At 37.6% G+C, this 138,340-nt stretch overlaps 15 protein-coding genes, 2 long non-coding RNA genes and 4 pseudogenes across 36 annotated transcripts in view; 7 read left to right on the top strand and 14 right to left on the bottom strand.

The window, feature by feature from the left end:
* The window catches only part of LOC137746140 (histone H2A.1), a 1,136-nt gene extending 40 nt beyond the window's left edge, over positions 1–1,096 (top strand). The window contains exons 1-2 of the mRNA XM_068486221.2: positions 1–305; positions 471–1,096. The exon at positions 1–305 is cut by the window's left edge and continues 40 nt beyond it. Coding sequence (XP_068342322.2) covers positions 108–305; positions 471–863 — 591 coding nt within the window. The 5' untranslated portion in view covers positions 1–107 and the 3' untranslated portion in view covers positions 864–1,096. The remainder of the gene's footprint in view (positions 306–470) is intronic.
* An 847-nt stretch (positions 1,097–1,943) lies between these two features.
* On the top strand, positions 1,944–5,267 carry LOC137745543 (putative protease Do-like 14). Its single transcript, XM_068485501.2, has 10 exons — positions 1,944–2,079; positions 2,162–2,246; positions 2,539–2,793; positions 2,909–3,036; positions 3,243–3,454; positions 3,665–3,746; positions 3,848–3,990; positions 4,097–4,217; positions 4,642–4,734; positions 4,926–5,267. Exons 1-10 carry the CDS (start codon positions 2,065–2,067, stop codon positions 5,040–5,042), a joined length of 1,251 nt encoding a protein of 416 aa, XP_068341602.2. The 5' UTR covers positions 1,944–2,064; the 3' UTR covers positions 5,043–5,267.
* An 88-nt stretch (positions 5,268–5,355) lies between these two features.
* LOC137745542 (autophagy-related protein 18a-like) lies at positions 5,356–8,055 on the bottom strand. Its single transcript, XM_068485500.2, has 4 exons — positions 7,091–8,055; positions 6,076–6,283; positions 5,737–5,878; positions 5,356–5,651 (listed from the first exon to the last, which is right to left on the bottom strand). Exons 1-4 carry the CDS (start codon positions 7,925–7,927, stop codon positions 5,561–5,563), a joined length of 1,278 nt encoding a protein of 425 aa, XP_068341601.2. The 5' UTR covers positions 7,928–8,055; the 3' UTR covers positions 5,356–5,560.
* A 2,570-nt stretch (positions 8,056–10,625) lies between these two features.
* LOC137745868 (uncharacterized) lies at positions 10,626–14,254 on the top strand (annotated as a pseudogene). 2 transcript variants are annotated; one of them, XR_015954267.1, is made up of 2 exons: positions 10,626–11,698; positions 12,808–14,254. The product of XR_015954267.1 is annotated as an uncharacterized LOC137745868, transcript variant X1 (transcript). The 2 variants fall into 2 exon arrangements; XR_015954268.1 differs by lacking the exon at positions 12,808–14,254 and adding an exon at positions 12,129–12,354.
* Positions 13,042–14,380, bottom strand: LOC137745870 (protein SRC2-like). Its single transcript, XM_068485903.2, has one exon. It carries the CDS (start codon positions 14,161–14,163, stop codon positions 13,351–13,353), a length of 813 nt encoding a protein of 270 aa, XP_068342004.1. The 5' UTR covers positions 14,164–14,380; the 3' UTR covers positions 13,042–13,350.
* Positions 14,381–16,753: 2,373 nt separating this feature from the next.
* Positions 16,754–21,605, bottom strand: LOC137744853 (PWWP domain-containing protein 1-like). Its single transcript, XM_068484661.2, has 2 exons — positions 20,232–21,605; positions 16,754–19,616 (listed from the first exon to the last, which is right to left on the bottom strand). Exons 1-2 carry the CDS (start codon positions 21,298–21,300, stop codon positions 17,200–17,202), a joined length of 3,486 nt encoding a protein of 1,161 aa, XP_068340762.2. The 5' UTR covers positions 21,301–21,605; the 3' UTR covers positions 16,754–17,199.
* Positions 21,606–22,452: 847 nt separating this feature from the next.
* LOC137745173 (acyl-CoA-binding domain-containing protein 4) lies at positions 22,453–28,411 on the bottom strand. Its single transcript, XM_068485077.2, has 18 exons — positions 27,999–28,411; positions 27,395–27,465; positions 26,733–26,796; positions 26,572–26,643; positions 26,204–26,398; positions 26,047–26,124; positions 25,783–25,893; positions 25,579–25,645; positions 25,233–25,294; positions 24,983–25,122; positions 24,581–24,707; positions 24,381–24,495; positions 24,160–24,248; positions 23,882–23,965; positions 23,623–23,802; positions 23,381–23,536; positions 23,112–23,171; positions 22,453–22,957 (listed from the first exon to the last, which is right to left on the bottom strand). Exons 1-18 carry the CDS (start codon positions 28,158–28,160, stop codon positions 22,772–22,774), a joined length of 2,019 nt encoding a protein of 672 aa, XP_068341178.2. The 5' UTR covers positions 28,161–28,411; the 3' UTR covers positions 22,453–22,771.
* Positions 28,412–29,255: 844 nt separating this feature from the next.
* LOC137745058 (E3 ubiquitin-protein ligase JMJ24) lies at positions 29,256–37,024 on the top strand. 10 transcript variants are annotated; one of them, XM_068484930.2, is made up of 14 exons: positions 29,256–29,497; positions 30,347–30,922; positions 31,292–31,434; positions 31,528–31,627; positions 31,757–31,889; positions 31,988–32,042; positions 32,513–33,200; positions 33,375–33,704; positions 34,273–34,701; positions 34,794–34,866; positions 35,451–35,536; positions 35,854–35,973; positions 36,146–36,216; positions 36,747–37,024. In XM_068484930.2, exons 2-14 carry the CDS (start codon positions 30,407–30,409, stop codon positions 36,844–36,846), a joined length of 2,844 nt encoding a protein of 947 aa, XP_068341031.2. In that variant the 5' UTR covers positions 29,256–29,497; positions 30,347–30,406; the 3' UTR covers positions 36,847–37,024. The 10 variants fall into 10 exon arrangements, with proteins under 10 accessions (XP_068341031.2, XP_088538160.1, XP_068341028.2 ...); XM_088682034.1 differs by having other exon boundaries at positions 30,335–30,922; XM_068484927.2 differs by having other exon boundaries at positions 29,270–29,497; positions 30,335–30,922; positions 35,854–36,000.
* LOC137745059 (psbP domain-containing protein 7, chloroplastic) lies at positions 36,861–38,425 on the bottom strand. The gene is made up of 3 exons (XM_068484931.2): positions 37,957–38,425; positions 37,494–37,725; positions 36,861–37,410 (listed from the first exon to the last, which is right to left on the bottom strand). The coding sequence occupies exons 1-3, from the start codon at positions 38,306–38,308 to the stop codon at positions 37,098–37,100; spliced, it is 897 nt and encodes a 298-aa protein (XP_068341032.2). The 5' UTR covers positions 38,309–38,425; the 3' UTR covers positions 36,861–37,097.
* A 1,554-nt stretch (positions 38,426–39,979) lies between these two features.
* On the bottom strand, positions 39,980–44,000 carry LOC137745815 (zinc finger protein GAI-ASSOCIATED FACTOR 1). Its single transcript, XM_068485827.2, has 3 exons — positions 43,452–44,000; positions 42,009–42,405; positions 39,980–41,067 (listed from the first exon to the last, which is right to left on the bottom strand). Exons 1-3 carry the CDS (start codon positions 43,678–43,680, stop codon positions 40,122–40,124), a joined length of 1,572 nt encoding a protein of 523 aa, XP_068341928.2. The 5' UTR covers positions 43,681–44,000; the 3' UTR covers positions 39,980–40,121.
* Positions 44,001–46,895: 2,895 nt separating this feature from the next.
* LOC148692162 (uncharacterized) lies at positions 46,896–50,544 on the bottom strand (annotated as a pseudogene).
* A 7,522-nt stretch (positions 50,545–58,066) lies between these two features.
* LOC137746046 (uncharacterized) lies at positions 58,067–63,009 on the bottom strand. The gene is made up of 4 exons (XM_068486098.2): positions 62,835–63,009; positions 62,623–62,669; positions 61,122–61,958; positions 58,067–60,477 (listed from the first exon to the last, which is right to left on the bottom strand). Exons 2-4 carry the CDS (start codon positions 62,626–62,628, stop codon positions 58,516–58,518), a joined length of 2,805 nt encoding a protein of 934 aa, XP_068342199.2. The 5' UTR covers positions 62,629–62,669; positions 62,835–63,009; the 3' UTR covers positions 58,067–58,515.
* A 2,643-nt stretch (positions 63,010–65,652) lies between these two features.
* Positions 65,653–68,718, top strand: LOC137745477 (putative methyltransferase At1g29790; annotated as a pseudogene). Its single transcript, XR_015953872.1, has 4 exons — positions 65,653–65,851; positions 65,968–66,085; positions 66,195–66,277; positions 67,053–68,718. The product of XR_015953872.1 is annotated as a putative methyltransferase At1g29790 (transcript).
* A 7,208-nt stretch (positions 68,719–75,926) lies between these two features.
* On the top strand, positions 75,927–76,680 carry LOC148692161 (nuclear transcription factor Y subunit B-4 pseudogene; annotated as a pseudogene).
* Positions 76,681–79,551: 2,871 nt separating this feature from the next.
* Positions 79,552–81,429, bottom strand: LOC137745066 (uncharacterized). Its single transcript, XR_011069661.2, has 3 exons — positions 80,995–81,429; positions 80,853–80,916; positions 79,552–79,628 (listed from the first exon to the last, which is right to left on the bottom strand). It is a non-coding gene; the product is annotated as an uncharacterized LOC137745066 (long non-coding RNA).
* A 556-nt stretch (positions 81,430–81,985) lies between these two features.
* On the bottom strand, positions 81,986–85,690 carry CYCH;1 (cyclin H;1). Of its 2 annotated transcripts, XM_068484939.2 has the most exons (14): positions 85,493–85,690; positions 85,082–85,132; positions 84,647–84,713; positions 84,403–84,515; positions 84,210–84,283; positions 83,886–84,006; positions 83,734–83,802; positions 83,455–83,496; positions 83,190–83,258; positions 83,050–83,108; positions 82,818–82,902; positions 82,612–82,700; positions 82,412–82,495; positions 81,986–82,178 (listed from the first exon to the last, which is right to left on the bottom strand). In XM_068484939.2, the coding sequence occupies exons 1-14, from the start codon at positions 85,550–85,552 to the stop codon at positions 82,175–82,177; spliced, it is 987 nt and encodes a 328-aa protein (XP_068341040.2). In that variant the 5' UTR covers positions 85,553–85,690; the 3' UTR covers positions 81,986–82,174. The 2 variants fall into 2 exon arrangements, with proteins under 2 accessions (XP_068341040.2, XP_088538224.1); XM_088682098.1 differs by lacking the exon at positions 81,986–82,178 and having other exon boundaries at positions 82,492–82,558; positions 82,591–82,700; positions 85,493–85,651.
* A 4,052-nt stretch (positions 85,691–89,742) lies between these two features.
* LOC137744726 (sucrose nonfermenting 4-like protein) lies at positions 89,743–95,064 on the top strand. Its single transcript, XM_068484516.2, has 13 exons — positions 89,743–90,583; positions 90,713–90,800; positions 91,616–91,792; positions 91,878–91,985; positions 92,098–92,157; positions 92,376–92,465; positions 93,097–93,231; positions 93,361–93,505; positions 93,572–93,745; positions 93,894–93,957; positions 94,060–94,129; positions 94,489–94,606; positions 94,701–95,064. Exons 1-13 carry the CDS (start codon positions 90,459–90,461, stop codon positions 94,790–94,792), a joined length of 1,446 nt encoding a protein of 481 aa, XP_068340617.2. The 5' UTR covers positions 89,743–90,458; the 3' UTR covers positions 94,793–95,064.
* A 523-nt stretch (positions 95,065–95,587) lies between these two features.
* LOC137744725 (protein ALWAYS EARLY 2) lies at positions 95,588–106,088 on the bottom strand. 6 transcript variants are annotated; one of them, XM_068484511.2, is made up of 20 exons: positions 105,686–106,088; positions 104,883–105,000; positions 104,686–104,784; positions 104,361–104,423; positions 104,177–104,254; positions 103,681–103,852; positions 102,614–102,873; positions 102,163–102,520; positions 101,401–101,475; positions 100,766–101,049; positions 100,616–100,672; positions 99,764–100,087; positions 99,500–99,678; positions 99,131–99,413; positions 98,267–98,473; positions 97,426–97,590; positions 96,911–97,054; positions 96,597–96,806; positions 96,100–96,390; positions 95,588–96,012 (listed from the first exon to the last, which is right to left on the bottom strand). In XM_068484511.2, the coding sequence occupies exons 2-20, from the start codon at positions 104,982–104,984 to the stop codon at positions 95,848–95,850; spliced, it is 3,516 nt and encodes a 1,171-aa protein (XP_068340612.2). In that variant the 5' UTR covers positions 104,985–105,000; positions 105,686–106,088; the 3' UTR covers positions 95,588–95,847. The 6 variants fall into 6 exon arrangements, with proteins under 6 accessions (XP_068340612.2, XP_068340614.2, XP_068340613.2 ...); XM_068484513.2 differs by having other exon boundaries at positions 96,944–97,054; XM_068484512.2 differs by having other exon boundaries at positions 104,686–104,781; positions 105,686–105,910.
* A 10,146-nt stretch (positions 106,089–116,234) lies between these two features.
* LOC137746174 (receptor-like protein EIX2) lies at positions 116,235–119,229 on the bottom strand. Of its 2 annotated transcripts, XM_088681069.1 has the most exons (2): positions 118,915–119,229; positions 116,235–118,776 (listed from the first exon to the last, which is right to left on the bottom strand). In XM_088681069.1, exons 1-2 carry the CDS (start codon positions 119,207–119,209, stop codon positions 116,333–116,335), a joined length of 2,739 nt encoding a protein of 912 aa, XP_088537195.1. In that variant the 5' UTR covers positions 119,210–119,229; the 3' UTR covers positions 116,235–116,332. The 2 variants fall into 2 exon arrangements, with proteins under 2 accessions (XP_088537195.1, XP_088537194.1); XM_088681068.1 differs by having other exon boundaries at positions 116,236–119,229.
* Positions 119,230–124,435: 5,206 nt separating this feature from the next.
* Positions 124,436–128,616, bottom strand: LOC137745339 (uncharacterized). The gene is made up of 5 exons (XM_068485283.2): positions 127,881–128,616; positions 127,477–127,594; positions 126,923–127,275; positions 126,388–126,486; positions 124,436–126,213 (listed from the first exon to the last, which is right to left on the bottom strand). Exons 1-5 carry the CDS (start codon positions 128,483–128,485, stop codon positions 124,791–124,793), a joined length of 2,598 nt encoding a protein of 865 aa, XP_068341384.2. The 5' UTR covers positions 128,486–128,616; the 3' UTR covers positions 124,436–124,790.
* A 1,110-nt stretch (positions 128,617–129,726) lies between these two features.
* On the bottom strand, positions 129,727–132,614 carry LOC137745476 (uncharacterized). The gene is made up of 6 exons (XR_015953851.1): positions 131,808–132,614; positions 131,548–131,721; positions 130,804–131,459; positions 130,576–130,642; positions 130,328–130,496; positions 129,727–130,068 (listed from the first exon to the last, which is right to left on the bottom strand). It is a non-coding gene; the product is annotated as an uncharacterized LOC137745476 (long non-coding RNA).
* Positions 132,615–138,340: the final 5,726 nt, after the last annotated feature.

Raw genomic sequence — 138,340 nt, 5'->3', positions numbered from 1 at the left:
CCACCGGCCAAATTCCGCAATTCCGAAATTCAAAATCATAGCGCTGCGAAGCCCTTGAACTTTCCCTCCAAAACGATCGTTTCACTTGTAAACCCGTGAGCGAAGAAATGGTCGCCGCGATCAGCGGAGGCTTCGGTGGCAGGAAAGGCGGAGGGAGGAAGAAGGTGACTAAGTCGTCCCGGGCTGGCCTGCAATTTCCGGTGGGTCGGATCGGCCGTTTTCTGAAAGCCGGTCGCTACGCCCAGCGCATCGGCGCCGGGGCTCCGATTTATCTGGCTGCTGTTCTCGAATACCTCGCTGCTGAGGTAGTCTTACATCTAATTTACATTTTTTATCTCAAAAATCAAAATATTTTTAGTCTGGTATGGTTATTGTGTGAAATCGTTCTGTTTCTATTTGCTGTTTGGTTGCCGAGAAAATTCGGGAAACGAAAATGAGAGCTGAGATTTTTGGGTTGGGTGTCGAATCAGGTTCTGGAATTGGCTGGGAATGCGGCACGTGACAACAAGAAGAGTCGAATCACCCCGCGGCACGTGCAATTGGCAGTGAGGAACGACGAGGAGTTGGGAAAGCTTTTGAAAGGAGTGACCATCGCCAGCGGCGGTGTGCTTCCACATATAAACCCCGTTTTGCTTCCGAAGCCGACCTTCAACGGCGGTGATGCCAAAAAGAAGGCTGCCAAGTCTCCCAAACCCGCCAAGATCGTCGCCGATATCTCTTCCGCTCCCGCCGCTGAAATTGCTCCCAACCCGCCTGCGGCGGTTGCCGATTCAGCTTCTGATGTTGCGGAAAATGTCCCCAATTCCCCCAACGCCCCGAGGAGCCCGTCGTCTGGTGTTTCTGGTTTATCAACAACTACATGATCATGAATGTCAGTGACTGAGTAGAGAAGTTAGGTAATTTGGTCTGTGTTTTGGATTTTGGTTAATGGGTAATCACTGGTTTAGTGAGTAGTGCTCAAATGGGACTTGTAGAGGGTTGGATATACTCTGGGCAGCCTCCAATGGATTTTTCTTGCTTTTGTGAATGGAAATGGTGATCAAAATGCAACCTTTTTGGTGAAAAGTTGACTTTTCGAAATGCAAGTGGTTGGACACATTGCCCTGTCGAATTAGCCTACCTCACATATGCAACTAATAACGTTCTTCTAATTTCTCCTTTGTCTTTGAATTTGGCTTCGAGACCCAATTTTCTAAACATGCCAATATGTTTCAATGGTCAATTTGATCTCTTTTTTGTTACTTTCTCCTTGTGAATAGATGAAAATAGAATTCAGATCCTCTTCGGATCTCGCAATCTAGAGCCGACTGATAGTGTAATAGGGCCCTTCAATATATTAGAGAGATTCGAACCCTTAGGTTTTGTAAAGTGAGCTAGTGAGATGAACTAATGGGGGTCGTAAGATTTGAAATGTGTGGTTGGGATTACTCGCTTTGTCAACTCCAAATTGCGAGATGCAGATAAAATCTCGATTCATAAAAATAACCTTTAATGTGATATTAAAAAAATTGACAGTTGTAATGGTAGATGATTGATTGACGCATCTTAAAGGACTCAAGAATAGCGTAGGCAAATCCAAAGGATGTAATTAATTTAAAATCATTGCTCAACTGAAGCGGCGGGAAGAAAAAAATCGTGCATGGGTCAATATTTCAAAAGAAGTAACGTTTTTCTAAAAATTGTTGTAGATTGAGCTTTACCGTAGTAGCGAAAGAAATCATGTTTATGCAAAATAGTGTGGATTCGATTCCTACTAATAACTAACAACTAACTAACTAACTAACTAACTAACTATTTAACTCACCGAAGCTTTCGTTCATTTAAAAGAAAAAATGATTTGAAGAGGGGGTAGAGAAGTTTGTTTTCTTGGGCTTCATATGGGAAAAAAACCCATTTAAACTTGATTGTTGGTTTGTAGAGCCCATTTAAAACTTCTAGTACGGTCTCTGAGATTTAAGGCGCCGTCAACAAAAGCAAAAGGGCGGGTTTATCGCGGGGTTTTGGTGTATTTTGCGTTCCACAACTTCCATCCACATTCCAGAAGCATTCTTCTTCCCTCTACTCATGAGCCATTTTCTGGTATTCTCGCACATTAATTCAAATTAATTTCAAATTTTGTTACTTCTCAAGAAACTTATGAATTTCCATCTGATTTCGGCAGAGAAAATTTTCAACTCGGAACCGGATTGCCGCCATCGCCGCTGCAGGGTCTGCTTTTTTGTACACCAACGGCAGCAGAAACTCCGGTGAGCTCCAAGTTCCTTTTTTTAGTTTGTTCCAAATAGAATTTTGATCTTTTCTTGTAGTCAAACACTTTTTGCTTGCTGGGCAATTGAGGACATGAGAAATCAAATGTTGGGTTTTGATTGATCAAAATTTGAATTGAGATCGTGATTCGTTTGAGATGTTTTTGCGCTTAGCATTTATAAACTTTGATTTGAGGCTAAAAATTAGTGTGCTTTTAATCGATTAACTGTGATTATAGACCATTATTTGTAGCTGTAATACTCATATCATTGCTCATGAATTGGGTTTTAGACTATACGGCTTCAGTGTCAATCCCTGCGCCATTGCCCGAATTGCTGCGGCTTCCATGGCAAACGGAGCTATTGGCTCCGCTATTTTCTGTGGGAAGTAGACCAGTTCCACCATCAGATATAAGGAAGGATATTTATGGTGTTTCCCCATCTGAAGAGACCCCAAAGCCATGTTCTGGATGTTTGGGCAGAGATTCTTTCGCAAAGGCGGCTGCGAAGGTTGGTCCTGCTGTTGTCAACATCTCTGCTCCACAGGGTAAGCGTACATTTTTGGATGTTTGTTTTTCCTCTTTTGCATTTTTATTTTTGAGGTAGTTGTGTATTATATTGTGAGATCGACGATGATCATAATTGTCAACTGAGTCTTGTAGGTGCATATGGGATCACTCCGGGAAAGAGTATAGGCTCTGGAACTATTATTGGCGAGGACGGTACAATTTTAACATGTGCTCATACTGTAGTTGATTTTTATGGCCTGAGAGCTTCATCAAAGGGGAAGGTTAGAAACTGCTTCCCAGTTTTCGTCATTTAAAATATCACATTGTTACATATACGAAGGGCATGTATTTCAAAGTTTAAAATCATATTTGAAATTGAAAATAATTCATGTTAGGACATTATTAAGGATGTTGTAAAATGGGGTAAGAGTCGTAAGACTGAGTTATGAAATGCAATAGGTTTGATGTTTGGTGTAACTTGGTACAGGTTCATATCACTTTGCAAGATGGTAGAACATTTGAGGGCACTGTGGTCAATGCAGATTTACAATCCGATGTGGCTATAGTAAAGATCAATTCTAAAACCCCACTGCCAACAGCAAAGCTCGGCAGTTCGCGTAAACTTCAACCTGGGGATTGGGTGATAGCTGTTGGTTGTCCACTTTCACTTCAGAATACCGTCACAGCTGGTATTATAAGGTAAGTTATAATAATTTTGAGTAATAAGGAGTTGTTCTTTTCTTTTACCAGTTATGAAGTGGAACTTCTAGCAACACGAACAATTTCAAGCCTTCCATGTGATGTAGATGATAGATGTTGAGTAAGAAAAGCTAGCGTTGTGTCTTAAATTGACAATGGTAAGCACTAGTTCTTGCCTTTTCCTCATTTTGTTTTCTTCCTGAAATCTAGTTGTGTTGACCGAAAGAGCACTGATTTGGGTCTTGGTGGAGTGCGGAGAGAGTATTTACAGACAGATTGCGCAATCAATCCGGTATCTCTCTCACTCTTCATTGTGTGTGTCCCTTAATAATGACTATGAAATGTGTCTAAGACTCGGCTCCTTTTTTCTGGTCTCTCACTTGCGTGGTGCAGGGCAATTCTGGGGGGCCTTTGGTGAATATTGACGGAGAAGTTATTGGTGTTAATATTATGAAAGTACTTGCTGCTGATGGATTGAGTTTTGCCTTCCCAATTGATTCAGTCACCAAAATCATGGAGCACTTCAAGAAAAGCGGGTATACTTGTTTCAGCATGAAACTCATGAGTCTAAAGTCATAAGTCTTTGACTATTTGGTTTCCTTTATCACAATATCTGTGAAGCTAATCGGTCACCTTTGGCAGGAGGGTTGTTCGGCCTTGGGTTGGACTAAAGATGATCGATCTCAATGAGATGATCATCAATCAGCTTAAAGAAAGAGATCCTACATTCCCAAATGTGAAGAAAGGCATTCTAGTGCCTATGGTACGTATATAGTTGCTTCCTTCCTTTATGCACATTTATCCAAATAGTAGCTGAATCTACCCGTGTAGAAAATATATCAGTAGATTCCATCCTATGGCAGTTTTTGAATTGCAAGATTTTTGAATGGCTTCCTAGCCAATCTGGTAATGTACCTCAGTTGTTTTACCTTGATATGCATCAGTATTGTCCAAAAGGGTATGTGATGTACAAACACAGACACGAGGCTGTTATAGAACGTTGGAATTCAACAAATAACACATTTATTTTCACTGGGTGCTATGAAATGATGAATAAGATTAATGCACCATGCTCTTACTTTTACTTCATCATGAATACCTTGACATTGTACATCCAGAGGAACGAACGTATTCCTGCTTGAGATGGCTGGATCGCTTGTCTGATAATCTGCCCAATGTTCGTGTAGGTAACTCCTGGATCGCCTGCTGAACGAGCTGGGTTCTGTCCTGGTGATGTTGTTATTGAATTTGATGGAAACGCTGTTGAGAGCATCAAGGAGGTATTGCCATATTGGAACCCGTACAATAATATCGTTACAGTTTGGATTGAAAGTGAACGCTATAGTGTGAAATATTTAAGAGTCAGTTTTTTGTTGCTGAAATTTGTCTGAGTAGACCGATAGTATTTGCTCCAAATTTTAGCATATAACTTGGTTAATGATGGTTCATATTATTGGTGAAATCGTGACAGATCATTGAAATAATGGGAGACCGGGTTGGGGTGCCCATCAAGGCAGTCGTTATACGAGCGAGAGACGAGATAGTGACTTTAACGGTGATCCCAGAGGAGTCCAATTCAGATATGTGATTGGAAAGCGTTTAGGTTTCATACAGCCGATCTCATTTAGCGGTTAAAAGCTTTATTGTTGTTGAATGAAAAGCGTTTGTGTACAAGATGTTTGCTGTGTCCGATTCCTGTAAGCCCGTGACTAAAAAGTACAAGAGTGTATGCATTAGCCAGCCAGTTTGTACGTGTTCATGTAAGCTCGAAAAAACACTCTCTATATTGATGTGAATCGTTTTGTAACTCAAATATCGTCTATTTCTTCCTTCATTGGACGAAGAACGTAGCGTGGACTTGTATCTAATCTTACGTATGTAAATCTGGCAGAAACGTACAGTAAGGTCAAAATCGAACTAATCAACGCTGCGAACCAGAAGTTTGGAGACAAGTTTATTTACAATGTTGAAATGTTGAACAATCTCTAGCACATTCCTTATTTCCACAGATATTTACAATGAACTAATTTCAACCCTAAGCAATGCAAGGGACAAAAGGACGTAATGTAACAGGAGTCATTACCAAAACTGTATATTTAGACTACTTCAGGAGGTTTCTTCTGGCTTAAGAAAGTTATGGTATTCAATCTGAGTCATCCCTCCTCCGTTTACGGGGTCAAACTGGCATCGGTAGAAGCTGCAACGGTAATCCGATAACTGGATTAGACGAGTAGTATTCAGAAGCGGGAAAGAAAAGAACAAACAATATCAAAATCGCTTACCTTCCGTCCATGCCAAGAATCACCACCGTGTTCTTCTGGTGGCCAAAGGCAACAGTGTACCGCAGACCTTCCGGCAAGTGATATTTAGCTACTGACCACTCTGAGGTGAAATACTTTGGCAGCACACCGGAGAAGGATAAACCTAGAATGAAACCGAAAGAGACCACGATCAGAATCCGCAACTGCTATTCATTTAGAAATTTACGTTAATCTAAAGCTCCTGAGGATTTGGGAACAAATTTCCTTGCCACCAATGCAGCAGGCATAGGATATTCCGAGCGACAGCCTCTGCAAGTTAACCGAAGAGCCCTCCAGTATAAACTATGCAAAGTATATTACCTTTCATGAAAGAGAGAGATGAAATGCCCAACGGACTCGGGTGACTGGATTCTGATGAACTGCTTGATCTCTCACCCCCCAAGGATCCCGAATCAACCTTAACGCTGAAAACATGGACGGTGCCCTTGTCACTTGACGCAGCTAGCCATTGTGCACCAGAGGAGAAAGCAAGACTGAAAATCTCCGCTCTCTCGGCTCCTCTCCTTACCTACACAAGATACCAAGTAAGCTCTCAAATATAGCACACAGCTCCACAGCTTGTAATGCCACAGATAACACCTAAATGTATGACAAATCGGTTCCCGAATCATGCTTGGTTTTCGGGCTTCGCTCAAACTTCGGTTGCAAGGAAACCGCTACCATGTCGACTTTGAGCCTAAACCCTTAATCAAGCATGAACCAAATCCTATCAATCATGAATGTCAGACTCATTAGTGAGACAAATTGTTCCCAAAAACCAAACTTTGACAAAACTTGATAGGACAGTAATTCGATTCGGATTCGAATAAACTTTATAGGCATGAACAATGGCACCCAAAAACACATTAATTTGAAAACACTGAGGGGGTGTATTCAATTGAGAATTTGAGAGACTTTAATGGATTTATAAATCCATGGATTTTTATAGAGTTTAATTGATTTGTAGATATTCCATATAAAATTTTGATTCAATTCTTTCGAAATCTCATGGGAGAGGTGAGATTTGTGGATGCTTAAAATACACTATGAAATCTCTCAAATTCCCTCAAATTCCTCAACTTTCTCAAATTCTTTAAAATCAATTTCTAATTGAATACATCTGGAATGTTATAATTTCTTTAAAATCCTAATTGAATATACCTAGATTTCTAAGGATTTTAATAAATTATCTTAAAATTTTAATCGAATACACCTTAAATTTTAGATAATCACTTAAAATCTTGATTGATTACTTCTGGATTCATTAAAATAATTAAAAGCGCTCAAAATCCCAATTGAATACAGCTCCTAAGAAAAAGAATTGAAATTTAAATACCTCTTGCAGTAATAAACCATCCAAAGCATTGAAAATCCGAATCAATGTCCCTTTACTGCTGGCCGTAGCGAGCAGCCGGCCGTCCTGCGTGAGCCCCAAGCAAGAGAGCACAGAATCGTGGGCGGCAATAAACTTGGTCCGCTTTGACCCGTAATGGTCGACCCGAACTTGACCCTTTTGGATCCCCGGGCACACCAGCACGGGGTGACCCGAACCCTGCGAGACCTCGCAGAGTCCTTTGGGGTTCGAGATGGTCATGATCTGATGCTCGAGCGTTAAGCCGGTGATACTGTAGAGAAAGATTTTGTGCTCCAAAACGACGACGATTCGGTCGCGGCGAAGCCTGACGCTTCTGACCTCCGATCGGAAAGCGAGCTCGGCGTAGCACCGCGACTCGTTGTCGTCCCACATCATGACTTTGTTGGGCGGGTAAATCGGGTGGGGACCGCCGCCGACTAGGGCGAGGATTTGGTAGCGGAATAGCATTTGGACCATTCCGACGCCCCGCTGACCGGAATCGCGGCGGAAGAGCTCGCGGACGGGATCGCAGTTATAGACGCGGAAGCCGGAGTCCGTGGCGACGGAGAAGCAGCCGTGGTCCTGGTTGAAGGACAGATGGTGGAGCTTGGGGATTTGGTTCGGGTTCAGGTTCGGGTTCGGGCCTGGGCTTGGGTATCCGGTGGAGACAGAGTGGGAGTCGCCGGGTTCGGAATCGGAGGCCGAATTGGGAGGCTGCTGTGACTGAGGCTGCGGGTGCGCCATGTTGGGTGTGTTGAGTAAATCAGGAGTCCAGTCTAGAAGGACGAATTGAAAGGGCGGGGAGGAGACGGCGGTCATGGATTAATCAAATTACGGTGGCCGGCGAAGTGTTGGAAATTTGGGATTTTTATACAAATTTTAGGACAACTGAAGATTTTAGTCTGGTTTTTGCTGTAAAGCTTAGAACTTTGAAGTGTGGAAGGAAATATTTATAGCTCATGCAAAATAAATAATTTTTAAAATCCGAATTTGCTATGAACAATATTTGCTTTACCTTCTCAGTTTATGACACGTAAAATGTTTTGACAACAAACCTTGTTTTCAATTTTTTCGAGGAGACTAGCTGGTACCTTCACTGAGGTAGTTAATTATTATGAGGGTCGCGAAGTTTTACTTGGACATTTTAGTCTTTTTCTGATCATCATTGAGTGATTCGCGAGCGTTAAAAATTGAACAAAAAAATATGTTGGTGTGAAATACAGGTTTGAAATTTATCCTCGAATATTGGGTCACCTATGCCTGTTTGGTTTAGAAATTATTAGCAATGCATATTTTATAATACAAGAGATTATATTCACACACCTTAAATTACTTCTCCCACATCTTTTTAATTTTTTAATATTTTCTATACACCACTAACATTTGATAAAAAAATATTAAAAAATTAAAAAAGAATGGGAGAAGTAATTTGGGATGTGTGAATATAATCTCCTAAATTATTACATTATGAAAGTTACTAAAGAGTATTTTAGGTATAAATTAGAATAAAATAAAGAGCTGGTTCGTTGGTTATGGGTTTGTAATTACGTGCTAAATTAGCAAAAGACATTATCTATGGCGTAGGCTCTATAGCGATAAAGAGAGATCTATCGACTACCAACTAATTATTTAATCAAGTATCTCACAGTGGGTTTTATATTCAAACGGTCCAAGACATCCACTGTTACGTGGTTTCGTTTCGTTTTGTGTTTTTTTTTTTTATTTAAAAGGATCAGCTGATAGTTTGGTCACAATAATTTATTTTTTTAGGAACGGAGAAGACTCACAGAGGTATTTCAGTCTTTCTCTAGCCACTATCGTGTAATTCACCAGCTACAAGAATCGAACTCAGGACATGCAATGTGAAATAGGAGTAAGAAATTCGTCTATAACCACTGAGTCACTTCGTAGGGGTTCTATCACGTGGGTTAATTATTTGAGATTTTCCTTTTGAAAAAAAATATTATTATAATAATTTTCCTACTTTTACTAGGAAATTCTCACTTTCATGGATCTAAATCCTACACGAGTTGGGAATTATATAAGTATTCAATTTTGAGGGTAATATATAGATAATATATGAGACTGATAATATGTGCATAAGCAATTTAGGGTAGAGATTATATTATATTTAGGTTGAAACTTGACATGGATATTATATTTAGGTTGAAACTTGATATGGATGGGCAAACCATCAACCAAATCTAACTGAATAAATAATGGGGTTGAGGTAGGGTTGGGTTTGGACGAATTTTTAGTTTGTTCTAACTCGTCTGTTCAGATTTAAAATCAAGTTAGGCATAGATGGATTCAAGTTGACACAACCCAAAGTTGCACCCTTAGTGAGGAGCATATTTTTACTAGGAAATATCCTATACGAATTTGGCAAAAGATGATAATAGGTAGACCAATTTTTTAGAACAAATTTGCAAATTATATGATGTGTCACCTATTTGAAAGAGAATTATTATTAACACTTATAAAATGTTTTTTTTTTCTTTTTGAATATAGAGAGTTTTAACCGCAACATAAGAATTTTAAAATACCAATAATAATTTCTATATGAAATTAGCACGTTAAAACACTTAATTCAATCATTAATAATCACGTCATATAATTTATGCAATATAATTTAAGGGGCTTTTAGATCCAGGTCCAAAAACATAGATGGTTTTTGAGAGTGAGTCCAATTACCTAATTATATGTATTTATTTTTTTAATGCTCATTTTATATTTTCTAAAAATATTAAAAATCAATTAAAATCTTCTAATATTATGCATTTTCAATCCCAAAAAATATAATTAATATCATATAACAAAAAAAAAAAATATTGTCATAAATCTATATGCAAATCATTCTACCCTAACTCAAGTAACAAAAATATGAATGTATATCACACCTATAAGTAAGATATGAAAATTAACTAAAAGGTAGAAAAAAACATAATATATCTACAAGCAAGACACATGAATCTTACTTGATTATAAAAAAGAATATGTCATATAGGTAGATAAATATAATTAACCTATGATATAGGTTGATTATAAAAATAAAAAATAAAATCTATAAATGGAGTTTAAAACGGGATAAAGAACAAGAAAGAATAAAAAATAAAAAAAATAATAATAATCAAAGAGATAATTAGGAAGAAATTTGATTTTATAATAAATATTATCATTGAAGAGATAATTATTGATAATAAAATAATAAGATTTAAGGAATTAAATTTATTTTAATAAATTAAACTATTCCTATTATTGGCTCAAAAAATAAGACCTATATCAAGTTTCCCCTTAATTTAAATAGGATAGGACCTCCAACATTACCCGCTTGACAAATATGTCTAACACTTATGCAAGCGACCATTTTTTATCGTGATGAAAATGTATTGAGTCCCTTGTATAATAGCATGGTTCAAATCTCGTCGGTAACTAATCAAATATCTAATGTAACAAAATCTATCGTTTAATCCAAAAAAAAAAAAAAAAAAAAAAATGTCCAACACTAACAAATTTTCACGTAACAGCCACTATTTCACTCTCGAGGTTGAACAAAAAATCCCAAATTCTCCAAAACTATCTCCATCTAGGGGTTTTTTAGGGTTTAATCAAATTCCATCGACGCTTCTCGCCTGAATCAATCTCTACTTCAAATCAATCGCAATGGCTCGTAACGAAGAGAAAGCGCAGTCGATGCTCAATCGATTCATTACCCTCAAAGCCGAAGAGAAGAAGAAGCCAAAAGAGCGACGCCCATACCTCGCCTCCGAGTGCCGCGATCTCGCCGAGGCCTCCAGATGGCGGCAGCAAATCATGGGGGAGATCGGCCGGAAAGTTGCCGAGATCCAGAACGAAGCCCTCGGGGAGCACCGGACCCGCGACCTCAACGACGAGATCAACAAGCTAATTCGAGAGAAGGTCCATTGGGAGCGGCGGATTGTGGAGCTCGGAGGCCCAAATTATGCCAAAAACGCCCCTAAGATGACCGACCTCGACGGTAATATTGTCGATGTTCCAAACCCCAGCGGCCGCGGCCCGGGGTATCGGTACTTTGGAGCGGCGAAGAAGCTGCCCGGAGTCAGAGAGCTTTTCGAGAAGCCTCCGGAGCTGAGAAAGCGGAGGACGAGGTATGATATATACAAGAGGATTGATGCTAGTTATTATGGGTATAGGGACGATGAGGATGGGATTTTGGAGAAGCTGGAGGTGGAGGCGGAGGAGAAGATGAGGGCGGAGGCGGTGGCGGAGTGGAAGAGGATGGAGGAGATAAGACGTGAGGCGAGGAGGGCGGTGAAGAGCGGGGAGGTGGTGTCTGCAGCAAAGGTGAAGGAGGTTTTGTTTGAGGAGGAAGAGGAGGTGGTGGAGGAGGAGAGGCAGAGGGAGAAGGAATTGAAAGAGAGGAGTGAGCAGGAGAGGGAGTTTGTGGTGCACGTGCCGCTGCCGGATGATAAGGAGATTGAGAAGATGGTGCTGGAGAAGAAGAAGAGGGAGCTGCTGAGTAAGTATACCAGCGATGAATTGATGGAGGAGCAGACTGAGGCTAAAGAGATGCTCAACATTAAGCGCTAGACTTTCGACCGCCAAGACAGAGTATGTTACTCATTCACTGATAGAAAGCTGTTACCTTTTCGCTTATCAAATAGTTGTTACCTGTGTTAAGTATTTGTAAAATTTTTAGATGATGAAACATGTTCAATTTGTCACCGAGGAATTATTTTTCGAGAAGCTGCAGTAGTTGTTCAGTTTTGTTTGCCTTTTTTTACCACATCTTCTAATCTTTGATCCAAGTTTAATTAGTTTGTCATTGCTGCTGAGTTCATCCGCTGACCACTTTCGTTTTATGCTATAAGAAGCTCCGGAAACAAAGAGCATATTGAATGTTTAGTTTATATGAATGTAGTTTAGGAGTACAAGTATAAGATTTAGAGTGTCTAAAAGTGTGTAGGTTTGGGTGCAAGTTCTTTGAAGAAGCAACTACATTATACTCATGTCAGGCATGGTCTCTGCTTTAACTATGTAGGTTATATAGGTGTTCTGATGGTTGAGAAACTTCGTTTCCTCTTTCGGACTTAAGACCTTATGAGCTTCTTGAAACAGTCCAACCTCTGAAATAGAGCAGTAGAGTCGGAACACCTTTGCAGTTTCTATGTAAGTTGAGGAATATGCGTTTGAGATTACCGTGTTTTGGAACTTGAAATAGCATATGCTTGGAACCAAGATGGAGGTTTTATGAATTGTTTAAACTATTGTGTTGGATTGACAATTTTACAACTGCAAGGCATGATGATAGTCGTTGCCGATTTCATCATTTACCTTGTTAATTGGTTCTGTTACACTCTACTCCCTAATAAACTGGGTGGTTAACAGATAGACTGATGGGTAAACCGGGTGGTTAACAGATAGACTGACGAGTAACTGAGTGGTTAACAGATAGACTGATGAGTATGCGGTTACTAATCTTCCGTATTGTTTATCACCATGTGAACTTAGTTTAAGTTGTGGTTGGTTAAGTTATGTTGTAATTGATAGAAACCGATTCGGTTTCTTTGTGCGTTGCTGTTAATTTTACGCGTGTGAGGTTATTTTGTTGAAATTGTACATTGCATCGGTAGTTCGTAGCCAAAGAAAGATGTAAATAACATTCTCTGCTTCTTGATCCCCTGCTCCGCAAGAAATAAGTCTTTAATCTTTCTGCTCAGATTGCTACAGCATGCATCACAGAGACGCTGTACATTGGCAGCAGTCCTTCGTTTCACATCTTTCGGAGAAGACCGGCCTTGGCCTGCATCGAATCCTGCTCACCGGCGATGCGATTGTATGCCTGATCGTACTGATCCATTGATTGATTCAATCTAATGGCTATAAAAATATATACAGCTAAATGCGAAAATCATTCACCAGCAGAAGAATTAAAGAAAGAATTGGTCCAACGATGAATAAATAGGGAAATGAGTAAGCCTGATAATTTCTTGCACGATTTGGCAATTTGACAAGAACAATAGGTTTCTGGTCAATCTATTAACGAATCGAGTCATTATTAAGTCACTTGTTAAGAACTCGTTAATGATTTGGATCGTTATCAGGGTAAACCCGTTGAGATAAGGAGAGTAAAAATACGCTTTGTTCGGCATCACAGACGTTAAACGCTAAAACCTCCCCAAAAAAACAAAACTACAAGGAAAAAAAAAAAAAACAAAAAAAGTTACAAATTAAACAAATTTAAAACACCAACAAAAAAATTACTAGAAATCAAAGCCTCCACCAAAGTCACCACCACCGAACCCGTCACCCACATCACTAATCATATCCCCAATCAACAATCCACCCAGCAACCCAGCTCCTACACCCAGCGCCATGTTTCCTCCTCCCCTCTTAGGCTTCTGCGGCCGCACAACTTGCTGCGGCGGGTACCCATACCCGGGCTGAGGCGGGTATCCGTACGCGGCCTGTGGCGGTGGTGCGTACCCGTAACCCGGTTGCTGATGAGGCGGTGGTGGGTACGCACCGGGTTGCGGGTATGAGTAAGCTTGGGCAGGTACCCGGGAGCTTGACCCGGGGTGTCCGACAGGGTAAGCCATCACGGGCTCATGGGATTTCTTCTGGGGCTCCGGAACCGAAAACTTGTCACCAAATTTGTACCCGAAATTGATGGTCCCCTTGGGCTTTCCGCTTGACGATCGGACGCTGTAGCTGACGTGGTTGCTCTGCTTCTTCTGAGCATCGCCGCCGCCCATGCTGTCGAGCAGCTCCTTGAGCGGAATCTTAACCTTGCCGATCTTGGTGTCTCCCAAAGTGCGCTCGGAGACGAGCTTGATGTTGAGGGTGAGGCGGTTGTGGAGGAGGGCGGCTTCGTCGACGGTGAACTTGATGGGGTAGCTGTTCCATTTGGGGTTGGTGCCGCCGTCCTTGACGACGGGGGTCTTGGTCTTCTGCTTCCTGTTACGGGGGTCGCCGGCGACCGAAACGACGGCGTAGACGTCCATCTTGGAGAAGAGGTTGACGTCCTTGAGGCCGTTGGCCGAGTCGATGATTACCTCCAGAGGCCTGCAATCCATGGCGATGGTTCGATTGAACTGAATTTCTTGAGAGCTGTAGGAAATTGGAAGAAGAAAATTGAATTTATGGAATTGGGAAATTGGAAATTGTGAATCGCTGGATACAAATCTTGAATTTATATAGGGAGGGAGAGAGGTTAAAGACAAGAGCAAGGGAAGTTTCTACGAGCAAGGGAGTAAGGGGTCAAGGAATTTAGAACGTTGTAATATTTGTTTAATTTCGGTTTCTGGTATTTCCTAGAATATTTGTTTACGCGGATCTTGAGTTTCTCCGATGCGCGTGGCCCGCGTGGGGTGTTGATTTCTTTCTTTCTTTGATTTCAAGGAAGCGTGGCAAAACATTAAAAACAAATATTTTCACCAAGATCACCAGATCAAGTGATTCAGACCTTTAAAATTTTATTTAATAATAACAAATTGTTATAGTTTTTAAGAGATTACAACAGGTGAATTGTTAGATAAAATTTCAAAGTTTCGGATCACTTGATCAATAACCTTGGTGAAAGAGATCCGTCCTTTCCAATCTAGTTGTTTTATGGCGTGCCATTTGGCTAAGATTCATAGAAAAGGGTTCATGTGATTTTTTTTTTTTTTCTTTTTTTCCCGGTCAAGCAAGGCTCATGTGATTAGTAGCGAGGAGATTGGACTCGAACTCCGTAACAAATCGCTATTCTGATCATCTGTGGAAATTTGAACATTTAATTAGAGAAAATTTTGGATGGAATAAATGAAAAATTAACGGTATACGGGAAATTGGTCAAAAAAATTATTTTAAATCTTTAATTTTTCAATTGAAAAGTTTAGAGGGAAAATCAAAAGCTGAGTGAAAGTTCAGGGGAAAATTGACAGTATACAAAAAAATTATGAAATGACATTATAACTTAACATATCGGGTGGACAAAAAAATTATACAAAATGTCAAATTACCACATAAATAACAAATGTTATTTTGGTGTTTAAAATTTAATGTCTTATTTGAAAATGCTCTAAATAGAAAAATCATTTTTCACTGATAATCATAATATAATATTATTAAAATTGAACGTCGCATTATGATAAATCCGTTTTATATAAATCCTCAATTCATCAAAATAATAAATCAAATACAAAAAATCCCCATTGGAAGGCCATAACTTAAAAGTGAAAACACATAAAATAGAACCATGAGTTGGTGATCCAGTAATAAAGGACGGATTGTGAGACTTCATTTAAATTAAAAACTAGAGGTTTTGGGTTTAAAACCTACTGCTGGTGTGAAAGCCAGACTTGTGATCATGAGAGGTTGAAATGTCTCGGTAAGTCTTCCTGATCTCTGAAAATGATGAATAACGTAGCTTAAAAAACACGTAAAATGGGGATGTGGGAGTCGCTTTGGTCGATGCTATCGTCATATATCATCGTCATCCAAATTCAAAGGATATTTTGATGATATGGCTGCTGAATGGAACTGGAATACAATTCTATGCTATAAAAAGACAAAAAAATGGTATTTAGGATAAGCTTTCACCTCCACCGCCCACGCGTAATGTGATGTTGGTCCTTTTCTCATTATTCTACCCTTTTCCACATCTCCAACTTTACAACTTGCACCTTTCAATTTATAAGCACCAAGTAATTCAAATTGTTTGGAAAAATAATTTTTAAGCTTCCATTTTCTTTTTTGCATTATTTTTTTTATTTTTTTATTTAATTTATTCAATACAACGGTGAATAAAAAAAAAAAAACTAATAGAAAGATATGCAAATACTAAGGCTTCGTTAAGAATACTCACTATCGCATTTGAGCACTTTTGAGTTTTATTTCCTTTTCCCTATATCACTTGTATAAAAATAAAATAAAAAATAAAAAAAAAAAAGAAAAAAGAAAAAAAGTAAACCATAACGCATACCACGTAAAAAACACCCTTATCCATTAACAGGTAACATATAAGAATCTCTTTATATAATGGCATCCACTCTGTCCTCTTCAAGTTTCTCCTTTTGTCCACCCAATTATAAAAGTTGGTGATGGGGTATGACCAAAAGTAAAGAATTTGGTGGATGCTAAGATATTAGAAACTAGTACTGTTCTAATTAATTATTAATTGAGCATCTTTAATAATATAAGCAATCAAAATGCATAAAATTGTATTGTGGAGGTAGACGTGGCCTGTTATACACTCAATTGTCTCGTGAAAAAAATTTGTCACTTTAGTGATCTTAACATTTATTTTACCTTTTAATTTTTTCATCCTCATCTACATAGAATATTTTACTATAAAAAGAGACGTAAAGCTCCATTTGCTTACTCATGGCATTGTAGGCAACATTGTTTACTTTAGCAACATAGGCAAAATCTGTAAACTCAATTACCTATACTATACCATTAGGGCTATTTTTTGTCTATGTGACTCGTCAAAATAGATCTGCCTACTCGATTGCCTGCATCATTTGCGATGCTTAGAGCTATTTGGAATAATCCCAAGTCCACAATGTATAGCTTAATTGGTAACCATATATTTTAATCAAGTCACTTTCTTTCGTACAAGAAATTTTCTTCTCCTTTTGTTGTCTTTTACAAAGTTCTATACACTTATATGCCACTAAAAAGTGCAGAGAAAATTCCTTGGTTAGTCATTTTGCAAAACGCTTCAACCAAATTGTCAGAATCATTACACGCATGAACAAACTTTCGACCACACACACAAAGCATCCGACCCCTTTGTATTTTGGTCCCACGCAATCCTTTGTGTCCGGTGCCTAATACGATATTCGGACACAAAGCTCTTTCGTTGGCCGGAATGCTGTATTCCGGCAACGGACCAAAAGGCAAACCCACCCTAACCAAAAAAATGCAAACAAGACGGCACTATCAATATCATATCATCAGTACAATAGAGTATTCAACTTGCAAAAACTACATGTAAAGTTGACGCTGAGTCTACAATTCGCTTCGTATCATTGGCTTCTCTCCCTCTAACAGCTTTCGAGCCTTACGCTGTGTTCAAATCTCGTTGTTGCGGCCTTATAGCGTAATAATTTTTCGAGGCTTCTTCGTCAAAGAGGATGGTACGGCAAATAGCCAAGCAAGCCCTGCACGTTGGATACAACGTCGCTGCACCTTATCAACAAGCTAAGCATCTGCTGCGAAATATCGACGGTGCTGGTGGGTGTGCTTGGAAATGCGGTGGGTGGTGCGTTAAGATTGTAACTAGTATTTCTGGGTGGTGCCATTTCGGAATGCTGCGGAAAATTACTATGGGGTGGGGGTTTTGCATATTGTGGAGGTGGACCAGGAGGATTGGGGAGGAGAGGAGGCAATGGTGATGAAAAAGTTGGAGGAGGATTGGCCTTTTGAAAGTTCCTAGAAGTAATAAAATCCATAGCAACAGAAGTAGAAGACGGTGCACCGTCGACGTCCGCAAAACTAGCACTGTTGTTGTTCTTGTTGAAGTTGTTATTTCTATTACCAGGCATCATGAATTGATCAGAAGTAGTAGTCCTACTAGTTTCTTCCCTACCCAACATGAATTTTACACGTGCAGTCCCTTTACTATTTCCATTCCCACCGGTTACCTGCCCTCCTGCCGACTCCTCGCCCGACGACTTCTTCAGAATCGACTTCAGCTGCACTGCACTCTGTTGAGCCTGCCGCTGCTGCTGTCTGAGTGCCGATGCCAATGCTGGTGATTGCCCAACCAATGGATCCTTGGCCCGTGGGGTGTCCCTGGGATTGTCCCCCTTGTCGAACTCTGGAACTTCAGGACCGCCCACTTCTCGAATTTGACACCTCACACTGAAGTTGCCGAAAAGGGAGCTATTTGCGGTAGCAAACTTAAATGCTGCATGTGCATCAGATTTGTACAGAAAGACAACCCGGCATGTCGAGGACTTCCAAAAGATACGGAGACCAGACTGATCCATCGGCCCAAATCGAGCAAACTTTGCCTTCAGTTCTGCAGGTGATGGGAGAGAGATTTTGGGAGGGAACTTCAACACCAGCATCGTGGGCTCAACTGCCTTTGATGCAGGGTCCGCTTTCTTTGCAAAACCTGGCTTGAGTGACTTCCGCATAACCGGTGTTGCTGATTCCTTTGCCTCTACACGCTTGGAGTCTATAGGAGGTCTCTGAATGGCCTTCTTTTCTGCAGCCAATGTTCTTATATCAGTAATTTTCTTGTTCCTCTTAGCTGCAATATCTCCTTGACGGTCAGATGGAGCACGTTTCCGCCCAGCTATGGTAGGATCGTCGGATCTGAACATGGGTTTTGCTGGCTTTGAGGACGATAAATCTCTAACTTGCTCAGTAGGAGATATATCAGAGGCTTTGACACCAGATGAAGATTTAGAGGAGCGACCTTCAACAGGTTCAGTCTCTGAGGGTGGTGACAGAACCAAACTTTTCTGGTAGACAAGGGACCGGAAGTGCAGAAAGAACTGCCGAACAATTGTAGGGCTGTTTGTCTCAATACCGTGAAAAGGATCAAGAGCAAGGGCTTTCAAATCACTTACCAGTTGTGATAGTTCAAGCTGCACATTTTCCAAGCCATGAATTGGCAATTTTCCAGCAGATTCAGACAGGTTACCACTGGAAGTGACATCTTTCTTATGTTCAACCTGGGTATCCTCTCTCAGAGCCAAACCTACATGGTTGGCATTTCCTGCTTCTTTACTCCCTGAGGGCAGTGCCTTTCCAGAAGTCAAAGGCTTCTGCTGATTTCTAACGCTTGCTTCCGCACTCAACTCTTTCTTCTTTTTCTTCTTCTTTTTATCCCCCATCATAGAGTCCTTGGTGTCCAAGTCCTCAGCAGGCCGTTTAAGAACCTTCAGTTTTTTCACTCCACCAGCAGCTTTCTTCCCACCTAAACTCTTTGCCTCAATTGGCAAGGGATCTCCAACACCACGTTCATAGCCTCCTTCCACTTTTTTCAAAGAATTTGAAGGTTGTTGAAGTTTTTCAAATGATCCAGACAATTTTTCACGCACTTCATATTTAAACTCAAACACACCCTCACCTTCCTGCTTTAACGGTTGTGATGTACCATCTATTGTACGTTGCTTGGTCCCCTCCCCCAATAAATCAACACATCCTGTAGTTGTAGGACCTACATCTCCATCTCCCTCTTTTACTTCCTGCAGAGCCCCCCTTCCCTTTGCAAGAGATGGCTTTGCATCAATGGTAACATCTTGGGTGGTGAGAGAGCTATTTGGTGCCTGATCAATGATTACAGCTTCTTTTCCAGATACATCTGGAACCCTCTTTTGTAACATATAATTATCATCTGCTAATGCTATTGATCCCTCCAAGACAGCAGATGGGGCTGAGGAACTAGCTTGGCCCGAGTTCCCAGGTTCATCTCTCCGTTTAAATAGGTATTTGTCTCTCTTTGAATGGTCCTTGACTTTCATCGGTTTTGTGGCAGTCTTCCGCCCACCCAGAACTTCAGCAATCACCAAAGGACCACTCAAAGCAGCTGGTTAAGGAAACAATCCAATTAGAAAAGCATGTTCAATGAATTCAACTTGCATTACAAATAGGAAATCATCTAATTTTGCTTTTGCAAAATCTAAAACTAAAAAAATGGGCAAAAGTTTCAGCGAACTTGTAAATTTTACTACTCAATGATTCACTAGTGCAAATGGTACTTTGTTTCCATATTTGCACAATGTTATGGGTCAAACCAAATTCCAGGTTTAAGATAAATCATCCCTCAAATACCAATCAACAAAACAAATAGTTCAGGTTTAGGCCCCATAATTCACTTAAATACCACTACAACGGCACTTTCTGTGAAGAACGTATCACAACACATCACCCTAAACTGATTAAGCATTTCATTCTCCACTTAAACCAACAAATATATGCATTAAAAGCTACAGCTACAAATACAAATGGAGATTAAGGTAACTGATAAATTTGAGTTCAACATCTACAATCCAAATTACTAAACCTATTTATTGAAAGTTTTGGCTACAATGTGGTCGCACCCTACTCAGGCATTCCTTGGACTAGCACAGACATAAGTTACAACACGAAGGTCCAAAAATGATAACATTATTACCAATGATGAGGAGAACTATTAATATACCTCGTGTTGGAGCTGGAGCTAGAGTACGAGAAGGGCGTCCTGGATGCGCACCAAATGCCTGAGCGTACGTCTCATCATACTCTTCAAAAACAGCCTTGCGAAACGAAAAAGCAGTATACTTGCTCTTATTAAAGCTGAGGCTCTTCTGATCATCACCGAGTGGTGACAAAGCCAACTGCTTTACAAAAGACAGGATCTCAATTGGCTTAAAACTTTCTCTCGCCTTCCTAATCTGATTCTCCGAATACACTGCTCCTGGCTCATAATCCGGCACATCAACAACAAAGTACCCTTGCACACTTGTGTTCCGAAAATTATAGGCATTCCTACATTTACAAGCCAGACCAACTCCACACCTACGATTCGCCTCATCAACAGCCTCCTCCACAGCCTTCAGAAAACCCCTGTGACTTGTCTGCCGAGATTTCTCAGCATAATGGGGATCAAATGGTATGAGTTCAGCCGGGTCGAACCACCCGTAACTATTATCACCAAAGAAGGCAACCAAAACATGACCTTCCCTCCGTGTCCGCCGCACCTGAGACGTTGCTAACTCCTCGTTAAATATGTGCCCCGGCCACCATGGATGAGATTTTACCTTCCCCCACACCATATCACCCACTTCGAACCCGTAGCTAAGCGCCCTCGTGGTTCCAAGCGCCATCCCACTCTTCTCATTAGCCACGAACTCATCAAACTCAGATAACAAAGACGGGTGCTCACCATTGTGAGCCTCAAATTTATCAGAATCGTCATCAATTTCGACCCGCGAAATGTCAAAAACATCATCTTCATCATCGTTGAATGAAATCTCCACCCTAGTTCTGTCGACCTGAATTCCAGAACCCTTCGATTCCATCACTTTATCTACATTTCCAACTTCACTCTCCGTACTAACCCTAGCTCTATCCTCCTCAGATCTTCCGCCACTCTCACTCCCCGAATCGAGCTCCATTGGCGAAACCCTAGCTCCATCTTTACCGACGCCGCCTTCGGAAACCCTAGCTATAGCTTCCTCGGCCTCTCCAGTGGCATCCGATTTTCCGTCCAATCCGAAATCGCTGTTCATCACAGAGATCTCCTTCTCCGAACCGGCTGCGATTGAAATCCTTTGGAAGCACTAGAAGAACGGAGTTGGCGGGTCCCAATGAGGCGGCATACCTTTCTATGCTGAAGATTTGAAAGTGAAAATTTCCAGGAAAGCGCGAGAAAGTCTGGGATATGAGGGATACAAATAAAACCCCAGAGAGAGGGGGAAGGAGAGGGTGTTTGGCTGATAAGAAAATTTGGGGGGAAATTTGTGATTTTTTCTGGGTTTCGAGAAATGAAATAATTCTTCGGTTCACTCTACTCTCGTGAAGGAGAAAGGGGAATATTATACAATACAACAACAGTGCAACGTATAGCCATTAGGATGCTGCCACGTCAATAAAATAATGTTTCTTTTTTGTTTTTGCTTAACCAATTTTCACTTGTTTCAGGAATTAAATCGACTCTAGATTTGCCAGGAGTATGCGAACCGAAAGATTTTGACCGCTCAATTCTAATTATATGGTCCCTATTTCAATGGCCCATTTTACAAAAATTGTAAAACTGAACGGTCTGAATCTCTTGTTCTCGCTCTTGAACGATTTAGATCTTTCGATTCCAGGACTGGGGATATAAAAATCCAGAGTGAATTTTATTCCAGTTTTAGCCCATTTTTATCGAAGAAAGATATTTGAACTTTTAAAATGCAAAATAATATAAGTATTGTCAAATTAAATAGCTACTTACTACTATGATCTACTGGTATTCTTCTTTATATGTAAGTGAGAGGTCTTAAGTTTGATTCTCGCTAAAGTCGAATTTGAACCACATTATTGCTAGTCCATTGTGAGACTAAGCCTACTCTCTCTCATTTAGTGCAAATAATATCGTTTGTTAAAAAAATAAAAAACTAGGCTGTCACATCTGTAAGAAAATTCTTTGAGAATACTGCCTTAAAAGTTTTTGTTTTTCTTTGACAACCGTTAAATTGGATCCAAGAGCTTTAAGTGGAGTATTATAGAACAATTACAATGAGCAGAAAGTAACTCAAAAGCCTCAAGGGAAGAAAGATTAGAAGGTAGCTCAACTATATTTTCATTAGACGATGACAACAACAACAAAGCTTTATCCCATTAAGTGGGATCGGCTGTATGAATCTTAGAATGGCAATACGCTTGGTTTTGCATACAAATTATAACAAATGAGATCTACACTTCCATTTAATATATATTCACTTGAATACAGACTCCAACAAAAATTTGTGACCCAAAAGAATAATATAAGCACTCAGACATGAAACTACATGTATGTATTCATGCAAAACCCCCGAAGGGGGTTCCCAGTTCCGTCCCTCTTTCGCCGATAACAACCTCGTAACTTATTTCTTCTATCCCAGGAAAGAACTTTTGGTTGAGTATATAAAAAATATGTCGAATGGTACTAAGAAGTTAATAATGAGAACTGAATCTAACAAGTAACAAACCCTATTTCCAATTGGTTTCGAAATCTACTTAGGCGTCATCAGCTTTTTCATTAGCAGGGGTTCCCGCGAGCCAGCCCCAGACGCCACCTGAGCCCTGCCTTTTAGCATTTAAGGCTGCTTGTTCCGATGCAGCCTTCTGTCGCTGGAGGAGTTCGAGTTCTTTCTGCAATGTCTCCATTGTTTGGAGCTTCTGTCGTAGTTCTGCAAGTTCAACCTGCAGGTTCAAAGAGTAATTAGCAGAAAATTTGAACCAGAAGTGCAGCAAATCTTGTTTGGCGACGGAAACATCTTGATGAACCAAGAATCAAGTGATAGTTGTCCACATTTGCGAGCCAAAAGGTAAACTCAGTTCAAACAGAAAAACATACCTCGAGTTTGAAACATCTTGACTGCTCAGATCCAAGTTGACCACGCACCGATTGAAGCTCCTACAAAATCAGTATGAGAAGATCAATGGCAATTCATAAGAGGAAAGATATACAAGAATTACGAGTGCCCTCGAATAATTGGACAATCACAACTGCCAGTGGACAACAAAAAAAATCTCCATCTAATCTCAAACGTGGAGAGAATTGTACAAGAATTACGAGTGCCCTTGAAAATGAACAATCATAATTTCTTTGTGAACATAAAGTACCTTGTACAGGTCAGTGTTACGAGTCTCTGCTTCGGCTAAATCTTCCTTTAATTGGAGCGTTTGCACTTTCTCCTTGCTGAGTAATGACTCTAATTCTTCTTTCTCTGCTTTGAGGGTTGCCATAAGATGTTCATTGGTAACCTTGCCTCTTGATTTCTGCATGAGTCCAGATGTTTAAGTAAAATAATACGTAAGACGCAACATTCTGGCTAAAACTCTACATGATTTTTAATAATACGTACCATGGGATCTGAGTCAACATCGTCCATAACAATTTCCCTACTTTTTCCTTCTTGCCCTATTTCAGACTCCACATCTCTGGTAGCACTTTGATTAAGCACAGCAGAAACACTGTCAGGAACAGGAGTTTCCATCATCTTCGATTGCAAGGTTGACTTGTGGCTTGGTTTAAGAACATTAACCTAACAGGAAGAAGCAAATTTAAGATGACAATAGAACAGAAGCAGTGTACGCTACAAAAGTATGAAACCTGATCCTCACCTCATTGTTGTAACACCCATTGTATCCTCCAAATGATACAAGAACATCTTCACCATTGTATGAACCTACGGCCAAACTTAGTCCCTGAAAAAGGAGACAATGAGATCGTCGTTCTGCTACATTACTGCTGGCAGTGAATAGTCTCAACTATTACATGGTATTAATCGCTCATGGATGCAAAGATCTTATCATGATTTATAATTAATATGATACTAAGAAATGTAGCTCAAAGCCATTCAAGCTAGGTTAACTATACAGAGTTCCCAAGAATAGAACACCTCACTAGCAACAGGAATGCGCCCTTCAACGGTAGTTACAACAGACCAAACAAGTGTGGACATATTTAGGACAACAGTTTCTGAAGCGCCTGCAAAAGTAAAAATTGAAGAGATCAATACCTAACTGCATAGAGTACAGTGGAGTCCAGTTAAAAAGTAGATCAACCAGAAATTTTATGAATTCCAAAACAAGCCAGATGCAAAAATTATAGCTTACATACCACTCTTGTTGTCACCACCACCAACTATGAACCAATTCTCTCCAACAGTAACACCTGCATGTCCAGCCCGTGGAATTGGTATTTCACCTTGTTGTGTGGGTCTTGACCACTCCATCTATACAGTCCAAATATATGAAAGACGTGAGTGATATTTTTTAGTAAACACGAAAAGAAATTTCAGAATAGACAACTTGTCTTACACTTTGCAAATCAAGGACATGGAGATCATTGTAACAAGTGGCATGAGAACCACCACCAAATACAAGAAGATAGCGGTCAGCATGGACAGCAGCAGCATGATCTGACCTTGGAGAAGGAGGCACCCCTCTGTGAAAGATTGAAATGATATTAACAATTTAACATCAAAAGTTGATCAAAGAACATGCATGTCTTGAACATATATTTTCTAGTCTAGCCCATTCCAAACCCTTATAGAAATATGTGCCAACATTTGTCATTATCATTAATGCAGAAAAATGACTTTTTTCACATACCGCAGTATACATCCTTTTAACAAAATTTGCCAATTATGTGAGTACTACCATCAAAAGAGAAAAAACAAAATGTTACTAGTGCTTCTAAAGTTTCAAGATAAATCTTACACAGCATCAATCTCATCCCACGTCATTGTTTCTAGGTCAAGAATATGCAGGTCATTCAAGAGAGATCTCTTTGCATCTTGTCCCCCGAAAATCACCAAGCTGCCTCCAACAAGAGACACGGATTGACCTCCACGTGATGCCTGTAAAACATGAATGGGAAAGGACCATGATTCCCAAAATTCAAACCCCACCCTTGTGCTAACACACAGATTTTCACAAATACGAAACAGTATAGCAAATAAATAAATACCGGTGGTTTCCCATAAGTCTTTAAGAATGACCACGAGCAAGTTTGTAGATCGAATGCCTTCACTGTCATGCCAAAACATGGGGAAAAGCATAAGAAAGCAGTAACCGAATCAAGGTAAAGAAAATATGGCCAAAATAATAAGTCTGCACGAATGTGAAATGAGTTTTTCTTACTACTTTGAAAGCACACATTCAATACAAAAATGGAACAGTCCTGAAAAGCTTTAATTGAATGTAGACAGAGGTTCTATTAAGCAATGGTTAAAGCAGAAAGACCGAGATATCACCCAAGGTTTGATGTCATCAGAAAACGAAAGAGCACCATGATAATAGTTATTATTTCTTACCCTGAATAGAATCACTAGGATTCTTTGTATGTCCAGCAATTGAAATAAGTTTATTATCCCAAGGTATCTACAGAAACAGAGACATGATTGCACATTAATGTAGGTATTCATAATCGTTACAGCAAAAGTCAGCAAAAAAAGAGGGATATTCATGTGTTTGTAATAGAGCCTTGACTCTAATATTAACTGAGGGGCAATACTAACCAACGAATGACCCGCACATGGGGTTACTGTTACTGGTGAGGGTGCCTCAGCTGACTCAGCCACAGATTTGGCGTCGATCTTTGACCAACTCCAACTCCTCAAGTCCAAGACCTGTATTATACTTCCAATTAGCAAGAACAAGAAAAAGTATCTATAAAACAAAAACCCCAATTACACCATAGTAAGATTTGGCCAACCATCCAATGTAGATCACTAATGATTTGTAAATTTGTATAGGTGTATGCATGCAAATATGTTGCTTACATGGAGATCATTTAGGTAACGACCATTGTGGTTTCCACCATAGATGTACATCTTGTCTTGAATAACTGCCGCTCCATGCTGAAAAGGTGAGAACACTATGCTCAAAAAGAAGAAGGCAGAGAAGATGAAGAAAATGAAGATACAGATAACCGAATACCTCATATCGGGATTTTGGACGATGGCCAGATATTGGAGGTGCAATCCATTGATCATAGACAACAACTGATCCAAAGCCTTCGGAGACAACATCTTTATCCTGAGCTTCCACTATGCTTCCGTTTTCAGTGGAGATTGTCTTGGTCTCGGGAAAAGAGTTACCATTCTCAACGACTGGCTGAATACTTGAATATTGCTATAACCAACCAAAAACAATAAAACACAGAGAGAAACACTAAATACAAAAGACAGACGAACCCTTTAAGTCTCTAAACGATTTGCAGATTAAGCAAGTTCTTTTAGTTTATGATCAGTTGGCAATGGACGAAGAAGAAAATAGAATATCATAGAAATAATTTCCATACTCACGTTCATTTGTACATCTACCACAGGCTCTGAAACAAAGTTTGATGCTCTTGAATACCAACCTGGATCTTCCTCCTACTCAAAAATAATGCAAATCAAGATATATCGGTGAAGCTTTTGGTTAAAAGACAAAAACATGGACCAGAAAATCTTATTGCACATACCTCTAATATTTTCACAAAAAGACGCATTGCTTCAGTGGAAGCCATGTCTGAAATCTTCTTCCAGCTGGAAATTGTTTATGTGAAACACCATTAAAAAAAAAATCAACTGTGGGAATAAATGCATGACATTGCAGATATAAAATACAATGTGCAGCTGAGGTATAACACAATTGCACAATCTATTACCCAAAGACTTGTATAGGATTGCACCAAAGGAGAGGTTCCTAGAGAAAAGAACTAAATGAAATGCAACAATGGGGAGAGAGAGATTCAGCCAGTATTTTCAAAGCTGGTTTCATTTCAGGGAAACTATTCCTATCAGTCATAATTAGCTTATGCATATTCTCTCAAATCTAGCAGTAATAGGCCCAAAAATGCCACAGATAACTTGTGGGTTCTATATCCAATATTTGTATACTGATACACACCCAATCCCCCTCCCTCCACGGTTCCTTATTTATGGACCAGAACATGCTATTCACTGGTAAGTTCAAGATTCTAAACAGCAACTACTGAGTACCAAATCAATGAAATTAATGATTTCCAATCGAACTAGAATCACGACACATGCAATTTGTGTCTAGTGCAAATCTCATAGAAACCTCCGGACACAAGTATGCCATCTTAAAATGAGAATAAGGAAGCGGTAACTAGCAGTGTACCTGCTCCATTTGCTTTTCTCAACAGCATTCCAAGCACTAGGTTCCGGTACGTTACAAGGCCCTACGGTAGCCTGCAATTGCAATTGCAAAACCACTCAAATGCGTACAGTGACACACATTACATTGACATAATTCACATACATGCATCCATAATTACACATAGGTACATACACAACCGCATAGATAAAGAGAATTCAATCCAAGTATTAGATCACCATCCAAAATATACAAATCTGGAATTCGATAAACCAGATCTACCTAAATCACACATCATCATTGCAGAAAGTAAACACGAACGAATCAACGCAAAATTCAAGCACTCCACTGAACAATCAAAATCCACATCACAAATCAAAACCACATCAAAACGCAAATAAAGCACTCCATGCAACAAAATCCGAGCAAAAATGATCAGAAATGGGATTGCCAATCAGTAAAATTCCAAAACGCAAAATGTTGCGGCAGAATGAAAAAAAATCAGATTAGCCGCGCGATTCGCATTTGTACGAGCAATGCGATCGAGAATCAAGGAAGATAAAATTGAGATCGAATTTTCAGAAATGTGAGAGGAATGGGGATCGGAGGAGGCAGTGGAGGGATGTACCTGCTGGTACAAGGCGTAGAGTATGAGTGCGGACTCGGAGCTGAACTTGGCGCGAACGGCTTTGGAGGTGGAGCGAGGAGATCCGTCGAAGCCGGCATAGGAGGCCGCCGCGTAAAACCGCTCAGGGTACTGGAGCCCCGAGCTCGCCCGAGCCATAGCCATTTTTTCTCTCTAACAGGCCTCCGCTTGCGTTGTGCCCTTTTTTTGGAAGAGAAAGAGCAACGTATTATTTCTGGGATTTGTGGGGGTTTTTTTATAATTAAAATTTAAAATGGAGGGCGTGCTTGTTTGGCAGGAGTTTTGAGAAGTACGACTGAAGGAACTGAATTGTTTTATCGCCAACGAGATCCTTCCCGGATCTTCTTGGTAAGAATTTTTAGCATCTGTGAATTGTGTCCGTTCATCGCACAATCAATTTTTATAAGGTATTATTTATATTTAATTTAAAAAAAATATTTAAAATAATTTTATAATATACAATAAACTGATAAAATTCACGAATCTTCAAAATTCTGACAAAAATGATCCGGCAGGAATCCGGATTCTCACGGACGTGGGCATCGTGTGACGTCAAAGTGTTGCTTTTGTGAGTCAAATTAGGTTGGGATCTTAGTCCTACTCAAACATTTGTTTTTAGAAAACTTTATTTAAATTGACATTAGTTTTTTAACGCTCTAAAACTTGAAAGTGTTAAAAACAAATGTAACTTCAAATAAAAAGAAATATTATTGGACTGATGTACAAAGTGATAATTGTTTGATTTATTTTAATATTTAGATTCAAATACATTTTTTGTTGAAGTATGATTACTAAATAACGATTAAAAATTAAATATTTCTTGTCACTTGGTATTACGATTTGATGATATTCTTTCTCACTTGAAAGTAAGATGTTTTAAGTTTGAATCTTGTGGATGACGAATTTGATATCAAATTAGGTTGCTCATTGTGTGATTTGACTAAACTCTTCCTTCTCTTAATGCAAAAATATCGATATACTCAAAAAATTAAACAGTTTTTGTCACTTAGTATTACGGTTTGTTGGTATTCTTCCTCACTTGAAAGTGAGATGTTTTAGGTTCGAATCTCGTGGATGGCGAATTTGACAAATTTGACTACCCATTATGTGATTTTACTGAACTTTTCATTCGCTTAATATAAAAATATTGATACACTCAAAAATTAAACAGTTCTTACCGGGTATAGGCTTTGAGCCTCTGCTAACTTAAAAAATAAAAAATAAAAAATAAAATAAAGTCTGGGTTTTCTTGTATAGTTTCACAGATGTCGGAAAATAGCCGGAAGAGCAAAAAGAGAAAACACAAGTTAAAAGGTAAAATCGAAATTAAACCCAAACACAACACTAGAACGGCGCGGACAGCTAGAGAGAGAAAGAGAGAGAGAGAGAGAGAGAGAGTCACCGTTTCCTTCCATTGAATTTATATGCTTCACTGCCTTCTTCCGCTGCCGTCTCAATGAAACCCTAATTTCAGCATCCAGGTACTTTCTCTCTCTAAAAATACCTCAAATTCTCCTTCTATGATCTGAATTCTGCCTGGAATTTTGACGTCTGGAAATTCTGTCGTTGAAGAACGAAGAAACTCGATACGTGTATAGATTTTTCTCTACCTCTTGTTTGATCATAGGTTCCCTGCTAAATTATAGCTTAATTATTCTCTCTTAATTTTGTTGCTTCTTGTTTGGTAGAATTAGAGTAGGTTTTGGCGTTGTTAAGAACAAACACACAATTGAATTTGAATGGTTTAACTTTTTAATTGAGAATTTTCAAGTTTACTGTTTGTCCACAGTAAAATTTTAATTTTGAGGAAAAAAATGCAGGATTTGGGTCATTAACTTAGGGAGGGGAAGGGAGAGACTTTTTTATTTTTTTATTTTTTTTACTTAAATACCGTGCCTCGGCGCAACGGAAAGGTTGCTCCTTTATGACCAAAAGGTCACAGGTTCAAGTCGTGGAAACAGCCTCTTTGCAAAGCAAGGTAAGGCTGCATACGATAGACGTCACCCCTTTTAATTACGTTGCCCCGGCATTAGTGGTGACAATTTTATTGCTTGGCCCTTTAACTCATACTGATATGCAAGGATTTGAAAAACCGCATTAGAATTCACGGAACCTATGTATGATTCTAGGAGTTTAGTAGGGTAGTTTGTTGCTTTCGGATCTGTGTAGGCGAAAAAGCTTTAATTTTGTCGTAGGCACCGTGATTCGGCTCGTGCATTGCCAATATTTGTGTGAGTTGACCAATATTGTTGCAAGCTAGTGTTTGTCTAATTCTTTGGAGTCTGAGGCACTCTTTGATGGAATTACATTGATTAAAGGGCTTTTTGTAGGTAGGTATTGCGAGCATAACACCATAAGCAGTGTAAAAAAACTGTGAAGAGATCGCTGTAATGGATCAACCACGTTTGGCCCTTGGGAATGGTGACGATAATGTTGGGATTCCGGATGATTTGCGATGCAAGAGATCAGATGGGAAACAGTGGAGGTGCACTGCCATGTCTATGCCAGATAAAACGGTATGTGAAAAACATTACATCCAGGCAAAGAAGAGGGCAGCTAATTCTGCAATGCGAGCAAATTTGAAAAAGGCCAAGAGGAAGTCGTTAGGTGAAAGTGATATTTACTTGGAGAGTAAGAGTGATGATTTGGATGTACCACTTGCTAGTGTGAAGTCACAGGAGAGAAAGTACATGGAGAAGGTATCAAAAAATCATTTTCGTTATTCACTTGAGAGACCACCCGTGAAGGGTTTATCCATGCGTAATTCTCCAAAACCAAAGGACGAGATGGACTTGGAGGAGTATGAGGAAAATTGGAGGTCTAATAAGTCACCACCTGCTAATGCTTTGGACTCATCCAGGAACAGACCGCAGAGGAGTTTTGATGTTAATGCTATGACAGTTTCGGTATGTTGGTTTTACAATGTCTTCGCTGCATCTGTTAGTTTTTATAAGTTTATCTTGCTATCTATTGTTGCTAGTATAGTTTCCATACTGACGCATGACAAAGAGAGCTTTTTCCCCTGCAGGGTAATAATGCTCTGTAAAACAAGTGTGCTTAAATAGACAGTTATACTTGTTGATTTTTAGTACATTTCAGTATCGCTTAGATAGTTAGATTATAGTTCATCAACATCAAATGTAGGGATTCAAGAGTAAAGACTGAAACGTCCCATTTGCTAGTCTGTTTGTCATTCAGCTGTATGTTTCGATTCAGAATTGGATAATCACTACTTTTATGTTTTCTAATACTGAGGCAAAACCTTTATCTTGCAGGAAGACTCTGATGGAAGATCAGAATCCTCTGAAGAAACTGGTGGCCAAACTTGCCATCAGTGTCGGAGGAATGACAGAGAGACAGTCATTTGGTGCCTCAAATGTGATAGAAGAGGATACTGTGACAACTGTATTTCAACATGGTGAGGTTGAGTGTCTTGAAAAGTCACAATACGCATATGTTTAAGTGATTCAGTTTCATGTCCGTACTGTGTATTCATGCTTTAACTTTTTAGGTACTCGGACATTCCATTAGAAGACATGCAGAGGTCCTGTCCGGCATGTTGTGGCACTTGTAATTGCAGAGTGTGCCTACGCAGAGATAATTTGGTAAAGGTAATTCATACAAAGGAGTCTTGAACTAGTTACATGATTGAGTTTAAATTTTCCAAAAACTTGTGACGAATTTTCTGTTGAGATGATCAGCTTAGGTGAATGAGTATTTCTGATGTTTCTGTTTTGCAGGTAAGGATAAGAGAGATACCAGTGCTAGATAAGTTGAAATATCTCCACTGTCTGCTGTCTTCAGTGCTTCCTATAGTTAAGCAAATCCATCAAGTACAATGCTTTGAAGTTGAACTGGAAAAAAAGCTTCGCGGTAAGATGATCTAATATGTTCATGGCATGTTGAATTCAATATCTTTGTGTGTCTTTTGTAGATTGTTTGACCATTCTGTTTGCATATGTATTTTGCAGGAACCGATATAGATCTTGCCCGGACAAAATTGAATGCAGATGAGCAGATGTGCTGGTAATTCAATTACTTTACCCCTTCATATCATAGAATAATGTTCTTAATAAAAAAATAAGTATAATAAACTAGTAAACATTTTAAATCGTGCCTACTCACGTGGTCCTACAGAGTTCAGGCTGTTCAGCCATGTTTGTCATAAATAAACTGACCCAAACTCCATATTCTCAATTTGAAGGAACTATGTTTCTGTCATGTTTTTCATAAACAGAGCGATTCAAAATCCAGATTTCCCTGAAACTGAAAGAACTTGCTGTTGCCGTCATACTTGTTGTAAGGGGATAAACTAATCAAAACTCCGGTTTCTCCTGAAACTGAAGAAAACTTGATGTTTCTGTAGATTATTAGTTTTTGTTTTAATTTATTTTTGTGGATGTGTCTGCCATTTTAGGTCTATTTATTGCAGCTGTACTGTCACAAACATTTTCTTCCTGTTCTGAAGAACATTTCCTTTTGATGGTTTTATGCAGCAATTTCTGTAGAATTCCCATCATTGATTATCATTGGCACTGTTCCCGCTGCGCGTATGATCTCTGCCTTAACTGTTGTCGAGATCTTCGAGAAGCATCCATGCCTGGTGTTAAAGGAGAGGTGGTAGAGAATCAGATTGGTGAGGATAGGCGAGAAAAAGAAACCAAGTTGGAACAACCAAAATCGTCCAAAGTCAGTGTAGATTTAGCAGACAAGTTTTCCAACTGGAAAGCCCACAGTGATGGAAGTATCCCTTGCCCTCCAAAGGAGTATGGTGGCTGTGGCCATTCATCATTGAATTTAAGCCGTATCTTTAAGATGAACTGGGTTGCAAAACTAGTAAAAAATGCAGAGGAAATGGTTAGTGGCTGTAGAGTTAATGATGCTGTCAATCTAGAGAAAACTGGGCTTAACGATCCAAGACTTAGCCAGTATGCTCATAGAGAGGATAGCGATAATTTCTTGTACTGTGCTGCATCTGAAGATATCAAATCTGATGGGATTGGCAGTTTTAAAATGCATTGGCATAGGGGTGAGCCCATCATTGTTAAGGAGGTGTTTGACAGCTCATCAATTTCAAGCTGGGATCCAATGGTTATATGGAGAGGGATTCGGGAGACCGCAGATGAGAAATTAAAGGATGAGAACAGAAGGGTGAAGGCCATAAATTGCTGTGACTGGTCTGAGGTTCGCTCTAACGGCTATTTCTTGTATTTACCTCTATTGCCTTTCTTTCCTCCTTATATTATGTATCAGCTGTTTATAACCAACTCTTGTTGTAATGAAATAATTCTTTAGTTGATTTGTAATATATTGTGTTGTAAACCTAAAGTATACCTCTGTGCTTTGACATGATGGCAGGTTGATATTGAACTTAGTGAATTCATGAAAGGCTACTCCGAGGGAAGAGTTAATGAAAATGGTATGCCAGAAATGTTGAAACTCAAAGACTGGCCTTCTCCTAGTGCATCTGAAGAGTTTTTATTATATCAGAGACCTGAATTTATCAGCAGACTGCCTTTACTTGAGTATATTCACTCCAAGTTTGGTCTTTTAAATGTTACTGCAAAACTGCCACACTATTCTTTGCAAAACGAGGTTGGACCTAAGATTTTTATTTCTTATGGGACCTATGAGGAACTTGGTAGACACGACTCCTTGACCAATCTCCATTTCAACATGCGTGACATGGTTAGTTGTTCTTCATTCTTGTTGACTTATTGCCATTGATGTTGAAGTTGTGAATCACTTATTCTAATGTAGATTTTGTTTTTGCTTTGCTTTGCAAACATGGCTATTAATTTTGTAATTCATCTGTTTGATGTCAGACGATATACATTTAAATAAAGGGCTGTCATGGACCACCATGGACTGTTGATGGAGTTGACCACATAGTGAAGTAAATGTGATCAACTCTGTCGAGGGGAGTCATGCTTTTATGCTGTGCAAGTGAAACCTCCTCTACATGTGTGCGTACTACATACACACACACACACACACGTGCACACATAGCATTTTTTGGTACTATGATGTATCCATGTCAGAACATTTAGCTAATGGTATGCAATTTTGTGCATAAGTATTGGTGCAACTGCAACATTATGTTTAGGTATTAAACTTAAGACCTTGATATTTTTTTTTATATCTTTGGCATTGGATTGTTTTGATATGGATGAACATTTGATTTGCATGTTTCATGAACTAATTTTTTATCTGAATCAAATAAACATATTTTCACCTATCAAACTGCTGTGGTCAGGTATACCTGCTGGTGCACGCATGTGAGGTAAAGCTAAAAGGTTTGCAGAAGACAAAGATTGAGAACACACAAAAATCCTTCGAGGAATCTGAGGTTGAAGAATCATTCGGGGATCTTCAAATGGGTATGGGAGAAGATACAAGGTCTAATGTATCACTTCTTGGTCAGAATGCGGAGAATGAATATGGGGCAACGTTGGCCTCAGATAAAGATGAGAGTACGGCAGAGCATGGACATGAATCCACTCCTATGGTTGAAGATGACACCGCCAACTGTGAACAGTCAGAGAGAGATGGTAAAGATTTCTCTGAAAAAATTCATCTGGGAGTTCTTTGGGATGTTTTCCGTCGACAGGATGTTCCAAAGCTGACTGAGTATTTGAGAATACATTGGCAAGAATTTGGGAAGCTCAATGAAACAAATATTTTTGTAAGTTTATCTCTGAAGTCTTTTATACCTGTACCTTTCCCCAGTTGGCTTGCATACCATGCAAATAATTGATACTACATTTTGGATATCAGGTAACATCACCTCTTTATGATGGGACATTGTTCCTGAATGGGGATCATAAAAGAAAATTGAAGGAGGAATTTGGTAAGGATGACTAACTATATCCCTTTTCTTTATTGTGTAGAGAGAACACCCACCCACACCCTTCCCTCCTCTTTTTTTTATGCATTTCCCACTAAGATGATTTAGGGAAAACATTCTGTTGATAGTTATGCTAGTAGCCATCCATTGTACCAATTTCTGGTGTACCATTTTGGTTTAATTAGCAAAAATCCTCAAAATGTCCATAGGCAAGTTGCAGCTGTCTACTCTGCTGCTGTTTTTTACTGGATTTCCAGGTCGTTACCATGACTTCTGTTGAAAATTGAAGAATGCACATGTTTCATAAACAGAAACATGTGTTATTTGAATTTGACTTTTACAATTGAAGTCAAATTGACTCTGGCTGAACTATATTTGTGAATTCCCTGTTCTGCAAATTACTTCACACACCGCGACCTGCATTTCTAACTGGTTACTGGTCTATACTTCAGTGATAATGTACTTCATTTTACTTTTTGTAGTGCATGTGGCTGTGATCTTGATATTTAGCATTCCTTGAGATTTTCAGCATTCAAGTTATAAAAATTCTGAACTTAATTCTTTTGCTTTTCTTCCTGTTTTATCAGGAATTGAGCCATGGTCCTTTGAACAACATTTGGGGCAAGCTGTTTTTATCCCCGCTGGATGCCCTTTTCAAGTCAGAAGTCTTCAGGTAGTTTTCTTTGTAGCTAAATTAATATTTTTGAGGTACCAATTCCGGGTTATTGAATGAAATTGTGAAGGGTTTAGATTGGCTTGACAAGTAGTTTATTTAAAGTGTACAATTCTACTTGCGTCTGAACTATTTTTATTTCTTGGTTGTTCGAGGATGTCACGTAGGAAAACAATCTGGCTCTGTTGTTGGAGATTTTGTTTGCTCTTCTATGCATATTATTCTTTTCTCTGGGACATTAGATATCCTAAATCTTTAGTGCATTTATTTCTAGCATATAATCCAATAAGTCATACTCTTTATGTATTTTTTTTCAGTCAACTGTTCAGCTGGGTCTTGATTTCTTATCTCCTGAAAGCCTCAGTGAGGCTGCACGACTAGCTGATGAGATTCGCTGTCTTCCAAATGACCATGAAGCAAAGCTACAAGTGTTGGAGGTTGGACAACGGAAATTTTCCTTAGAAGTATTCCGTGCCTTCCTTCTTTTTCCTTTTTTATTTTTTATCAGTTCTGGAAGTGTTGTGCCCTATCTTGTCTGGTGCGCTAATCTAGACTAGACTTATTTCTTTTGCTGGTATTCTCAATTCCCGCGGTTGGGTTCTAATGCAGGTAGGAAAGATATCACTTTATGCGGCAAGTTCAGCCATTAAAGAGATTCAGAAGTTGGTACTCGATCCAAAGTAAGCAAATCAAACATTATGTTCTTCTTATTGCTTTTGTGGATGTTCAATCCCGCATTTTTATCCATTAGGAAAAACAAAAGGGAAGTGTTATTGACACTCCAAAAATCTCATTCTACACTCCTCACAATTGTATTTTTCTTTCCTAATATAGAAAGTTTGGAGTGTAAAATGAGAATTTTGGAGTGCTAATAATAATTCCCAAACAAAATCTATACAAAGATATGTGGCCACTTTCATTGTGTTCCGCTGGCATCGAGCTGCCTTATGTGCATGGATTGAGGGAAGTGTAGGGCAGGTATAACATTAGTAGATTCTAATTTGAACTGGAAATAGGAATTGGATTTCTCTTCCTTTGCACATAGTTCACCATATTAAGTAGGGGATCCGAGCGTTGACAATGGGGTAGACCGAGGTTTTCCTGGACTACTCTTAACCTTCCAAGCTTTGTTTTCATTTCTTTTTGTAAATATTAAGGCCTTTTCGTTCGAGACAAATTTAAAGGCTTCTGCTTTATGCTTCTGCTGCAGACTTGGAGCAGAACTTGGATTTGAAGACCCAAATTTGACCGCGGCAGTTTCTGAGAATTTGGAGAAAATGACTAAACGAAGACAGATAACTTGTGCTTGAATCCGTCTGCACGGTTTAGATGAAGAAAATCTCATTTGAGGCGTGGCTAGACGCCTTGACGTGTTTTCGATGTATAAATGTGCTTATATGCTGCACTTGAAGAATTTGTCGAACAACAATGTAGCACTTGTGCCCTTAGTTAATGAAAAAGTGAGAGTAAACGCCAACACTTCACAAAGTTTTCTTCTGTATCTTTGTGATTGACGACCCGAGAATTGCCGAACATGAAATGGCAATGCACTCTCTTCATATCAAGAGGTGAGGCTAAACGATTCAGCAATTCTATGGAAGTCAGACTTCACATCCGGCCATGCTGATTCCGGTGCCTGAGCATTAAGTGTAAACAACCGACCACCACGAACGCAACATACTGCGATGTTATGCCGGTGAAACAAGGGGCTCTCAACTCTGAATTCAAGCTCGTAGTATTTAACATTGCTTGCACTATCCTCCCTCAATTTTGATTCGATCAAAGTTCCCTTGATGTCGGGGCGTTTGCCGGATCCTGTGACGGTCCTAACCACAGCTTCTCCTACCTCTTTTGGTCCTCCAAATGCTTCAATTCTACCAAAAACAACGTCAAAAATCAGCTGCAAATCGAAATGCCATGAAGGTGCAGAAACCATAAACTTCCTTCATTTGCTTACTTGAAATCAAGAGCAACTGGCGACACAATGACGCTAACATTGAGCTCGCCGGTGGTCGCGGGCGGGCCAAATGCAACAACGGGTTCACTGACATTTCGTCGGCGGCCATCGGTCCTGGATTTGGTATTGAAGTTCAAAGGAGGAGGATCAAGTGATCTTTCAAATTCCTTTTTCTCTGCTGCTCGATACAGAAGTGTTTGATCTCCAACCCAACTTGCTGGGTATATAAATTCTGCCACGTCCAAAATTAATTCAAAAAAAAAATTAATTCATCAATTTATCTAAACACAAAATCAGGTGATTCAATTTAGACGCTCAATATTGACATGCTGACATACTCTTTAATACATGTTAGACACCCAACTGCACTAGAGAGTGTGTCAGCAAACGTGTCAGTTTTGTGTGTCCAAATAACTTTATCGATGAAACTACATCAAACATGATAGCATAATACATAACTGACCAAATCCTTCATTTGTGTCAATGCACCTACTGTAGCCTCCTATAGGATAAACCACATCCAGCTTAAGACTCCTACTACTTTCCGGCGACAACCCGAGAAGAAAACTTGTGACTCCGAGAAAATCAGCACCAAGAGCAACCACAGAAGCTGTCCCTAAACCGAGAAGAAGCCGCCTCCTAAACCCGGGTTGTAGTGAAGCAAATTGGTCTGCCGGAGGCCTTTCTGCCCGGGTTATTGTCACCTCTCGCAAATCCCTTTTCCGGCAGCCGGAGGACGGTGTGATTATGCATATCTGGTTCAGGTTGAGGCATATATGTTTGCATGCATGAAAGTATTGTGGCAATGCCGGCATTGTCTTATCTTTTTGTTGAAGCACTGGTGCCGGCTTATTTAGTTCAACGCAGGTTTATCCAAACGAGTGGTTGCAGTAGAATTAGTACTCCCTTCATATTTTTAAAACTCATAAGGAGCATTTTCAACAGTTGCCTTTGGGCAAGGGAAATGGCGATTGCCCAAAACACCTCCAGCGGGCCAAAAAAAAAGGGCCAGTGGTGGGCCAAGTCATGCCCGTCCAAATGCCTGTGCAATTTAAGCTCGGCCTTCCGTCAATAGCTACGGTTGATGTCCGCATGATGTCAGCCACGATCTTTTTTTTTTTTTTTTTTTTTTTTTTTTTTTGCAACTGGCGCCTGTAACCCGCGCTAGGAATCAGGATGCGAGCTGACAAAACCTGCAACAATGGGCCCGCTGGAGCAAGTCCAACAAAAGAGCCCAATGATTGTGGATTTTTAACGATAAAAAAAATTTGGAAAAGTTTTTGTTATACCACGTAGCACGTTTTGGTGTGTCGGAATAAACAGTAAGAAAAATCAAACAGTTAGAATTAATTCGATCGTTAAAAAAAAAAAAAAATGAAAAAAAAAAAAAAAGAATTTTATTTTATTTTATTTTATATATACCCAACCATCTTCTTCATTTCTCCCACTACAACTTAATATTTATTTTTCCTACAAACTCCTATATTTGTTTTCGACTTTCCAAATCTGTTTTGTTACCCAAAAAAAAAAAAAAAGAGAGAAAAAGAGTGATAGGACAAATTGATCAATCATGGAAGATGTTGCTTAGCTTGGGGCTTGTGTGCGTGTTTGCTTATCACCTAATCACAGGAAATGAGATGAGGATGCAACAAATGTGGAACAAGATTCATGCACAATTTATTGGAAAATGATCCTCTCCGGATCCCTTTCTCCTAATCCACCAAATCAATGAATCTGTGTCATTGAAATTTGATCCAACGGCTACAAACAGGGGCCCAATTTAAAAGTTATAATAACTTCAGCCGTTAGATCAAATTTCAATGGCACGTATCTATTGATTTGGTAGATTAGAAGGAAGGGATCCAGAGAGGATCCCTTTCCCAATTTATTGAGCATATTCAAGGCACATCTCGGTCCGAGCAATCTCTTTCGAGTAGATTCAAACATCTACACAAAGAGTTGAAATCTTGACAAGAAGCCCTCACAAAAGCAGAAGAAATTTTATTGAAGTGGCACTAGTCTAGCCAATGAGGTAGTAACAATATATTATTAATTAATTTTCAAATATAATTGAGTAAAATTTAGGATTTTTCCCTAAATTTTCACTCTAGTTTAAATTTCATCCTCGAACTAAAAATTATTTAATTTAGGTCCTTAAGTTTGACAAAATGTGTAGCATCCGTCCCTCATGTTAGCTTCTGTTAAATTTTTTTGTTAGTTTGTTTATGTGACACATGTATGGGTCACACATATCTAATTCTATAATTAAAAATTATTTAATTTGGGATCATTCAGTTATTCATATAAATCAAATAAATGGATGATTCATCATGAGGATGCTATTTGTTCCCAAAGCCATCTATCTATCTGGTTGATGCATATGAATGGCTAAATGGCCTCCGTATTGAATGATTTTTTATAGATATGATATTTGGATGATGATAAAGAGAATAAACAGTTCCGATAAGATGTTCCTACGATAAAGAGACGTTCGAAACAATTCATTTACTAAAACTAAATTTTATCACATGGAGATCATAGCATCTAAAACCTAATAGTACAAAAAGTAAAACTTAAAAACTACACTGAATCAGCCATCTCATTCCTTAATGACGAAACTGATCATGATCAGCCAAACCTTTGCATTATTAGGTGATCATCATCATCAAATTCTCCAAACCCCAACTGATCTTGTTGACCATGTTGTTGTTTCTGCTGATCATGAAAATTTTCTGGTCTATTAATATCACCCGATCCTCCAAGCCCTAAAAAGTCAACTGTCAATGTATCACCACTACCCACATTACTAGCACCCCTCAACCCTATTTTATTTGGAGTCCCATTGTTTTCATGTTCCATGTTCTTCAAGAAACCATTGTTCTGATGATGATCGAATACCACGTTAAACATCCCCATTTCCGCACAATTAGCGCTGAAAAACTGTGGCGAGGTCTCTAATTGCGGAATGTTATGATCTCTCTGCTGCATAAAGTGGTTCATGTTGTACCCACCAGTAGTTGTACCATAGGTTGAGGGTGCCATGCTTGTTATGGTTGTACTACCAGGGTTAGGGTTAGGACCACCACTCAGAGTTGCACCCATTTGAGCCGCTTTTTGTAGCAGTTGCGTGGCGGATAAGTGGCCTGATGAGCTGGGGATGAGTGATTGACTGTGCCGGCCGTGATTTAATTCGAAGAGTAATGACGATGGTGATGGTGATGATGATGAAGTGTTGTTGTTGAGGGATCTCGGTGACATGTTTAAGGGTTTTGCGGGTATTGGGAAGGGTCGTTGGGGTTCTAGGGTCAAGGGGGTATTTTTGGCATCAAAAATATGATGAAATTGACCAGATGTAGTAATATCTGATCTTGCTGATGGTGGGTTATCGGTGATTTTGTTGTTGTTCATGGGCATTGATGTGGGGATGATGAGCTCACTGTTGGAAAGTTGGCCTTGTTGTAAGTTTGGTGCTCCCATAGTATTGTTGGTCATTAGTACTACTCCTTGGTTTCTTGCGTTGTTCTCTTCAGCTATGGTATCGCAAAAAGCTCTGTGGGTGATGAAGCTATCTCTTCTGCACAACATATAGACAGCCAATAGTAATCGTAAGCTAAACTGTATAAAGTTCATTTATGAGACTCAATTCAGACATATTTAACAAAATGAAAACTGTGTGCCGTCTAATTTATTATTGCTATAAGCCAAAAAGCACTACCTGTTAAGGGAAACAATAAACATAGTACGTCTCTTGATTAATGGCCGGCGTTGTAGAGGACAGACAAAATTAAACAAGATTAATGTGTTAAGTACCATATACAATTATTCTATTGCATAGAAGGTTTAATAACAAATGTTTTTTTTAAATAAGAATGCTTAGAACTTTCAATAATAAATTTTTGAAAGATTAGTTTCAGTCATTCAAGTTGACAATATTAAAGATATATAAATATATATATATATATATATATGTATGTATGTATGTTAATTTTAAATGTTCATGCATGCACAAGCGGCACAACTTATCTATCCAAAACGTCTGTCGTCGTAGTTGTTCAAATTGTGTAATTATCGAGAACACTTTTGCTCACCACTGTAATGTATACTTTTTATACACCTGATTATTTGTTATGTGCTCTTTTACTTAATTCTAATTAACTTTTCCATTAAACGTTTTTTTTTTTTTTTTTTTTTTAATTTTGAAAAAAATTTAACCAAGATTCATGTGACAAATGATTAAGCGTATGGTAAGCATACATCAAAGTTTAGGGTAGTGAGCAAAAATGCTCCCGTAATTATATAGACATTATTATAAGTTTTCTCTATAAAAATGCTAAGGAGACTCCCTCAAAAGTAGGATTTTTCATGGACTCTTTGTCATCTCACGTTTAATGTTAATTACCGTGCAAACATTATAAAGTATTGTGCTAAAAATATGAGGTGGTAAAAAGTACATAGAGAGTGTCAAGTTTGAGAGAGAGCCCCCTTAACAATTCTCTTTCTAGAATACTAATTTACCTGGAGAAGATGGTTCCACAGTCACATTTGTATTGTCTAGTACCACAGATCTTTGAATGAGCTTTCCAGTCCGATTGCACCGCGTACTTCTTGGAGCACTTCTCACATTTCCACTTTTTCTCACCATGCTTCCGGCAAAAGTGCTTTTTGATGCCCGTAAGATCCCCGAGTGCCCGCGATGGACCGTGATGGACGCAGGAGGGTTCTGGGCAGACATAGACTCGCTTAATGATTTCAGTGCTTGTTCTTTGCTTAAGCTTCCACGGCAAGTTGTGACCTCTTCTGTGCAATTGGAGGTTTTGGTCCCTTTGGAACCCCTTCTTGCAAATTTCACACACAAACCGGTTTGTGGCCATCAGGGTCTTTGGTGATAAGGCAATCACTTCAGCACTTGGGTCTGCATTTGGATGGAGTTTTAAACAATTAGTACATATGTTTGAAATTAATTACATTAGCATTTCGAAGTGTAAATGCATTAAGAAATTTGGAGCATTTTTATTGTGGATGGGGAAGCTTAATAGTAAAAGACTATAAAAAAAAAAAACACTCGATTACAAGGCAGATTTGATCAAGACAGAAAATCGTCAGCAACACGAGGGAAAGGGAAATGAGATGGTTCGCAGACAACTGAGAATGTATTTATGAAGATCTTTTACTTGAAATAGTTGAGCGCACAAATAAAGAAACAAAGGAGGGAGACCCTAGTCAAGGCAAAAGCAAGGGTATACATCATTACTGATTGAGATCCACTTCGGATCTCACACTCAGGAGTCCATAAATTGAATAATTCGGAGCGTTCAATCGATCCCTATTAGCCTATCTCACTGACCCACCTTACACACAATCTCTCTCTCCAACACCCAAATGATCACTCTCACTTGAACGATTTGGATTGCTTAATCCGTAAGCTCCAGAATGTGAGATCCGGAGAGAATCTCAATCTCTTTATTACAATAATCGTAAAACACTGAACCAATAATTGAACCCTTTCAAACTACTCAGAGATATATCAATAAGACATATAGTTCATGTTTTGTGACCCCATCAATATTTTTTTTGTCTGGAAACAAAATAATCCACGGCTCTCCTTCAAGAACTGAATCAAATCTGTTTGAAGATAGCTAGCTAGCTAGCTATCTAAGAACTAAATAATTGAACTAATTATTAAATATATGCAAGCATGCATATTTTGACCAAAAGGATACATAGAATGAAGATTATTACTCATAGACCAAACTCGCGAAAATAATTAGAAGATAAGAACAACATGTATTGAAGAAATTAAAATGAAAGTTTTTTAAACATCTATGAAGCTCGATTAAGCATATTCAAGTTACAAAAGATTAGGCGAGCCATACTTCACATCATGGTCCGGTCTGCAGCTGACAAGCAGACTAAATTGGTGAACGTCAACAGAAAAGTAAGAAGTTTGAATTGATCTACCTGGAGTTCCTGGTAGGTTTCTTTTCTTCTTAGCCGGTGGAGGTTGCTTTTGTACTTGAGCAGTGGACATACCATTGCTATCGATATTAGTTGTTGGAAGGAAGGAGTTGGAGCCATGGAAGTTTGCATGGTGATTTAATAGCTCTTGTTGTTGCTGTTGAACTTCTTCTCCGCCTGTATTTCCTGAAGAGAAGCTCCCAGTAGCTGCACTACCTGTGATATTTGACATTGAAGGAAGATAGATTTTTATTCACTCTTGTTTGTCTTACTTCCAAACTCTCCTTTGTTTCTTTCCCCACTTATCTTGTTCTTGGTGCTCTCTCTCTCTCTCTCTCTCTCAAGCAAGGCTATAGCTACTACTTCAAAAATTGATTAAATTAATGAGAAACCGAACAGAAAATATGGGATTTCTTGAAGTCTAGAGAAGACAAAACCCAGAAAATTCTCCTTCAATTGTGGTGAAGAGAGAGTTTTTGTTGGCATAATATGTGAACACAAGAACCAGGTCTTCTTTTGCCCCTAAACTGTTACCTTTGACGTAGATTATATATATGCCCCTGAAAGTAACTTTGTTGATTTTAATGATATTACATTTAAAGGATGTCCTTACACTTTCTTTTATCTTCACATATTCTCTGTTAATTTATATTATTTGATTCTCTTTGATTCATTTAATTCGATGGTTAAAAATTAAAAATATTGTATAAAAATATTCAAAATATTAATATAAGTAGAAATATTGATATGCTAATTTACGAAAATATCAATGTATATATAAAAATTTATATAAGCTGTCTTTCATGAAAATTATAGAAATTTTGATTTTCCTGTATCTCTTCAATACCGGCTAAAGTTTGCATATCACCACACCTATTCTATATATGGATTCTTGATTTTTGAAATATTTTAATAAAAAATTCGACAATTCTATGAATATTTTAAACAACAATGAAAATTAAAAAAGAATGCATGAATAGTATAAACTTTTTAAATAATTCGGGCAGTGGCAGACAAGGGCTTCTCGCCGAGAACTTGTCCGTTTGTGAGGAGATTTATTAATAAAGGAATTTTTGTTCCCAAAAGGTCAATTTCAATGAGACAAAACCACAAGATTGCCACTGCACAATTAGCCGCCTTAATGGGCAAAAGGACCACACTACCCTAACGCTCACGGGTGGGCGCTCTGGACGTCTTCTACTTGAAAAGGACCCGACATGAACACAAAAATTCTTATTGACGTGGCACATGGTGTAGATCACGAGGTCAATTTGTCAAGGGGTATTTTTCATATTTCAAAAACAATTGATGGCCATTTTGGTCATTCAACGTGGCCTGCTTCAAAGGTGATAGGTTTATGACGTGTCGTCAACCCACTATCGTGGTAGTAAACAAAGTAGATTAGTAGACACGAGAACCCTAGAATTGACCAGCTCGTAGCATAAACAAGAATGTATGATTGTTGAATCGTTTCGATGGATATTTTTTTTGTTAAACAAAGGGGCTGATTGTTGAACCTTCAGTAGCATTGCATGAAGCTTGGATCAATTCACCAAGATGATTATACGTGGCATCATGTGATATCAATTATACAGCAATTGCTGAATCAAATTTTACTGAAAGATGTTGAACTCATTTATTCTAACCTCCAAGCAAGTTATAATCCTAAAAAAAATGTCCCAAATTTCAGCGTTGAGAATCTCTTTACACCCTAGATTAACACAAAACCCAACATCCCAAGCTTCAAAAGAAAACATAATATGGGAAAATTTTAGTGGACAAATTTTAGTAGATGCATAACCAGGTATTAGCTAGAAAAGAAAAACATAACATGGGATAAATTTTATACCTTATATAAATTGGAGAAAAACTTATGCTGAAGTGTTTCATATCATTCGTAAAGTACCTCTCACAAAAACAAAAACAAAACAAAAAAAAGAAAAGAAAATCAGTATTTTTATTTCACTCGACCTTATACAATTTTCATTCGATTTAAGAGTACGTTGGCCGGATTAGAAAACCCTCCAGAGTATAAACTTTTTCTCACATATAGATAAAGGATTGCATGGAGATAGAGCCGTACTTTTATATTAAGGTTTAATTAGTTAATCATCAATTCTTTTTGGTTTGAGAACGATTGCTGGTGATGAAACTAAACTTTTAATAGGGCTCAAGTTTATGATTTCAAATATTCCATTTTTTAAAAGGTGCATTCTATTACTTTTGATCTTTACAAGTTTTTGTTTTATGAAAGTTCTTTAAAAAGGTTGAATGTTACTGAATATAACAACCCAGAAGGGAGATAAGTGTACGAAAATAGATATGAAAGCCAAATCTCAACCGTACGTTCTGCAAGTGCTATGCAGCTCAGCTTGCTTTTTGGTCAAAATTCAGCTAGGCATGCGGATGATGGGACTTTTGCATGGCCACGGATTTAGTTAACTGTTATATCTTTATTTGAATTTTCTCTGCATTTTTTGTTTGTTTTCCTTTTTAAAGTTATAATTAATGATACTTGGATATTTGAAACTGCAGCCATGCATGCATGTGAGTCTCTGTTTATATGTGCGTACGATCGCCGCCAAATTCAGTCCATCACATTATAGAGGACTACATTTGGCTCGTTATGCGATGAGAAAGACTTCTGCAGCTGGAATGTGCTGATAACGTATTGTTCAATACTAACTAAACAACGTATAAGTTTTATCTTATCCAAAACTAAACCTTAGGTTTTTGCAATCTTAGTCACCAGCCCCTTGCTCCAATTTGGGGTCAGCGACAATCACTCCCCACCTTCCTCCTAGCCTCACTGTCCCCCTCCCTGACCCTCTGCCAACCCCTTGCTCCAATTTGGGGTCGGCGGCAATCACTCCCCACCTTCCTCCCAGCCTCTTTCTCCCCTTCCCTGACCCTCTGCCAACCCATTCATTGTTTTTATTCCATTCAATCCCTCCCCCTTCCCAGTGTCGTCCCTTCCCCCCCTCCCTACCCTCTCTTAGCTTTTATAGTGTCTTCCCTCTTCCCCTCCATAGCTCTTTTCCACCATTTTGTGAGTAACTTGTCCTTGGTTGTGTGCCTTTACCCAGATCCAAGTCATTCCCATTTCAAGGTTCCTCAAATTGGGGTTGGTTTGTGGTTTGGGAAGGTTTTGTGGTTGTTGATGGTTGGTTCCACTTCCATCAGCTTGTTTCCATGGCAGTGACGTTCCCCTTAACCGATTTGGTGGTTGCGCATCCTTGCACATTCAGATCTGGCAAACCTGCTGCCTTAGTGTTCAAATTTGACGGCGCCGCTGTCTTAGGTTTGGTCTTGGTTCATGACCTGCTCACTGAGATGAGTTGACCCGTGGTCCTTTCTTAGAGTAGTGGTTGATTTCGTTGCCTCGACCTACAATGGCGAAGCCAGGAATTGACGGGGGAAGGGGCGAAGTTAAAAGATTGCAAGGTTCAAAAGAATAGCAACAACCAAATCCTTTTATATAGTAATATCTTCCATAATTTATCAATACAAACAAATTACAATTGTTGCCGGCGAGGTTTCATATCATGAAAACGTTGCATAATAGGCTCATTATCAATAAAAGCAAATACATCTCTTTCAATGTAAACAAGCATGCTATTACTTAACCATTGATCTCCCATTTTGTTACGCAATGGTGTTTTCACAATCTTCATAGCAGAAAAAGCTCTCTTCACCGAAGCGGTTGCAACCGGTAAAACCAAAGCCAATGCAATAAACTTATACACTAACATATAGCTTGCACCTTCCAGTCTTCACCAACTCCTTTGCAAGATCACCAATTCCTCTCAATGATGAAAACTCAATATGCATCTTCATATCGTGAATGTAATTGTCTTGGTTGGTATCATCTTTAATCCATTCAAGCACCTCCACCACGGCTTCAAGCATGACAATAATACTCAATATAGTACCATAATGTGAGTTCTACGTGTATCACAAGGACGCAAGAGATTACTCTCTTGATTTAACCCTCTACTCGTTTCAAGATCACCAATATCAAAAGCTTTCTTAATTTGTTCTAGTTGTTTCTCTCTAAATGCATCACGACGCTTATACGATGATCCAATAGTATTGACCAAGATACTAGCATTGTTAAAGAAAATGTCGACACCCTCAATTCCCTTTGCAATGGCTACAAGAGCTAGTTGAAGTTGGTGTGCAAAACAATGAACATAAAATACTTGAGGATACTTGTTCAAAATCTTTGTTTTAAGACCATTTAGCTCACATTTCATATTACTAGCTCTATCATAGCCTTGTCCCCGTAACTTAGACATACTCAAATTTGTTGTAGAAAAGAATCTCTCGATAGCCTCTTCAAGCAAGCTACTAGTTGTAAAGGTGACATGTTGCACATCCAAAAACTTTTCAATTGCTTATCCTTTTTTGTTCACATAAAGCAATACCACCACCATTTGCTCTTTAGTTAAAGAATCACGTGATCCATCAACCAAAGAGAAAAAAATGCACCTTCCATATCTTTAGTGATTGCATCTATAGTTTCAATGGCACAAGCACAGACAAGATCTTTTTGAATATCGGAAGAAGTATACTTAAGATTCTTGGGAGCATTCTCAAACACAACTTTCCTAACTTGCTTATTATGCTTGGAAAGAAATTGCATTAGCTCCAAATAATTACCTCTATTGCTTGATTTGAATGATTCATCATGGCCACAAAAAGGCAAATCTTGTCCCAACAACCATCTTGTACACTCAAGTGAGGCATTCAATAAAGTACGATAATTAGTGCAAGCTTCATCAATTTTTTGATATACTATACTCTAACCACTTAAACTTATCAAACCAATTGATGATAAAACATCTTTGGTCACTAACTTTTCTTGGCATGATGTGGTCTCTAGGTTGACAAGGATCATTTTGGAGATAATGTCTACGAATTGCTTCACAATAATTAGGTGGATAATCAAGCATTTGACGTCTATGTCCAGCGTTTGCAGGAAGATTAGCCAATATTTCATCCAACTCAGTGGTCTCACTTTGTTGTGACCTACTAGGAATATTCGAAGGAGAACTTCTTGGAATATTTGAAGGAGGAGGAGGACTACTCGGAATATTTGAAGGAGAAGGACTACCCGAAATGTTTGAAGGAGGATTTAAGCATTGTTTCTTATAGTATCATTCCATTTTGTAACTGTAAAATGGAAAGAAAAAAAAAAATTCTTAGACTCTTAATCCTAGGGTAGACTATACTATAGTATGCATAATAACTAATCCAACCAACAATTCAATTAATCAATACCAATAAGTATACAAATTATTCGATAAATAAAAATTCAATTCAACTAATCATATGAATAATTGTAAACATAATGCATTATGTAATAATTCAATTAATTAATCAATAATTGAGAATTCAAATTTTAATTTTTACCCTAAAAAATAATTTCATAATTTCATATCAATAATCAATAACCAATAACCATATTAGTGCATTGAGTGCTTTACTATATGATTATATACCAATTAAACAAAATTCATTTTAAATAATTAATTAGGGTTAGGGATTATAAATTTAGGAATTAAAAAATTTACCTAAATAGTGGGTTTGATGGTTAGAAGCTGGGCCCTGGCGGTGCTGCTAAGTAATGATTGGTTTGATGCCAAATGGTGCTACTGTGCTGAGTGCTGACTGGTTCCGTTCCATTTTCTGCTTCGAAAGGAAGATCAGCGGCTGCACTTTGCTGCTCTGATTGAAGGATGAAAAAGGAAAAATGACACGGAGAGAAGAAATTGAGAGATTGAATGAATGGGGGACATGCGGTCCCCCAATATAATATTTTTTTTTTCTTCTTCCAACTTATCAAAACGGCGCCGTTTCATTTTTTTTTTTTTTTAATTTTTTTTACCAAGACCAAAACGACGTCGTTTTGACCTGGTTGTTTTAAAAAAAAAATTAAGTCAGCTTTGCTGCGCACAAAGCAGAACCAGACAGACCACCGGAGACGAAGAGCAGCAGCAGCAGAATCGGTGGGTTTTCTGACAGGGGAGGGGCAAAATCAGCGCTCCAGTCTTGTTTTTCCGGCTAGGGGAGTGGCAGCTGCCACTCCTCGCCCTCACGTGGCTTTGCCACTGTCGACGTATGAATGTTGTGGTCGTGTGTTTGCGATGGTTAGATGTTGTCTTCGCTTTATGCGTTGAGTTTGTGGTCTCGTTTTTTAACAGTTTTTGTGGTCTCGCTTTATTGGGATGATTTTATGTGACCTCGCATTTATAAGATGACCTATGCGGACTCCGATATAAGTCTTGCATCTATCGTATTTTTGTAATAGATTTGTATTAATGACATTTTGTAAGGTTAGGACAGTGTTTATGGTAACCGTATAGGGGTTTACTATTGTTTGTTTTACTGTGCAAATTTACTCCATATCAATTTCTTGGTCACTGAAGCTTATGTACCCAATTAACAACCTCTATAATTATTTGTGAAGTTTAATGAAATATCACCCTATCGTTTCGTGTCAAAAATCAGCGTATAAGCTTTTATTTTATGTATGTTGTTCAATGCTAACTATATCGTTTTGACACATCCTGTCTCACAATATTAGAGCAGTTCCACCGGGGGTGGGAAAGGCCAGCACCCAGCCAAAAAAACAGCCCGTCACCCAGTGAAACCACTCCAGCCCAGCATTTTGACCGGCACCTAGTCCAAGCTGGTCTCCAGGCCAGCCCAAAATCGACAGAGGCGTGAGCCAACCTGTATGACGCCATGCTAACGCTAGCGTGACTTCATGGGCCTTTTTTTTTTTTTTTTTTTTTTTTCTACAATCTCCACCTGCACCTTCACCGCAATCTCCACCTCCATCATTCTTCGTCGCGCCTCCGACGCCTCCTGATCCATGGAACCCCATCTGATACACCCATACGTTTTCTTCATCTACACCCCATCTCAAATCCCTCCTTCCTCTTCCCGATTTCCACTCCGCCAATCCTGGGGCTCCGATTGCTCCGCGCAGGGACCGCACAGAGATAGCTCTCTCTGATTCGAGGAACAAGAAGAAATACCTGCTGGTCTTCGATCCATATGAAATCAGGTGCATAATCTGCTTCCTCATTTGAAGAAGAAAAGATGGAGAAAAGGGGGAGAAAAAAAGAGTGGGGAGAGAGATGGCTGGTCAGAGCAATAGGGGGAGAAAGGACCGAAGAAGGAATGGAAGCAGTGGGAAGGAAACAAAAATGGTAGATTTTTCGAGAGAAAAGAAGAAAAAAGAACAAATAAATTAAATGATAAAATATTAATTGATATGAATAAAATATGGGCTAGGTGCCAGCGGATTTTTAGGGATGTAAATGCTCTAGCCTATTACTGTACACCGGAGTTTATTACTGTTCATTTGAGTGGATAAATGAGCTGAGTGCTGACGCAAAGTCTTTAGAGGTGGAATTACTCTTAGAGTCATCATGCCATGAAAATTGCCCTATGTTTGTTCATGTGTTGTACGTTACCGACTTCCAGTTTCCGGTTACGTTATCAACATGTCGATGTCAGTTACAGTTAAACAGTTACAGACTTTGGTATTCCTACGCAAGAGCTAGCCCGAAAGGAAAATAATTAAAGAGGATTATATTCATTATATTATTTGCTTGGCCTAAACTAACAATAATATAATTCTAATGATCTGATTAATTAGCTAGCGGTCGGGACGTAGCTACCTAGCTAGCTTGTCTTATATATGTAGGGTTTGTAGTTCAATTCGGATTTATCACTAATCAAGTATTAATATTCTATACAGAAACAAATATTGTATTAGTTAGTACGTGCGTGTGATTACAGCTATCTAGCTAGTCAAATTACGTGTTTGTAAATATATACTAAATAATATATGATTATATGGTTGTAATCTTAAGTGCAATGTAACCATATATATATATATATATGTCCAAACGGTCTTTGTCAAACTAACTCTCCGCCAACTGTGGAGTTTTTTAACGTAACGGTCACACTGTTAAGTGGTATTTTTATTTCTTGTGTTATAAACTTATAATACAAAGTGATGAGATAGTTAATATAGTTGATATTTCATTAATCTAAGACATAATGTTATGAATAAATATGTTATAACACAAGTAAACTGATAAAAGTACGTGACGGTAGTTTTATATGGTCTACATGACACTGTTGTATGGTCATACGGAAAAACCCAAATGAACACAAATACAGGACGACTGAAGCAACGATAATCACACATGGTTGAGGTATAAAATACTATTGTCCATATCAATAAGATACTGCATATACTATACGTCTTGCATTTTGTAGTCTTATTGCTCAACAGCCTCTACTCTTACATATACACACATCGTCAATTACTATTCATGACGCAAAGCAAAACAATAATTAGGCTTCCACATACATATAGTAATATAAACCTATATTTGTCGGACTCGTAACACACAACATTTAGTTCTCATATCAAGACTTATTCTCTGTTCTCAAATCATAGGTCCCCTTAAAAAAAACTTAAAAACACTGATACTATGATCGAGTTGTATTTCTCTTCATTTGTAATTAAAATTTCTTAAATTGACTATTATTTATAATTAGAATGCAAATCATTGTGTGGCATATCGTAAATCTCTCACCGCTTTAAAAATATTATTACACTGGAAAATATAAATAACTAAATAAACTTGTAATATTGGTCCATATAAGTGGAGGCATATGCATGCATTTACCTCAGTTAAACTTTCCATCGCCCAAGTCAATACTGATCCGCAATCATTGGGGCAAAAGGTCGATCCATCGAATTTTTAGTCAAGATTCGTGGTTATTGGAGCTAGTAAAAGCAAAAATAGTTGAGAAGATTCGTAGCTATATATTAGATTTAAAATGATGAACATTCATACACGTAGACTTAGATAAAGTGATTAATCATATTAGTTGTACACTTACAGAAAATCATTTGGAATGGTTACCGACTGACCGCCATTTTTATTTGAATAAAGACCAGTTTTTACCGTTCCCATAAATAATATAAAAGGGACCAATTAATGTATTAAAAATAGCTTGTTCTTAGGAGCTTCTAATTTAGCAAGTGAATGAATTTAGCTATCAACTAGGTAAGCAAAACTTGAAGATTAGGAACTGTTTTTAAGTTGACATTGACCCATGCACGTTCGCCATTTTACAGAGAAATGAAGCGTTTGTTGGAAAGGGATCCTTTCCGGATCCCTTCCACCAAGTTAAGGAATCCAAGCTTTTGAAATGTGATCCAACAAGGGCCCCTTTAAAGTTATAGTAACTTTAGTTGTTGGATCAAATTTCAAGGGTTCGGATTCCTTAACTTGGTGGATTTGGTGGAAGGGATCTAGAGAGGATCCCTTTCCGTGTTTGTTCTTGTCGCTCAACTCGCTTTTGCCTATCCAAAGCCAAAATATATAAAAGTATGCGTAAAGAGAAAAAACTATGTGAAACTTATTTCTCTTTTAAATATTTTGGAACTCGTTTAGAAATGCTTTTAAAATGACTGAAAATGTTTTTAGTGAAAATATTTTTTAAATTAATCCTTAGTAAAACCCAAGTAATTCTGAAAAAGAAAACACTTTAACTACTTTGTATAAGAAGCACATATCTGGTAATTCTTTCAAAAAGCACATAAAATGCTTTTGAAACCCAAAATCAATTTCACCAATAAGTGCTTTTAAAACTCAAAATCTATTTCACTAAAAACATTTTCTTCATTTTAAAAGTACTTTCAAACAATCTTTTTATAGTTTATATATTTTCAAATAAATTGGCCATTGAAAATCCATAAAAGGTCTTGGTAGCCCTTCCAAAAGCCAAAAAAAAATTAATATTCACTTTCTAGCTTTTTTTGTTATTGGGATCGGGGTAATAGTTGGAAATCTACTTTCAAAACAGAACCCAAGATTTTGTTGTCTCATTTCGGGATGAATTAGAAAGTGGGGTGTCATCAAATCATCAAATCATGAACCAAAAGGCCAAAGGGTTTTCATCCATGGAATGAGATCCACTTTGAGTCTTTATGTTTGAAGTACGCGAAATGATACATTCCCACCGTTCAAGAAAAAAGAAAATGATTTAAGTCGTTTAAGTTTTTGGGTTTTTGTGATGTGGGTTAATATGATGAGTTAATAGAAGTTGTACGATTGAAATTGAGTGGCCTAAATCTCTCAATTTGTGGGCTCTAAACACATAGAACCATAATGGATCTCAAATTCTCAATCCTTCATCTACAATGGTAGGTAGAATCATAGAACAAGAGATTGCTTTGTCCTACGACATTTACGATGATCATTTAGTCTTGCGGCTTTTGTATTTACTTTTTTAGACGAAATTCTTAGTTCAAATTCCATAAACGAAAATGGTTGAATTAATAAACAAGAATGAAAATTTTCTTGATGGTAGACAATTAGCTAGGATATATAAGAAACAAGACACGAGTCTATTAGATGGATAGTGATGTGAAAACTCGGAAAGAATATCTTGCAAAGCTAAAGATCCCAAGAACATGCTAAAATTAACATATTTGCCAAAAACAAATATATTAGTATTTTAAACTAGGAAGGTGCATGCATGGGCCCGAAGTACCGAAGTTACTTACAAGCATCGTCGATCGACTCGATCTGAGTCATACTCTTCTTTTATCTCCTGTCGTCCTTGAATTTTTGGCAAAATGTTGACATTTTGTTCTTAGTTAGAGAGAACGTCACGCTTTTTTTAATTTTTGACGTATAGGGAAATTCTGAATCAAAATTATTGATTGTGATTGATTTTGATTTTACTAATTCTCTATTTGTGAATTAAGTTGATTATATTTTCTTAATTATTGGCGCCAAAGATGTCCCATTAGCGCCAAAAGGTATGGCCAAAGATGAGAGATGCATCATTTTTTCTTTTCAAAACCCAACTTTTTGATGAAAAGAAGAAAAACATGTAAAATGATTACAGGAAAGTTCCCAGGCAATAGGGCATATAGGTACAACTCAACATTATAAGATCATCTCCAATCCTAAAAATTTAAGTTAGAAAAGTTTAAGTCATAACCCATAAATTGTTGGAAAATATTAGTATTTATGTTTATTTTAGTATTTGGGTTTTGCTTGTTAGTTTAGGAATTGAGCCTAGCCCATCCGAGTTAGGGTTTCTTAAGTTTAGTTCTCTATAAATATTACTTGTAATTTAGTTTGAAAATCAAGTTACTCATGATGTAGCTCTTGGTGTTTTGTAACTGTTTCAGCATTCTTGTTTGTTTAATAAAATTCTTATTATTTTGTAATTTTTATTGTCACTCACATTGATATTCAACTTGGTATCAGAGCAGGTTTCTGCTTCGTTCTATGCCCTTGCTTCTTCTTGGTCACTTTGTTTAAGTTTGTTTTTTTTTTTTTTTGTCTTTGGATATCCGGTATTGACAGTCGTGGTAGTCTGAAAAAAAAAAGGGTTGTCATTGTTCACCGTTCGCTCTTGTCCTGTACTCTAGCATCTGACCTGCATCCCTAGAAATCTCACACCAGCGGGTTTTTTGAGTTTCTGCACTTGTTCACTGGAGTTTTGCAATTGCTAGCACAGAAGAAAAAAACAGGAAAAGAAAAGAGGAGAGAAAAAACGAAAAAAAGAAATAGTGGTTTGTTTTTTAGAGGCCCACGCGGGCATGAAAGAAATATTGGTGGTTTCGTTGTTTTTAAGGCCGACATGGGTGACTTGAGAAGGTGGTTGTTTGGCTTGTATTGGGAAGACCGTTTTTGCGACAATCGCTCGAGCGTTTGAACTGGTGACCACTTGAGTGACGTTGTGTACATGGTGAATTGGATTTTTTGTTGGTTTATTCGGAAGTTCGCAATTGGCATCGGAAAAGTTTGCACTAGTATTGGTATTTGTCTTGCACTGGCACTGGCATTAGCATTAACATGGGAATCTTGCACGAGCATTGGCATTAGCATGGGAATCTTGCACTTGCACTAATGGAATTTCGTATTGAAATTGGCATTGGAAGTTAGCATAATAAAGCTTGCATCCACATCATCCGTTGGCAAACTCATGTTGTGTACAGCCATGAGTTTGATGGGTATGTTGGAAAATATTAGTATTTATGTTTCTTTTAGTATTTGGGTTTTGTTTGTTAGTTTAGGAATTGAGCCTAGCCCATCCGAGTTATGGTTTCTTAGGTTTAGTTCTCTATTAATATTGCTTGTAATTTAGTTTGAGAAGTAAGTTACTCACAATGTAGCTCTTGGAGTTTTGTAGCCGTTTTGGCATTCTTATTTGTTTAATAAAATTCTAATTATTTTGTAATTTTTATCATCACGCACTCTGATATTCAACTGAAACTGCTTTTTTCATCCAATGTTTATGACTTAAATTTTAGCCCGAGAGTATTAAATTATGATTTTAGTCTTTTTTTTTTGGTAACTTTTTGAAAATAAAATTTTTGTAGATTTTTCTAATTTATTTTCATGAACATTTTAACTTAAAAATATTTAAATTCCAATAAATAATTAAAAATCATATAAATACATAGGTATTTATAAAGTTTTATGTGAAATTTGACTTAAATAAATTCTTTAAATTATTTTAGACGTTTGATTTAATTTTGGGTCATCATTTTTTTTTTTTTTATATTAGATTTGATCTCATTTGATCACAACCGTTGAATTATAGGTAAAAAACAAAAAAATGTTTGAAATATGACAGTTTGGTGGGTCCAGAATAATTTAAGCCACACTAATATTTGGGGAAAATCTAGCCCAAAAATATACTTTTTGTCCAAGACTTATTTAGCCCAATGGTTGGAGATGGTTTGGGGAAGGGGGTTTGAAATTTTATATTTTAAGTTTTATCCCATGAATTGGAGATAGTCTAAAGAAACCAATCTGCAAATTGGAATTAAGTATGGACCATTTTTTTGTTTTACAAGCGATATTCTACCTTAAACTAATCGAAATTGTGAGAAGAGAGCTTCGAACTCAATCAAATACATACGAGCAATGGTGAATGTACATTGGGACCAAGTGAAGGTCTTCCGATGACTCAAACTAATCTAAATTGTGAGAAGAGAGCTTGGAACTCGATCAAATACATACGAGCAGTGGCGAATGTACATTGGGACCAAGTGAAGGACTTCCGATGACTTTTCGAATGTTTGGTACTGATCCCTTTTGTGCCTATCAAGTGTTTGATATAATGTCTGCTAGGCATATCTCGACAGGTTGCATCGAAAACACTCGACAAATTCTCTCGATATCACTCATCACATTGAATTGGCATATGTCGATATTTGTTGACATGTGTGCAACATGATTTGGCTGATGACAATAAGCTTGCCAAAGTGTTCGACGAAATGACTTAGTGAAAAAACTAAATTTGTTTTGCACACTTCTATCTAAAAAACTTGTATTTTAACATTGGGACTCCCGAAGGTTCGAACCCTAGATCCGCCACTGCATAAGAGGAGTATATTCGCTTTAGCTAATGTATTATGTAACTATACCCACGTATGGAGGAACCAAATATATATTTTTCTGTTCTTTGGTATGAGTAGGAAAAAGTATAAATTTTGCCAATTAACATGACACAACCGTGTTTATACAAAAACATGTAATCCAATATCCTGTTAAATAGGGTTTTGTGTTTCTACGTATACGTTCTGTGTTTAAAACCCTCTCCCAATATAATTGTTCACACTCTACCGCCTCCCCTTAATATTAGTTTTTTATAATATTTTTTTTTTAAGCAAAGGGTAATCACTATAGTCAACGAAATTATAGCAACGGTCAAATGGGTCAACTAATAAGGCATTTCAATCTAAGCAGGCCCATGTTTGGAAGCCTATCTAATATTTGAAGGCTTGAAGCCTTAACATACAAGACCCAACAGACCAAGACCTGGTTTGGTACTGAGGTGATTCTGAAAAAAGCTGGTATCAAAAAAAGTTGGGAGCTGTTTTTGTGTTTGGTAAACATTCAGCTTCAACTTTTTTTCACAGTTTTGGGTGAAAAAAAGCCAAAAACAAGAAGCTGCAAAACCCAGCTTTCAAAAAATCAGTTTTTTTTCACATCTGTTTTACATAAAAGTTTACCAAACACTATAATACTGTTTTTTTTTTTTCAAAAGCACTTTTACAAAAAAGTTTACCAAACACTCTGTTGCTTTATTTCACAGCCGCTTATTCTCACAGCACAGCAAAATCAGTTTTTTTTCAAAGCACAGCAATACCAAACCAGCCCCAAAGCCTATTTCAAGCCCTAAACATTCAAGGCCCAAAGACTAACCAAATGACTTATAACATCAAGGTTTTGAAAGCAAATGCAAAACCCCACTTCCATTTGATATGTATGCTGGGGCCAATGACACATTAACGGCTGAAGCCACCGTCTTGTGTCTGAGCGACTGACTTTAGCATTTTTCATGTGTGGAATCGGGTGTGCTGGGCAAGAACTATGATATAACAGGACAGCCAAAGGACTAGGGAATAGAAACCAAATTATAGGGCACAAAATAACAGTGAGATTATGAGATGTTCTATATAGGATATAGAACTAACTTTCTATCAACAAAAAAAAGGGCCCACCAAACCTTAAAACCCTGCTGAAATAGAAAAAGTGCCAACAAAAAGGTCATCAAAACCAGCCTCGGATCTTTTTCCGAATACATGTTTAACTTACAACCATGATGAGTTCATAAGAGATTACCAGAAATTAAAGTTCTGTTCATCATGTCAGACTATATTATCTATGCAAACCCACTAACTAAACAGTTTTGGAAGAAACTTGAACAGCAAGTGACCCCTTGAAACAGTCATCCATAGCTCAGACGAGAAATTTCTTAGTTACCCCAAAAACCATGAATAGCCATCAAAAGTGCTGTCAAATTCGCCTAGTTTAATCTCCTATCATTGAATTTTCGAAAATATTTGACAATATTCTTGTCCATCTGGAAGACTTCACAGTTACTACTTTGTGCAGTTTTGAAACCACTTTACAAATCAAAAGAGAGATTAGTACCTTACCAGGGTTAATTCTTCCGAAAATCACAACTTCAAGATGACATGAGTCTTCAAACACACCTAGAGGCTAGTTGGCCACTTTTCTCCAGTTTGATCAAGAGGTTTGCTATCCGTATCTTTGCTAACATTCAAACCTTCGTTCACCTCGCTTTCTTCTGAAGCCACAATTCCACTAACAGTATCAGCATGGCTTGAAGTTACCCTGACTCTCTTCCGGGCCTTGCGGGAGGGTCTTGAGACTTGATTTTCCCCAAGGATATCGTCTGAGCGGTTTTTTCTCTTTTTAATGCCTAATAACCCGTCTGCAAGAGCTTCCAATGCTCTAGCTGTTAGTGGTCGGTTTCTTGTGCTTTGCCTCCTGGAGATCATGTTAAAGGTACTCAAAGTGTCTACAACATGTGCTTCACTTGATGGGAGGCACAGGCTGTCTACATTTGTTTCCAAGTTGACCACAACAACTTTTTCACTGTTTCTACTGTCCATCAAATCCTGATGTAAGTTTAGGATGGATGATTCCTGGTCTTGATGATTCTCATTCTTCTCATGCGACATGCGCTCACCTGAACAATTCCCACCATGAGTTTCAGAACTACTCTCCTTTACTGGACTACCTTCAGCAAGAGAAGCAATTGATGGCTCCCTTTCAAGAGGACCCGCTAGAGAAACAACAAGCTCGCCTGCATCTAGAGAATTCAATGGGCCATGGGATCCCACTTGTTCTGACTGCAAACCTTGAGAGCTACTGTTGACGAGGCAACCTGTTTCTGACTTAGCACAAGCAGCTAATCGTCGGCGTTTGGGGAGAGAACCTACAGAATTTGAATGTCTATGTTTCTCTTTCCGACTAAACTTATGTAATGTAGTCCTTTTCGGCTTCTTGTCATCAGACATCCCCTTTTTTTTATTCGGGTGGCCTTCCATTTTTTCTGTAGAATCTGAGCTATTTTTTACTTCCATTTGGTTTGTACCACCAATATCAGATATATCCCTACGGCAGTTGTCGCTGAAATTATTCACTTCACCATCCAATGAAATATCAGCAGCATCAGGCTTATGCTTGCCCAGTAAATCCGCAAACGAATTTTCTTCAGTTTCTCGTAAAAGACCAGTTGACTTAGAAACACTTTCAAACACAGTTGGCGAGCATCTCAGTTCTGTAACTGTTGATGATTTTCCTCTATGAACTAGACTGGTATCGACAATTGTGAACCTCTTACGCTTCAGGTGCTTGGCCATATTGGTTTTACTGTTCAATTGCATTTCAACAGTATCATTTCCATGTCCATTTAATTTATTCTCACAAGAGTCCCCTTCATTTTCTCTTGAACAATTGGGCTGTTCCGAATTACTTTGGAGTTCAACTGGTGAGTATTTCAGTTCCACTATGCCACGTGATTTTGCTCCATGGACCAAACTGGTATCGACAACAGTGAACTGCATGCGGTTTGGTTTGCTAGTAACGACCCTTGGTTTGAGGTAGCAATGGCGTTGATGATTAGATAGATCATCCTGGTCTGATGTCGCCTCTGGAACAAGTTCTTCTTCACCTTGAAGCTGAATAAGTTCTGGTTCAGATGCCACTTTGTTCAGAACATCACTAACAGAATCAAAATACTGATCTCCCCTTGTCAATTTTCTTCTTTTGAACTTCTTTATGCCAGGCATAAGAAAAACCAAAGAAAATGTAGGTTGCTCAGAATGCCATCCATTTGCTAGCAAACGCGGCCAAACAGCCTCCCAAAAGATATCGTTAGATCGCCCTTTGCTCAACCGAACTCCTCCAGTCAAATATTTAATTATTTCACTGAATGTAAGAGAACTAAACGCTTTGCAAGCTGGTAATTTTGGACAAGCTGGAAGCTCCTGATTGTTCTTTCCAGGTTCCAGGGCAAAGCCTGTGAGATCTTCTTTCCCTTTCCCAATTCCTATAGCTTCCACAAGGACACGAATGCCAACAATGGACTTTAAGAAGGATACATATTCTTCTAGAGACGTTGTCCCCTCTGCAAATAATTTGTAACCCTGCTAATAAGAGATCACAGGAGAAACGAGGAGTGAGAATCATAACATTTAGCTCTCAGATAGATAAAGAATATTCAAGCTACAGCGACATTCATAGGAGCGTTTGTAATCCATTTCTCAATCTGAGCTAAGAATATGTTATACAAGAATCAATCTATTCCGAACCATGAAATATTATGCATCTGACTTGTAACAAGAGAACGTCAACATTATTATTAATTGTCATTGTTAATAGAGAACTATTGTTAATAGGAAAACAAACTTCCATGAATAAAATTCAGCAATAAATACGTTAACTCTCAATTCTGTTGCTATATAACAACTCTCCTATCACCCTTTAAAGAGCAAGAAAAAGTGAATGAACAATACGAAAGAAGAGAGACTGGAGCGGTGAAGCCATGGGAGTACAAAATGGTATCAACATGCATTAAGTGCACTGTCAAACAAAATATACTTTTCTGGAATCTACAGCATAATAGCAAGGTTTCCTTTTCGACTTCATTGCAAGATGAAAAAAGAAATGATGGTAAATTTCAGTGGCATACAACAAGTATGTACACTATTATAATTATTGATCCTATTAAATTATGTTCCAGGGCAAAAAAATTATCACATATATACTTAAATAGCGAATCATGAAGTACCTCTGATAAAGATTTTTGAGATTCTTCTGAGACATGAGGAATTATACGAGATAACAGCTCCCGTTGCCTCCACCCTGTGAAAATTTTCTCCCCGAGTATACATTTCTTTCTTCTACTTTTCCGGCACTCTGACCATCTGCGGTATGCATCAGACCTATAAAACTTCCCATAATAAAATGACAGTATTTCTCCCATGGCTTTGTTCTCCATGAATCTCTTCACCTGGTAAAAGCTCTTCCCGAAAATGTATAAACCCAGAAGAAAGCCATCCACTTCAGCATCACTCCAAGTGCTTCTTGATGAACCGGGAACTGGATAACAGCACTTGCTTCTCAGCGACTGATTCGCATTCTCTTCCTCCACCATCAGCTCAATATTTTCTGCTTTTGATTCATCTACCTCGTCCAACCCAAATAACAAGGGTGCAACTTTGAGTTTTGAACTTTTCTTCCTCAGTCTAGTAGGATCCTTTTTTCTCTTTCTAGCTTCCTTAGAACTCTTTCCATTAACCACATTATCAGGGTTAATTGGAGATTCCAGCCTGTGATCTTCAATGTTATTCACTTCGTCAGAATATACAATTGGTACGGGCAAACCAACTAGAAAGTAATGGGAACCATCAACAACTTTTGAATGAGCGGGATTAGTCAAAAGCTTATACTGCTCAGCGTCCATAGTCATGGAAGGGATTTCCACTTGGTACGCATCACCAACTCGGGGAGCCACCTGCTGCTCTCCGAACATATTGCTTATGTCAGGACTACCTGGATCAAATAAATGCTGAACAGATGTCTCTTCGATGCAATTACCAACATCATCTAGCTGATCTGATTCCATCTGCCAAAGTTTATAGAAACATAACAATAAACACTTAGGATTGGAAAAAGGCATTAAACCTTCACCATGAAACCTTCAGCATACTGCATTGGGTTTTATTTGTCACTATCATCATCTCTCCCGAAGCCAACGCGGTCTATTAATTATAAACTTGGGGATGCAGATCCTAACGAAAAATGAAACCCAAATAAAGATATCTACAAAGAGAAAACGACCCCTGAATGAAAAAAAAAAAACACATAAAAGCAGATAATTTCAAGATCACCAAACCAAATTCAGATAACCAACCTAGATCTATATCGATAAAGGACACAACAACAAATGCTATCAAGCATGTCGAAACAATCGACACAACAGTTTCACGAAAACAAAAGCCAACAAATAACGAAAATCAAACGTGTACAGCACTCTCTGAGACAAAAACGCAGAAGCTTATGCAAATTGCAACCAAAATATTACAAATTTACAGCCAAAGCAAATAGCATTCAAACCAAACTTTCATAGCCAAACCCTGATCGGATTCTCGTATTAACCCACAAAATTTAGCTCATATAAAACTCCAGAAAAATGCAAACAATAACAACAATGCAGAGAGTTGTTTCACAAGCGTTACAAACAGTATGCAAAAGAGTATTTAGAGAGAGAGAATTCAGTAGTGGCTAACCTCCATGGAAGAGCTTGAATGTCAAGAACCCACGTGAAAAACAAGACCTGCGCAAATGGGTTTTCGCGTTAAGCTTTGATTCACATCTATTACCAAACTTTAATATAATATCAAACACATCGACAAAAAAGTAGAGCAAATAAATAAGAACAAACCAAACACAGCCTTAAGAGTTAAGAGAGAGAAAGAGACAGGAGAGAGCGAGAGAGTACCTGGTTCAAAAGAGATAAACTTTCGTATGGGTTCGCAGAGATGAATTCACAGGCTCTGAAGGGAAGGACAGAGTGGAGAAGTGAGAACCAGAAAAATCAAAGTGTCGTTTGGTGTTTGCATAGAGAGGAAGGAAGGCTTTATAGGCTAGGAGGAGGAGGAGAATATGTATGTCTCGTGTCAACAAAGAGTTTTCATGAAAAAATAAATGAAAAATGAAAAATAAAGACTCCAAAAATCCAATTGACAAATCAAACACTTCATTTTAAGTTGTCGTCAATGACTGTTCGGCCCAGCAACACAGATATTTTCATTATCGATTAAAAAGAAGATTTGAGTGTGAATCTCATGAAAACTTTAAGTTGTCGCCAATGACTGTATGGTTCATTACAGTCAATATTTTCATTGTGCTAAACAAGAGATCTGAGTATTATATTTGTCGTATGAACCTAAAAAAGTAAAAACGGATAAGATTTGAGCAAACTAGCGTAAATGGGAAATTACAACGTTGTCCCTTCGTGATTTGACCAAAATACTCAAATTATGAAGCCTTATGAGATAAAAGAAATTACAACTTTTTCTGTGTCCTCATAATACTCAAATTTCGTTAGATATGTTTTCTTTGTTATTAGTGGAAAGTGGAGATTTGAACTTGTGACCACTTTTTCTGTGTCCTCATAATACTCAAATTTCGTTAGATATGTTTTCTTTGTTATTAGTGGAAAGTGGAGATTTGAACTTGTGACCTCTTACAAGGTTGAGAAAAAAAACACCGTCGAACACAAGGACTAGTTGAACAACATTAACTCAATCTAAAAGTGCTCATTTAACAAGTGAAAGAAAAAAAATTACGACCAATATAATATCTGGGTTTAAATCTAGTGAATTTGTTGAGTTAAAAACCAAAAAAAAAAAAATCTCATGAGTTTGTTGAGTTCAAACAAAAAAAAAAAGGATAATCTTCGAGCAAACTTGTGTAAATGAGGACTGAGAAATTACATCATTATCCCTTTATAATTTGATTGAAAAACTCAAATTATGACGCTTTCTTTAAAATAAAAAATAAATAAATTAGGACTTATTCGTGTCCTCCTAAATACTCGACTCTCATACGAACTTTAGCCATTGTATAAATTATTTTAAACAACCTTAAGTCGATCTTATGGAAATACCCATTTAGCAATCGAAAGTGAAAAAACATTAAGACCAGAAGTAATAGAGGTGAAAGAAATGCCAGAAAAATATTGATAATATCGGCAAGATAGAAAGGATATTATCGTTTTTTTATGTTCGAATTTTCTTATTGTAGCATGAATTTATCATGAATTTTTCAAATTTATAATAAAAAATATCAAAAATTTATTGATTTTTTTTGTTCTGTTGGACAGGGTTGCAAACTCTGAACGTAGTTTGCTCTTGGTCATTACTTCACACTTACCCTCAACCCTAAACTAACCCAAGTGACATCTTGTCACTACAATTTTATATCATTGGAAGTGTCTAAAAGATAAGATGCATGCTTAAAGGTTGGTGTAAAAGTTGAGTAGTGAAACATGCAAAATGTTTATCTTCAAGTGCATGATGTGTTGGCAATTACATGATACTTTTGGATGATGAAAAGTAGACACGTTTGTGTGCCAAGTATATATGAAACATTGGCTACAAACTCATATGTATGCAAATCATGTAAAACCTAGAACCTACCTTATAAATCTTGTTCCATCACTTCAAAAAACGACATGAAAAAGCTTATCGAGATATACTTCGGATCGTTTCTTTTCCCTAACAACTGTCTCAAAATTTTCATCTTTGAAATGTGACCAGATTTAAGTCTCACGTGAATAAGTTTGATCTTCTTGTTAATTTTCATATTTGAAATGCGAGAAAATTTAACTGTTCACACACTCATTTTTATCTTTTACACATAGTTTGTTAATTTTGTCATTTGATCTTCTTCGGTTCATTCGATCGGATGAGCAAATATTAAGAGGAGTGTGTGAGAGATAAAAATAGGTGTAGATAGCAACATCCTAACATTAAAGGGAGTGGTTATTGAGACTTCAAATTTTGTCACATTTTGTCAAATATTTATGTGATATGCACTAAAGTTGAGTTAATTGTTCGACCGGATGAAACGTCGAATAGCGTAATAATTTGTATCGAAATTCTCTCCTGCACAGTTTTTGCATGAGTGAATGGTTAAAATTTAACTAGCTGAAATTTAGTTAAATCTCAACTGTTCACTCATGAAAAAAAAATGTGCAGGTGAGCAAAACTCATAACTTGTAACTTCTAAGATTTGTCTTTTTAAATTCTTCACATTGCCAAAACTTATTGATGCCAAATAGTGTCATGTAAAAGAATAACAGCTGCTAGCTTATTGTGAGGCTAAATCTATTCCTCTTCTTTAATGTAACAGCTAAACTAATAGTCCAACGGATAAAATGTTTAATAATGTAAATAAAAATCAATTTTTGAAGAACAAAAGCCAAAATATTTACCCTAAATCATGAGAAATTGTTTAGGGTGCTGGAAACATAGTCTGATACACTAGGTGTTACAAAACAAGTAAATGGATATTTGAAAAAAAAAAAAAAAAAAAAAAAAAAAAAAAAAAAAGGCCAACCACTTGTATCATGATACTTGATGTAACAATAACAGACTGTATTACCGATACATGAAAAAGTTTCTCCTAAACCAAGGGAAGGCAAAATATAATGCGATATGCATTTATCTTACCCTACCAAAAACACAAATAAATTCAAATTCGAAAAATATCATCCCGATAACTTCGTCAACTGTTTTACTGTTAGGTCACACGACAGCTACAGTAATATCCCGATCTCAATAAACGCTAGTGCATGTGATAAAACGACGTCACGTTTCCCTCCTCTCCCGCCATTTTAGGGTTCTCGCCCTCCATCCATCACATGGAAATTAAACAGGCCCAAATCGGGTTGACCCGGCACGCAGCTACCATCCAACTGGTCACCGCTGTTCTTCTTTCAGCTCCAAATTTGTAAAGTCAACTCCTTTTTTAATATATTAAACAACCAAGTGTGCAGAAGATTTAGTAATTAATTATATAATTTTTTTTTGGCCTGAATTTAATTATATAAATTGATTTCTGATCAGGGTTCTTCTTCTGGAGATTCGTGCTTCAATGCCTGTTGAGTAAGAAGAATGCTGCTAAATAAATTAAATAACAAAAAGGGAATAAATAATGGGGAGTTTTGTGGATTTTGTGAGTTGGGTAAGCTTGAAAAATACGAATTTACAGCTCTTAATGCTCAATTGGGAAGTGTATTATTTGGAGTAAATTTGAAGTATTACTAAAAGATTCAATCTTTTTTATCTTTCAGATATTGGGTTTAGAAGATATGTTAAGTTTATGTACAGGAAGATTGATTTGGCTTCAGTTTGATCATGGAGATTCTTCATCTGAGTAAGTTTAAATTTGGAAATTTTTTATTTAATTTATGGTTAAGTGGGTTGTTTTCAGCTTCATTTGCTACGTTTCTTTTGTTAAATGTTGTTTGGATGCTGGGAAAATATGGGGGAAAAGAAAGTTTAAAATGTTTTAACTTGGGTTTGATGTTTTGGCTTCAGTTTGATATATGTCCCTGGAGATTATGGTTGTGGTTCTGTTTAAATTTCGGTTATTTATTTCAGTTATGGTTTGAGTAGCTTACTTTCAGCTTCATTTGGCTATCTTTCTTTTGTTAGATGTTGTTTGGATGCTGAGAAAATCTGAGGAAATGAAAGGAAATTCTGAGTCTTTTAACTTGTGTTTGATGTTATGGCTTTTGGGAATGAAATGTAGAAGGTTTAGAACTAATGGAAATTGGCTCTTCTGTGAAATTTTAGAGAAAATTTGGCTTTTCCTTTGTTATAAATTATTTTCAGAGAAAATTCTTATGTTTTGCTTTTGTATTGTGAGAGAAAATTATAAATTGATGTAAAATCGAAGTTGCAAATTTTTGGCCTTGATTCATGTTGTTTGAAATTTACACATTTCTGAACCTTGGAGTTTCTGTGTTCTGGTTTTTACATTATATAAGACTGGATGCTCATCTTACGAATCGCAATCTGTTGTGAGTTCATACATTTTCTCGGTAAAATGATCCGTTGTTTTAATTGTGTAAGTTCGATTGTGGCTTGTGCTGAACATTTTATTTTCCGATCATTTTGTAATCACTATGATTTGTTTTTTCAACTAGGTTGAAAATCCGAAAAAAGGAAGTACAGAATTAGCGTTTGGTTAAAAGGAAAGTTGAGGTTTTGTGCTTTATTCAGGTGGTAAGGTGGTGTCATCCGAAATGTAGGCTGCGTAAATTAATGGGTTGGATTCAGATGCTATTGGGAGGCCTTGTTATAATTTTCAGCATATGCAGTCTGTTCAAGTTCTACTCTGCAGGCTTTTTCTTTCACAATGAAGACATATCCTGACAATTTACTGGCGTCAAAGATGCGTACGAAGGTTTTGACATAAAAGCTTTGTCTGATCGAGTAGGGGAAGTTCTAAATAAACTAGAAAGCTTACAAGAAAAGCTCGAGTCAGCGGTGCAGCAAATTGAGAAGGACAAGGAGGCCTTGCATACAACTAACATTACTAAATTTGAGTACAGGAAGTATCTGGAGGAGAAAGTAATCAGGCCTCTTTATATCGCTCAAATTTCTCTGAGGCTGATTCGGTTACCTAAAGCTGAAGGTATTCACAACTCAATGATGAAAGAAGAGCCTTTGATTAACACTTTTGTGATCGAAGAGTTAAGGAAGTATATAACCCCAAAGGAGAGTAGAACCGGGAAGATTAGTATATACGGAATAGAGAGGATATATAATACAATTGGACATGCTTGTGTGTTGTACAAGAAAGAGTTGGAAGAGTACATGAGCTATGACATCAGGTCTTATTGCAACGATTATTGGAACTTAGCTAAGAAGCTGATGCTTAACGGTTGTGATCCTTTGCCCAGGAGGCGGTGCTTGACAAGGGCCTCCATGGTCTACCAGAAGCCTTACCCTATAAACGAGTCTCTGTGGAAACTTCCGGATGATAGAAATGTGCGGTGGAGCAATTATCATTGCAGGAACTTTGAGTGCTTGATGGAAAATAACACCAAGAGGGGCTATTCCAAGTGTGTTGGGTGCTTTGAAATGGAGAAGGAAAAGCTTAAATGGGTTACCAATAGCTCACTTACTGTAGATTTTCGGATCAGTGATGTTCTGGCTATTAAGCCTGGGGAGATGAGGATTGGTCTTGACTTTGGCATTGGCACAGGAACATTCGCTGCAAGGATGAGAGAACATAACGTTACAGTAGTCTCTACTGCTCTTAACCTCAGGGCGCCTTTCAACGAGATGATTGCACTGAGAGGTTTGGTTCCATTGTTGATAACATTGAATCAACGCCTACCGTTCTTTGACAACACAATGGACATGATTCACACCGCTGGATTGACCTGCAGCTGCTGGATTTTATCCTGTTTGATTGGGATCAAATTCTGAGGCCTGGCGGATTGTTATGGATTGACCGGTTCTTCTGTGTTAGAAAGGGTTTGGATGATTTCATGTACATGTTTCTGCAGCTGAGATACAAGCAACGCAAGGGGGCTATTTCCCCCAAATCAAAGGATGAAGTCTACTTTTCTGCATTGTTGGAGAAACCTCCAAGAGCAATATGGTTACTGACATACATGTTTGTACTCAGAAACCATGAGGCTTTTTGTTTTCTTTTTGCAGTGAGAGGTTTGGTGATTTTAACGCTCGTCTTTTAGTCTCCTGCACTCCATTGTGATCGCACAAAAGATTGCAAAATATTCGGGTTGAAATACATAAACTCTATATACTAAAACCCCATGGAAAAAATAACATTGTTCTTAAGCACGGTAAAAGAAGAAAATACCCCTCTTTTACTGTTTGATTCCTCTTTATTTTTAAGCCGGTACAGTAAAATGTCAAAAATGCCCTTTAAGTTCGTGAGTTGTCGAAAAAGAGAATGACATCAGAGTGTACCCCTCCAATGTTGAGTTCTTTATGTAAGAGTCCGACGGCCAATGAGACTTTTGTATGCAAGTATCATGTACATAGACATCAAGTATTATATTTTAGGAAAACTAATAAAAACAAATTTGAAAACTTTGAGTTTTAACGATAAGGATAAAATAAAGGATAAAGTGAATAGTACCAGGATTGACTTTTTAGTGTAAAGATGTGGTTTTTCGTTAAAGTAAACAGTACCGCGAATTTTTCGTTAAAAATCTTTTATATTTTATATGTAAACAGTACTATATATATAAATTTCGTGCGGTTTTCAATCGCGCGCGATGCTGTAGGCATCCCTTGCTATTTGTGCCTAAATCCCTACTTTTACCTAAGACCCCAAGCTAAGCGAGGCCCAAATACAAGCGTAGAATCCAGGCTAGAAAACACAGATGAAAACCCGATATTTAAAGGTCGGTAATGTTAGAAGACGACTGTCGATATCTGATGGTAAGATACCTATGGTCGGTATATCTTTGAAAGCTCAGACGGAGAGAATAAACAGACTCTTCGGGGGCTACTTAAGGCACTTTAGTGCAAATCATAATGGGATTGTTGAATGTTGCTCAGTGCTACTATAACTTAACAACCAAAAAGCACTGCGTCGAACTTCAGCCCCTTTGAGTTGGCCGCAGAGCAACAGCCTCTGCTGAGCCTCTTAGCTCCTGGACTTATCAATGCAGGCTTCAAACCAAATTGCAGCCCATTTTTCAATCTCGTTTTGGGCTTGTTGATAACAAACCAAATCCCACATTTGAGCATAACATGTTGAAGAGGAGAAATTCTGAGGTCCAACAACCAAACACCAAAAGCACCCTTTATCCCACCATCTGTGATCTGTCATGCTAATTCTGACCCACTATTGACCTTACCCCCTCTAATAATCCTTCTGATCCGGCACGCGTACAAAAGACTTTCTCGTTGAAGACTGTAACTATGCTGATTGGTTTTATTTCTAATTTATCAAAGTCTTTTGTGCTACTTTCATACACGTTGGTCTAATAGGTGGTGGAATTGAAGACAATATCAGTGCTTGACCTTTTAGCAGTGGATTCATGACCTTCTATTTAAAGTTTTGATACAATAAAGTAGGGCTGGGCATTTTAAAGAAAAAACCGATTGAACCGTCCGCACCGCGCAAACGGTTTGGTTTTTTTATTTTTTTTGTTTTTTTTATTTTTTTATGAGTGATTAAACCGAACCGCACTGACCTTAATTGGTTCCCAAAATTCTTAGGATACGGTTAACCAAATCGACCTGCATATATTTATTTTTTAATCATAATTAATATGTATAGTAATATAAATGGTTAGTTACTTACGAGTGTTTCCACCACATGAAAACAAAACCTAATTAGTTTAAGAGTCCCCTTGGAGAAGAACAAGGGCACCATTTGGAGAACGCAAGAGCTACTGCTTTGGTGCTCTCCTTGGGCTGCTTCATTTGTGCTTTCCTTTGAGCAATCAATCATATTGGTGTTATGTTCTGTAGCTTTTGGAAGAGAAATTTATTACGTATTTTCGTCTCCACATAAACCGAGAACCAATCCAAACCAACCCGCCACAGTTGGTTAATTGAATTAATTAGTTTTAGACCCAGCTTGGTCGGTTTTGGTTGCAATTTTGGCCAAACCAACCTGCACCCACCCATACAAGAAAGTTTACTATTGATCAAGACAATTGAACGAATCGTGTAAGAGTATTGAGCGGAAGTCTTGATCGAATCATGTAAGAGTATTGAGCGGAAGGCCACACTAGGTCTCCATCAATAACAAGAGAACTATGTACTTAAAAACGAGAAAACCTCCAATTGCGAATCATTATTTTCATATAACTTTAGAGAGAATGTGTATACATATGTGGTCTTGTTAAAAAAACAGTAGAACATCATCACAAAAGGAAGTCATAAAAATATCCACTTGTCGGCTGGAATTTTTGATCTAGCTAGAATATATAGTACATATATGTCTATTTTTGGCCGAGTAGGATTATCTCCAATCCAAATCCCCTTATCTTCTTCCCTTTCACTTTCTTCTTTGTCTTTCTCATTCTATAAAGAAAACACAAGATATTGACGTAACTTAATCGTCACCGTTTAAATAAAAAAGGAAGAAAACGGAGAACTTGAAGAAGGGACTCCATTTTTAGCTGGCTAGGTAGTAGCTAGGTGTCCAATATCTGCTCCTGCTGGACATCAAGAATAATATTTCTCTCTAAAGCAAGTCCAGAACTTTCCATGCAAAGGATTGACTGAAGAAGATTAAAAAGTACTTCATTTCCCGTCTTAATCGAATGCCACCCATCAGATAGTAAGGTATAAAAGAGAAAGAAAGGAATCAAAACAAAGTCGGATTATGGCCTCCAAAAAGAGGTAAGTACAAGATGTGTTTTATTCTTCTACGTTTGCAAGTCAATTAGTTAAGAGCATTTTTTCTTGTACTTGAAGTTCCGAGTATTTAGGATTTTTGTGTCATGGGTTGTGCCCACCCATCTCCATTTGTTTATTACCATATCACCAGTGCACCATACTTTTTTTAGAACCTTGACGGTATGAGGAAATTTTATTGATATAAAAAAATGAAGTTATACTTATTCAGAGAGAACATCAACCTTCCCCCTCTTAAATAAAATACAAAAAAATAAAAAAATAAAAAAAGAAAAAGAAAGAAGGAACATAGGAACAAACTCCTCTACTTAATAGCCTAATAATTAATTTTTCAAAGCCTAGGTTTTCTTAATGGAATTGAAGAATCTTTTGTACAAGTTGGTTCGTATTTAATTCAAAGCATATATGCTTCATAGGCCTAACCCGATCTTATTTGTAAGCGAAGTTTGAGTTTGCTACTAACCAGTCTAATGGAGATCGGATATCTCGATTGATGAATAAACAATGGAATTATGTGGATCGTTAATGTAACATCCCACATCGATTAACGGAGAGGGGGTGATGTGCCTTATATGCACATGCCCACCTCCATATAGCACGATGCCTTTTGGGAACTTACTGGCTTCAGAGTTCAGCGAGTTGGCGAGAGAGCAATCCCAGGATGGGTGACCCACTGGAAAGTTCTCGTCTGAGTTCCCAGAAACAAAACCGTGAGGGCGTGCTTGGGGCCCAAAGCGGACAATATCGTGCTACGGCAGAGCCGATCTGGGATGTGATAGAATGGTATTAGAGCCACTTTGCCGTTTGGTGTGAGTGTGCCGACGAGGACATCGGGCCCTTAAAGGGGTGGATTGTAACATCCCACATTGACCAATAGAGAGGGGGTGTTGTGTTTTATATGTACATGCCCACCTCCATATAGCACAAGGCCTTTTGGGACTAGCTTCAGAGTTCATCGGAACTCCGAAGTTAAGCGAGTTCGCGCGAGAGCAATCCCAGGATGGGTGACCCACTGGGAAGTTCTCATGTGAGTTCCCAGCAACAAAAACGAGTTCGCGCGAGAGCAATCCTAGGATGGGTGACCCACTGGGAAGTTCTCATGTGAGTTCCCATAAACAAAACCGTGAGGGCGTGGTCGGGACCCAAAATGAACAATATCGTGCTACGGCGGAGTCGACCCCGGAATGTGATGGAGCTCGAGTCGGAACGTGACAGTTAAGTACAATGCAAAATGTAAAAAGTAATTAAGCACGTTGGTGGATGGTTTAAACAAATTGAAATTTTATTTATACTTAACTCACTTTGCTTAACTATTTAGTTATCTTACAAATGTTCCTCCAAACTGTAACATAAAGTAGCAATATTATATATAATTGTATTTGCAACAAGACCATATGTGTGACATCCCACATTGCCCAGGGGAGTGATCCTTAAATGTATATTTTCATCCCTACCTAGCACGAGGCATTTTGGGAGCTCACTGGCTTCGGGTTCCGTAGGAACTCCGAAGTTAAGCGAGAAGGGGGCTAGAGCAATTACATGATGGGTGACCCACTGGGAAGTTGCTCGTGAGTTCCCAAAAATAAAATCGTGAGGGAATGGTAAGCCCAAAGCGGATAATATTGTGCTACGGTGGTGAAGCGGGCCCGAGAAGTGATCCACCCCGGGCCGGGATGTGACAATTGGTATCAGAGCCTAACCCTGGTCGCGTGTGTGCCGACGAGGACATCGGGCCCCTAAGGGGGGGTGGATTGTGACATCCCACATCACCCAGGGGAGTGATCCTTAAATGTATATTTTCATCCCTACCTAGCACGAGGCCTTTTGGGAGCTCACTGACTTCGGGTTCCGTAGGAACTCCGAAGTTAAGCGAGAAGGGGCTTAGAGCAATCCCATGATGGGTGACCCACTGGGAAGTTGCTCGTGAGTTCCCAAAAACAAAATCGTGAGGGAATGGTAAGCCCAAAGCGGACAATATCGTGCTACGGTGGGGGAGCGGGCCCGGGAAGTGGTCCCACCCGGGCCAGGATGTGACAATATGCTTCTTAAAACATCCCACATTGCCCAGGGGAGTGATCCTTAAATGTATATTTCCATCCTTACCTAGCACGAGGCATTTTGGGAGCTCACTGACTTCGGGTTCCGTAGGAACTCCGAAGTTAAGCGAGAAGGGGGTAGAGCAATCCCATGATGGGTGACCTACTGGGAAGTTGCTCGTGAGTTCCCAAAAACAAAATCGGGAGGGAATGGTAAGCCCAAAGCGGACAATATCGTGCTACGGTGGTGGAGCGAGCCCGGGAAGTGATCCGCCCCGGGCCGGGATGTGACAATTTGGTATCAGAACCTAACCCTGGTCGCGTGTTGCCGACGAGGACGTCGGGCCCCTAAGGGAGGTGGATTGTGACATCCCACATCGCCCAGGGGAGTGATCCTTAAATGTATATTCTCATCCCTACCTAGCACGAGGCATTTTGGGAGCTCACTGGCTTCGGGTTCCGTAGGAACTCCGAAGTTAAGCGAGAAGGAGGCTAGAGCAATCCCATGATGGGTGACCCACTGGGAAGTTGCTCGTGAGTTCCCAAAAACAAAACCGTGAGGGAATGGTAAGCCCAAAGCGGACAATATCGTACTACGGTGGTGAAGCGGGCCCCGGAAGTGGTCCCACCTGGGCCGGGATGTGACAATATGCTTCTTAAAACATGCATCTGGAAAATTGGACAATTTAAGAACTTTTATTTATTTAAGGCGAGATGCGATTAGTTTTATGGCAGCGCAACTTCAATTCGTTGTGACAGTACTTTGAGTTTTGGTGATTGTGAGCTCACCGAGCACAATGGACTTGACTTTTTACTTAAATGTTGTGATGTGGGGGGTTTATTGTTTTTGAATTTATTATTTTTACTGTTAATATTTTTATGTTTGTAGACATTTTGATGTATGGTTAAAGTTTTATCTAACAAAATATCGTCTCATAAAAAAAGTATATATTAGTCAATGTTTGCACTAGTTAATAGTAATCCAAATTGGACTGGTAAATAGGGCGCAGTTAGGTCTTGTTTCATCATCCGTTTCCTTCCTTTTATCACGCTGCATGCAGCTAGCATGCAATAGATTTATATATGTGTGTATATTCATATATCGAGAGGGTATTAGTAAGTTTGATGTGTGGAGATTGTTAATGGGATTTTTTTTGTCGAGGTTCTAATTAACTACCAAAGTTAGTGATTTATGTAATGTGTTGTAAAATTTCTTATTTTGCGATAAATGTGAAAAATATGGCCTACCATAGAATTTGCTCTATTTTAAAAAATTTCCATCTATTTTTCAAGTCAAGCATGTTAGCTTTCAGGAAGTGTTTTGATATGTGTATGTACACTCTATGGACTCTTGTGATTGTTCATGAAGCATGTGAATTTTAGTGTTGGGTTATCCGAGGAATATGTATGGCACACGGGGACGTTAGGAGTCATGTGGTGAGCTACGTTTTATGATGGATAACCAACACACGAAGAGATGATGTGATGTGGAATTACATGGTTAAAGCTTGATATTATTATCATATTTTATAGTATATGTAAAACGACACGTTTGATTGGCATATTACATATTCTACTTATCAACGATGGTTGTTGCTTATCATCCTCACTTTTCATTTTACATGTGAGTTATTTGGCAAGACAAGGATTAGACGGGCTGAGATTGTGTTAGATATGAGATTTGAGAGTTATATTATTTTCTGTACACTAGTAAGGATTTTTGGGTTATTTTTTCAAGAGAAGTTTTATATCGTGTTTATTTTAATTTCTGTTCTCACACAAGACTCAATGCTAATTTTTCACCGACCCCAGATTCGAGATGTGCCAAATACCATGTGGCCTTAGGCCCCATTTCTACTAGTGAGTTGGAGGATCGACCTGACCAAAACCTAACATACTTGCATCATTCACAGCTAAAATTAAGGAAATGCATTGCCTGTTTGTTACCAAATAGAGTGACAAACTCATTATTTAACCTAATGCATGAGCTAATCAAACACTAAGGTTTTTTTTTTTAGGTAGGTTTTGGTAGGATCCATCCCTAAACGGCTAGACAAGAAACGTGCACAAACGCCATCCACTCAACTGATCAGGAGTACGAACTACAAGAACACTTTAGGATTAATTAATTTTAGATTAGTAAGAGAGATTAGAGGTTTGGTGGGGACCATTGTACTTTAAATCTTAGATTGGGCTTAAAGGCTTAAAACCACCGTCTACATATGTTGAAAACTACTTCTCTTTCTCAAATACGGCTTCAGATGCTACGGACTAATTAAAATATATATTGTAGAAATAATGTAAAGAATTAGTGGTTCTTTCTTGCTAATTAGATCAATTAGTTACTTAAAAGTCATCCTAAGCTCTATTTTGACCATCATATTATTTGGACAGGTTGGACTTTATTAGTAATACTTCATTTAAAATTTGAAAATTTATTTTGATTAGTAGTTAAAAACAAATATTTTTCTTATTTTAATGTAGAATAGTTAGGGTACGTATCATCAAATACTAAACCACTTATAGAATTAATTAATATTGGTGAATGACTTGTGACGTCGACACATACATACATACATACATACACACACATATACATAAACATCTATAAAAAAAGCAAGCGTGAATTCTGATCTAGAACAATGTGTCTGTCTCAGAAGAGATCAAATTAACTCCTCCAAAATCTAATTGTATGGATCGATCAATCAACATGGTAGATCAGGAACAAGATGGAATGCTCCCAATTGCAAACGTGGGTCGAATCATGAAACAAATTCTTCCCCCAAGAGCCAAAATTTCCAGGGAAGCCAAACAAACAATGCAAGAATGTGCAACTGAGTTCCTAAGTTTTGTAACTGGCGAGGCTTCTGACAAGTGTCACAAGGAGAATCGCAAGACTGTCAATGGAGACGACATCTGTTGGGCTCTGAGTGCTCTAGGCTTTGATAACCATGCCCAGGCTACTACAAGGTACTTGCATAAATACAGGGAAGCTGAAAGAGACAAAGCTGCAGCTAACAACCAAAACACAGCACATATTAAAAGTCATGGAGGCCTGCAGGTAGCGCAGCAAAATCAAACTTCAAATCTGGAGTTTCGGGTGCTTGGGAAAGGTGACAACTCCCTTGTTACCAAGCCATGACCTTGATCAAGAATGCAGTTCCGATCGATGGGATCTGGGGCCAAATAAAGTTTCATTTGAAACTTAAAAAAGTTTCCGGATGATGTTTTAGGTCAGATTTTTCATCATACCGCTCGATGTTTGAGTATGGCTAGCATTAGTTATGCCTGCACTTTTTCCGTCAGTGAACTGTCAGGTTTGATATGAACTGGCTTAATTTACTTGATAGTAAGAGGAAAATAATCCAAGTTTCTACTCAAATATTCATGCTTAATTTCTTCAGGTGTTTTCCGCTTAAGTTTCATTTTTCTTTCCTTTTTTTCTCTTAGTTAAGGAGCGGTATAGCTTTCGGATAATGAGAAGAAAAAACAGTATTGCAGCTGCGTTTAACAGTGGATTACGGGTTCGCTCGATTTCTCTTTCAAGATCTGGCTATATATCAACCTGAAAAAGAAAATATATATATTTGAGCTATCTATATATATATATATATATATATATATGATTGGGATTAAGAATTTCTTCTCTTCTTTCTTTGATTGCATTTATTAGTGTTAATTTGCACTAATTGATTTCAGATTTAAGGATTAAGACAGAATTATAAGGTAAAATTGTTTGTTTAGACTATTACAATTCATAGATTCATGTCAGGATTTTGACAGAAGAAAGAAAGTGACGAAACAAAGAAGGTAGATTTCAAATGATTCCTAGTCATTTAAATTCTATTTCAAATGTGTATATATCATCTAGCTAGTTATATATTTCATATTTAATCTAATCTTTTCTCTGGTTTTTGTAGCAAATTATCTTTTGTCATCAAATTTTTCCTTTGGTCCATTCGAGCCTTGAATAAATTTCCTGCATGACTATATCCTATGAGCTGTACTGTATCTCATTCCCTTATCCATCTTAGAAATTTCCTCCTAAACCATATATAGGTGTTCTTGGAGATTTGCAATTACAGTTTACTTGTCTAATAAATTATGCCAAATATTTACGGGCTAATTATGCATGATTTCTTGATGATATATAAGAATCTTGAACTGAATAATTAACTAGCATGTCTAGTCCATCAAATAGCACAACCTAGCATATCCATGAGAGTTAATTAACTAAGTGCTTGTTTGATAACCATTTCGGTTTTTGCTTTTGGTTTTCACTTTTTTGTTAGCGATATGGAGAAAATATAGAAAAATGAGGGATGGAGAAGAAAGATAAGGATGATGGGAGAGATTCGAAGAAATAGATAAGCAATGAGATACAAAATGACAGCAAAAAACGCAAAACCAAAAACTAGTATAAGTTGTTTCGCTTTGTTTACATTCATTTTTCCTTATTTCTTCTCCTCTCTCTCATCTCATCACCTTTTTCATCTCATCTTCGCCATATATGTACTTTTCTTATATCTCAAATATAAAAAGTGAAAACTCAAAAAACCGAAAAAGAAATGGTTAGCAAACATAACCGAACTACTATCAAAGTGAAGCTTTCATATATATATATATATATATATATATATATATAATTGCAGATTAATTAGTCATTAAGAATCGAATACAAGTATACTGAATTAACAATGCAGTATGCAGTACTAGGTTTAGGGTTTGCTCTTAACCCTAGGATTAGGACCACTAATCTATTGTGGCTTTAGATAACATGAGTTACTGTGAAATTAAAGTAGTCTGATAGAATCTCAAGCATGCTTAATATAGTTTACTATATGCTTCTGGAATATGGATTAGGGTAATCTTCCCGTTAAAGATTAGTGCAAAAACCCTACTCTATGTACTAATAAAATTGGAGTAGGATTATCTTCCTTATTTTTTTCCCTCTCCTTCCCTCTCCTCCTATTTGAACGGTCATGGTTAAGCCACGTCAACATCTTATATTAATTTTTTATAACAAGAGAAAGACAAAATAAGAGAATGAGAAAGAAGGGGATGGAAGAGGATGGAAAGAGGAGGTAAGAGAATCATAATCCAATAAAATTACAAGCCGTCAGAGTTAGGGCTCAATTAACATGCTTCCTAGGGTTTCCATTTATAAGGTCATATAGCTAGGGGACCACTGATCAACCATCACAAACTCTCTCTGATTTGTCTCACCATATCATTAAACAAGTACATATATGAACTCTTACGCACAAGGTTAATCAATAGATAAATTAAAGGAATAACGATCTTTGTAATGACGTACGTTACTAGTACTATGTCATGGTTTTACTCATAAATAATATGATCATATGGTACATTCGCAACAGTGAGTTCTTATTCAAGTTTGACTCCCAATCAACTCTAAATGGATCAGTTCTCAACGCCTTTGTCTTTATTTCGCAATTGCACGTATTGTGGACCCAAGTTACCTAATTCGAAACACAATCTCCAAAAGACTCATCGGTCACAACATTTGTCTTCATTTAACTGTTGGACAAGTTGTGGGACCAGTTCTTGGTTTGTCTTCTTTCCTCATTGGTGTACACCAACTCCGGAATTGTTTAAGAGCGCAAAGCAAGAGGAGATTCATGTATAAAAGAAATAGTAAATTCCATTTAATAAGAATCGTAAGAATCCATATTTCATTTTCCATGAGAAAGGGCTACGAGATCATGGGTAATCTGTGTGAGTTGCAGCTGTGCTCAACTTTACCTATGAAAAAGGTGACCAAATTAGTGTCTAGAGTTACAATCTGTCCTAATCAAGACACATTTCGAAGGCTACATTTATCTTGTTAGGATTAATAAACAGCACAACATCAGACCATGTTTCTGAGGCAGCAGCCTACACCAGCTTCCAGCACGATTCCGGCCAATGTTTGCTCTTATGTACCTTCCTGGTTTTTGACCCTCACATATTAAAATTTGAACAATTTTTACGCGTTTTCATCGACAAATTGGACGTTGTTAACACATACAAAAAGTGTTTCTCGAATGAATCTATGAAATATCCCAAAACATAATGAGAAAAAACATGGAATATTGAAAAATACTTAAGTGATTGGATTAATAAAAGCTTCCACATAGCCCCATCCATGATCAATATCAGGTCCAACCCAATAACCAAATATGATCGTGTGGCTACAAGAGTGTACATTCCTATAACAAGACATTATTTTCAAAAGCGGTTTTGAGGGCGCCCGAAGATGATCTTGACAACTCCGATTTGAAGATGGTATGGTTTTATTTGTACTGCTGGAGGCAGAAGGCTTTGCGGCTGCAAAGGTAATTCATACAGTTAGCTTAAACAGAGCAAGAAGGAACAATAAATGTATGGGGGTTCAATGCAAATGCCCTAACGCTTAAGTTCTTGATAGGCTTGTCAGCTTACCATGAAAAAATTGAACGCCTTTGAAGTGTTGAAGAAGAAAGTATTACTTTTTTTTCATTTTCTCTGTTTTTTTTTTAAATTTTCGTTTCTTCCCTAATCTGTTGTATTCAGTTAACATATCATCGAATGGAATGCTAACTTCCGGAAAATCAGCAAACTCAGGCAGAAGTTTCTACCTTCACAATGGACTCATGCTGGAACACCCCAACCTGGCAGATGATTTGGAGCCTTTGAGGTTGTAGTGAAACAAATACATCCTCAGTCTAAACATTATCGATGAAGTGGATCATTAGGTGCACGCCTAAAACCCTATTTCCGTTGACATTGCATTTCATCTCTAATCGTAAGACATTTTATACCTTTTGACGCACCTAATCACTTGACTAAGTACAGTTTTAACATAATGATGAACACAGATGAAGATCATCGTATTTCATCATCCTCTAGAGAATAGGCCACTAAGTCCTCAAGGACGAAACAGATTCAATAGAATCTCAACTTTCAGACTCCCTAACCCCTTTTGGGTTTTTTGTTCCGCCCATCTCTTTCTATGATTTTATCTTCTCTGTGTCCTCTCAAGCAACATAAAGACTCAAGGTTTTACAGTTAATATGCTAAAGATGCCACATTAGGACGCCAAGTGAACGAAAACCAACATCAAGACTTAATTGATTCCACCATGAAAAACTCATTCATGTTATACAAATCGGGTTTAGGTACCACAGTTACAAGGTAGGACTGGTTTGAGCTATCAGTAGGCCAAATTTCCGGACATGTATGGTCAAGCAGGGTATCAGTATTGTACATTACTAGTACAAACTAACCAGTGAACTAAGCGTAACTGGATACGAAAACACGGGCTTACTAACTTATACACTGGCATTGTATTTCATCTCTAATTTTTACGCAATAGTCGGTTTTAAGCAAAGTTCTCGGGTGTCCGGAACAGCCATGAGTTCATCTGAATGAAATTGTCAAAGCTGATTTCACAGACAATTAAACAGGATGGAACTTTAAATTAAATAAGTGAAAAAAAAATCGATTACGGTTCAAATTCTCTACCAAAAGCACAAATGGATGAAATCGAGAAACGAGATTGAAGAACAAAACCTGCTTCTGAAATTGGTTGGCATGAAAGTCTGACCAGAAGTGATAAATTTCTTGGAGGCATTTCCTGTTTGTTTTCCATAGCAAAATATAAAAAAAAGCAGAAAAAATAACAATCTGCATTTTACAGTAATGAAACACTTACTTCCTGTTTGGTTTCCGAGAAAATACGGGCAAAAGCTAGGGTTTCTTTCTTGCTGCCTTTCAGGGTATAGCAGTGGGAAGTAAGGAGATGAAGGGTTAAACGGCGACGTTTGTTGAACTGGTCTGAGCTAACGGTGTGGTTTCTGTTTTTGTCCGAGACTAGGGAGCAAAATACGTACCCAAACCCAAAATACGAATAGGGGTGCAAATTTAGAATAAATACGAGTAGGGGTGCAAAATCAGAATAAATACGAATAGGGTGCAAATTTAGAATAAATTTTGTCGAGTACGAGGAAACCGTTGCGGATTTCATGAAGAAACAGTTGCCGGTGTTACCAACTTTCAACTTAATTACGAAACTGTTACTGTGCCCAAGCTTTAATTTATTTACAATATTAGCACCGCCACTTGTACTAATGATTAAAGAAAGTTTATAAAGTGTTTTTGAATTAAAAAAATAAAACTGTGGAACCCTTTTCCCTGACTTTTCTCGAAAATACCAAATAACCTCTCAATCTTCTCTGCTCTTCTATTCTCATCCCTTCCATCTCCTCCTCTTGCACATTGTTTTTTGTCTTATTATCTTTATAAAAAAATCAATATAAAATGTTGACATAACTTAACTGTGACCGTTCAAATAGAAGGACATAGAAAGATAAAGTGATTAGAAGGGTAGAGAATCCTCCTCCAAACCATTCATGAACTCTTTGTAACCTTACTATTTAACATTAATTCTCGCACCAATATTATAATACACTAAAAAATCTCATTTTTGAAAATATCATGTGCATTTCTCTATCACCCTTTCCAGCGCTTCCAAATAGAAGCCCTATTTGTTAATGATTATGGTCGAAACCAAAAAGCTTTGCATTCTTTTATGGAAAAAACACACATTTTGTTGAATATAACGGAAGTTACTTTCATTACTGTAAAATGCAGGGTTCTTTTTTCTTTTTCTTTTTTTTTTTTGGCAGATAAAATTCTTCATCGCATTCAAACTCAAAGTCATAAATTAGATTAATTTGACAACAGAACACAAACGAAGATAGCAAGATAAGGAGAAAGAAAACATTAGTTAAAGCACGGGTAAAAATTCTCGTCGTCCGCAAGGTACAGGATGACTGGTTGGAGTATTTTTCCGAGCCTGACGAACTGAATCCCAGGGAAAGACCGAGATAAATTTACCTGAAACCATACAAAAGGTGTTAATACGGCAAGAAAGTAAATTTGGCTCTCTCCAACTGTTCCGACACCAGTAGCACCAGTAGCAGTGTATCAACAATCTCTAAGGGACAAGCACATGAAATTGCCCAGAAACCGAGATAAGATGGCAAATTTCACAAAACTAAGCCGCCAAATGGTAGCCTCACTCGCACTAGACCTTCGATTAAAACAACAGAAAACAAAAAAGGGCATACATTTGAGCACGAGATGGTAGAATTTGTGCTTCATTTGAACTCCTCTTTGACTTGTGCTTTGATTTCTTATCCCGCTTCTTGCTCCTGAAAAGTAGTCAATGTATGGCAATGATACAAAAGGAAAAGGTAACCAGATTAAACGTGATTCAAAGGGAAAAGGTAACCGATTAAACGTGATTATCTCAAGATAAGGAGCATACTCGTCATGTGTACTAAGTCCCCAACAAGATTTCAGTTTCCGGTTGATGTGCTTGAGATCTTTGTCTGAAGGAAACTTGTATCTTTTTGCCTACATACATAAGACATGAAGAAAAGAGATTGGAAATTTTCACAAACGTTCGTGCCACTATCAGAGAGCCTATGAAGTTTGCAACACACTTATATGCTGATTGCAATGAATTTATACCCAAGAATCAATTGCATTGAGGAATTCAACTAGCTCTGAAATGGTATGCGCAGAACTCTGCCGAGAGAGAATGCTACTCAGGTATCTGAAAATGAGCATTCATGTAAGAAACTTTTTTAGTATCGTCCAACAACAAACCCTATAGGAAAGTTGGCAGGAAGGCATAAGTAGAACTATACAGGAAAGAAAACTATTAACAAAAACGATAGGAAACCCGAGTGCAAATGATAACCTCTCAAAGTCAGCAACTCTGCATACATGATTTGCACTACGCAATGCAGCCAATGCCAACTGCATCAAATTAAGATAGCTTGAAATTAATAACAAAATTCTGAGCTGTAAACAGCAAGAAGCTTGACTGACAAATCATACCTGCCCAGGAGGGAAAAGGAGCAGTGCATCTGTGAGCATGATTTTATCAACTTCCATCTTTGCCGCATCCTGCAATCTCATCAAAACATCCATCAACATATGTGTAGCGGTTAAGAAACATACATGAAGCAATACATTGCCTGTGACTGGTTATTCAAAATGCAGCATCTCAACAATGAATGACTTTTAAAGATTCAGTCGTGTAGATACAGATACTCAACATGCTATTCAGCCAAATAACAATTAACATAAAGCCAACAATTACCTTGAGATGTTGGAGCTGGTTATCCTCTAATCCGCAGAATTCCTAGAAATCAACACTAATTGTCACCAAGTGCGTGGAAGGAACTTCTAAGAAAACTTAAAAGTGCATTATGAAAAAAAAAAAATACACACACACACACCAGGCCCTTTAACAAGAGGGATCCCCATTTTTCAAAAAAAAAAATGGGGACACCTTTAAAGGATTCCTAAATATATATATATATATATATATATATATATATATTAAAGTTGCACTAGAGAAAACCGTAAGAAACTTTACCTCCATATCATTGACAAATCCTTCAATTGAGCGGTACGGTGCATAAACGATAAGATCAAATTCCAAAGTCTGCAAGATAAAGGTTTATTATATTTAACAAAGAAAACAGAAACAAAATAAAAACAACAAAGAAATGTGTGGCACATCCATGCCTGATAAACTATCATCTCATTATTGAGTATCATTTGATGATCCTGTGAGATCCCCTTACCAAGCTCCTCCGCTGATACGTGGTTTTCCTCTATTTTACAAGCTGCATATATACAGGTTAACCTGTGCACAAGTCAATCAATTTAAATTGAAAATCCACAAACAATTAGGTACATGTACAAACACAATAAACATTAAAAATATGACCTGATTTTCTACAATGTCTCAACATCTTAGTGAATTTCTACCTAGAAGAACCAAAATTCCACACAATCACATATGCTGACAATTGACAGAGATACTTAATAGAGATAAGCCAACCTTACATTATATTTTTGGGATGATGTTGCATCACCGACCAGTGTAAATAAAACCTCTTGAAATATATGAGAGCCGTTGCCTGCAAATGAAACCAATTAGACATGGATAGTGCCAAAATTAATAAAAAAAAAATTTAGTTTCATTCTTCCTAAATAATTATTACTATTTTTTTTTCTGTCAAAAGAGGAGACCACATACCTGAACTTTATGCGGAAAGTGAAAGTTGGTACACACTTCTTGAAGTTTGTTCTCATAAAATACTCGCATAAATTGCTCCTCATCAATGTTAATGGGTTTTGGACGGGAATCGGCTGTATTTAAAGACAACAAAAAAAAAAAAAAATTAAAGCCATTGAAAACCAGTTCCGTGTGCGTGTGTTTGGGTGGGTGGGGGAAGAGGGGGGGGTGGGGGGGGGGGAGGGGTTCCTCGAAAGAACATTACCATTTACTTGGGGTTTAGGGTATGATAATGTTCCATCAACATCCACTTCCATTAGTGTCGCTCCATACTACACAAGAAATTATTTGTTATAAAAATTGAAAACAATTCAAGCCACTTTGCGGAAAGATAACTATTTTCCTATGGGTCAAAATGTGGACATCTTCGACATGTAATACTACAAATGACATACAAATCACATGCATTAGTAGAAAGGTATAATTATATCCTTAAACCAATATGTCAAGACATTGCCCTAATTTCATCACATCCTCTGCTAGTCCGCTTAGCCTGTAAACATCTCCTAAAACCATCAAATAAGGTACACTCGATGCATTAGTACATACGCTCTCACTCCAACAGACAAGTGAAACAATCAGCTATCAACGAGAGTTGCATGAAGATATCAGTTACTTGTTTCGATCAAACAATACGTACCTTCTCCAATGTTTGCACTGCTCTTTGATTAGCAGCCTTGTATTTACCAACCTATAACATTGAAAAATCAAATCAATAAACGCATACGAAATTTCAATTCAACTTCAAAGCCTTGCAAACATCAATGCCCCAAAGAAAACAAGCTTCTTCATTTAATTTCATCTAAAATTCCTCCAATTTATAACTTGGCCACCACTTCAATTTTTTCACAGAGGAAATCAAACAGAGAGCGAAAGCAAAAGCAACAGTTAAATTTTCGGCACAATCGAAGCCAAAATCAACGACGGAAATAATAAACATAGAAAGTTAGAAATTATATTCTGCTTCATTTTCTCGGCAACCAAACAGGCCTTCGCTGAACACCAAAAAAAAAAAAAAAAAAAAGGCGAAAATACGGAGGAGGCGAATTACCAGTTCTTCGGGAGTAAAGATCCACCTGGCTCGGTGAGTCGAGCTCTGGAAATCGGCCATGGCGACTCCGAAACCCTAGCTCAGTTGATTGCAGAAAGTCAGTCGAGGAGAGAGAGAGAGGGAGAAAAGGGTCTCGTGTGCCTTCCTTATTTTGCGTTTTTCTATAGGGACGACATGTCGTTTCTTTCAGACTCGTGCAAACGGTACTTCACTCTTTCCCGCCTATGTAATCTTGTCCGGACGTGGCCCAATATGATTTTAAGTCAGAAGCCCATTCAAAGAAAGAACAAAAGCCCAATATGACTTTAAGGTAAATACCCCAACCGGCATAAGCTCTTAGACCATTTCCAACTTTTGTGCTAAAAGTCAAATTTTTTAGCTTGAAAAAATTTAGCTTTTAGCCCAAAAATTGTTTTTCTGCTTTAACATTTATGGCCTAAAATTTAGCTCGGAATTATTAAAGAATGAACTTAGGCTAATTTTTTTCTTAAATCAATTTTTTTTTAAATAAATATATAGACTATCGTAAATTAATTTTATGAACATTTTAATTTAAAAATATTTAAATTTCGATAAATATTGAAAAATCACTAAATTTTCCACAAAACAAGCCTTCAACTTTCACCAACCGTTCAACACCAAACTTTCAACTCTCAGCAACCGTTTAACTTTCATCAATCATCCTCTATACAAACATAGGTCCAATATTAGTTGATCACACAATTTTTCAACCTTCAATCATCCTCTATATTCACAAATCTTTCAACTTTCAAAGAGTTTTTGTTTCCTAAAAATCCTTAATATCTCATCAAAGGGTGATGGAAGAAGGTGTAGCAGGGCAATGCAAATGGCACAATATCAAGCAACTAATATTGATTTGCGCCAACTGCACTATTTTCGCTAACCGAAACCCATGCCAAGCATAAAACAACATCTTCCTCACAGATCCAATTATGACCTCTAATATGTTCTCTTGCCATGCCATGTTGAACAATTTGGAAATGGAAATAAGTGGTAAAAAGATAAATTGAAAGAATTGTAGGAGAAATTTGAGTTTTGTGTGGATGTTTGAACAAATACATAGGTATTTATAGAGTTGTTGGGTGAATTTTGAGTTAAATAATTTTTTTTAATTATTTTAGTCGTTGGATTTAAATTTAGACCGTTAGATTTTTTTTGTTTTTACCGTTATATTTGATTATATTTGATCTCAGGCGTTGGATTCAATGTATTTTAAAATAACATATTTTTTAAATAAAATTTGAATATGGACTATTGGATCAACCAACGGTCCTTAAATGCTAGTTGTTCGATGAGGAAAAGAGCCGTTGGGCTTGGGGAAGTGGATGACAGGGGCCTTGACAGTGGGCCCTCAGTTGTTGGGAGCTAAATGGAGGCGGGCCACGTGGGGGGCGTCAATGAGTGGGCGGGCCAAGATTGGCCCAAAGTTTGGCGAGTCCACGGGTTTTTTTTTGGGGGGGGGGGGGGAGGGGGAACTTGGGGGGTATTTGACCCAACTTTAGCATTTGGCTTTTAGCCAAATGTTTAGCTTGGGTTGGGTGGTGTTTTGGGGGGGGGTGATAAATGGGTTAATTTGGCATTTAGTCAAGGGTTGGAAGCCTGTTATATACTCACAATGATATTATTTGTGCGTTGAAAGCCTCAATTTTCGTTGACATTATCGAAATTGACGGAGCGCAAATGCATTTATCGGTAAGAAGTAAGCTTTTGGCACTTTCTAGTTTATATATAAATGAGTTGCACATTAAAATCGTGTGTTCTCTTGTCAATATTATGAAAAATGATGGGATGCAAATGTCGTTAAAGTGAGAAATAAAGTTTTTGGCATTTTGTAGTCAATAAACGAGTTGAGTGTTGAAAACATGAAATGTTTTGTAGACATACCAAAGGAAATTGTTATTAGCACTCAAAAAATCTAATTCTACATTTCTGACAAATGTATTTTTCGTTCTAATTATAGAAAGTTTGAAGTACCAAATGAGATTTTTAGAATACTAATAACAATTCTCATACCAAAAACAACATAATAGTTGAAGTATTTTTCGTTAAATATAAAATAAGTATAAATTAGGTTCTCTCCTCATTTTCATTTTTCATGAACCGAAACCTTACTTCTTGTTCATTTTTTTACCAAAGGTTCTTTGACTTATTCACATCATTATTTCAGTATTAAATAATTCACATGTCATCGTATTTCAATTTTAATATTTAAAACTTATTTAGTCATATTTAAATGTATCCCTTTTGATATTTTTCATATATTTCTATCTTTAATATGTACCCATTTTTTTAGTTTTGTACCAATATCTTTTTGGTTTAATTTGTACTGATATATTTTAATTTATTTTCGTGCCTATGTTTATTTTTTAAATTAATCTTTACCGCATAATTTTGAATTTTAATATGTTTTAATATTTTTTAGATTAATTTGTACCATATATTCATTTTACTAAATGTACACCGTACTAATTATATATATTTATTTTATATTTTAAAATATAATAGTGAACGAAGCTGACAGGGAGTCATCAGTCCTGGGCAGTTGTAGGCTTAACGTCTGATGTGATGTGATTCCGTGGGGTCCAATTTACACATCAAAATCATGATCGTCAAATCCAATTAACCCAATTTACGGCAAATGCCCAGCGGGGGCCAACCGCCAACCCATCAAATTTTGGTCTTTTTGTTTTTTGTTTTGGTTTTTTTTTTTTTTTTTTTTTCCGAACTGTTGGAAACTTTAGAGATTCATCTAAATTACGAGGGCGAGAATTCGAATACAAAATCTCAAGTGTATGGACGAATATTCTTAACCAACTGAGTTACAAGACACCTAATATTACGGTCTAGTGATATTCATCTTCCTTTGTAAGTGAGAGGTTTTAGGTTCGATTCTCACCAAAGACGAATTTAACCACATTATTGCTAGTTCATTATGAGATTTAGTCCACCACCCTTCCCTCTTAGTGTAAATAATATCATTTGGAAATACTTTTAAAATGGATGAAGGCGTTTTAAGTGAAAAGAGTTTCTGAACAAATTCTTAGTACAAATGCAACTAAATCTTGGAAAAACACTTCAAGTGCGGTTGGAATCCAAATTTTTTTCTCTAGGCTCTATCAATCATATTAAAAGCATTTTCAAACGAGTTCATATACTGCAACTTCAAGTGTACTTGCAACCTTATCAAAATTTTACATTTTTTTAGAACAATGCTTGGCTACTCAAGGATGAGCAGGACTTCCTACTCAAAATTCTTCGTGTTTCAAGCAAAGAGTTTTGTGTTTATGATCATAATTGTTCATTTTATGGATCACTTTGTAAAGATAATCTTTGCAAAAAATGAATTAAAACTAAAATCATTTAGTCAATCTATTGTAGCAAATACATAGACATTTCGTAATACATTTTCCAATTCCGTTAATTTGTTTTTATATAGTTTGATGACTAAATGACCTCAGTTTTAATTGATTTTTTTTTTTTTTTTTTTGCAGATGCGATCTTTATAGAATGATTTATAATACGAACAGGAAATTCCGTGAATCAGCAGCAAATAGTTTTGGATAGGAACTTCTACTTGTTCTTTAAGTAGTAAAGTATTGTTTTTTTTTTTTAATGATTGTGCAAAGTTATTTGATGATCAGAATTGTTTATTTATTAGAATTTTTTTTTTTTATAAATTAGCTTTGCTTAAAAAACGTAAATTGTTTTAAACCATTTGATAACTTTCAACATAAACCAAGCGTTGCAAATATGATTCGTCTTAGATGAATAATCAATTCAATTTTACTTATGTTTTGCAAAGACAATTCGAACATCAAGTAATGTAATAAGATGATAGTATAAAAATGAGATAGTTGCTAGCATTCACTAAAAGTTTAACAAAAATCATTTTCTCTCAGATGAAAAAAACCTTTTGTCCTTTGTAGTGAAAAGATGAATAAAGGTAAAGTAGAAAGTTAATCTAACTACTACCCTTTAAATAATGATTTTAGTTCTGGAAATTTGCCATCATTGTCATTAAAAAAAGTAATTAACTGCTAATATAGTAATGATCTTAATTTATATATTTTGTGTGAATCAGAAAACAATTGTCGTGTTATGTATTTTTTTACGTATTATAATGCAGGTGATTAACGAGATTGATGTCTTACACTAAGCATACATGTTAATTGAAGTAAAATTGTTACTCCACATGCTAGTGTTAAGATACACCGAAAAATTAATTAACTATTTTATTTATTTTTTGCAACTATTAATTTATATTGGGGAGTGTTTGGATGTTTTCCATCAGATTCTTCACTCAGAGGACACAGCTTTTGGAGATCCAAACCCAGCTCTCTCTCTCTCTCTCTCCTCTCTCTCTCTCTCTCTTCAATGTTTCAGTATTAGGGTTTTCTTCCAGTATCTTTCTGTTGCCCCCAAAATATGCACTAAATTACAACACAACCACTAGAGTAGTCGAATTCCTCCACCTAGTTTCAGAGACACAGAGCTCTGGGATGGGATATGGTGGGAAAGTCTCTGACTTGGAGTAGATCACAGATCAAATTGTGGAAAATGCCCCGGCTTTTTGCTGAGTTTTGTGGGTTTTCTTCCTGCCCGCTTATTTGTTGACCTTTTGGACTGAGAATTTGATCAGAGAGTGCTGAGATTGAAACATATCAAAGTTTGTGTTTTGGGTTTTGATTTGGTGGCACTGCATGTGCAAGCATTGAGGGTCCTCTGCTCAGTTGTGGAGGATCCCCATTACTAAGCAAGAACAAAGGAAAAAAACAGAGTGGGGTTTTTTTGAAGTGTGATTTGATAAAAGGGTTCTTAAATTCCAGGAAAAGTAGTGTACTGGGTTGGTGGGATTTGAGTTTTTGTGGCAAATAATCAACTGGGAAGGTGTCGAATTTTGCAGTTTCTGGGATTTTTTGTATAAGTTAATCTAATTTGGTGGGAAATGTTTGGGTCTGGTTCGGGTGCTGCACATCAAAGCAGTAGACTTTCAGTACCAGTTTTAATTCCGACGCGGTTTGTCTGGCCTTATGGCGGAAGGAGTGTGTTTCTCAGTGGTTCTTTCACAAGGTGTGCCATGATATTGATCAAATTCCAGTAGTAGTTCTTGTTATTTGAGTGAGAGTCGTTTTTCGTGTGTCAATGCTCAATGTATGATTAAAGTTGTGATATATTCCATATATTTTTCTGTATGTACAGGTGGTTAGAACATATACCTATGGCTCCAGTGGAGGGGTGTCCAACTGTTTTTCAAGTTGTTTGGAATTTGACGCCCGGATATCATCAGGTTTATTTCTTACACTTATCAATGTTATTATACTCGGTTCAACTTGCTGAAGTTTAAAATCTTACGTATTGTTCTCATTTTGAGTTCTGTAATCATTGGTATTGCTATTGTTGTGTGGTAACAGTTCAGTTGAGTTTGCTTGCATAAAGGATAAGCAATGTAATATTATGAATCAGGATTCATGAATGCTGTAACATTGTTTTTTGCGTGCTTATGTTCCGTCTAATACTCAGAAAAGGGAAGAAATTGGCATTTCTTATTTGTTACATTCCAGTAGAGAGTTACGAAAGAAAATTATTTATGTAGGAAACTCTGATTGGTTCAGCATGCACAGGCATCAGGCTTTTATCGTACAATATGCTATTGGCTATAAATAGCACCCTCATAATCAAGGGCATAGCGTGAACATAACCATAAGGGTTGACCTTCTACCACAAATTAGATCGCCGAATGAAGTGAATAAGTATATTTCTGCTAAATAAATGAAACTCGAAGAAATACTCCTAAACTTTTGTCCTGCATCATTAAAATATATAACCTCTGAACCTCTACAAATCAATGTGCTAAGATTATTTACATTTTTTTCTTACCCTATATGCTTTAATGTATGTAAAGGAAAGATAATAATACCATTCCCTACATGCTTGTTGTGGTGGTAGATGCTCCTAATACGCTGATATCGTCTTGTTGCTTTCTCTCTGTGGCAGCCATAAGATACTCTCACCCAAGGGCTACATATGCTCGCTTACTGCTACATCATACAATTTCTTTAAGTGTCATGCTGATATTAAATGTGTTATTTCCAATAATTGCAGTACAAATTTTTTGTTGATGGCCAATGGCGACATGATGAGCATCAGCCTTTTGTTAATGCGAATGGTGGAGTAGTGAATACCATCTTTCTAGCCGGAGAAGATATGGTTCCTACAAGTTTCAGTCCTGAGACTTCTGGTGGATCCAGTATGGACTTAGATGTAGTTCCTAGACATGTAGTAAGTTTTTCACTTGTATTTAAGTCAAGGATTTGAGTTGTCTTGCAGTACAGAATAGGTCATGTTGTAAGTTGGTCTATTGCAGGAAGCAGTTCCTAGGTTCTCTCAAGCTGATCTCGATATCTCTCGTCATCGTATATCTATTTTCTTGTCTAGACATACTGCTTATGAGTTGCTTCCCGAGTCAGGCAAGGTTTGAATGCTTTACCCTTATGCAGCTGCTGGCTATAGTAGGTAGCTTAGTGGGGTTGACCACCATTGTCTGGTAATTTATCATTCTTATTTTAATCATGTTGCTATCACAGGTCATTGCCTTGGATAATAGTTTACCTGTGAAGCAAGCATTCCATATCCTGCATGAACAGGTGAACGTCTTTTCCTCTAACAAATGTAAACGCTTTCACTTTAACAAACAAAAAGTGGGAGGGAGCTTTAATTCCCCAGCTTACATAAATTGATTGTCTCTGCTTAATTTTCATCAGTCCCTAGGAAATTTATTCCATTTAAATAGTTTCTGCTTTGGTAATAATTTGCATTTTGTACCTATCTATATGTTTGGTTACTAATTTAAGTTCCTTTTAAGGGATTACCTATGGCTCCTCTGTGGGATTTTGAGAAGGGCCAATTTGTTGGAGTTCTTAGCGCAATGGACTTCATCCTAATCTTGAGAGAGGTGTTTCCCGTGTAAAACTTTTGTCGTTCCTTATTATTAATATATGCTTATGCTAGTTCTGGATGAAACACAGTAATATACACACTTTTATCAATTTATTATATATGTTTGAAAAGTTTTAAAGTTTTGAGGCGTACATGTAACTAAGAGGCTTCTAAGCTTCAACTATGCTACAAGGTGCATAATGCATACTAATGGTTGTTCTCGTGAATCTCTGAACATTCATATTATAGACAAGTAGCATCCTTCCTGCCATCATACTTAATGTTGCGTCTATTTTCTTTTTGCAAACCTTGCTGGAGTCAATTTATGGTGCTTGAGGGAGTCTGCATCCTGAGAAGTTGGTTTATATTTGACGGCCAATACAACACTTGATACGAATTCTCGGCACACAAAAACGGTCTTTAAATTTAGTCTTTTTTCCTTCTTTCCCCATTCCATCTATACGGTTTCCTCTATTACAAATTTCTCGTTTCAAATAACCTTAAGTTCTTTATTATCCTTACCCTGAAAATTGTTTCACGCAGCTCATGAGTTTTCATGGTTGCCAATCTCAGATTGTGGTTCTTAATATAAGTTTATTCTGGAAGTGACATGCTAAATTAATTAAAATGTATGGTTCTTATGAAAGCTTGGGAATCATGGATCCAACTTGACTGAGGAAGAGCTTGAGACTCATACTGTAGCAGCATGGAAAGAGGGAAAAATAAATCTTAACAGACAACTTGATGACAATGGGAGATACTGTCCACCGCGTCTTGTCTCTGTAAGTTCTTCATGAGATGCTAATTTGTATTATATTTTTAAATGACATGTTATCTTTGGCAATTATATAATTCAGAAACTTCTATACCTATCATGATAATGCTTATATTTGTACTGTTTTGACATACAGGCTGGCCCTTATGATTCTCTCAAAGAAGTTGCTATGAAAATTTTGCAAAACAAGGTGGCAACAGTTCCAATTGTCCATTCAACTTCGCAGGATGGTTCATTTCCACAACTATTGCACCTTGCTTCCCTCTGCGGAATACTAAAATGTAAGTATTTCTCTAATATATCGTTAAGGTTACACATTTAGTTACTAATCTGTAATAAAACTTCAGGCATATGCAGGCATTTTAGACATTCTTCTAGCTCCTTGCCCATACTCCTACATCCTATATCTGAGTTTCGTTTAGGCACATGGGTTCCAAATATTGGAGAGTCAAATGGACGGCCACTGGCAATGTTGAGACCAAATTCATCTCTTGCTGATGCCTTTTCTTTGTTGATACAAGGTTATATTGCTTCTCTTTTCTAGCTGTCTGCTTCACATCTTACCTTGTTTTTATTACTTGTCTCCAAAATTAGCCAGATGGTTTTATTTACATCAGTCCTGACTCCTGCTTCTTTGTGGCTTATCCTGTTTCGTATTTTCTTTTGCAGCTGACGTTAGTTCAATACCTATAGTGGATGGTAATGATTCATTGCTGGATATTTATTCGCGAAGGTGATCTAACGAATTTCATTTATATTTGCATCAAGTTTTACATAGAGCTAATTACCTTGTTCTTTGACCAATTGCTGAATGTGCTTCTTGTATCTTCCTCAGTGATATCACTGCTTTGGCCAGAGATAAAGCTTATACACAGATTCGCCTTGATGAATTGAGCATCCATCAGGTACTTGCTAAATGGTGCAAGTTTGCGTTACCTCTGTTACATTCTATGATCTTTACATGTGGGTGATGTTGTTAGCCTCTTCAGTATGTCTTGAATAGTTTCGGTGTGCAACAAAAAGGTTTATGTGATTATGTGAGTCCACAAATCTTGGAGTTTAGTTGACACAAACACATAATGCAAGCCAACCTATTAGTAGCGAAAATATAGACAGGGAGACAAAATACAAAATTGAAAGACAAAAATACAAAATCGAAAAACAATGAGTGATGAAAAATTTCTCTAGTGCAAATTTTCAGTTTTGAAATGTTTGGTAATGTACACATCTCTGAGAACTGAATGTGCCTGCCTGCATGTTGTAGGCATTGCTACTGGGACAAAGTGAAAATCCTCCTTATGGCTTCTTCAATGGGCAGAGATGTCAGATGTGTTTGCAGTCAGATTCTTTGCATAAAGTGATGGAGCGCTTGGCTAATCCTGGTAAGTTGCTTGCCCATCAGGTAAATAACTTTGCTATGTTTTGTTTGTGTTAGTAACAAGTTTTTTCACACGTCGCTTCCTTGCTAATTTTTAGGGGTTAGGAGACTTGTGATTGTGGAGGCTGGCAGCAAGCGTGTAGAAGGGATTATTTCTTTGAGCGATGTATTCAGGTTCTTGCTAGGCTAGCTTAAACATGTTGGCTGCTATATACCATGACATGGCTTTTGAGGTGGGATTGAGGGTGATTTTATTTTCGGCGCGTTTTTTGTCTTTGCACATGCTGAATGGCTTCATTTAATCACTCAAAAGTCTTTTATGGGTGCCTCGTGTTTCCGAGCCCTGCCTTACTTAAGAATAGAAATTTCAAAGAGAAAAAAAATCTGTAAATTGTGAGGATTCGAATTTTCCCCTTTTCACTTGTATAAACCTTTAATTTATCAACTCTGCTTTGTCTTCCATCTCTTATGTTGTGTAAAGTGTATATGGCTGTTCAAGTTTTTGGGTTTTTGTGAAGTGGGTTAGTGGGATGGACTAATGGGCGTTATAGGATTGAAATTGAGTGGTCTGGATCTCTCTGTCTGCAAGCTCTGCGCACAGAGATTCGGATTGGATCTCAATCCCCTCTCTTATGTTGTGTATAGTGTATACGGCATCCATGATTGTGGTGGGCTACATTTAAAAGTGGGTTTCAATGTTTACTTATGGTGCACATTTATGCAAAGCACTTGCGGTACCTTGCATCGCAAGAAACTAACTGCTACAGGTATTGTTACGTTTTATTCTCCGAAATTATATTGGATGTTCTTAATATCAAAACGGTTACAGTTCTTATATGGCTCACCTAAGCAATGGCTCACACCGGCCGTGCCACCGTGGTGTTGCCCAATTCGGGTATTGTGACTACGGTTAGGCGTTATTATAGCTTTAATTGCTTGTAGAATTAGTTTCCAAGGTAAATTAGTCATACATTTCACTGGAAAATGAGTGAGAAGCTGTAGAAATTGGCAACCATTAAGCAGAAACATGTACTCGTTTTTCTTTTGGCCAACAGGACATCAGAGAAAACGAGGACCGAAAACCAAGCCCTTATCGACTATATACACGGAACAGCTTCTAATTTACAGGCCTAAGAACCAAGAAACTCAATCCGATGCGCGTAATTGGCAGTCAGTTAAGTTTGTTTGGTCTGGAATAATTTTAGAAATCAAAACAACTCCGGCGACTGGAAGGAAGCATCGGACTCAAGTTGGTACGAGTGCTAATATCTGTGTCTTGATTCTGCCCATGCACATTTGAATTTCTCTGTAAATTCCAACGTTCTGGGGACAGCGTGGATGCAGGCTTGTCACTGCGTAATCTAATACTTGAGCAACAGCGGCCGGAGGAAACTGTCGTTCAGTGCATGTCTGCACATGGACAAGTGAAAAATATTCAGCAAAAGTGAAAACTAGCATTTTTCTCTACCGACCTATCTCGACACTAGCTCAGTTTACCTGTATCATGTGTACGGCCATCACGCATGCAGAGATGACCTCCGAAAGAATCTGAGCCTCATTTTTGTCAGCGTCGGTATGCAACTTCAGGGCAGATGAATCACTGGTCAAGTTGGGATCTGATGTGCCGGAACTTATCTGATTACGTTGGCCCAAACTGCCATTTACTTGCTCTTGAGACCTGTTCACAGGTAATCTAGACTCTGATATGAAATGCTCGTTATCGATGGAATCTAGAGCCTCTCTTATCCCAACGTAAGCATCTTCCCCGCACTTCCCTGACGCCATTACCTGTAATGATAGCATCATTGTGTTACCGCACTAATTGCATTCAATTTCAATACCGAAGAAAACAAAGACAGAAAAAAGAGCAACTGCTTGGATTTTCCCCAGCGATAAAGAAAACTAATGTTTGGACTTTCAGCCATTTGAAAAAATACAGTCCAAATGTGAAGACCAATATCGTACAAACCCAAAATTACAACAAATCCAGTTACCTGAATAGCAGCATTAACCATCATATGTGCTTTCGATTTTGAAACTTCAACAATGTCAGCAACACTGGATCCTGACTCTTGAGAAATAGAGCTGTCGAAGGAACTCGGGTCACCATAGATGGTGGAATTGGCTGGTTGTTTCATCCAAGGAGGCAGGGAATTTGCAGGGTAAGTATTACGTTGCCTCAAATTAACCAAAGCTGAAGAAACCTGCATGTGGAATTGATTATTTAGGGTCGCTACAAGGTCAGAGCAGAATATGGTATACCAAAAACACATGTAAAGCATGATATAAATTCACGGAAGCCACATGCCTGGCCACCGGCTTCCTTTAGCTGTACAAGTACCATGGCGTAATGCTTCTTAAAAGGCTCGCTATCTTTTAAAGTGCATTCTCCACTGTTCTGGTTTTCCAAAATGTTATTATTTGTGTTCCTAAGCTCCATCAACAATGCCTCCTAAAATTCGAAAAACAAAATCAACTCTTTCTGAGCATCGTTACAAATTCAAGGAAGTTTAGCAAAGAAGCTTGATGTCGAAAGATTCACAGGGATGGATAAAGACAACACTAAGACAGTTGACCAAAGTGGGAAAGGGCACCGACGACCATAATGAGGAAATTAGAAGACCTAAGGAATTCAGGATGGAGTGGCTTAAAGGTTGAAAACAGAAACAAAAGTTTTACATACAGAAGACAGCTTTCAAGCTAACTGAATTTATGATAAGACAACGAAATGCATGCATAATGCGGCATCAGGATGTTCACAACGAAATGCATTCAAAATAAATACATCTATTAATCAGCTTCAAGGGTTAAAAAAAGGATAACCTTCTTATCAAGAGCACGATTCAACTCAGAAAGAGCTCGTATATCAGCTTCCCTTGCTTGATTATGCGCCACCACCATACCAGGTTGACTATATGATGTCTGTTGTGCCCTACCAATATCAGCTGATGCTGCTTTTGGTTGTGCAGTTGTATAAATTGCATTCCCCTGTACAAAATTTTAAGAAAATTAGTTGATTGCTCATGAAAACTAACTAGCATCCAGAATTTTGAGACTGATCTATGTTGCCTGAACATCCCCCCCTTTTATTCCTCTTTACAGACATGAAATGCAGTTCAACCGTTAAGAAGAGTTCGTTCGACAATATAAGTTGTTTCCCCTTTCTTCCTAATCTAAGCAGGAAAAGGTGCCTACTCAACATATTCACTGGGCGGGCCACTAAATACCTGTTACCGGTAGAAGAAAGAGAGTACCATTGAACCTATGAACATTATGACGTTTGGTGCTTCCCAAGAGAAATTGTAGTAAAAAAGCCTGGTCATTGGGGACTTAAGCTCTGTTGTATAGTTAGGTGAAAAGGCAACTGCCCATTTCTCAAATTTATTTTCTCCCGACCACACACTATGGTTTCTAGAACCAGCATCCTCATACATTCATCAACTAGATCTTATACCATCAATCACGTCAGGTGGCAACCATAACCATAGGCCGTAAAATGTACAGAAAATGTTAATCAAAATGAAAAGATATAACTGAGGTCAAACGCAAAATCTACAGCATGAAAAAAGACTTCCAGAATACAAGATAAGCAGTGGATTTTATGAACTGCAAAGAGTTTTAACAAAAAACAAATTCACAATTTTGCTTTAGTAGAAATGCTGACCTTCTCCTCCTTTATGAAGGCATCCATGGGGCTAGTTGCTTTCACCAAATGCCCACTTGAAGCAAACATCATAGGCCCTCCAAAATTTAGATTTCCATTTTTATTTGGCTCCTTGGATGTACATGAGAATTTGTCAAAAGCAATATTCCGTCCCCTAAGAGCTTCTGGCATATTATCCAATGGGTTCAAAGGCATACAATCAACATCCTGCAAAGAAATTTTCTCATGTCATATCTCAAAATAAGTAGATGGATTTTCTTGATGTAGCATTCTGATTCACTAGCACTTGATAGCACATAAGAAAAGGAAAACAAAAGAATAAAATATCAAATTATCAAGCTGCTAGCGAACAGCAGTGTCATCTGAAATCTTTTGGGTTCATCTTCTTTTATTAGTATATAATCAGTCTGTAACCTTTGAATGCATAACCTAAGGTTTTTATGGTTCGTGTAGCAGCCTTTATTTGAATCAATAGCCACATAATTTTATTTCAATTTCTGATAATAAAACAATTCAGTAAGAGCTAAACAGAAAACTTGAACATAATTCCCTAAAAGTAATAACTTGAGTGATATATCTGGTAGAACCCAGTATTTAATTAAAAACATAAGGTCAAGCATCTCAATCCAAGAGTCATGCACGCAAATAATCCTCAGATAGGATGGTCAAGGGAAAACAGTTTACCTAGCATTGGTAACTATTGAACTCACTAAAGATCAAATAAGCTAGTATTTGGTGTGTGAAGATGGGTGCAAGAGTGTCAATAAGTAGTTTGTCGAAAATGGGACTAGAAAAAGTTTCCACGATGACAAACGAATACAAAATGGAAAAATGACATGTAGACAAGTTAAAAGGATCCCCTACCATGACAAATTCAACTCCTATATCTGGACGGTCAAACTGAACCCTGCACTTATCATGATCAACGGTGAGCACACTTCCATCGTGAACTTCTCTTGTTTTAGGATGTAGAGCAATCACTCGTTGCCCAACTGATAAAGGTCTTGCTAAATCTGTTGGGAGTCCTTCCCTAACACCAGTACGAAGTTCAGCATAATGTTTCCTCACAGATTCCCGATATTGTTTAAGTTTCTCCCTTTCTTCATGTAGAAAGTGCTCAGAAAACCTCCGAGGTTTGCCAAGGGAACTGCAATGTAAAGAAAACAATGCAACAATATTCAGTTAATATTTTCACAATTTACATACCATATTCTATCTACTTGAAATATGTACCTTCTAATGACTCCCCATTCTACACGAGTTAGTCTCGGAATGTGTCCCAGTCCAACATGATTTAAGTACTCCTCAAACTCCCTTTTGGCAAACCAAGCGTAGTCAAGTGCGCTATAAAACCACTCAAAAGTGCACCATCTACGTAATAAATCTGATGACAAGCAACAAGAGATCTTCTCCTGCAAATTAATTATATGAGAATAGAATACTTTGGTTCTAAACATGGAAAAAAATTAGAGAGAAAAATAGGACACATGACTGTACCTTTAGATGGAGTGCTCTGTCCTGCACTGAATTTGAGCGTGTGTTAAGTTGATTTTTCAATTTTTTCTCACAAGACTTCTCTTTGGGGTTCAATGTTCTGGGTATATACATTTTACGTCTACTTGTTCGTTTCATTGGCAAATTAAATTGGCTTGACGTGGGCACTTGCGCGGTCGATCCTGTTAAATCAGCCAATGCTCGCCTATGATCGCCATTCAAAGATCCTTCCAGTGATCTGGCTGATTTCCATTGTTTCGAAGGAGTAGAGACTTGACTGGTGCGTTTTCCTTTAGTCACTGGTTTATTTTCTTCTTCACCAAAACCCTACAACATATGGCATGGAAATGAAGTAAAACATAACTCAAACAAAATGACAGGTAAAGAATCATTTACTTCATTCAATATAACGTCCACCTCAAAAGATCCAGAATTTGAAGCCATAATGTACATGTGTATATATCGTCCTAATGGAAATGGAATGTGACTGCATTTGGTGCAGAAAAAGGACCATAAATACAAGTGAAAACTAAAAACATACTAAAATTTATCATGTTGAAAATGATAAACGTCTTATTGGATAACACATATACAATTGTAAAATATCCAACAAACTTACTACCCATTGATAAAATGGTACCAAACATAATACATTTATTTACCGGTTATATCCTTTTTTTTTTCTTTTCAAGAATGGCTAATTGTTGTACCTTTATCATATGGATATCCATGCTTCATATATAGCTCATAGCTACAAGACTTGGAATCCAAAAAGTAACCACAAAATATGGGCTCTCTACGGAAGACAGTTAAAAGCATGTTCAAATATAAAGAAAAAGGATCTGCAATACATACCTCAGTCTTTAAAGGTTCATTCATATCAGAATCCATATGAGCATCAGCATTCGATATCTGAAATGAGAATTGCCGTTCATCACCAAATTAAAGGTAAGAGAGATTCTAAGAGAATTTACATTGATAATCAACCTTCATTGCTATGTTTACCTTCGGCACCAAAGACTTCCGTTTCCTTTTCAATATTTTGGTGGTCAACTGAGACTGTTGTTGCGATTCTGAGACAGTATTAATATCAATTGCTGGATCCCTCCCAACTTTGGACTTTTTGGAATTGGTACCCTCAACTCCAGAAATTGAGCAAGGCACTCCATGTTTTGCACAAGGGAGTTTATTTTTGTTCCTGAATTGGCTTGTAGATGTGGTTTCAGGTACACTAAATTTATCTTCCGCATCTACGTTTGCTCCTCCATCTTTCAACTGGACAGATGATCCTATATCCAACAAATACGGATAACATCATACCTTAAGAGAAAATATTTGATCATTTAACCATGCATAATAGATGTGAGAAATTAACAATTGCACCCAGATAAAAACATGAATCCCAAGAACAAAGTGCAGTTCAAAATGCTGCACTAAACTATTATTTCGTGAATTCATCTAAAGTCATTTTCTTCAAATTTATCCATCCTGTCAAAATTGTAAATGTAAAATGCGAATGGATGTCTCACTAAAGTTATAAGTTATACCTGGTGATCTATTTTCCCTATATATAGATAAAATGTCTCACTAAAAAGTAACAACGCCCATCCAGGAAATTTTCTAAGCAACAATCTACATACCAGATTCCATTGATTCCGGCATCATCAGAGACAAATCAGCTAAAGTTTGCAGAGCATCCAAGCATGAACTTTTATCTGCAAGAAGAATAATTGCATTATCAATATATCGTTACAAGACATATAAAGCAACTCTCAATACAAATAGCAGGCTGTAAACCCATAGCTGCAGAAGTCAAGATATATAGTTCATGGTACTAAAAATATTTATAAAAAAAACATGCAATTGATGGAATTCAAAATTAAAATGGTTATTAAAGGTGTCTATGCAATTAGATATTGTATGTGTCTCTGCAATTAGATATTGTATGCCCCTGATTGTCATAATAATATGCATAAATAATCAGCACAAATAATACGTAAATGTACAAAAATATGGTTGGATTCAGTGTTTGTCCTCTAGGTTCTGAAATCATCTCCACAATCAGCACAATTAATAAGTATTTACAGCAATGTGACTGTATTGTACTTCAACAACCACTACTTGTCATAAGTTCAAATAATAAGCACTTGCGTTCCCTTTTTATCGAGTTCCTGTATATGGCAGTGTCTCCTAACAAGTTAAGTTCATTACAGACTTCAAATAGAAAAGAACAAAACAAAATTCCACAACAAAGAAAAACATATTCCAGAAAATAAAAGATAACATCACACCATTTACTTCAACTTTCAATTGCATGAAAAGAAAAAGAAGAAGTAACAATTAAATAGTCATTATTCTGTCCTGGAATGCCAACAATATATGATGTGCATAAGCAAAATTACCTCCAAAATAAAGTTTTTTGCTCTTCGTCCTTTGACCTTGTGGAGAAAGTCGTTCCCCTTTTGTATTTGAAACTTCAATATCATCTGCTGCCCTAGAACTTAGATTAGGTACTTCTTCAGTGCCACTGCACGCTTCACCGCCATCATCAAACTGATGATTCTCACTGTGTTTAACTTTCCCTTTCTTTTTATACAATTTGTTCCCCTTCGAAGGCATTTCTACTGTACCTACACCTTCTAACAAATCTCTGTGATAGTCTCCTGTTTCAGCCCCACCACTTCCTATACTACCTTCCAACCAGTCTCCGTTCATTGAAGCACGACGAAGGTTGGCACGTGCTTTCCCTGGTGGTGGATGCTATATTATATAAACAAAAGAGAATCAAATAATAAATCTCTATGAATAAGACAACAAATGTAGGGCCAGAACAAGTGAACCCATATTATGTACCATTCTTTCTGAGCTCTGAACAGAAGAAGATTTTAAATGCACAGGCCTTCTGTATGGCGTTTGAGAAACTTGGGGAGAGCCTCCTCTTTGCGAAGCTTCAGTCAATAACGCTACCACATGCGAAACATCATCATCATTGTCCCCCTCTGACTTCCGACCCTTTTTAATTGGAGAAACATAAGCTTCCTTATCATCTTTCTTATGCAGATATGAAACTGGGACACGAGGCGTCCTCTTCCCAACTGCACGAGGCTGGTCACCTGATTAAAATTGAAGTCAAAATAACAGAAAGCAAGCTTCAGATGATAATCATATTTCAATTTATTTATACCATCAGAAAATATATTCAAGACAGTTCCATGATCATATAATGACACCAAACAGGAATATATGAACTGACACTGCAACAGGCTACATGCATGTAAACATTTTCTAATTGTTTTTTAATTTCTGTGGATTCTCATGAGCACTGAAAACCCATCGCCTTCCAAAGAATAAATATACTCTACTACTACACTGAAATTTAGGTTTCCAACATGGAAAAGAAATCCTAAACAAATATGACTACATTAGTCACAGTCAAAATGAATCAATCACTGAAACCATTTGAGCATCATTGGGTAGCGATAGGAAGACCTTCCAACCTATAAAAAGAAGTCCCAACCCTCATTCTCCCCCACCAAAACAAGGAAAAAAAAGTTCTTCCAAATTCACCAGAAGCACTAAAAGAAAATCTAATATTCATTTACCATGGTAATCTACCATACAAAATTACTTCCTTTTCATTCTTTTTCTCCTTCCACTGAGATATACGCTAACATCTACACACCAACTCTCTTTGTCAATTTCCCATTTGATATTATGGACACTCTGTAGTATCACAAATCCAACAAACCAAACTTCTTATGTTATATTTCTTATTCCTCATCAACTTTAACTCTGCAACCAGAATATTAATCTTCAGCCATGCAAATGTAAAGGATATGAGGTAAAAGAACAATTAGTACAAAGAAATAAATATAGTTGATGCCCCAGTATGATGTTGTTCATCACATAAGGTATCCTACCATCAAGCTTTCTCCTTTTTACTAATGACAGGCATCCTTCAAGCGATGCACTTGGATGAGTGTGGAAAACATCTTTCGAGACACTGGGCTGATCTTTCCCAAGCTTGTGTTTCTGCAGTTTTTGAGAAAATCCTAAAGCATCATTGCTCTCTCTTTCACTATCGCTGCCTTCCTGTCAATTTAGAGGTAAGAAATTGAGTTACAAAGAGACACCTGATGAGTAGAAACATTCAAGTTCATACTAATATAGCACATACAAGACTATATAATGTGAAAAAAATGGATAGCTTTAATGACATTCATTCTTTTACGCGTACTGTGACATTGTTAGTAAACTTAAGAGCCCATGATGTGCTTCAAACCATATCAACAGTGACCCTCAGGTAGTAGTTTTGGAAATTAGAATACCATCTCCAAGTAAAAACCCAAACATATTCCAAATAATGTTTTAAATCCAAAACCAGGGGACAAACTTGAAAGAGTACTCCAGTCTCACCATAACATTATAGTGATCTGTCATCATTGCTTTAAGGCCAACTACAGAAGCTGTCCCCTCTGGCAATGACAAATACGCCTGAAATCAGAAGCATAGACAATTCATATTGTCAGAAATGGTCAAAGACCACCTTATAATGAAAGTTTAATGATAAGGTTGAGGTAGCATCATGGAACACACATACTCGGTTCATATTGTAAAGAGCCTCCACCATCTCAATGCTTCTGTTGCGCACTGCAGCAGCCACCTAGAAATCCACAGAAATCAAATATCTAAAAGATAAGGGAATAAAGAAAACATAAAGTGCATAAAAGAACAATTCATTTTAGCATAAACTACTACTAGTGTGACATTAAAGTAGGCAAATTGAAATTTGTTTACAATATGCTTCACCAAGTACTGTGCAATTAGCCTAAAGCTGATATATGGCAGTAGCACCACCAAACAGCTTTAGTTGTCAACAAAATTTCCAAAGGCAAATAGAACCAGGAAACCAAATACGAGCATACCTTCCTCCAATCTTTCCCATATTTTCTGTATGCATCATAAAAACGCTGAAGCTCTCCCCTGCTCCACTGCGGTCCCAACTTATCAGACAACTTTCTCTTCTATGCAAAAAAATTGAACAAACAAAACATCAATTGATTTATGTAAGTAGTCTTCACAAATGCCGAAATGAAAAATAAACAAAGAAACCATGAGTTACCCGTTGCTTCTTGTTGTTTGACGCTCCGCCATATTTCTCCTGAGATGCCTCATTTACAGTTGCATACCGCTTTACACCTTTGGCTTTTCTTGTTGGGGCCATGGCAAGGTTTGCGTATCTGAAGCACATAACAAAAAATTCAGAACTGTATTTGCGCCACTGATTTAAAACATCTCCTACCCAGTGACGCCAACTACAGTTCGACAATCAACTAATCGCAACAATACCACAATCAAAAATCTAAAACAGCATGTTTTCTCTTCAAGAACGAGCCAAAACAGAAAAACCCATTTTTCTCTTAAACAAATTAAGACCGATAACTAAAACCCAAAGCCGGAGATCGAACGAGCATCAAACCACAAGGTACAACCACTTCAAAAAAATTAAAAAGCCCTGTCCTTTTTCATTACAAGTGATGAGGAACACGAACAATTTACAAAACAAACTCCTTCCCCTTTGCTTGCCATCATTTTCTCATGGAAAACTAAATTTTTGAAAACCAAACAGTCTGCAAAATTCAAATTCAACCTCAAGCACAACCCACACACCAAATTCAGATACGGAAAAACCCTCAATTCCTCAAAAGCCCATCACATTTCGAGATCGACTCCCAAGATTCAAAAACCCCCTCCACAATCACTGAAACCTACAATACTCGTTCAACAGAACCGCTTCCCACCACCACTTCGAAAATCAGCAAAAATTCAGAGTCATTCTCGAAGAATTAACTCCCAAAATTTCAAATTATTCAGAGCCGATGACTCTTTTCTAAACCCTAAAAATCAAAGATCGAAGGTACTTACTCGTCGAGAAGTTTATGAAGATCGGAATTGAACCATCAAAAAGAGGACAGCAGCGAGGGAGCTATAGAGAGAGAGAGAGAGGGAGAGTGCGTGGTGTAGAGAGAGAATGAGATAGAGAGGAGGCGTTGCCGCGAAACTTGAATATAAAGGTGAGAATGCAGAGCCAATGAAAACTTTTTGTATTTTATTTTTATTTTTTTGAATTTTATTTTTCATTAGAGTATCACAGAGCGTGTAGAAGATGAGGGCAAAGGAGGGAGAGTACGGAGCTTCTTTTTGTGGGGTGGTGATCGCCGTACACGTGGAGACGGTGAGGTATCTGGACGGTCTGAGGTCAGTGTGGTGTTTGGTGGTGTGTACGAATGAGTACAGGGGATTGTATTTGAAAATATTCTGAATGCGTGGTTTATCAAATTTTAGTGTAAATTAAAATATCAGTCAGATTCCTTTCTTACGGGTTTGGGCCAGGCCCAACTTATGGGATAACGTTGACAGTTCTTGACCCAATACGGTACCACATGCCTTGTAAAACGAAGTGCGACGGGTTTTCCTAGGAGAAGTTAACAAAAAGTTTAACGGGAGAACTAAAATAAAATAAAATAAAAAGTTTAAGTATGAAACTGAGAAGTAAAAAAACTAGAAGTATAAAAGTACGAATTTCACGATATTAGAAGGTAGTAAAGCGAGAATTACCTAAAAATTAGATATTGAAGAATAGTGTTTTTGTACTACCAAAATGCACTGTGCTAAATATTAGTCTGACTCCAGACTACATCAAAATAGCAGTTGCTTGCCTCCAAGTCATAGGGCTAATGGGAAAATTCAAATTCTAGTGGTACAAAACCACGTAAACTCTTCAATGGGTCATCCATCCATTCAATCAAACTCCAAATTCGTTTGAGCCAAATTCGTTTGAAATCAATACAAGGGCTCTAAAACCCTTCCAAATTGTCATACACAAATTCTAATTAATGGTTCATTTACCTATTAATTATTCAAATCTCAAATGGCACAAAGCCACGTCCAATATCAAATGGCAAGAAACTGTAATAAATACCAAAGAGCACGAAGCCGCATCAAATTTCAAATTCTTCTTGGCTACATGAGCTGAAACTGCACAAGACATTAAAAATTCAAAATCTCAACAAATACATCTAGAACTACGCCGATTTGATTCAGTCAAGGATATGTAGACAGTCTAGTCTTACGTTCTAGACACAACTGCAAAACCCAAACACTAAATAGAATCCCTGGTTCATTTTCAACCAAATTCACATCAAATACAAAATCAAATCCCTGGTTCATTCAAACAAATTCACCCAAATAAACCAAACACCAAATCCTTTTTAGTGGGTCGTTCACTCACTGAAAATCCAAATACCAAATCAAAAGAACTACGAGTGACTTGATCCCTCAAGCGAGAACGTAGGCCATCTAGGGCTCGACCTAGGTGCAGTCGCAAAATCCTCAAATTTCATATTTTTCATTTTAGAATCAAAGGGTATTCCTTTCTTAAAAGAAGGGTTGTAATTAATAGGCGTGTAGCCTATAATGGGTCAAACTCAAATTAATAAAATCCTCTTCGTAACAAATGAATGAGGGTGAAATTGTGTTAAGTAAATTATTTGTTCTCGTAACAATATGCCCAATGGGACCCATTCTCCCTTTCATCTCTAAATTTGAAATTAATATACTTGTTGTATTTTGTTTTAGAAAACGAAGAAGAACATGGCACCACAAGTAACTGTCTACTTCCACAAGCTTCCTGCAACTCAAGCCGAACTTGGATATGCAGGGCATGCTGGTCACCGAGTCTCATTCATCGTCGATCAAGCACCAACCATTTGCAGCGTGGTGACGATGAAAGTGGCAGCAAAGGCCAGCAAGGTGGCTGTCAAGATCATCAAGGTTGGATCAATGAAAAGCCCGCCCAAGAACGCTATAAAGAATGCAAGGAAGAGAGCCGGACGAGCTCTTACGAAGAAGATCACTAAGGATAAGTTACTCGAAGACATCGAGTATTTATGAAGGGAGATTGCCAAAGCTGTTTCATCCAAGGACGCCAACATGCCTTGACACAAGATCGTCAAAGTGATGTCATCACTGCCTACCAGGGTTCCCTTCATCACTCAAATCATTATTAGTGTTGGAGTTTGAAACCCTCTTGTCCCACATTGGTCAATAGTATTTTTTCACAAGCCTTTATATAGGCTTATTCCCTTTTCTTAGTAATTAGAACTTGGACCATTTGGAAATGGATTGAAGGTTTGGGCCTTATGGTTGTGTGGATTAGGTTTGAATATAATATAGCCTAAATACAATTAATATTAATTAATCAAGACAAGGACCTTGGGGCCTTGAAATTTAAAATTAATCAGATTCATTAATTTTAATTTTCGGATTAAGTTTTTTAATTAATTTATTAATTAAAAAAATTAAAAAACGTTTTGATTAAAATACACAGCTATTAGAAAGAGTTGTACTTTTTGATTAAAAGACACAGCTATTAGAAAGAGTTGTGTGCTTTCAAATACTCTGAACAGGTATTTGAAAGGGTGTGAAACATCCTATATATTTACAATCACAGTATCCAAGTGAAAATCATTTCTTCTTCCTCCTTATCTTCTGTACAAAATTTCCAGAGAGTAAACACACAAAGCAATTCGCTAGAGTTCTATAATCCAGTGCGGATTGTAGAATTTGGTAGTTGTATCATGGTCGAGCAGACGTTGTAGAACCACAAGCACAAGAGTGGGACGGAAATACTGTTCGAATGACATAGCTTTTACGCTAGCCTCTACCTTCTGTGATCAAGTTAGTATCATTGTATTTTTATTAATTTATGTATTTATTGTATAATTTCATTCTGCACATCAAGTATATTTGGTAAATAAAATATTAGAATTTCAAGTTCTGTTTATTTCTGTTATTTTTGTTTATTTCTGAATTGTTCTAGAACAATTAGAACAATCCCGATCACTCTACCTACAACAGAGTCCGTCATGATGACCGCCGTCAAGGAGGATGAAGAAGTCCTGTTAACAGCGTCTGGAAATGTTTAACAAAAGGCCAAGGCTTACAAACTTGTCGAGGAAGGTGACAACATTCAATTCGATGGGCCTATCATGCGTGCAAAGGCCCGATCATTGGCAATCCACTTTCCCGAGAGTTCATATTCCCTTGAAGACAATCATGGAGGAAATGAATCTCTTCCCCAAAAAGAGATTCCCAGAGTAATGACTCAACTCCAAAGGTTGAAGATAGGTGAAGACGTCGAGTCTGGAGACATGTAAGTTCTGATGACCGGCGCATCAAACGCAGAAGAACAATTGCTGGAAATGCAACAGAAATTAGTGGAAAGAAAGCCTAAATGGCAGCTCTGGTGGCCAATAAAGAAGCAGAGATCGCAACCTCGGCCACTCAATTAGCCGCTCAAGTTAGCATGAATAATGCTGGTGTAAAAGAGAGACAAGGAAAGAAATGGAAGGAGAAAGTTTTGGTAGTCCGCTCACGCATCAAGATATCGACGTGATAATCGCTGAGAAGATCCGTGAATTCTAAATGTCTTTAACACCAAAATTAAAGCATGTTATGTGCCTGGACTCAAAGTGACACCAAAATTTTCCTGCAATGGGTTCTGTTTTCTGCAGGGAACAATCTAAGAATTAAAGCATGTTATGTGTCTATGCATCATAAGAACTAGTGAGAGTATGTAGATGTAAGTTATTAGTTTGAAATACAACACCCTTTGTATAAGTTGACCATTGATCATGCCCATTTTGTTCTCGAGTCAAGTGGATTTGAGGAGTTGGGTTCCATGTATTGGACTCATCCTTTGTGCTGGCTGTTAGAGTCTATTATGGTGGACCATTGTTTGCAGCTGCTACCCATGCTCGTGGTCTTGAGTTTCATCCTATTTTTGTTCTTGTTGATGTTTCTTTGTTTTTTCTTTGCGGGTTTAGGCCTTGTTCACCCCCCACTCCCCAAAAAAAAACCCCGGCTTGTTTTCTTTTATTATCGCTTTTAATCATTTAATAATTTTGGAGATAGGGGACGAGAGGGTCTTTCTTTCGGAGGAGTTGGTCCTTTTTAATAACTATAAGCGGGAAGGAAGTAGTCTACTCTGTAGTTGGTGGATATTCCCCGTCTTGGGTTCTTTCTAACCGCCTTATGCAGGTTTAAAGAGTAAAGCTACAAGTTTAGTCGATGACCAAGTCTTATGTGTAGTTTAACTTGTCTATTCCATTATCATCATTTCGTTTAAAAGTGCTAAAATTGTTATAAGTTGGATGAAAGAACCATACATTCAACATTTTTTCCGTTCTTGAGACAATTCTTTTATCAGTTGGATGTAACCAACCATTCCTAATTAGTTATTGTTCTTAGGCAAAATTGTAGATCTCGTTGTTTTCTTCAAGTCCATATATATGTTATGAGTCTAAAATTGACATGTCAAATGAAAGTAGCATCACTTTTTAATTAAATGGCGGTTAAAGAAAAAAAAAAACACTTTCTGCGGTTAATATAACACCAATCTAGTCCTCCGTTAGCGCACAAGACGGAATTTAATTCAAAAAGAGGAAGTGAATTCATTGAATGGTAGATTTGATTTTTTTCCTCCATTTGAGAGTGGGTTTTGTTTTGATTTCAGAAACTGGTGGAGTTCAGAAGACACAAGTCCTTCTTCAACATTTTTCTCACTTTAGGTGGGAAAGAGGGAGTATGATTTTTTCTCCTCCTTTTGTTCCCCCTTTTTTTCTCATTTTATTTGAACGATTATTGTTAAATTATGTCAATATTTTATATTAATTTTTATAAAAAAAGAAAGATAAAATAAAAAATGTAAGAAGATGGAATGAAATGAGATGAAAAGAAGAAATGAGAAAATCTTAATCCGGTAGACGAGCAAAAAGCTGCTGTGACTCCCCACTCCTCCAAGTCTCGATCATGTCAGAGGTGGGCTCATGTGCGTCATCCATGTTTGACTGTTATTGTCCCCCTTTGGATCCGAATCTAGCTAACCACAAAAGCTGAGAGGTTAAATTAAGTGAGTTTTAACGAAAAATCTGTAATATTGTTTATTTTAACGAAAAATTATATTTTTACATAAAATATCAAACCTAATACTATTTATTTTACCCTTTATTTTATCCTTATCATTAAAACTCAAAGTTTTCAAACCATTTTTATTAATTTACTTTTAAATTAAACTACTGAGACCACAAGTAGAAACGCCATCTCCAACTGGGATGGTTATAGGATTATAGGCCAAAGAATAGTCATTTTTGACACAAAATTCATCTCTAATAGAGGTCTGAGCCAAAAAACTTTGAAATCCACAAGGTCAAAATACAGCCACATGGCCAACGGGCTTGCCATTCTTAGCCAGCCAGCTAGCCCGTTCAATTGGTCCATCTAGATTTTTTTCTTCTTCTTTTTAAGACGAAATTTAAAAAAAAAATTTAATTCTAATTTTCTTCGATAAATATCTAAGATATTTCTACACAATTTATCATATCTTTTTCACCCTTTCATACTATCTCACCTCATTTTATTTCAATTCTTCACATTTTATTCACCTCAAACACTCTTTTCTACACACCACTCTCTTACCTCTTCCAATAATCTTTCCTTTAACTTTTTCAATAATTTTCAAATGGTCACATCTTCAAGTGGCAGCTAAAATTTGTAAGGAGACTTATTCATTTGGCGACAAGTGACACTCAAAATATGTCAGGAGACTTATTTTAATATGATAGTTTAATTCAATTAACTAATAAAATTAAAGAACAAACTTAAAATAATAAATTATTGAGGGAGCTAAAAAATAGGCTCATTAGGTTGGAGATGTTATATAAATATGGTCTGGTACTGTTCATTAAAAAATAATTTCTTGCATTGCTATAATCTGGACGAGGGCTAAACATAACCCCTTCGATTAGAGATGCCTTACTATCATGTTCACGAACCGAACTGTTTTTCTTCAAACCAGAACTTGTAAGGCACATTCGTTATTAGTTCCAAGTCCCTTGCCAATACCTTAGTGAGTGACTATTGCGAAAATTAAACTAATCAAAATTAGTCCAATTTAGTTTCAAATTTTATGATTGCAAGTGTATGAATCATCAAACTAAACTTTATGCTCGAAAGTGTATGAATTGTTCTACACTGTACACTTTATATCATCCCACATAAATCAATCTAATTCTCATCGTCAAACTCAATTCAATTTGCAACTTAGTTTTAGCAAATGTTCAACCTCATTGCTAGTCAAATTCTCCTAACTCATGTAATATCTATACCATATGGATTATTACATATATTTCAATATAAACTCTTCATGGCATCTCAATTAGTTTAATATAACAAAATTCATCATAATCGATGAGAATTTATATAAAAACTACACAAATCCTAGAGAATGGCATTTACTAAGTAAGTCGTGGTATCCATTTGCAAGACCTCTAACTCAAGTTGAAAACATGGCATTTGCACAACTTGCATCAAATTACTAAGTAAAAATCAAGATGGTATCTAATACTAAAACCTAGCATATAAACACATCAAAAGATACTCGATGAACTTGAAAATAATCCACGTCAGATTCTAAGCAATCATGGTCATGGCTACATGTAGCCCTAGCTAAGAAAAAATAGTTCTGAAACATCATGTAAAACATTTCAAACAATCATGAAAACAAGAAATTTAAAGTTCAGAAAACCCTAAAATTCTCCTTTCTCTGCTGCACCTTGCCGCTGCTCTCTGTACAGTTGAATATCCTCTTCATTTGCCACACCCAATCCTTCTGGGCCGCGGGTTTGTTGTCTCCATTTTAGTGTCTCCTCTCTAACTTTTTGGCACTTTTTGCCACAGCATTACTGATTATGTCTGTGGAGATACGGGTTAAGACGATTTCAATTATTGGCCGCAACCCACTTCTCTGATTTGAAGAGCGAGGAAGAAAGAGAAAGGGCAAAGAGATCAGCTTCGCTGTCGATGAGGAGCTTTGCGCCGAAGGGTCGGACTGGTTAAGGGTATGTGGTCGTGGGGTTCGGGGGATGCTATTGTTTTTCTTTAATCCTAGTTTTTATTGGAAGTTTTAACGAAAAGCTCACGGTACTATTCACTTCAACGAAAAATCATATTTTTATCATAAAAGTCAATTCTGGTACTATTCACTTTATCATTTATTTTGTCTTTATCATTAAAACTCAAAGTTTTCAAACTATTTTCATTAGTTTTTTTTTTTGTTTTTTAATTTTTTAATTCTAACACTGTTAAATCGTGTTAAGTTGAAGCACATGTGTCACAAAGTTAGAAATGAGACATTATGGAGACACTAGTTTAGGGACAAAAGACCCCTGGCCATCCTTTTGTATTGCTGCCAAAGACTCTCCTAATGTGCAGGATAGAAAGCCCTTCACACCAACGCCCATAAGAGCACATCCACCAGTCAGTGAAAAGCAAAGGTATGTAAGTTTCCCTTACTATTCATTTTGAATAGTACTTGCCTTTGTGCAACTTCATCCATCTAAAAAGGGTAAGGGCAAAGGCAAGTACCATTCACAAATATTTTTATCATTTTTGTGCTTAGAAAATAAAACGATCGTTTAATTCTAATAAATTATTTCAAATGTAAGGCAAAAGCTTAACATTACCTTAAATTTTTTTTTTATCGTTGAAACATAGTTGGGTATTGATAGAATAATATTAAATATAATTTTTTTTTTTTTGTAATTTTTGTACATTTCCTAACCGTTGATTTTCAACTCATCTGAAATCGATGCCCCAGAGCGCGCCACGTGTCTAACGATAACATTTTCAAATCTTTTACCGTTGGAAGTTTAACGGCCCAGATCTTCTAGTTGTTGGAAATTCACAGTTTTCATTTGGCCATGTGTCCCAGCCGTTGAAAAAGTCTGAGTGCTTTGTTGTACTGAGCCTCATCACTGCAGTGTTGTCGGCCACTCTCCTTTGCTCATGGTGTGTTACATACGCCAGATATAAAAAATAATAAAATAGTGGCTAACGTCAGCCTTCCGCTGGGGAGTTGCACGGGCTTGAGAAGCTCGGGCTTTTGGGCGGGCAATAGTTGGCCCACCACTTGCCCTTGATTTTATGGACTGCTGGAAGGGTTTTTTGGGCTAGAGGGCAACATTTTTGCCTTTGTCCTTACCTTCACACCAACGCCCATAAGTAGCACGTGTTTGTGAGACTCGTGCTTTGACGTGTTGTCATCATGGTTGCTCTGCAACTTACACATGGTGACCTTGTTTTTGGAACTGGATCTCCTCCAGATCTCAATAATTTGAGCCTAATGATCAATGAATTCGGGGCGTTGAAATTTGATCCAACAGCTACAAATAGGTGGCCCCTCTAAAAGTTATAATAATTGTAGTCATTAGATCAAATTTCAACTCCCCAGATTCATTGATTAGTGGGCTCAGATTATTAGGATCTGGAGGGGATCCGGTTCCCTTGTTTTCCACTGAAAATTGGATTGGGTCCTACCCAACTTAGTCTTTATGTAGTCCTCACACGTGCGGGTTTCTTTGAGATCCGGCAAGTCACTATACTTGGGATATTTTGCGGGTCTCTGTTTCTGCCCATTGAAAGCCTTTGTCCCTATATTTAAAGTTAGGCTAAATAGCCAAAATGGTTCATGAGATTTGCATAATCAATAGAAATGGTCTCTGAAATTGAAAATCAATAGAAATGGTCTTTAAGATTGTCCACCATTCATGATTTTGGTTATTCCGTTAAAAACTCTTTGGGCAATTTTCAAAGCTTCGTAACTTAATCGATTATTAACCAAATCCGATCCATAATATATCAAAATGAAGATAGGAAAGTGCAGAACAAGATTGTATCTATTTGGAAGCCCAGTGGTTGTCGGAGATGGCCGGAAAATAGCCTGAAAGGTGACTGGTCTGCGGGAAAACTGGAAAACTTGCTGGAAACTGGGTAAATTTTAAACATTCATAACTTCTTCAATACTCAACGAAGTTGAGTGATTCAAAAACGAAAATCATTCTTCTTGACGAGACGAAGATAATGGTACATTTCTCGATGGCTTACTCGCCATGATTTGGCCGGAAAACGGCTAGAAATTGGCTAACCATTTTCGAGTTAGCCACTTTCGAGCCTTTTTTCGGCCAAACCACGATGAGTTAGCTGTCAAAAAGATACCATTCTCTTAGTCTCATCAATAAGTATGATTTTTGTTTTTGAATCACTCGATTGCGTTGAGTATTGAAGAAGTTATGAACGTTTAAAATTTATCCAGTCTCCGGCGAGTTTTCCAGTTTTTCCGCGGACCAGTCACCTTTCATGCTATTTTTTGCCCATCTCCGGCAACCATTGGGCTTCCAAATAGTATAATCTTATTCTACACTTTCCTATCTTCATTTTGATATATTATGAGTCAAATTTGGTTAAGAATCGATTGAATTACGAAATTTTGAAAATTGCCCAAAGAGTTTTTAATGGAAGGACCAAAATCATGCATGGTGGACAATCTTAGTGACCATTTTTATTGATTTTCAATCTCAAGGACCATTTATATTGATTATGTGAATCTTAGGGACCATTTTGGCTATTTAGCCTTAACGTTATATGGTTGTAAGGACTACATTTAGGATCCCCATTGAAACGCTCTTAAGGAATGTCTAAGCTCCAGCAACTCCAATTGACTAGAAATTAAATAAATGATATAAAACCTCCATCTCATTCCACTAGCCCCAAAAATATAAAAACATGTAATTATAATTCACACCAGCAATTGTACACACATGCTTATTAAAATCTTAAAAACAAAATTTACAAACAGAGAAAATATAAAATAGTCGTTAAAATTTTTTGGTAACGACCTTCGAACAGTTTTTTGTCGTTGAAGAGGTTGTTCATATCTTTAGCGACTGTTTCTGAATAACTATTTTGTCACTAAATGTTTATTTTATTTGAGAGAAAAATAATAAAAACCTGATTGTGAGGTTTTGGAAAAACAGTAAAATTATTTTGTGTTTAATTTACTTTATTGCCCATAACTTTTAATTATTACTACCAATTATAATAACTATGTACTCATCAGTGACTGTTGATAGAGTTGAAGTTGCTAGCGTGATAGCTAGTCTGTTGGAGCTGCAATTTTCTAAAGTTTTAGTTAAAAATTACCAAACAAGCTAATTTAGCGAGTTTGTTGAAGAAGCTCTTAGGAGCACATATTTTCGTCAAGATTGGGATTTAACAAGGCGCATTAGTTGTGCTCGAAGTTTTGGATCAATAATTAATGGTGAGTTTATCAAACAAAAGAGACATCTCCTCAATGATTACAGATGGTCAGGAACTTCAGCAATTCTCCAAAGAAGGAAGCAAATGGCTCATGCAGCATATATGCTTAAGAAAATTGCATATCTGCGAGAGAGATCATAATTAAACTCATCTAACTTAAGGTTATATATATATAGTTCTTCATGACTCATATTTGGAATTTATAAAGTAAATCTTACATTTTTATGCCGGAAAAGAAAAACGAAGGAAAAGATAAAATAAATTGTCACAAAGAAGCATACAACAGAGTAACATTCTACCTACATAGCAAAAAAATAGAAACGAACCACACAAACTCGCTCTATCTGCACAAAATAGTTAATAACGTTCAACGATTGCAGCATAGAGCTTCTTCACAATGCGATTTTGGAATTGACACAATGCATTGCTCCATGGCACATTAGATAACAATGAACCAAGAACAATCCAAAATCCTAATGCAAATCCAAGCCCCAAGCTCAGATAGAACCCACCGTCTTCAAGTAAATGACCTTCTCGGTGCTTCTCATCACCTGCTGGTGGCATGGCCTCATTTGTATTGCAGCGCTCTTCCAATGGAGGTCCGCAAAGTTTATTACCAACAAAACTAGACAGATCAAAGCTCTGGAGTTGAGTGCTTTTCGGAATCGGCCCAATCAGATTGTTATAGGACAAATTCAGATAATTGAGAAATGTCAAATTTGAGATGCTTGGAGAAATTTCACCAAAAAGTTGGTTTACAGACAAATCAAGCGATTCTAACGATCCCATATCACCGATCTTTGAAGGGATCCTTCCAGTTAGAAGATTATCAGATAAATTCAATGTTTGTATGCCATCGAGGCTGGCCATCTCTTCAGGGATTTCTCCAGATAACATGTTGCTTGAAAGGTCCAGAGTAACTACCAACCCAAGCTTTGTGTCATATTTCACTTCTCTGCCCTTGATCACAAATACTACATTCTCCATGTATGTCTCCTCAAAATAATCAAAACCATCAAAACGATCAAACTCAACACTGAAAACTCCAATACGGGTAAATCCGCTAGCACCTAAAGAGGTAGTGGCCATGGATGACAAATTTTGAAAACATCTTGGTATTGTTCCTGAGAGATTGTTATGCGCAAGGTCCAAAATTTGGAGAGATGTGAGACTACAGAGTTCATCTGGAATGGCGCCATGGAACTTATTTGAATGAAGACTAAGAACTACCAATCTTTGGCCGAACCATATTGGAATGCTTCCAACGAACTTGTTTCCACCAAGGTCAAGAAGTACCAACTTTTCACAGTTTTGTAAGGACACCGGTAATTCTCCAGATAGGTTATTATTTCGCAAGTGCAATGATCGAAGGGAAAGTAAGTCTCCAATAGAGCTTGGAATTTTCCCCATCAAATTGTTGTTTTCTAAGTTCACAGCTGTCAAATTTCGCCAGAGTAACCAACATTCAGGAATTTCTCCAGTGAGGAGATTGTTGCCAAGATGAAGAAGTTGAAGGTATTTAGGTACTTCACTCCTATCACAAAAGAAGTGAGAGAGAGTTCCCGAAAATGATGAATTGGAAAGATCTAGTGTAGTCACTGAAGAAGACACAAGAGGCAATGAACCGTTGAACTGGTTAGATCCTAAGTCAATTACAACCTTTGACATAAAGGGATCAAAATGCTTTTGTTTTGGCCAGTTGGCGGAAACTATGTTTGGAACCTCCCCAGATAACTGATTATGCGAAAGATCCACAAAGGTATATGAAATTATGTTGTGTTGGTTTTCACCATGCGAAGAAATGTTCCACAACCAAGGCGAAATGGTACCTGAAATTCCTGTATTGGACATGTTAAGACTGGACAAATGTTTTTGACTCTTAAGCCACCCAGGCAACTCTGATGGGTATAGACACCAAGAACCTAAACTCAAGATCGAAAGTTGAAAAGGAGGAACCCAGTTTGGGCTGGTTTTAAGAGTCAAGGAGTTCTCATGTGCAGAAAAGATATTCAATCTTGTAAGAGTAGCAAAATGAACTTTAGAGACAACACCCTCGAATGAATTGGTATGAATGACCAGATCCTCTAAGTGTAATAGATTTCCTAAGGACATTGGAATGGGGCCTGATATTGAATTCCTTGAAAGAACAAGATAGCGTAAATTTGTAAGACTTCCTAGTTGATCAGATAAATGACCTGAAAAATTATTCTGCGAAAGATATAAATTATCTATTTGACCAGAACTACACCGAGACAAACTTTCAAAGATTTTTGATACCCTCCCTCTAAAATTGTTCAAATGTAGATCAACAAAAGTCAACTTACAAAGATTTCCCAATGAATTTGGGATTTCCCCTTCAAGCTGATTTCTACCTAAGTTAAGATAAACAAGCGCTGTCAAGTTTCCAAGGGAACTCGAAATGTCACCTTGGAAAGCATTGAGAGAAAGATCTAGGAACTCAAGATGGCCCAAACTGTACAACCATTTAGGTATGGTATAGTTGAAATGGTTCAAGGGTAGATCAAGAACTTTAAGACTAGTCAAGTTTGCAATACCACTTGGTATGTGATAAAGTTCGCAGCTAGACAAATGTAACTCCACCAGTAGAGAAGGGAGTGTGTTTACTTGTAACCAATGAGATGCGTTGGTAAGATCTACATAACTCATGTCCAGATGTTTCAAGAGAGAAAGACCAGAGAGCCATTCGAGATTCTCGACCATCAAATCAAAGTTGTAAGAAAGGTCGAGATAACGTAGACTCGAGATATTTCCCAATTGATGAGGAATGGTTCCCTCGAACCCTGCATGCGAGAGGTTAAGATATCTTAAACCTTTAATAGAACGTAGAAAGCTAGGAATCTGTAGCCCTTCAAAATTATTGTAGCTTAAGTCCAAGTAGCTGAGATGCTTTAAATTGTGCAGAGAAGGATTTATCTTACCACTCAACCCATGTGTCTCACCAGTCACTTGATCATAATAACCAGCAAGGTGGAGCTCACAGACATGACCGGTTAAATTATCGCAGGCAACAACGGTCCAGTTGCAGCAATTGCCTTCACCAACCCAAGAGGGAAGCAGATTTGAGGGATCATCAATATCTTTCTTGAACATAAGAAGTGTTTGTCTGTCATTTTCTTTGCAAGGCACATTCTGGTTTCCTTTGCATAAGCTAACTGTGATAGACGCGATGCATAAAAACGTGACTAGTGAAACAACTCTCATGACTCTCTCCATAGATATCAAGTGATCGATGTGAGTAATGAGTACTTTAGAGTGCTATATATACACATTAGTAAGAGTATAGGGCCAACCTTTTATATTAATCATTTTCGCAAACCTTACTTCGAGATCTCAAGACTTACAATATATACGTAAATACATATATAAATTATAAAAAATAAAAAAATTGCATTACAAGCTATATTATTATTCTAAGCTAAACTACGAGAAATGAGAATGAATTAAATGTGGAACGCGGTGGAACAAGGAGAAAGACCTTATTCATCAAAGCAATCCATCAATTGCATATATAAGTATATATCTCATAATATTTTGTAGCTCTCTCTTCTTTCTTTTTTTTTTTTTTTTTTTTTTTTTTCTAGTGAAAAATATAATTTTATGAAAACAGCTTCATTTTTCTCCATCCATGCCCATTAGGATGGTAGACAAAGTCGTTATGGAAAAATTGCATGTCAATCAAGAGATATAAGACACCAAGGTCGGTCCATCCCCAAGACTAATTACAGGCAGTGATGGTTCAAATTTCAACCCCAAAAGAAAAGTCATCTAGAAGACAAATCATGTATCAGACTGGTGCCTACACTTAATTAGTATTATATAGGAATTTTTGAGGGAAGTGATCTCCATTTTTGTTAAAAAAATGGAAAGTGTTAACTTGTGTTGACCCTTGTGTCGAGACACTATGACGGATTAGCTGAGTATGTTCTTATAGTGCTCATTAATACGAACAAGTGGACGCAAAAAAAATATAATTTGAAGTTAAAACGAAAATTCTACGGATCATTAAATTTGAGGTATTTTTGGTAATTTTATCCATTTATGAAGAATTCTATAGGATTGTTTTGGGTTCACAGGGATCCACATGAAATTATTTTTATTCTTTTTATTTCTCTCTTTGGATGATCTCCACCTCATCGACTCTTCCCCTCTCGGTCACACACACAGTCTAACACCTCTCAATATTCTCATAATATTCCGTAGCTCTCATTTTTTTTTTTCCAGTGAAAAATATAATTTTATGAAAAGAGCTTCATTTTTCTCCATCCATCCCCACTCGGATGGTAGACAAAGTCGTTACGAAAAAATTGCATGTCAGTCAAGAGATATAAGACAACAAGGTCGGTCCATCCCCAAGACTAATTCCAGGCAGTGATTGTTCAAATTTCAACCCCAAAGAAAAGTCATCTGGAAGACAAATCATGTATCAGACCGGTGCCTACACTTAATTAGTATTATATAGGACTATTAAGGAAGGAGATCTCTATTGTTGTTAAAAAAAATAGAAATTAGTTATAGGGTTTACATCACATCGAACTTTAACGATCCGAATCGTTTATTTTTCAAGTTGCACCTCATAGATCATTCTTACAAAATATTAGCCAAATTGGAAAATTTTAAACATCTAATTGGATTCAAATAAATTAACGAATACTTTTTTATATAAGAAACAATGAATTCGGATTGAATTGAATTTTTGTAAGGATGATTTATGAATCAATACTTACAAAATAGGCATTTCGAATTGTTGAAATTCGATGTGAAGTGAATCCCATACTTAATCTCCATTTTTTGAAAAATATAAGAATCCATTTTCATAAAGGGCCTGAGTATTAAAAACCATTTTTAAGAAGAGAATTGAACTGTTGACTGACAAAGTATTCTTGAGATCGAAGGATTTATTTGTTTTCAGTGGAGATTAGTTCATCATCAAACTTTTTTATTAAATATATCTTGGTCGGTTTGAAAATTGTCCACGCTGCATTGAAGATAACAACTACCCTTCCTTTGAAAATAAAATAACATTCATCACTTCTTCATCATTCATATCTTTCAGGTAAACACTGTTCCTCCCTAATTTATAGGTCAGTCAAGAGGAGAGAAAAAAACAAGATGTTTGTGTAGACATGTAAATTTCATTGCATACAAATAATGCATTACAAGGCTCTACGTGACATATAACTCATCATAAATGAACAAGTCATCAATAACATGTGACACAGATCAAGCAAGGGAAGAATAAAACTTCCCCAAAATTCGGCAAAAGGGGGAATCTCTCCTTAAACTTGGCAAGGGATCCAAAGTGCTCCTAAAACCGAAAAGCAAGCTAAAGCATCTTCATAAAACAAACAAAAATTGAAGATTGCTCACAAAATAGGCAACAAGCCCTATAGATTTCGGGCAAGCAAGGGAAAGTGGCTGAAATTAAGACACAAAACATGTCTAAATTCTCCGATGGACGAATCAAGACGCAAATCAAAGCCAAATCCATCCAAAGGCAAGTTTTGAGAAGTCTATAAATACAAGATCCTCATACACACAAAAAGGTTGACAATTTTCTACCTTCAAGGTCGAAATTCTCACATTGAGAAGAACCTCTGCACAAATCTTTGAAGACTAATACGTTGTCAAAACTCTCTTTGAAGAATGTACAACCAAAGTTGAAGCTTTCTTTAGACCAAAGTCGAAACATTCCCTTGAAGAATCAACAAACACTTATGCCGATTCCTTCAAGATTTTGTTACAAGCTTAAAACTTGTAACGACGTTCGATTCAAGATCAAGTTGCCAAGACCCTTGAATCAACAAAAGCTGACATCCACATCATCTTTGCCGTAGCCCTAAACCTGAGGTGAAGACTATCCACGCATTATTTCAAGCTCAAAACTTGAAGCAATCGTTCAATCGTTCGTCCGAGATCAAGTTATTGATCGACAATCAACCATGTACATCACATTTGAAGATTGAATCAAAGGAAAAGTTGTAAACATATATTGTAACCTACAAATTCATTAATACAAATCTACTTTGTACACGTGTTCTTGTCTCATTCGTTACAAAATTTTCGTATTTATAGTTTAGACCTAAAATAAGTTCAGGCCTATAGAAGGCCAAATGCATTTATTTTGTTACGACTAGTCCTGAAAATATTTCTATTTTATTCTTGAAGGTGTGAAACGACCAAAATGCCTCCTAGAAGGAAAAGTGTTAACTTGTGTTAACCATCGTGTCGAGACATTATGGCGGATTAGCTAAGTATATTCTTATAGTGCTCATTAATACGAACACGTGGGCGCAAATAAAATATAATTTGAAGTTAAAACAAAAATTCTACAGAACATTAAATTTGAGGTATTTTTGGTAATTTTATCCATTTATGAAGAAATCTATCGGATTGTATAGGGTTCACAGGGATCCACATGAAATTATTGTATAGGGTTCACAGGGATCCACATGAAATTATTTTTTTTCTTTTTGTTTCTCTCTTTGGATGATCTCTACCTCATCGACTCTTCCCCTCCCGGTCACACACAGTCAACACCTCTCAATATTCTCGAGGAATCGAACCACATCACCACCATTATCTTCTTCTCCTCATCACCATGACCTTGGGTTTTGATTCGTGAAAAATGAAACACAAATGTTTTGTGGGAACTCACAAAACAACTTCTCAGTTGGTCATCTATCCTGGAATTGCTCTCGCGTAAACTCGCTTAACTTCAGAGTTCCTACGGAACCCGAAGCCTGCGAGCTCCCAAAAAACCTCGTGCTAGGTACAAATGAGAATATACATATAAGGCATAGAAAATCCACTCCCCTGGACAATGTGAGATGTTACATCTAACCCAATTAAACTAAACTAAACAATTCCTAACAATTAAACTAAAACATAAAACCTCAATTTAAACTCCTAATTGGTGATTAAGACAATCACAATTCAATTATATAATGGGTTCATAACAATATTCCCCCCTTGAAAATTAGTCTTGTCCTCAAGGCTTAAAAAATGAACCATGGGAACTTGTTTGAACGAGCAGCACTTGAACATGTCTTCAACGAATGATCGCACCAATTGGCAGCTAGGATTTTCTTTGCTACAGAGAGCCATTGGCCTTGCCCACGATACCCTTCCTTCGTCATCGCCCACCCCTTTTGTATCTATTCATTCGTTAACAACATTTGCTTCACCAAATTAATATCAATGGTGTCGTGAATTCCGGTATCGAAAGCAAGCTTAAGCTTCGTCCAACGCCATCTGTGCAAACATATAGTGAGAGAGTCCCAATCAAGACTACTTGTTCTTAAATTTTAATTATTTATTTCTTTTTTTGATTGTGAAAATTCCAATAAGATTGGCATGCAGCAAGCCAAAGCAAAGTTTATTCTTCCAAATTTTCCGAAAACTATTTGGTCCTATTACAACTATTGATTCATGTAATTGATTTAGTAGCATATGATATTCTTACTATTTATGTAAAACGATTTTTAGAAGCAAGATTATATGGTACTATTAACGAAAGCTTTGCATTCGTGATAGACTTTACAGTTTCCTTATGGCCTTACAATGATTTCGAACCTCCAATTTGATCCAACATGAACTGAGAGTTCGGTATCGGTCTTGGGAGGGTGATTGAATTTAATTATGCCTTTAATCAAATTAAAGTGTGTTTCCCTATTGGGGGTTGTACCTAACTACTCAAATTTCCATGCATATCCAACGAGACATAAAGGAGTACATAAAGTAAAGAAGGACTTATACCCTTTTACAAGATACTTGATCTGATCAAATGATTCAAATTACAACCAAAATCAAATCTACGAATTCTCATAGTTCAAAAAAATTTGATGACGGCCAATCACATAACTCAATCATCGTAGGCTTAGGTTCATAATTACCATTTCTATAATTAACCAATCACATTAATCAATTAAACTATAATGACACAAATCAATTGGTTTTTGGACTCATGGATATAATCTTAAGGGAACTAAGTACAAGAATCAAATTCTCATCAAATGAGAAACAACTTGTCCCTCATCAAACTTATGGCTTAGGTCTTAAAACTATATGCATACTACCCGAAGCTTTGTAATGCTCGATATTTGGTAAGAATTCATACGTTTAAACTTCTTAAATGATCAATGTTCAGGAAACTTATTCAACAGATATGCACTTGTAGTAGCACGAGACCATGCTAGCCTTAATGTGCTAACAACCATTCTTGATGGTCAATGTCCAGTTACTGTGCATGAAACCAAGAAGATTGGGTTATAGTGATTCTCACAAGAAAATACGTCATCCGATCCAATTATATCGATTTTAGAATGTATGGATTTGATCGGAAAGTATGGATTCAACTGAATCCGGCAAATCGTTGAACCGGTGAAATACCCCTACTAGACCTTGAACAACCCTATTGGTAATTCCAACCGCAAGCAAAACTTGCCATGGTAAGATGCAGAAGTTACCATTGAAATTTACAAAAATCAGAAACTAAAATCGGAATAACTTGGATTGAAGTAACGTTGATTCAATATACGAAACAAGATTATTGTCAGAACAGCTCAACCTGGAACCCTGCTCGAGAGAAGAGACTCGAGAATTCCGTCTGATACACGGATTAAAGGTAAACCTGATTCCGGTATGTGCTGCAAGTTGTAAACGGACCCAGTGTCCACATTCGATTGCTGGCACTCCTTTCCATCTGTATAAGTTGCAACCGTTTGCCTGAGGAACCAACAATCGAAGCCTCAGCAAAGCGAACCAAGCACTGCCATTCCAATCATGGAAAATGGATCTATCTTTCAATAACGCGTCTGCTGTTTCTAAATTCTTCAGGCCCCCTGTCCTTGTCCCTCCCATAGTCATTAACCCTTCCACGCTCCTGCTTTCCAAATCCTTCTCTTCTAGGTCCCTTAAATTTATGCGTATCGGCCCCTCTGTCACTCATTCTTTGCCCATCAAAATTGTTCCCCCGAAATACTTTGTTACTGCCGCGAGATCCTCGTTCTGATCTATCAAAATCATCATTGAACGAGTTCCTCCCACCACCCTTTCCAAATCCTTCTCTTTTAGGACCGTTGAATCTCCGTGTATCACTACCTCTGTTACTCATTCTCGGCCCATCAAAGTCATTCCCTCGAAACCCTCTACCATTACTACGAGACCCTCGTGTCGATCCATCAAAATCATCATTGAAGGAGTTTCTCCTACCCTTCATTCCATTGGATTCAAATTGCGTCTCTCTGGTAAAGTTAGGGCCGCCACGACCTTTGAAATTGTTTTCTTTATTCCTTCTTGGCCTATTTTTATGAGATTGAAAATCATTGTCTGATTCTGAACCAGAAACTGAATCATCTTCAAAATCTAAATTTCCTCTCCTCTGAAAACCTTTTTTCTTAGAATCCAAATTATTTGATTTACCTCGCCTGGCTCCAAAGTTTTGATCTAGATCATCATCCGACAGCCCAAGTTCATCATCAGAACCGAAGCTTAATCTCTTGGATGGACCAGGTTTAGTTCTACCCCTGCCTCTTGATCTAGAATCAGCAACATGACTAGATTTCCAGTTGGGATGGACTGAAAGCTCTTTGTCAAAATCTACATCAAGTTCATCATCATCCGAAACAGAGAATGCTGCCCTTTGACGTGTAGGCTTAGATGGCTTATTGTATGGCGATTTTTTTCTCTGACGACCTTGCAAGCTATTGTCAGAATTTTCAATGTCTTCTGATTCGGACCCTTCAAACTCAGAAAAATCAATTGAAGCATCCTGTGCTGAAGTTTTATTGCGAGTGTCTAACTCGTAATTGTCAACATCATCATCTTCATCATCAAAATCATCAAACCCTCTCCCTGGCCTAATAGTATCAGCATCGGAGTATTCTTCATTGTTGACCCTTGGTACTCTGCTATCTTTACTCAAATTGTATTCACGGTGTCCAAAATCTTGTCCTTGAGCCTGGTTACCAAGAGAATTTTCATCCCTAACAGAAGAATCTGCATACTCAAAAGCAGCAACATCTGCTCCATCTGACTCATTGTCATCAAAATTAAAATTCCAGGCATTAGCATCCCCATGAAGAACAGCCGTCTTCTCCATTCTTGTCCTAGGGCCACGTTGCACTTCTTGCACTTTGTTCTCCAGGTATTCATCCGGTGGACGCTTGCAATCACAATGAAAACATGCCATATTTCTCCTGTAATTTAAGAAGTTGCACCTGCCATGTAACAAGACATAAGAAAATCAATAATCTCATAAACTAAAAATAGAATAATTTGTATTTGGGAGCAGATCTAAAAGATCGTGGGAGAGGCCAAAGGTGAAAAAATGCCAGGTGACGATGACAGCCAAGTATAATTGATATCTGGAATTTAAAAATACTAGAATGTACCCAGGGCATTCCCATTCTCCTGGAAGCAGTTGTCTCTTAGGACGTTTGGCATCACATTGAAGGCAGATGTTGTTCTTGGCAAAATTCATGAAGTCACACCTGATACCAACATTCAACATCGTGAGCAAATTGTAGAAATCATAACTTTCATTACAACAAAGTTTTGGAGAACATATTTAGCTAATTCAATTCAACTGTACTTCTTAACAAAAAAAAAAAAAAAAAAAAAAAAATTATCAATGAGATAAGTCAATGGAAAGCCATTTATGGGATCTAAACAACGTAACTATTAATGATTCCTCAACGAAAGTCAACACTACAGTCCCATTATTCTGGTCCGAAGAACTTCTAATGATGCCTAAAAGCTTGAAATGTAAAATATTAGACCTGGCAGAGAGAGATTTTTCCCAAGGAAAGTGGCATATAAAAGTATATGTATTTTCCACAAAATCACCACCAGAGTATTAATTGAACAAAACAAATAAATTGGCCATGATCCAGAAGAATAAAACTAAAGAAATTAGAAGAAACATACTTCGAGCATAGCCAGTCCCCTTTTTTCATCTCAATGTCATCCCGTCCAACTCGTCTTCTTGGAGGCGGAGGAGGCTGCTTTACTTTTGGTGGTGGCTTTTTGATTACTGGAGGTGGAAGATTAGGATCGATTGGAACTGCACTCAGCTTGACAACCTGATGAAGCAACTTACGGACCACGGTCTTAACAGATTTTTGTTTCAGAAGTGACTTATTGGCCACTGATCCATTAACAGGATCAAATCCATAAGTCAATAAAACACGCATTACATCAATAGTCCGTGCCTCGTCCTCTTTGTTAGTAATCAGATATGCTCTTTCACAAGAACTCCTTAAACTACAGGAACTGCAAACCTGGCATATGAATGAAGTACTCATTACTTAAAAAGAAATCATATGTATGAGCCAAAATAAATATGAGGGCTGGGGCAAAGAAACTAGACCCTTCAGAGAAGCAAAATTGACAAAATGCCAGCAACAAGGAATGAGATGTCAGTGGTTAGACACAAGTTATATAAGCAAGCGATACCAGGAAATATTCGAAGTAAAACTCACATCTCCTTCATCAAGGTGGGTATGCTTCCTTAATAGTTTTGAAGAGAAAACCACCTTCTTGTCCGTACTCGGGCATCCAAAACCCACCAAAACTTGAATATCCTGTCTCGACAAGGACCTGAAATTACTCTACCGTCTCAGAATTTGTCAACCATACTAGCATTAAGCCCAACATACGAAACTGATCACATACATAAGCAACAGCTAACTATAGAGAAGAGAGCACATTGTGATCTTATGGAATCAGTCAATCGATTAGTCGAAAAGAAACAGAGTTTTAATCATATCACTACTCCATTCACCCTCCTATCAGTCACTGAAGAAACTACGAAGGATATCGAATTACAGTTCGGTATTTGTTTTTCATAAAACCAAACTCAAAACACCATTTTCTTTAGCATTACCTTATGATATCGAATCGGTCCTTCCCGAAATTAAGACACGCTGTGTGAACAGCCTTGAAATCTTTGAAATCAATACCTGGGGCATCCTCCTCTGCCGCCAAAGCATATTCAGTTGGATCAAAGCCGATATCTTGGACCATTCTGTCCTCGTCCACCCTCCTATGATCAAAGTAATTCTGCTGTACCAGCCTCTCCATCAGTTCAATCCACTCTGGCCACGGGTGTACCACCTCCACCTCCTTCTTAGCCGCCACCGGCTTCTCCAGCCTCTCCGACCCGGCCAAAACAGATACAGAATCCACCAAATTATCATCAATTCCACTGTGATTGGCAACTCTCAACCCTAATTCCGGGTCAATTTGGGATTTTTTCGATTCGCGCCAAGCTCTGATTTTCTGGAGAGTCTGATCCTTCTCGGAGCGTTCTTTCTCGATGGCGTCAATTTGGTCGAAGACGAAGCTCAGGCGGGCGGAGAGGGAGGAGGTTGGGGTCGGGGAGGTGGAGAATGGTTTTAGGAGAGAGAGGAGAGATGGAGGGGGTTTAGGGTTTGGGGAGCAGCGAGAGAGGCGTTTGAGGAGGAGCAGGGAGTATGGAGTCTGCGCCATTTTAAGAGAGAGAGAGAGAGAGAGAGAGAGAGTAAGCTCAAATCCTTAAACCCTCCATGGATGGTGGGGAAGAGAGAGCAAGGAGAGGACGAAGGTAAGCTTAAACCCTACATTGGGCTATATTTTTGGACAATATACAATGGGCTCTTTTAGGGGAATAAGAAGCGATTTGGGCTTCTATTTTCATGTGCAACTTTCAGGTCCATGTTAGTCCATTTTGACTATTAGAAACCCTTGGGGCACGATTGGGGAAACAGTGTGGTTATTCATAACGTTATAAAAGTGTATACAATTCTCGAGGAGGACATCTGGGAGTAACTCCAGGGCTCCTCAAACCAACAACTAACAAAAATAGAAATTAAGGCCAATTTAGTCATTCTATGCGCTGCAACATTGACAAATCTACAAACATAATAAATTATCGAGGCAAAAAAATCTGTCCTAAATTTGTCCTTAACTTACATGGTGCACACATGCCGATATTTAATGGAAATTTAGATGGAGTGCGGAGAAAATAGACAGTAATGAAAAATTGTCCAAAAAACATTAGTTTAAGTTCTTAATTTTGTAAACGATAAGTTATGCGGTGAAATTGGAAGTTAGGGACAAGTTTTTAGGGGTGTTATGACAATTTACTCTTTAGTGAACCATACTCATCGTGTTGATAATGAGATTGTAGTTAACTTCCTCGTACATCCCTATTAACAGAATTGAATCCGCTCCAGACCTTAGTGTCTGGAGCCTAAGGATCAATTCATCTAGACCACTTGATTGATGTGTAAAAGAAATCAGAGTCGTTGGTTTTGTGTGGTGGGTCAGAAAAATGAGTTAATGGGGATCGTTGGATTGAATTTGTGCTGTCCAGATGAATCGATCCCTAAGCTTCAGACACTAAGGTCCGGAGCGGATCCAATTCCCTTATTAACCTCCATCTTCTCTGTTTCACTATGATTTAGGGCCCTACAGAGTGGAGGCCCTAGGTGGCTGGTCTACTCCGGTCACTTTCAGGGCCAGGCCTATTTTGTGAAAAAGTATAAATTGCAAACTCTCCCATTTTCTGTAATCTATTCAACTTAGAAGATATCAACTTAGAAGATCTCCTCCAGAGATATCATACAAACTAAAGAAAGCTTTACTGTCCAACCAAAGAAAACCCAAAACCCTAGAGACCATCTCTCCATCCTATCCTGGCATATAGCTTTGCAGGAAGCACTTGTATAAATAACCAAAGGAAGGGAAAGATAGTAAGTCTTAGACTTGACACCTTCAGTCCGAGAAATATTTCGAAAACATGGTACAATGAAGCTTCGGATTTTCAACGTCGTTCTTCCACCGCTGAAAGAGTCAGCGGTGGACGGTTTTCTACAATCAGTTTCATAAACAGGGTTCTCCCCAATGCTACTTTTGCAGTCAACAGCTTTCAAGTCTGCGACCAATACAACTCCGGGTGGAGAATTTGAAGTCAACCTTCCTTTCTATTAAGCACCACTCCGAGCTGAGAATTCGGGTGCTCGGCCTAGGGGTGATATACGATCCTTGGTAAGCTCGTAGCATTCTGCAGTTATCTGGGAACCATCCATCACCTATTTTGCCAAAACCAAAGCCACATGCACAGGTTAACGTTTTTGTTTTAAAAAGCTCGTGAATATACAATGTATAAAACTCGAGAACCAATGGTTAATACGTCAATTACTACAGTCTAAGCATGCCTAGATTTCGCTGATAAGAAAATCGAAGCATATTTTTGTCTAAATCTTCTTCTATACATCCATATTTGTTCTCTTGTGTGTAAAATAAATAAGTTCACGAGACAAAGTAAAAGAAACATATATCGGGCCTTACCTTGTGAAACAGCGTCCTTCTATCCGGCATGCATGTGTGGACCGAGTTCAGGAATCCTGCAAACAGCAAGACACAGTTTACACAGTACGTGACTCAAATGAAGAATAATTCCTAGGGCGAGGAGAGCACAGACTGTCGGGACCTAATGGTTCAGTCTGGCTGAATGACCCTGTAATCGCAGACAGAAGAAAAATGAGTTCCGAGTCTTGCACATGCTAAGCACTGAATATACAAATCAGAGACTTAACCTTCATATGTATAAGCACATGTCCGAAATGCACTCCCATAATCATGGAGAGAATTGCAGATATAGAGCTGCAGGTGGAAACAAATCCACATAAAACTTCTTAAAAGTGTCTCATTATTAACATCAATCGGATTATCATGAAGCAAAGGACTAATATGATCTCTTGATTGTCCGAAACCAGTAAAGGACCGAGTGGTTAAACTCCGTCACAGGCAAGGGTTGTATTTACCTTAAAGTTCCTTTGGGTTCAAAAGGCATGGCACAATGATGGGGCATTATTTCGGAATGGTCCTGCATATGGGGAATTCTCAGTGCAAGCCTGCAGCATTTCAGTGTCCTCCTATCCGGCATGCGAGGACTGAGTGCAGGAATCCTGCAAACAGAGAGACACTCAAGGAAAAGAAGAACACCCGAATCTGCGGTTTGCTCTTTTCTTGGATCTTCAACTTGGAAATCCCGAATCTCCCCCAACCCCACTTCGCCTTTGTCAAAACCATATTCCCAAAAGCCCTCAAGACCCTCTCAACTTGGAGGTTGAGCAGGTGGGGCTTGTGAATCTGCACTAGACTGCTTAAGTCGAAATCCAGGAAAACATGTCTGAGCGTTTGGTAGGGAAGCTGGTGATTACTTGAACCTGCGATAGACTATGCGAGCATTGGAAGTCTTCTCGCCTTCATTCAAATTCTTCAGATGCCCCTTCCTAAGGCCTAATGGATGAATAATCACCATTTTCCTCAGGCTTTGAGCATCCTCAAGGATAAACCTTATGAACTCGATTTGGTTGGTCCCGTAGAAATGTCGATTAAGGGCTACGGTTACCTCCTTAAGCTGAGAGAGGAAAGGAAGCTTGCTTGACCTCCAGTATTCCATAGTAAGACCTGAACACTGAGAAGGAAGCAGGTAGATCAATTGCAAAGTTCCAAAAACATATCAAGAAACTAAAGATAATTGTCAAAACGAACATTTTACTTACTTCATTTAGAAGGCAACGGGGTGGCGTTGAAGACTTCACGTCCAAGATAGTTAAATTAGGCATTGCCCTAAGAATAGGGACCAATGCCAACACCAATTCACTACTAAAGTTTCCGATTTTCATAGAGAAATCACAAACGTTCTCTAAGGGTGGTATTCCTTTCCTGAACAAAGCCTGCAGTTTATTTAAAAAGAAGAATTAAACATCTCACTCTAAATTATGTTTCATATAACACTTTGCCAGAAGAGTAGTGTCTTTACCTTGATGGTGTTGTGATTTAGAGTTAAAGCTTTAACCCGGTGCACGCTGGTAAGGAAGTCAACTGCCTTGACATCAGGTGACAGATCTCTACGTATGACATCGGCCAAAGAAACCTCGGCCCTTTCTAAGGTCCCGAGCTGGTGGTTGACAGTAATCCCATCCCACTCCAATTCTCAATATCTGAAGCAAATATGCTTACTGTTGTACACCACTCCGAACGCCAATCTATGCGTACATCTTCAAGCTTATGACCGATGATTTTCAGTCGACGAACTGTCCAACTGTTGCTTGAAATACTGAGTGATTTTAGTGATGAGCTCTCAATGGTGATATCACCTACCCCATTCGCTAGATGGATCCTACGGATATCAAGGTCAAGTATTTCAACCTTGCACCTTAAAGCATTTTCGATCCACGAAATAAACCGACGTCCTACCCCCTCACAAATGCATGGGGTTTCATTTCCAAAAGTATGTTCACGGACGTCGAATCTAATACCAAAGTGAAGGATTCTGTTCTCCCCACGATGGTTTAAGAACCTATCCACAGCATTTGCGAACCTAGACCACTTATCACAAGTTGATATATCAACTTTAGACAAATCTAATCTGAAGGTGGGAGTTGACAAATGGAGCTCCTTGCAGCGTTTGGATAAACTCCCAAAGCGAGTGAGGTCTCCAAATGGAAGCAACGAGAGGATTCCATGAGTAATTTCGTCTGGGAGACTACTCAGCCTATCCACCCTAAACTCTAGACTAACTCTGGGAACATTTTCACTACTCGTACTTGCCCTACAAGTCTCCATTTACCTGCTCGACAAAATAACACAGTATAAGGATGCCTTTGCCAGCCGGAGGAGAGATACAGAGAGAAAGAGAGGGGAAGAAAAGCTTACCTTTGCTTAACGGTCGCAAGAGGGTGAAGAGGATGAGGTTGTTTTCAAGGATTTGCAACGAGGGGGGTTGTCTTTCCGGAGTTAAAAAGTCAAAGGTGAATAAATAATAAATATGTATTAAATAATATAAAATATTATTATATTATTTAATAAAATGTTACTGTATATGTATTAATTAATATAATATTATAATTCCTTAATTATATTGTTTTTAGTCCGACACTGTATTAAATGCTTCATTAAGTTAGTCCAGTTTAGACCTGGTTTGGTACTGAGGTGATTCTGAAAAAAGCTGGTATCAAAAAAAGCTGGGAGCTGTTTTTGTGTTTGGTAAACATTCAGCTTCAGCTTTTTTTCACAGTTTTGGGTGAAAAAAAGCCAAAAACAAGAAGCTGCAAAACCTAGCTTTGAAAAATCGGTTTTTTTTCACATCTGTTTTACATAAAAGTTTACCAAACACTATAATACTGTTTTTTTTTCTTTTCAAAAGCACTTTTACAAAAAAGTTTACCAAACACTCTGCTGCTTTATTTCACAGCCGCTTATTCTCACAGCACAGCAGAATCAGTTTTTTTTCAAAGCACAGCAATACCAAACCAGCCTAGTCTAAGCCAGTGGTGATGCTACAAAGGGTTTGGGAGAGGCGGCCGCCCATCCTCTCATTGGAAATCAAGCTCAGGAGCGACAATCCGCCCTTTTGGTGTCGTTGGAAAACCAGCAAGGTGAAGTCATGGCTGCTGCAGGCTGCATATCTATGCAGCGCCTGCGTTTTCTTTTGCTATAAACAAGTCCATGAAAATGACGCATCATTTCGTATGCCTTTAACACTGTAAAATTAAGGTCTCGTTTGATAGCTCAGATTGTACTGACTATTTCTGTTGGATAAGATAAATAGCCACCGAATAGGACTGACTAAATTAGTCGGACGTTTGGTGCAGTATCGAATTAATGACCGTATTATTTATATTGTGTTTGGGTCGATACTCTATCGGATAAGAAAGACTTAAAAATATTATTATATTGATGAATGATGAATTTTGAACAATACTGTGAAATTACATAAAATCTAGATCTTGCTGCAGCCAAACCAGCACAAGCATTGATATTATGAATTCATCAAGCTTCATTCCAGATGTAATCGCTTAACCCATTTCTTCAACTGGGTTCGAATTTTCAACATAACCAATTTTGGATCTTTGCAATTTTCAACATACAGATCAAATTTTTTTTTTTCAGATCTGGAAGAAGAAAAATAAGAGGAGGATGGCAGAACATAGAGAGAAGAAGAAGAAAAATAGGAGGTGAAGGGCGGAACAGAGAGAATAATGAGGACCTGGGATTCAAATGAGAAAGAAGAAGGAGAAAAAAGATGAAGAAGAAGAACCTAGGTTCAGATGAGAGAAGAAGAAGGAGGAGAAGACAAAGAAGGAGAACCTGGGATTCAGATGAGAGAAGAAGAATGAGGAGAACCTGGGATTCGAAAGAGAACCTGGGAGTTGGAGAGAGTGAGAGAGCCATGTTTTCAACCCTACTAAATAATACCGTGGCTTTGGAAATGATAGTTAAGCGGGTGTTAGCCGTATAGAATAGGTTGGGCCGGAGTATTTAGTCGACTGACTATTTAATACATAGGGACTTCAAACACATGATACCGTATAATTAATCATATCCGATGTGTTATACGGTATATCAAACGAGGCCTATAGACGTTGGAAGACGTTGTTTGGGCATAAAAAATAACAAAAAAATAAACACAATAGAAGGGGGACCACTCGTCCCCATTAACCCTCGCATGTCCACTTCCCCAATTCCCACCCCACTGTCGAGCCTTTGTGCCTTTTTAAAATTTAAATGGTTAATTCCTAATTTAACATAAATGTTTGCTTAATTGGCTTTCTTTATAAGAATTAACGTAATATGTGTATTGATTATTGATATGAATCATATGATTATTGATGAATAAGTGGATATGTTTGTTCTTGCTTGGAATTTAAAGAATTGAATCATGAAGCATTTTTTACCTGATTTTTATTGTAATTTGATATTTGATTTAGACTAGCTTTTTCACCAGTTTGATCCTTCATTTTTGCTGCTAATTTCACTGTGGGAATCAGATGGTGCCTCCAACTCGTAGATGTTTAGGCAAAATTTAGCTACCAATTTTCGAAAGGGTGTAGCTTTTGTCAAAATTTAATGCTTGGAAAGGGTTGATGCATCAATTATTGATTAAAGTTGCAGTTTTTATTTTGAAGAAAAAAGTTAATTTTTATTAGGTAAATATGTTTGCAAAAAATTCAAATTGGTATGATAAATCACTGTTTTCACATTTGGCATATCACACTAGAGTTGCTTGTATAGGCTTCGTTTGGATTATAGGATTTTATTTGAATGGACAAACCTGTAAATTCAATCCTCTTGACCGAACGAGACCATATAGTAATATGATCAAGGAGATGGACATCACTACAATGCCCCCTTCCCTTAAAGCTACTGAACAAGTAGCAAATTTACATCATAAAATTTCATCAGCACTTGTTTGTCTTGATAAATATATGAACAAAATTAATTTTGTCTATTATATAAAATAATTTTGGTTGTCTAAATTTATTTTGGAACCCTTTACTCTTTTAAATTTCGCCCCTTTCTCAAAAATTAGTTCAGACTAAGATAGTCCGGTGCAACAAAAACACGTTAGTAAGTAGATGCCACGTGTTGTATTTTAGAGAGGCTACATAGACAACGTGGCTTTTTGGGTGCAGAAGATTTTCATCTCCCTAAAATTCATACATGATTACTTACACGCACACTTGAGTTCACTCGCTTGCCAAGATCCGCTACGGCTATACCAGCACCTCTCTCAGCTCTCCGATCTCGATGCTTTCCTCTTCCGCTTCCTCAATTCTTCCACCGCGATCTCACACTGACTAATCACGCAACGCTGCAATCCATTCCTCCCCCGAGGAACTCTATCCGGCGAAGGCTTTCATGGCGGTTTTGGATATAAGAAATGTGCTCGATAGTTTGAGCGTATTGTATTTGATGTTTATATAGAGATTACAAGTAGTGTTTGAGTGAAGAACAAACTATTCAAAGCAAACTAAAGATAATTTACAGATAATACAAATAATAAATAATCTATTTAAATTCAAACATCATTCAACAGCCAAAGGATTTGACTGTTGAGAAGTTTTAGCTAAGTCTTCCTTTTGACTGATTCGGTTTTGATCTTCAGTGAGTGTTGTGGCGGGAAGCTTAGATTTCGAACTTTGTTTATCACACCCCCGCAAGCTGAGCGGTCACCGGCGAACGGGAAGCTTGGACAGAAGATGATTAAACAGATGAGTAGACAGCCCTTTTGTCAAGAAGTCTGCAACCTGATCTTGGGTAGCGACGTAGCCCACCTGAAGTTCACGGCGAGTCACCTTCTTGCGGATGTAATGGTAGTCCACTTCAACGTGGCGTGTCCGGGCGTGGAAAACTGGATTGGAGGCCATGGAAATTGCAGGAATGTTGTCACACCAGACCTTTGGTGGAGAAAGCCGTAGATGAAGGTCATTGAATAACTGGCGAAACCATGAAATTGTGGCGGCAGTAGTAGCAAGCTGGCGATACTCGGACTCTGTGCTTGAACGAGAAACACCTCTTTGTTTCTTGGAACTCCAGGAAACAAGGTTAAAACCAAGAAATATGCAATAGCCTCCAGTTGATATGCGATCATCTGGATCTCCAGCGTAATCAGAATCGGCAAATGCAGAAAGAGTTAGAGGTCCAGGTTTATAGACAAGACCATGATCAGGTGTGGATTTCAAATAACAAAGAATTCGCTTGACGGCAATCCAGTGTGTAGTATGAGGACATACTGAGAATCTTTTTGATGGCTTGTGAAGTTAAAACTGTGAAGCTGAGTGTTATCGGACTTTCGTGCTTACAAAAGCTAATATCTCATGACGCTGTTGCTCCGCCAGCACTGAACGATACTCTTTCTACACCGAAGGAGGTAAGTTCATGTTAAGAGTAATTTTTTTGCTCATTATGCTAATCCCATTACCGTCTTAAAGTTATTATTTTTGCTTTTTCTGACAGCAAGCCGAAATGGCCGATGAAAGTGTTCAACTTAAGACCCTGCAGACTGTATTAATCATATTGCAGTCACCATTACACAATTCCATCTTCCTAATACGGACGAGTTTTACATATTATGCTGAGGCAGTAATTCATAGTATACGCTATAGCTGGATTTATCCTTTAACATAGATTGGATTAAGGGGGGCAATAAGGAAAAGGTGAAATGTCATTATGCAACGGTTATAGTTTCAGACAAACCAGTGAAAAAAGTAGGGTTTTATAATCTTATATATAATCATCTCATCAAATTTCTCCTTGAGTACTTACTACTACTTACTAATGTGTCAGTGGGTGTTGGTCTATGTGATTGCTCAAAAAAGTTTGTCTTTTGAACTTTTCTACTGGATTTGGTAATGCCATACCATTTATGGGCACTGAGAGATTTCTGACCATGTTACAAGAAAGACACTTCACTTCATCCATTAACTCAGCTTTATTTTCCATTTTGTCATTGAATTCTTATTATCTTCTGTTTTAAATAGTGGTTGGGCATTGTATTCTTAATTGTTCAAGCTCTTGGTATCTGCCTTCGGCTCCTGGAAAACAACCAGTCCTCTGATGGTTTGCTGCCCCTAGTCATATTACGTTGTTAGCGATTATAGCTGGCATTTGAATCTGTTGGTATGTCCTGAGATGGATCGATTGGACTCCATACGGTAATCCTATGTGTTTGCGTATCAAGGAAGACTCACCTAGTTTGTATAATATTTTCGACAGCATGCCATACGTTGATCATGGATCATGTTTTGAAACTGACCTCAGAGATTTTACATTCAAAGTCATATCTTCATTCCTACAGTTATGGGCATGTTCTATTCCTGAAACTTGCTGCTACCAAAGGATGCATGTCACATCTTGTTAGTAATTCTTTTCTAGCGAGATTACTCGGCAGCTTCCAGTGCTCTATCTTGTCAGCTTGCATCTACCCTCAACTAAAACGTGAACGATCTTTATGCTTTTTATGAGAATAAGGCACATTTTTCTGTTTGGAGAAGTAATTTCATAATGTAATCACTTTCTAGGTTCTATTTTTTACAATTGAATTGACATTAACCAGAACGTGCAAGGATAGCTATGGTTTTCTTTGAAACCGAATATAAGTAAATAAAATACATGTAAGATCAACACATGGAAAGTAGCCCCTATGAACTAAATAGTTGAAAAGATATATTTTCCAGTCCTGGTTTATCACGCTTCATAGATCCTACTAAATACATTTAAACCAAACAATGACATACCAGCACCATTGACATCAGATTCTCCAGATGCAACAGCTTCTGCTGCCTGCCTCAATTCCATGGCCAAGAATTCTGCAGATTCCAAACGTTCATCATCTCGCCATTACAAATTTTCTAATATACCAGAACCCTCTTTGGCACCTTGCACTTCTCTAACCTCGCAAACATTTTTACTCTTGGTGCTATCAATCTTCTCATCAGACCCAGTAACAGAGCAACCGACTTCATTTTCCGCTGAAGGTTTAAGAAAAGGTTTGTGGATACCGCCAAATGT

The sequence above is a fragment of the Pyrus communis genome, chromosome 12, assembly GCF_041283825.1.
Source record: "Pyrus communis isolate YQ-2024b chromosome 12, ASM4128382v1, whole genome shotgun sequence".
Lineage (NCBI taxonomy): Eukaryota > Viridiplantae > Streptophyta > Magnoliopsida > Rosales > Rosaceae > Pyrus > Pyrus communis.
This window is presented reverse-complemented; position numbering and strand designations above follow the sequence as displayed.

Excerpts from the sequence above, each read along its gene's own strand:
- LOC137744726 (XM_068484516.2), top strand. The coding sequence starts at position 90,459 with ATGTTTGGGTCTGGTTCGGGTGCTGCACATCAAAGCAGTAGACTTTCA. Across the intron at positions 90,584-90,712 it reads CTCAGTGGTTCTTTCACAAG|GTGGTTAGAACATATACCTA; the intron begins GTGTGCCATGAT and ends CTGTATGTACAG. Across the intron at positions 94,607-94,700 it reads GGAGCGCTTGGCTAATCCTG|GGGTTAGGAGACTTGTGATT; the intron begins GTAAGTTGCTTG and ends GCTAATTTTTAG.
- LOC137745815 (XM_068485827.2), bottom strand. The coding sequence starts at position 43,680 with ATGTCAAATATCACAGGTAGTGCAGCTACTGGGAGCTTCTCTTCAGGA. Across the intron at positions 42,406-43,451 it reads AAACCTACCAGGAACTCCAG|ACCCAAGTGCTGAAGTGATT; the intron begins GTAGATCAATTC and ends ATCCAAATGCAG. Across the intron at positions 41,068-42,008 it reads TGTGGAACCATCTTCTCCAG|AAGAGATAGCTTCATCACCC; the intron begins GTAAATTAGTAT and ends TATGTTGTGCAG.
- LOC137745059 (XM_068484931.2), bottom strand. The coding sequence starts at position 38,308 with ATGCCGGCATTGCCACAATACTTTCATGCATGCAAACATATATGCCTC. Across the intron at positions 37,726-37,956 it reads TGACACAAATGAAGGATTTG|AATTTATATACCCAGCAAGT; the intron begins GTCAGTTATGTA and ends TGGACGTGGCAG. Across the intron at positions 37,411-37,493 it reads CCAGTTGCTCTTGATTTCAA|AATTGAAGCATTTGGAGGAC; the intron begins GTAAGCAAATGA and ends TGTTTTTGGTAG.
- LOC137745543 (XM_068485501.2), top strand. Across the intron at positions 2,247-2,538 it reads CAACGGCAGCAGAAACTCCG|ACTATACGGCTTCAGTGTCA; the intron begins GTGAGCTCCAAG and ends ATTGGGTTTTAG. Across the intron at positions 2,794-2,908 it reads CAACATCTCTGCTCCACAGG|GTGCATATGGGATCACTCCG; the intron begins GTAAGCGTACAT and ends TGAGTCTTGTAG.
- LOC137745542 (XM_068485500.2), bottom strand. The coding sequence starts at position 7,927 with ATGACCGCCGTCTCCTCCCCGCCCTTTCAATTCGTCCTTCTAGACTGG. Across the intron at positions 5,879-6,075 it reads ATCTCTCTCTTTCATGAAAG|GTTTATCCTTCTCCGGTGTG; the intron begins GTAATATACTTT and ends GTTTCATTCTAG. Across the intron at positions 5,652-5,736 it reads ATTCTTGGCATGGACGGAAG|CTTCTACCGATGCCAGTTTG; the intron begins GTAAGCGATTTT and ends TTACCGTTGCAG.
- LOC137744725 (XM_068484511.2), bottom strand. The coding sequence starts at position 104,984 with ATGGCCCCAACAAGAAAAGCCAAAGGTGTAAAGCGGTATGCAACTGTA. Across the intron at positions 98,474-99,130 it reads TAGGAGTTGAATTTGTCATG|GATGTTGATTGTATGCCTTT; the intron begins GTAGGGGATCCT and ends ATTTCTTTGCAG. Across the intron at positions 96,013-96,099 it reads TGGCCGTACACATGATACAG|ACATGCACTGAACGACAGTT; the intron begins GTAAACTGAGCT and ends GTCCATGTGCAG.
- LOC137746046 (XM_068486098.2), bottom strand. Across the intron at positions 60,478-61,121 it reads CTCAAAAATCTTTATCAGAG|GGTTACAAATTATTTGCAGA; the intron begins GTACTTCATGAT and ends TCTTATTAGCAG.
- LOC137746174 (XM_088681068.1), bottom strand. The coding sequence starts at position 119,209 with ATGGAGAGAGTCATGAGAGTTGTTTCACTAGTCACGTTTTTATGCATC.
- LOC137745870 (XM_068485903.2), bottom strand. The coding sequence starts at position 14,163 with ATGGATTGCAGGCCTCTGGAGGTAATCATCGACTCGGCCAACGGCCTC.
- LOC137745339 (XM_068485283.2), bottom strand. The coding sequence starts at position 128,485 with ATGGCGCAGACTCCATACTCCCTGCTCCTCCTCAAACGCCTCTCTCGC. Across the intron at positions 127,276-127,476 it reads CCCACCTTGATGAAGGAGAT|GTTTGCAGTTCCTGTAGTTT; the intron begins GTGAGTTTTACT and ends TTCATATGCCAG. Across the intron at positions 126,487-126,922 it reads GGGGACTGGCTATGCTCGAA|GTGTGACTTCATGAATTTTG; the intron begins GTATGTTTCTTC and ends TGTTGGTATCAG.
- LOC137745058 (XM_068484927.2), top strand. The coding sequence starts at position 30,407 with ATGGATCAACCACGTTTGGCCCTTGGGAATGGTGACGATAATGTTGGG. Across the intron at positions 31,628-31,756 it reads GCAGAGATAATTTGGTAAAG|GTAAGGATAAGAGAGATACC; the intron begins GTAATTCATACA and ends TCTGTTTTGCAG. Across the intron at positions 33,705-34,272 it reads ATTTCAACATGCGTGACATG|GTATACCTGCTGGTGCACGC; the intron begins GTTAGTTGTTCT and ends TGCTGTGGTCAG.
- LOC137745173 (XM_068485077.2), bottom strand. The coding sequence starts at position 28,160 with ATGGCTATGGCTCGGGCGAGCTCGGGGCTCCAGTACCCTGAGCGGTTT. Across the intron at positions 26,644-26,732 it reads TTTTTGTGAAAATATTAGAG|GAGGAAGATCCAGGTTGGTA; the intron begins GTATGTGCAATA and ends ATTTTTGAGTAG. Across the intron at positions 25,646-25,782 it reads CATGTGCGGGTCATTCGTTG|ATACCTTGGGATAATAAACT; the intron begins GTTAGTATTGCC and ends CTGTTTCTGTAG.
- LOC137744853 (XM_068484661.2), bottom strand. The coding sequence starts at position 21,300 with ATGAACAGCGATTTCGGATTGGACGGAAAATCGGATGCCACTGGAGAG. Across the intron at positions 19,617-20,231 it reads AGCTCCAGCTCCAACACGAG|CTGCTTTGAGTGGTCCTTTG; the intron begins GTATATTAATAG and ends TTCCTTAACCAG.